General features: G+C 42.0%; 1 protein-coding gene across 3 annotated transcripts; it reads left to right on the top strand.

The window, feature by feature from the left end:
* Positions 1 to 60,933: 60,933 nt before the first annotated feature.
* On the top strand, positions 60,934 to 132,471 carry LOC147606847 (kinesin-like protein KIN-7C, mitochondrial). Of its 3 annotated transcripts, none has more exons than XR_015264909.1 (27): positions 60,934 to 61,598; positions 62,058 to 62,155; positions 79,849 to 79,938; positions 80,083 to 80,135; positions 80,347 to 80,412; positions 80,605 to 80,658; positions 80,788 to 80,847; positions 81,046 to 81,124; positions 81,342 to 81,409; positions 81,573 to 81,635; positions 81,753 to 81,857; positions 81,972 to 82,076; positions 82,174 to 82,281; positions 82,399 to 82,542; positions 84,458 to 84,640; positions 84,768 to 84,935; positions 98,903 to 99,124; positions 126,291 to 126,431; positions 126,523 to 126,648; positions 126,987 to 127,037; positions 127,160 to 127,207; positions 128,801 to 128,986; positions 130,325 to 131,053; positions 131,155 to 131,244; positions 131,325 to 131,487; positions 131,586 to 131,971; positions 132,177 to 132,471. XR_015264909.1 is itself a non-coding variant. In XM_086791576.1 (26 exons), the coding sequence occupies exons 1-26, from the start codon at positions 61,264 to 61,266 to the stop codon at positions 131,669 to 131,671; spliced, it is 3,621 nt and encodes a 1,206-aa protein (XP_086647702.1). In that variant the 5' UTR covers positions 60,934 to 61,263; the 3' UTR covers positions 131,672 to 132,471. The 3 variants fall into 3 exon arrangements, 1 of the variants encoding a protein (XP_086647702.1); XR_015264908.1 differs by having other exon boundaries at positions 131,586 to 132,076; XM_086791576.1 differs by having other exon boundaries at positions 131,586 to 132,471.
* Positions 132,472 to 144,179: the final 11,708 nt, after the last annotated feature.

Below are 144,179 nucleotides of genomic sequence, written 5' to 3'. Positions count from 1 at the left end.
CTCCTTATTTAGTTGATTCTCTTACCATTTATAGCTCTGTTGTGACTAGAAACTGTTAGCAAATTGGACTTTCAATCCACGTTTTCTTAATTTTGTCAATTGAACTTAGCGATTGGATCTGTACCCACCAATGATTATACTTCATAGTCCAATGATCAGACTTTCTCGATAACAATTTTTGCATAGTTTTTCTTTCTACCCCCTTTTAGGCCATATTTTTTCCTAGACCACTTATTGCATCGATTGAAGCTCTTCTTGATGGCACATTGGCTTTAATTTAGCATAAATTTTAAAAAAACAAGAATCAAGCTCTTCTTGATGGCACATTGTGTTTAATCAAGCATCAAATCACAAAAAACCAAGAATTTGTGTAAAAATTAAGAGTTCGCAAATTAAACTAATTAAGCAAAAACTGGCAAAATTGAAAGAATTGATGATGAAATTAGTACCGAGGGAGGTCGTGGAGCTTCAACCTAAGCACATGAATGGTTTTCCTTCCTTTTTCCATCACCCATCAATCAAAACATAAGAAAAGAAGATAGGTATAGTTAGCAAAACCAACATAAATCTCCTACTCTAATCGCACTTTCACCACTCTAGTCAGCCCAAATCTCAACACTCGGTTAATCTATCACAAGTTTTACAAATCATGGGAAAACTAAATCAAACAACGGATCAATAGAATCCACTCTAGGACTAGTTTTACTCCTCGATGCCTCTTGTTAAGGGAGAAGTTGTAGGTTCAAACAAGTATTGTCAGCCAGAAATATGAACCTGTCTAAAGCATAAAAGTGCATTAGTCGGGGAAATTTTAAGAGGGGGTGTCAAACCCTTGATCTCTATCAATCCTATTGCTTGGACTCCTTACAATCCAATCGCCGTCAAGAGAAGGAGGCTAGAAAGTTGTCTCTCCACCTACTCTCTCTCTCTCTCTCTCTCTCTCTCTCTCTCTCTCTCTCTCTCTCTCTCTCTCTCTCTCTCTCTCTCTCTCTCTCTCTCTCGATCTCAATCTTTCCCTCTTCATAACTAGCACAATGATCACAAGACTTAAATCATGCAAGCTTCAACATGCACTCAGACACACACTCGCACACTCACCAACTTATATAATGAAAGCAACAAGAGACATGAAATCATGAGACAATGCAAGTAGAGGAGATCTCCAAGCTTGAGCTCAAAAGTCAATTATATTACTCAGAATACCTTTATAAACCTCCATAAATCACTTATATACAATGGGGTTTACCCAACCCCCCACACTTATAGGGTGCCCATTCCTAGCTCTATTCTATTTACAAGCCTTATATGGCCGGCTTTCATTACAAGGTTGGGCCCTTGGCCATATGTAGAGTGAGAGTCCTAAGCTAGGGTGGGGGCCACGTCATGTGTAATATGGAAAAAGTGGCAACAAACCCTAACATCACAACGTAGAGGTCCATAAAGTGGTACCTCACTTATGACGTCAAAGTGTTCTTCTCTTTTTTGACTTTCTGAAATAAAGTACACTATGCATGTTTTTAGTACAATAAACAATCCCAAAATTATAACAAGTTTTGATAAGTACTTCACTACTTTTCTCAAACCTTATTTTTTTGTGAAAGAAATATCCATAAAACAGTTGAAAGTAGGGAGAGGCTTTCTTTATATATGCATATTAAATTTTTTAAGAAAAAAATTCAAAGCATAATAGAGTTTTATGTCAAGTTCTTTAGAGAAAACCAATATAAATGTTTCTCTTTGTGTTATTTCCATACCAAAAGTGTGGTATCTTTTTCTTATACATCAAAATCTTAAGTTAAAAATGTATGACTTCTAGTCATCAAACATACTTTCACTGGCACAAAACTAGGTTTGTAAATTTTTCAAAGTAGCCAGAATTCCTACATTTGGTGTCCGAATATAGCCATTCAACCACTCAAATCAAAGGGAAAAGGCCATTTGAAAACATCAAAGAGTTAAATTTTATAAATCTCATCACTAAAAATAGATTATTTTTTTTAGTTAAACATTTAGAAATTGTTTATAAAAGCATAAACATTATATTATGTAAAATTTATCTAACAAATCAGTATTATAATCATAGTTTCTCTCTTAATTATTTCTAACATTATATATTCATATGGTCTTTTAAAAAAGAATACTTATGTTTTATTCTTTCTTTCTAAATGATCTTATAAAGTATTTCATATTTAAAAATCATATAAAATTACTAAATATATATATATTAATCTACTTGAATATGATATGTGTATTTAAACAATATTAATATACTTAGAACATTCTATCACTTCTTTTGTTCATTACTCTATTATCAATATTGTTTAGTTAGGTCATATATTTACTTAAATATTATGAAGGGATCTAGGTTACACTTATTATCTTATCATCATAAAGGTGAAGATTAACATGTGTCTAATATAAAAATTAGGTAACTTATGATGCTAGATTTATCATGAATATAAGTTAAATATTGGTAATATTTTAAGAAATCAAGTTTGTAAAAAAAAATCTCTCTCTCTCTCTCTCTCTCTCTCTCTCTCTCTCTCTCTCTCTCTCTCTCTCTCTCTCTCTCTCTCTATCTATCTATCTATCTATCTATCTATCTATCTATCTATCTATCTCTCCCTCTCTCTCTTTCAATCTTTCCCTCTTCATAACTAGCACAATGATCACAAGACTTGAATCATGCAAGCTTCAACATGCACTCAGACACACACTCACCAACTTATATAATGAAAGCAACAAGAGACATGAAATCATGAGACAATGCAACTAGAGGAGATCTCCAAGCTTGAGCTCAAAAGTCAATTATATTACTCGGAATACCTTTATAAGCCTCCATAAGAAGTCACTTATATACAATGGCATTTACCCAACCCCCCACACTTATAGGGTGCCCATTCCTAGTTTTGTTCTATTTACAAGCCTTATATGGCCGGCTTTCATTATAAGGTTGGGCCCTTGGCCATATGTAGAGTGAGATTCCTAAGCTAGGGTGGGGGCCACATCATGTGTAATATGGAAAAAGTGGCAACAAGCCCTAACATCACAATGTAGAGGTCCATAAAGTGGTAGCTCACTTATGACGTCAAAGTATTCTAAGTCTCATTTTTTGACTTTCTTAAATAAAGTACACTATGCATGTTTTTAGTACAATAAACAATCCCAAAATTATAACAAGTTCTGATAAGTACGTCACTACTTTTCTCAAACCTTATTTTTTGTGAAAGAAATATCCATAAAACAGTTGAAAGTAGGGAGAGGCTTTCTTTATATATGCATATTAAATTTTTTAAGAAAAAAATTCAAAGCATAATAGAGTTTTATGTCAAGTTCTTTAGAGAAAACCAATATAAATGTTTCTCTTTGTGTTATTTCCATACCAAAAGTGTGGTATCTTTTTCTTATACATCAAAATCTTAAGTTAAAAATGTATGACTTCTAGTCATCAAACATACTTTCACTGGCACAAAACTAGGTTTGTAAATTTTTCAAAGTAGCCAGAATTCCTACATTTGGTGTCCGAATATAGCCATTCAACCACTCAAATCAAAGTGAAAAGGCCATTTGAAAACATCAAAGAGTTAAATTTGATAAATCTCATCACTAAAAATAGATTTGTTAAATTAAAATTTAGAAATTGTTTATAGAAGCATAAACATTATATTATGTAAAATTTATCTAACAAATCAATATTATAATCATAGTTTCTCTCTTAATTATTTCTAACATTATATATTCATATGGTCTTTTAATAAAGAATATTTATGTTTTATTCTTTATTTCTAAATGATCTTATAAAGTATTTCATATTTAAAAATCATATAAAATTACTAAATATATATATATTAATCTACTTGAATATGATATGTGTATTTAAACAATATTAATATACTTAGAACATTCTATCACTTCTTTTGTTCATTACTCTATTATCAATATTGTTTAGTTAGGTCATATATTTACTTAAATATTATGAAGGGATCTAGGTCACACTTATTATCTTATCATCATAAAGGTGAAAATTAACATGTGTCTAATATAAAAATTAGGTAACTTATGATGCTAGATTTATCATGAATATAAGTTAAATATTGGTAATATTTTAAGAAATCAAGTTTGTAAAAAAATTTATTAATCATCAAAATTATTAAAGGTAAAATATGTGTTTTTTACTCGATGCTTGCTTTAGAGACTATACACTAGAACTATATTTCTTTGAGAAAATAATTTTTACACAGGTTTAAAAAATAGCTGCTCAAAAAGTCCTACTTAGAGATTTTCGCTCAGACTATGTACTTATCTCAAGTGCATGTGCCTGGAAAAAAAATGTGATACTACCCATGGTGAAGTATGTTTATGCAATGGGAGGAAGGCAGGCGAAAGGTGTACTCCTCTCCAATTTCTCTAACTCACTACTTTCTTTAACTCTCTTTAGTGCTTTCCTCGACATTTACTTGACCACCCTTTTGGGAATCAAGATCATTAGATTGTTGGTTTTTAATACGTGGCAATGGACTTTACCCATAGCTATAATGGAGCTAGGCAATCGTTGTGGCGTGAGGGATTTGGCGTTATGAGCACTAGGGCAAGGGGCCATTTAGATCATTGTTGGTTTTTAATACGTGGCAATGGACTTTACCCATAGCTATAATGGAGCTAGGCAATCTTTGTGGCGTGAGGGATTTGGCGGTATGAGCACTAGGGCAAGGGGCCATTTAGATCAATGGTGGGTGGTGGGGCTGAAGAAGAGGCCATAGAAGGTCCATGCTAGTTTGAGGAGGGTTAAGGTGACAAATTGTACCATGGGCTAGCCGCCATGGTCCCCTCGTCCAGAAATGTACCTAGATGACTATCGATGAGATGAGGCTTAATTTAAGTGCTTGAGATAGGAGTGCCTATTCCTCCAAAAATGTACCTAGATGACTATCGATGAGATGAGGCTTAATTTAAGTGCTTGAGATAGGAGTGCCTATTCCTCCAGATGTGTCTAGTAAATGCAGAGCATGTGTGTATATTACAAGTGTCATGCATGGGCATGGGGCTAAAGGTGTGCTCATGTAAAAGCTCCTTCGATGTGGTGAAAACTCTAACACGTCACTTAAGAGTGATGTGCTTGAAGCAAGTTCAAGGATTTACAAAATCACCTTGGACTTTGATGTGTAAGGGTGAGTGGAAAACACTTTGGCAACCTTTGAGAGAAAGGGTTGAGAACTTTTAAAGAAAAAGGCTTGAAAAGTTTAGAATTGACCTTAGAGAAAGGGTTTTAAAAGAACATTGGATAAAAAGGTTTTGAAAACCTTAGAAAAGATGATTTTTCTAAGGAAAAAAAACGTAGTGCGTTGCTCGGTTTGCTACTCGTCGTGTGCGCTGCCTACTGCTGTCGTTTTACGGTTCTACACTGATGCTTAATCAATAGAGGATTGGTGTGCACAAGGCAACATGATGTAGTTCATTGCTGCCGTGGTGGATGGCCGTCGACGGATTGTGCTGTCGTCGCCGTCGACGGATTGTGCTGTCGTCGAACGACGGCGATGGTCTTGTGGTAGCCGTAGTCACCGCCATTAATGCGCCAAGAGCCCCCCCCACCCCCCCCCCAAAAAAAAAAAAAAAAAAAAAAAAACTCTATGCTTCTTCAGCAAGGTTTCTTCAAATCACCAAGGCTTCAAAGAACTCCAACACTTCTTCAAATCTCCACCCAAGACTCCAAAGAGAGAGAGATGTCCATGGAAAAACGCAAGCGAAAATTTTTTGACGCAAAAATATTGCAGCAGCTTGTTGGTGATGACGTCTTACTTTTGATAAACCTTTTGAAACCTTTCTTTCTCCTCCACTCCTTCTTGAACCTCCTCTCCTTCCTCTACCACAACCTTCTTCTTGCTTGCTTGGGAATGGCTTATGAGAGAGAGAGAGAGAGATAGAGAGTGAAGGGGATCTTAACCTTAGCAAGGCCCTGATACCGTGTTAAGAATCATGGGTATCTAGAGCATGCAATAGCGAAAGCAATGGAAACAAGAGGAGAGCAAGTATGAAAGAATGAACAAGTATAAACAACTTACTAAATCATCATGCAGACGCCATAGCTTGAGAGAGGACACAAGATGTATAAAAAGCTTCTTGTATTACTTTCTATTTCAAGTTGGCTTACCCTTCTCCACAAAAAAATAGGCTCTCCTGCCCTTTATATAGGGTCCACCGAGGGCTAGGGTTGAGCTAACCTAGATCCCTTTTCCACCCACATGCCCACTTTATTTGAGTGTGTTCACACCTCCATTACCTCTTCCTCTCCTGCCCTTTTCCACCGAGGGCTAGGGTTGAGCTAACCTAGATCCCTTTTCCACCCACATGCCCACTTTATTTGAGTGTGTTCACACCTCCATTACCTCTTCCTCTCATCCTTAACCTTGTACATCATATATTTTAACACTTAGGGTGTGGGTAAAACTCTATTGCTTGGCTCTCCCGCTTAGGATCTCTGCTCCATGTGAGTAGGCTTCTAGCTAAATGGTGGTTGTGCCAAGTCTTTGCTTGGACATCTTACTTTCCTTGGCCCGCCAAGGTACTCTTAGGTAGGTACCCACTCCTTCTCAATAACCTCCTTGAATAAGGGTTCTTGAGGTTGAGGTATAAGGGTGGTCTTCATCTTCATTGGTGAGGTTTAGTGTAAGATACCTCTTAATATGTGATAAATTAACACGAGGTATTACTTTTTTATGTTACATATTCTAGAGAGACTATATAAATAGAGAGAGAGAGAGAGAGAGAGAGAGAGAGAGAGAGAGAGAGAGGTGTCTAATTAATGAGGAAAGCTCAAGACTATGAGAAAATAAAATTTAATAAATGATAAGGACTAATTTTAAGAGAGAGAGAGAGAGAGAGAGAGAGAGAGAGAGAGAGAGAGAGAGAGAGAGATCGAGAGAGAGAGAGAGAGAGAGAGAGAGAGAGAGAGAGAGAGAGAGAGAGAGAGAGAGAGAAGTGTCTAATTAATGAAGGAAAGCTCAAGACTATGAGAAACTAAATTTCAATAAATGATAAGGACTAATTTTAAGTAAATTGGACTAAGGTGGTTACACAATTTTATTGGGATCCTCCCAATAAAATGCTTATGATTCATTTTAAGTAAATTAAATTAAGGCACTGAATGTATAATTTTATTGGGATCCTCCCAATATGCAATATGCAATATGCACATCCACTCCTTAGCACATTAATTGGATTAAAGAGGGAAAATACGTTTAGAAAATATTGTGAAATATTTAATGAGTAATTTAAAAAGTAAAAATGATAAAAATAATATTATCCATACACATTAAAAATTAAACCTATTCTTGGGTGTAATCTATTGGTCTTGGCAATTGTAAATGGAAATGTGTACAATAATTTAGATAAATTAAATATATTGGCCTTAGCATTTGTAAATGGGAATGTGTACGATAATTTAGCTAGGTTGAATTTTCAGGCCAGGAAAATTAAATAAATGAAGGGATAAGCGTGGAGATCCATACACATTAAAAATTACACCTATTCTTGGGTGTAATATATTGGTCTTGGCAATTGTAAATGGAAATGTGTACAATAATTTAGCTAAATTAAATATATTGGCCTTGGCATTTGTAAATGGGAATGTGTACCATAATTTAGCTAGGTTAAATTTTCAGGCCAAGAAAATTAAATAAATGAAGGGATAAGCATGGAGATTATTAGTTGAAGTGAACCATATTTGTGACGGGCTAGTTCACTAAGTGTAAGAGTTAGTTACATGAGGTAGAGGTAGTTGCATGAAAATTGGATTCTTACATACATAGCTAGCTCCAGTTACACGAGATATGGTGGGCTACCAACCATAAGTTAACTAAAGGAGTGTGTGGAGTGCCGAGCCGTAATTTTCAACTATAAAAACTCCCCCTTCTTGGCAATTGTAAATGGAAATGTGTACAATAATTTAGCTAAATTAAATACATTGGCCTTGGCATTTGTAAATGGGAATGTGTACCATAATTTAGCTAGGTTAAATTTTCAAGCCAAGAAAATTAAATAAATGAAGGGATAAGCGTGGAGACTATTAGTTGAAGTGAACCATATTTGTGACGGGCTAGTTCACTAAGTGTAAGAGTTCGTTACATGAGGTAGAGATAGTTGCATGAAAATTGGATTCTTACATACATAGCTAGCTCCAGTTACACGAGATATGGTGGGCTACCAACCATGAGTTAACTAAAGGAGTGTGTAGAGTGCCGAGCCATAATTTTCAACTATAAAAACTCCCCCTATTCTTCTAGAATTACAAAAATTTCCTAAGAGGAGGAGAGAGTACTTTTGCGTAATTTTTAATGTCTACTTACATTTTGTGTAGTATAATCATTACAGTTTACGTTAGAGTACTTGATTTACACATCCACGAGACCTTGGGGAGTATTATAACACCTTGGGAAGTTACATAGAAACTCGTTTGCTTCTAGGATGTTGTGTAGCACATCTCTTCACCCTTGGGCTCTACTCCAAACCCCAAAGCTAGGATAAGAGATACAACCAACACAAATATTCAAATTTTTATGTTTCTTGCTATTTCTTGTATATGAATGAGTTTTATCATTTTAAATAGTTGAAGAAATCTCATTCTAATTAATATGCAACACGCTATGTAGGACTATTAACACCTTAAGATAGGATCGTATTAAGGCTACGTGATCAAAAAGACATAAATAGTCTAAATTGACCTTTCTCTTAAGGGGATGTAAATTAGATTAAGGCTTGATTATTTTATTAAATTGACCTTTCTCTTAAGGGGATGTAAATTAGATTAAGGCTTGATTATTTTATTAAATTGACCTTTCTCTTAAGGGAATATAAATGAGATTAAGGCTTGATTATTTTATTAAATTCTCAAAAGGGATATGGTCTCTACGCATAAATTCCAAAACAAAGAATTAACTGACCTTTATCTAACACATTAGCCTTAGATTTATTGAAAAATTGATATTTTAGAATACCATATAAAGTTATGTGTTTATTTTGCACCTGGATTAATCCAAGCTAAGATGAATTATTCTAACCTTAGGATTGGGATTAATAATCTAAGCTTGAATCTATAATTATAGAAAGAGAAAATCCTAATGCACATGCACATGCACATGTAGATTAATAATACTTTAGGGTTGAAAAAGGGGTGATATTATATAGGAAATTAGACTTCAAAGTGGCTTGAAATAGTTTGTTTTTAATTGATAAATTATATTAATAATTATACATGCTTTTAACGAGAGAAGGCTATTAATTATCTCATTAATCAAGGACACAAATGCACAAAATATTATTCAAGGAGATGTGTAAATCTTTTTTAGAAAGAAATGAGAAATAAAAGACCCATGTGAAACTAGATTATTATTAGTAAATCTTGTTTTAATTGCATAGTTTCTTTCTCTAAAAATTAATAAAGAACCCTAGGAAGAAAAATGGGAAATAGGTAATATTAGTGTTGGTTAAATTTGATGTAGAATATTATCAACTTAAGTAGAAGGAAATAAAAGAGAGGAAGTATCAAAGAAAACTAAGGCAGCTAGTTGGAGAAGTGCTAGTGGACCCTTAGAAATGCATAGATATGGTGAACAATTAGAAATCAAGTTTAGGGTGTAAAACACTAATAAGTAGAGAAGAAATCTCAAACAAAAATAAGTTAGGACCTTAAGAAAGCTAGTTGGAGAAGTGCTAGTAACCCTTAGAAATGCATAGGTATGGTGTGAACAATTAGAAAAATCAAGTGTAAGGTGTAAACCACTAATAAGATTAGGATAAAGTAAGGCTAAGAATACAATCTATGAAGTTTTAAACCTAAATTGAGTAAAAAGCTAGTACAAAGCTGCAACCTAGAGTAATCAAGGTTTAACTTAATCTTAAAAGGCTAAGAATACCATTTGTGGAAGATTTAAACTTAAATGGAGTAAAGCTAGTACAAAGCTGCAACCTAGAGTAATCATGGTTTAGGTTAAGAATAATGTGTGGGATAAAACATATGAAGGTTAGGGATAAATTTTAAAAGAAACTAATAAAAATATTAAGAAATCAAGGTTAAGTGTTCGTAAATGTTTTATATCTTAGATTGACCATAGAAAATTTTATGACAAGGAGTCTATATCAAGGGCCTTAGGGGTCGAAAATCATTAAGGTTATGAACTTAGATCAAAAATGGCCAAGAAAGATTCTTAAATTGACTTTAAACAGAAATTATGATGACCCTAGAAGACCATGGGGGAAAAACAATTGTGATCTCTTGAGAAAATTGGGTGTGATCCCAAGAATGTTGAAAAGAAAGTGTCTCAACAAGACCCCACCAGGATACATGCAACTAGAGGAATTCGACTTATTCAAAGTTTTGACTAGAGAGTTATGATATCTCATCAAACTTGTGATGATTTACACTATCTCAATTATGTGTATGATGCATGTCACTTGAAATCATGTCTTAAAACAATTGTTTAGAAACTATATGTTCATGTGATATATATGTGTTGTTTGTTTGTTGAATCCTGTGAAGGGGCACCACACAGGCTCATGAATTATTATCATGTGGATGTCATGCGTGGGGTGAGTCATACGAAGGTAATCATCCAAGACCTTGACCCCCTCTCGGTCGAACATGAGTGTGCTCCTAGCATGATTAATGTGATGGAAAAGGAAGCGGCTCTAGGTGATTTGGGCAAGGTGGTGCCTGGTGGCTAAGTATAGGACTAGACATACATGGCTCCTACCAAACTAGAGTATGCTAGCTTCTTGGATAGGTGACTGTCCAAGTAGAAGTGTCTCTTAGGATAGTCGTGATTTCAAATTATGGTGGATTTGAGACATGTGAGCTCCTCTATGCATTGTGGTCTATGCACAGAGGTCTAGGAGTGATCTAGCTCAATAGTGCATGCCAAGCTAAGAATCAAAGTCGTGGTGCAAGGAGATATATTATGATGATGTTGTGGCTTTGTGTTGTGTTACTTGGTGATATGTGATGTGTTACTTGTTGGCTGATATGTGATTATGATAATTGTCTGGACACATGAAACTTATAGACATTACGTGAAGTTAGTATGATATTTTGTTTTCATAAAAAGAACTCTTTTTAGAAGAAGAATCGATTTTAGAGTGCATGTGTGAACTTTGTTAAGCAGTGTGTATGAGTCAAATGGTAATTTCAATCATGGATGTATGAGTTCACACTAGCTCCATAGGCCTAGTGGGTTGGCGCGGCGACGAACGAAAGGCTAGAACCATGGGATTGGACGAGGCTAGGCTGAGTCTATGGAATTGGTCAAAGTAGAAAAGAATTAAACACTAGAAAGTGGGTGGTAGGGTGAACCGAAGATTATAGATACTTTCCAAAAACAAACCAAATTCTATCTTAGAACAAGTTAACTTGGGGAGAATAAATTAGATTGTAAGTTATGAAAAGTATAAAGGAGTTGTCTTCATAACCAAGGAGTAAGGACGTCTTATTGTTGAGAGCCTTGGGGAGTCACTCATAATGTAATTTTCTTGTGAGAAATATGAAGGAAAATACCTCGTGAAATCACACACATTTCCTATGAGTAAGGATTGTTTCAATTAGACCTTGGAGAGATATTGGGATGGCCAAGCATTGGGACATATTATAATATGAGGTCCTGAATGAGTCACTCTACCCTTAGTGTAGTTTCCATTGCCAGCTTATTGTGTAGATAGAGGGTATCATAAATAGTAGCAGAGTTGAGTCAGGTTGAGATTTGAGATTACGATCTTAGTATATGGTTTCATTGCACAACTTATTGCTTGTTGTTTGCAAGGTTCTGATGCTAGAGACTGACACACAATTTTCTTTGATGTTGAACCCGAGACTCGTGTATGTTCTTATGGTACTGTATTTTCTTGGTTACAGGTACTTATTATGTCTGCAATAGGCTTCTTACCATTCTCAAGGTAAGCATTTTTTACCTATAACCCAGGGCTAGGAGGTACTTGAGCTTTCTTCACCTAGATATTTTTCAGTGTTCTAACCTTTTCTTGTGCTTCCTTAGGTAGCCAAATAGCAGAGTTGGCTTGATAAAATCCTTGGTCTTTGCATTCCTTTACAACTATTAGAATCTGGATAGTTTGTGATGATGAGGTCAAGCTAAGCTTTTGCAAGGTTATCACAAAAAGGGGTGTCATATGCATAAAGGTTGTGATAGTGGCATGGCCTTCTGGGCGAAAATGGTTTATGTTGCAAGGTTGATAATAGAGATTGAGATGCACTACTCAAGTTTAAGTTAGATTAATACATGGGTTCCTTGCCCTTATGACAAAATTCCAAAGTATTAATGGTTGTATAGGGTGGGTTCCTTGCCCTTTATGACAAAATTCCAAAGTATGAATGGTTGTATAGGTTGGGAACTAAAGCATGAACGGCTCTATCATTAATGAGGTTTTAGAGATACCTTACCCGTTGTGGTGTTCTTTTGATTATTGGTGATCCCTTACAAGAGATTGCACACCTCCTTGAGTAGTATTTGCAATTCACTCTCATCCTTATTGTATTAAGCTTTACAAAAAGCTTAATATTAAGGCTTTAAAGCCCAAAGCTAAAAAAGCTTTACAATATAAGCTTAATAAAAGCTTATATTCATAAAGCTTCTAAAAGCACTCAAAAAGCCAAGAAAGGAGTTTTACCAAAGGGAAAATTCAGTCTCTGTAGAAAATTTTAGAAAGGCTCTCTTTTCTTTTTTGAAAATTGGAAGCCTTTTGCAATAAAATTTTTGGGCATCCAAGAGCATCAAAGAAAATATCGATAATTCTTGGAGGATGGTGCCTAAACCAACCATCTGATGATGAATTCAACGATTCAAGAGCTAATTTTTTTCATCTCCATTTATTTATTTGCATTATTAAATCACATTTTCTTTATCTATTTAATTGCAATGGTAACTTTACCTGTACTACCCACTATACAAGATCAAATCTTAGCACTGCAAGGGCAAATTGCTAGTGGGCACGAGCTCTGACATAAACTTGAGAATCAAGTTAAGTGTTCCAAGCACAAGCGTGACTCGAGGAGGAAAGTGATCATATTAGACGCACTGTCAAAGCTACCTTATGTGCTTAGAGTTCCTGGAAAGATTCATGAATTAGTCGAAAGGCATTCACTTTCCAGAACTATGATGGCAAGAAGGGTGCACAAGTTCTTATCACATGGCTTAGCCAATTAGATGACTATTTTTCAAGCAAAAAGTTCTCGAAAAAGGACAAAATAAATGTGCTTGTACTTACTTGGTCGAAAGTGTTACTTTATGGTGGAATGTCATCAAGCAGGGTAAACATCAACCTTCAACATGAAAAGAGTTCTAGAAACTCTTAAAGAAGCATTTTCTACCATCTCAGTACAAGGCTAAAGCACGTCAATGAGCTGGGACACTCTACACTAGATTAAGAAAGAGGATTTCCAAGCTTACATCGACAAATTTTGGACATTCTTTTACAGGTTCAAGTAATTGAAAAAGTCAAGGAGAAAAAGTCAAGGAAAAAGAGCAACGAAGGAAATTCATTGTTGGACTTAAGTCTACCATTAGGGCTCATGTTAATATGTTTCATCCGCATAATCTTAGTTCTATTATGGATCTTGCTCTAAATTCTAAACGTAAAACATCTACTTCTAGAGATTTTAGGATGCAGGATAAGTCTTTTACAAAGTCTACTAAACATTCTTTCCCTTCTAGTACTTTTGATAAATCCAGGATGCATAAGGGTAAAGATGTGATTAAAGGAGATTCTTGAAAGGACAAAAACAACAAACCCTCGAATGGTCAACCAAAGAATTGAGCCTTCAAATGTTATAAATGTCACAAGGAAGAACACCTCACACAAGACTGTCCTGAGAAGAGGAAGAATTCCGCATCGATAACTCGACTCAATGTTATTGTGAAGAAGATGACGATGATTCTTTCAAAAGCAAGATGGTAACTCTGATCCTGATTATTCGGATGAAGGTAAGTTTTCAATTCATTCTTTATTAAAGATTCAAGGAAAAATAAAAGGAAAATCGATTTCTACATTGCATGACGATGGTAGCTTGCATGATTTCATTTCTAAAAAAGCATTGAAAGCACTTAACCTAGATGCATCATATATACTCTAGTTACAGCGTAAAAGTTGCATTTCAAGGTACTAAGTACAATTGCACAAAAGAGGTTAAGGATTTAGAATTAGAAATGGGTTCACTGAAAGAAAAGAGAACATTCCTAGTCACTCCTTTGCAAGGTGTGGATGTCATCTTAGGTATGCCATGGAGACATGAGCATAATCCCCAGATTGACTATGAAACTCATACCATGTGGTTCAATAAAAGATGACAAAGAAATTTGTCTCCAATGTCAGACCAAGGGTGATGTAGGACCATTTTTTACACATACCCAAGCAAAAAGAGTTGTGCGAAAAAAGCAGAAGACATTTTTTTATTTTTGTCAACCAGCTTATTGCTCAGGATGACTCCAAATAAAATGTGTCTCATGACCCTTTCATCTCTAAGTTCTCTAACTACTTCATGTATGACTTACCTCCTAGCTTACCCAAGCCTCGTCCACCAGAAGACCATAGGATTGAAATAATTCTTGGTAGCTCACCAACATGTAAAGCTTCTTATCGAGTCAACATGCTTGAGCAGAAAGAGATCCAAAGACAAGTTGAAGAACTATCAGAGAAAGTGATTAGACTCAGTAGTTCACTTCTTCTTGTTAAAAAGAAGAATGGAACATATCAACTATGTATCTATTATCGTGCACTATAAACAAGATTACTATCAAGAATTGATATCCAATAGCTCAAGTGGATGACTTGCTAGATAAGCTTAAAGGAGCCCAAGTCTTTAGCAAGATTAACCTAAATTTCATTTATCATCAGATTCGAATGGACGAAGGAGATATCTTCAAGATTGCCTTTAGAACCCAAATTGGTCATTATGAATTTTTAGTTATGCTATTCAGTTTGACTAATGCTCTAGCTACTTTCAACAGAATGATGAATAGAATATTCTTGAAATATCAAAGTTTTGTTGTAGTGTGTTTTGATGATATCTTAGTTTTTAGTAAGAATCATCAAGAGCACGAACATCATTTAGAAAAAGCGTTCTCACTTCTTCAAGAGAATCAGCTTTATGTCAATTCAAATTATATTCTTAACGATTGTTTCTCTATAATCATGTCTTAGTTAAGCTTATGTTTAACATTGCTTATCTGTATTAATCTTACCAAAAAATTATGATGGATAACACATGGTGACCACGATCATCGCGGATATCCGGTGATTTCATGTGCACGCGTTCTCAAGGACCACCATCACCGATTGTTCCCTGTACCGGTGAACCGCATCGTCGAAGAGGCTGCAGTCCAGTTCGTGTGCGGAGCGCGATGGTGTTGCATCCGATGGGGAACCGCAAATGAGTGAGGATGAATTGGTGCCCTCAACCAACCTCGAAGAGCTCGATCGTTGCCTGTGTGTGGTAAGAAGATCTGAGTCACCAAGAAGGCATAGTCCGATACTTGGTTCACCATGAGGAGTTACGAGACAATTATTTCTGCTTCCAGTAGTGATGGTGGCTACAGCACCTATCCGATATAACAAATTCAATGCAAAGTCCTCATCAAAAGACCTTGATACTCATGTGTTAGACAGTTCAACAAGCGCTACGCATTAAATGTGCCTAGGGCACTGGAAGCCGCACGTAAGGAGGCAGTGTTTGAGACAACGCTGGTGTAGGGTAAAGCAGCGCGCGTTGGCTGGCAAAGTATCCAATGGATCACTTCTCGACTTATGATAACGACTTATGATAAGGTACAGCGGGCATTTTTACGACGATTTAGGAAAGAGAAGACAGTGCCACAAATCCTAGAGGACCTACAAGAGTTAAAGCAAGGCCGAAAGGATGTGGAGAATTATGCAGCTTGTTTATTATTACGATCTTGTTTGCATAGGGTTCCAAAGCGGCTCAGTGACCAACCACGGAGGTGCTGAATTTATACTTTGTGAGACAGGTCTCACAAAGGATCTGCGAACAAAAATGGCAACAGTGGATATCGTAACTGTACCCTTGGAAAATTTCATTGAGCAAGCTATACAGGCAGGCCGCTCATTAGACACTTATGGGAAAGACAAGGGCAGTAAAACCAAGAGGAAGACCGAAAAAGGAAAGGGTAAGGAAAGTGATAGTGAAGATTCTGATAATAGTTCAGAGTCTGATTCTGATGACAATGAGGACTCAAAGGATGAGGAAGTGCAAAAGTCCAAGAAAGGGTCAAAGAAGGAGAAAGATCATAAAAATGAGCACCATGTGGAGCACTTACAAAGCTCCTCAAGTCAAAGTCATACTGGAAAGAACACAGATAAGGGTCTTTGGTGTGTTACATGCAAGAATCCGGGGCCCCTATGCACGAATGTGCTTTGAATCAGCATTGGTGTGAGATTTGTAAATCTTCTACCCATAATACGGAAGATTGCCATTATAATGGTAGAGCACGGAGGGCAGGCAGAGGTGGATGGCATGGTACAGAATCATCTAATCCGATGATATCTTTTGCCCAAACGCAACAGGAATTCCAGGGTAGCTCGTTTAGGGGTGAAAGAGGTGGTGGAAGAGGCTGAGGTCGCGGTGCCACTGTGCGCCCTAAAACTTGTCTGTTTTGCCTGGAGGAGGGCCATTGGCAGTCAAAATGTCTGGAGGCAGCAGCGTAGGATGCCCAGAAGGCAGCAAAGCAATCAAAGTCAGGAAAGGCACCGACCGAGTGTCAGTATGGTGCAGTTCGTTGCATTAGATGAAGCCCCGAAGGTCCATATTGCAACCAGATCTAGTGCTAAGGTGAAGGCACAAGATGTTGTAGACAAGGATCCTATCGACTGGCCACAGCAAGAGGTGGTGAGACATGAATTGTCAACTTGGGTTACCAACCAGCTGCCAGTATATTCTGAAGTGGGGCGAAGTACGGTTCCTGTCCGGGAGATTGGAGAAAGTAATACCATTAGTAGACAGAGTACCACAACGGGAGTGGACATGCCGAAAAACATAATCCAACAAAGGGGATTGAGCAATGAGACTATCAGGGTACCAATCCTATCGACTGGCCACAGCAAGAGGTGGTGAGACGTGAATTGTCAACTTGGGTTACCAACCAGCTGCCAGTATATTCTGAAGTGGGGCGAAGTACGGTTCCTGTCTGGGAGATTGGAGAAAGTAATACCAGTAGTAGACAGAGTACCACAACGGGAGTGGACATGCTGAAAAACATAATCCAACAAAGGGGATTGAGCAATGAGACTATCAGGGTACCAAGTCTGACTTCGACTCCGAAAATCCCATCTTTATGGTAGTATCCCATCACTATACTGCTCGGACAGCTGTTGGTAGTATCCCATCACTATACTGCTCGGACAGTTGTTGGTGGAGGTTGTACCCGCATTTAGAGATTAGATTACTAACCAAAGGGACACAGTTCAGCAAATGGAAGGCTCGGTGGATGCGGTACCACTGTCAGACACTTGTATTCCGGTAACTATAGTGAAGTTTAGAGGACATCGGATTGATCAAGTGTTGTTGGATGGTGGGTCTGGAGTCAATATCATAACCACCGCTATTTGTCAGAAGTATGACTTAATGCAATGGGAGGCAGCACCTTTTCTCGTTCGGATGGCAGATCAAAGGTGGGTGCATCCTCTGGGAATTCTGCGGAATATGGTGGTGGAGTTGGCTGGAATATAGTTCTGGTTGTCTTTAGTGGTCCTGGATATGAAATGAGCTCAGGTTGATTACGGACTTGGCTCTGAGGGGCAGGCAAGAGTTAAGCATAATTGGGAAACAAATCCGCAGGGGAATAAGAAAGGTAAGGTAACTCTTGAGGAAGAGCGGTGCATGCTGCCCGCTGGCTGCCACACCGATCATTATTGCGGAGACTGTCAATATGGTGGAAGGCTTGGATGATGATGTGAGGAAGCAGACTTTCTGGCAATTAATGAGGATTTGGTGTCACTTTGTGTTATAGATATTGAAGAAATTCAACAGGGGTATCAATCTGCGAAGAAAGCCAAAAGCCAAGCAGAAGGCGAGGATAATCACAAACTTGTTGATGAATTGGCCGAGTTGGACATAAAAAAAGAGATGCTGCTTGCAGGAAAGGAATTTCAAGAAACAGATGCAAACGGTGACTAGGGCCAAGGAAGAGAAATTGCAGACAGTAAACTTGGGTGAGCCGTCGTCCGAAAGACAAACCTGTGAAGATTAGTGCTGCTCTTTCGGTGGAGTTTCAAGAAGATCTTATTAACCTGTTACGGGAATTCAAGGATGTGTTTGCATGGGATTACTCTGATATGAAGGGTTTGGACCCAAAGTTTTACCAGCATAAGATCAATTTGAAGCTTGATGTGCGATACCTGTTAGGCAGCAGAGATACAAAATGAATCCGCATGTGGCTAAGCATGTTAAGGAAGAATTGGATAGATTGCTGCGAGTGGGATTTATTGCTCCAGTGGGGATAAAGCAGAATGGATATCCCCAATTGCATGTGGCTAAAAAGGTTAAGGAAGAATTGGATAGATTGTTGGCGAGTGGGATTTATTGCTCCAGTGGATAAAGTAGAATGGATATCCCCAATTGTTATAGTACCCAAGAAGAACAAGAAATTACGGATTTGCATGGATTATCGCAAGCTAAATGCGGCCACTATTCCGGATCCTTTTCCCTTGTCGTACACATTGATAGTATCTTGGATGATGTAGCAGGCCATGACATTTACTCTTTTCTGGATGGGTTCAATGGGTATAACCAGATGGTTGTCCTCCTGGGTGGATAACGGAGAATTGCCAGTAGGGGTGGAAGATGATTTTCTTGATGCACACTTGTTTGCAACAAACCCGATTAGAGGCGGAAGATATAGGTGTGCAAATTCCCTAAACATGGTATGATGAGATGCTACATTTTCTGGTTTCTGGGGAGATGCCAGCTCATCTATCGGTGGATCGACATAAAAGATTGGCACTGCGGAGCCAGAATTTTGAAGTAGTATTGGGACAATTATACCACAGGAATCTGATTGGCGTCTTGCAGCATTGTGTATTGCCAATGGAGTAGGAAGCGGTGCTCATGCGGGGGGTAGCTGGTGGACACTTTGCGGGCCCAATTACTGCTAAGAAAGTATTGCAAGCTGGACTATGGTGGCCGTCCATACATGTGGATGCACAAAAGTTTGTCAAGAATTGTGATGCCTGTCAAAGACTAGGGCAACCCCAACAGCTTAGGACAGGATGCCGCTACAACCGATATTACCGTTGGAGCCTTTTCAAAAATGGGGACTGGATTTTATTAGGCCAATTAAGCCTGCGGTACAAAGAACTAGAAACAGGTATATTCTAACAGCCACAAATTATTGCACCAAATGGGTTGAAGCTTGGGCATTGTGAGATAATACCGCAGCATCAATAGCGAAGTGTTTGTATAAGGATGTGCTGATGCGGTACGACTGTCCGGTTGAGCTTGTCAATGACAAGGGCACACATTTTGTCAATAAGGTGGTGCAGAGGATGATGGCATTTTTCATGGTAATTCACAAGAAATCTTTTCCATATCACCCACAAGCGAATGGGCTGTAGAATGTACTAATAAGACATTGGGAAAAATGTTGACCAAACTGCTAGCTACTCACAAGAAGGATTGGGACACTAAGTTGTTGGCTGCATTATGGGCATATCGGACTGCATTCAAGGTAGCCACAGGATTGACACCATTCAAGTTGGCATTTGGGATGGAAGCAGACATACCTTTGGAGTATGTGGTTCCGAGTCTTCGGATTGCAGTCGAAGATTGATTACTTCCAAAAGAATCTTTGCAGTTTTGATTGGCAGATTTACAAAATCTGGAAGAAGACCGGTTGCAGAGTTTCTATTTGTTGATAGAATTGCAGAACCGCAAGAAAGCTCAGGTGGACCAGTTGTCTAGGAACGTGTTTTCGAAAGAGGGCAAGCAGTATTGGTCTTTAATACTCGTATGGGCAAGTTGCTGGGACTGTTAAAGTTTCGCTGGCAGGCAGGACCGTTTTGGATTTACTGCAACATCGGAGGGCAATGCTTTTCAGCTGACGGATATGCAAGGTCGGCTATTACCGTATACAGTTAATGGGTTCCGGTTGCAGCCCTATCATGCGAATGATTTGCGGTGCCCGTTAATGGGTTCCGGTTGCAACCCTATCATGCGAATGATTTGCGGTGCCCGTTTCCCATCAAAGAAGAAGTGGCGGCAAATTGGGTGGCTATTGAGGTGCCAGGTCATCGTCGGCAAATACCCGATTCGAGAACAATTATTAAGCATTCAATTTGGGTTTAATACATGCCAATTATGGCTAGGATGGAGTAGTTATTATGCCAAAGTAGGTGTAGCTGCTATGATGTGGTGCTGCATGCAAAACAAGTAGGAAAAGAAGTGGCCATTCACTTGCTTTGATGAGTTTTAGCAGTTCTATCTCTTGCTTCCCAGAATTTGCTTTGCAGCACACAACACTCTCTTTACAGTTGAAGGCTTTGTACGCCATGCTTATGGTGATGGCGCCCATTCAGTTCATCCCAGTGAAGTCATTTTGAGAGCTCTGATGGATGAACATATGACAGCGTGGCTACGACAGATGCGCCTTTGGGAGTTTTCCATGTTGGATTGGGTGGAAATCCCTATGCATCCTCTAGCGATTTCGCTCACACAGGAGCTGGCTATGGGCGATGAAGTGCATATCAGAGGGGAGATTCGGTTGCTGACGGAAGAAGGCATGCACCAGGCTCTGTCCTTACCTCTGGATGGCACCACCGCAATTTTCCACACTCCTACTGTAGAGGAGATGGAGAGGGTTTTTGGAGTCAAGCAAGGCTCAAAGTATAAGCTTATGGGGTGCTCATCAGAATATCTACGCCAGGGCTATCACTGGTTTTTGGAGTTAAGCAAGGCTCGAAGTATAAGCTTATGGGGTGCTCATCAGAATATCTATGCCAGGGCTATCATTGGTTTTTGGAAGCGATCTGGATGCAAGCTAAGACCTATACCATTTCTATCAAGGCTAAAGGTTATTTGGACACAACAGAGTCTAGACCTTTGGCTGGGTCAAGGTGCTGAAGCTTAGGATCCGGCAGGAAGAAGCAGCGAGAGTGGCAGCTCACATAGCTAGGAACGCCCCCACGGTAACGCTAAGCTGGGCCAGTTTCTTTCGATATTATTTCCTGACCTAGAACATTTTATGCCACGGAGCAAATTGGCTAACCGAACACCTGAAGTGGTGGTGGAAGCAACAACGAACTCAGAGCAACAGGTGGAGGCAGGAGCGCGGGTGTGACCAATTGAGTTGGAGGAGACCCCGCAGACATCATCGATATCGGAACCAGCTGGCGACCAGCCAAGGCATTGAGCCAGAGGATGCAGCAGTCACTTTGACCCAGAGGGAGAGGTGTTCATCGGTAACTCCTATCCCCAGTCTATCTTTTACTGAATTGGGGAAGCACATAAATTCGGAGGCAGGGGCATCTCCCTACAAAAGATGGAGGGAGTCGATGCATCTGTACTACTGATACTACCTGCAGTGCCGGCACCAAGTATTCAGTCAGGGGTGGAGGCTCGCAGTCGGTGTGGTAGACGTTCCGGTGTGCACACAGGGCCAACAAACGAACAACCCACAAGGGGGTTTCCGTGGGAATCCCCGAACTTATGGTTCAGGGAGAACATTTTCGGGCATGCGCCCAGTTCCTGTCTAGAGCAACAGAACAATGGCCTTCGGTGACGGCCAATCGAAGAATTGAAGAGCTCGAGGCTAAGCTGTCCCGAGTACGAGTGGACAATGAGCAGCTGCGGAATGTTCAGAAGGGCACAAGCCTTGCAGACTGCCTGGATCAACTTGCAGTCGGCCCAGACCGCACAGGAAGACTTTGCAACTGGGATTACTCAGGAAATCGCAGATCACTCAGGAAATCGCGGGCTACCGGGTGCAGATGCACTTGCGGCGATACTCAACTGGAATCCGGGTGTAGAGGCAATAACAATAAATATGGACCAATTGGATGGACTGGTGGCAGTGTTAACAGAAGAGGTCCGGGAGGAATAGCAAAGATAAATTCAGATATGGACCTTAGTGGTGCAACCGCTATGTCAGGATTCGGTAACCCCGCATCTAGAAGATGATGAAGATGATCAAGAGGGAGCGGGTGGCCGGCAAGGAAGTGTGGCTGCACTTGTAGAAGCAACCCCAATTGCCACCGCAACTTTAACTGGGGCGGTGGCTGGAACCATAAACGATTGGGTCGACCAGAGTAGTAGCTTCGGAGTCGGAGTAGCAGCAGAGGAGACACCGGCCATACTGCCTGTTACTGGTTTCATGATAGATGCCAGAGTAGGCCAATCGTTGGACATAATGTTGGACAAAGGAAAGCAACCGATAGAAGTCGTCCTCCCTGAAATGATAAAGCCAGCGAAGATGCGGATTGTGGAAAGTTTGTTCTGGCAGCGGAGGATCCAGCTCTAATCCGCAACTTGAACTCATGAGGGAGCATGCAGTTGCACTCGAGGGAAGAGTGCAGGACCTGCAGTAGTCAGAAGTGTTGCTGCTGTCTGCGGGAGAATCAAAGATGTCCGCCCCAGCAGAGTGGTCGGTGGATGGAGAATGTGCGGTGTGGGCCAAGCACTACAGTCTGGACGAGATTGGGTAAGGAAGGAAAGGAGGAACGAAGAAGGTTGTGCTTCTGGTTAGAAATGTGTGCACATCAGTTGGCACTATATTTACCAAAGCAATCGCCTTGGTGGGAAGCAACCAATGACTTTCTCTCCAGAAAATATTTATAGCATGTGCAGTTCGCCAGGTTGCTGGATACTCGGAGTGAACCTGCTCGAGTGGATCCCTCAGCACTGCACCCACTACAGTGGTTGCAGGAATGGTAGGAGCGACGGGATCCGCTTGTTTGGACGCCAAGACCTCATAGCAGACAGTAGGAGGAGTGTCAAGGCATTGTTGTTGCAACATCTATGCAAGCCTCTGTGAATTTATTCTCAGACAAGGAAGATTAATTTTTGGAGTATGTAATGTGGGTTCCCGAGTCCACCATGCTTGCCAAGTGTATTGGGTGGTCGTTGATATAGACAATTAATGAATAGTCGCCAACTAGTCGAATTGGAATGTCAAAGCGGTACACCTGCTATAAATTGTAAGAAGCACATGAATAAACTAGTGGCGTTATCCTGTCTATGATTTCTGTGTGTGCAAATCTTTGCCATGTTCTGTATGTGTTGTGCGTATGCAGTAGATTATATTCTTGACAATTGTTTCTATATAATCACGTCTTAGTTGAGCTTATGTTTAACATCGCTTAACCGTTATTAATCTTACCAATTAATTATGACGGATAACAATGGCCTCACAAACTAGTATAACTATAACATCCCGATTGAGTGGGAGATCTTGAATTGTTTGAACCAATGAGAGCTCTCCTTAATGGGAAACTCAATGTCATTACCACCATTTGCTGACATGCATAAGGCATGTCCCCAATATACAATGGAGACACCTCAAGTTGTACTTAAATCGATAGTCCCAGTGGAAGAAGAAAATACCAAATCCATGGTTAAAATTTCACTTAATAAGCTGGGATAATATTTTGAAGGTGATGAGTCTAACGCACTACTACCAATTACAACCAAGGGCATCATAGTAATGGGAGTCCTAGATAGTGGTGCAGGAGTGAGCATAATCTTAAGAAATGCTAGGAGAAGAAAATGGCCAAACCACATCTTAAAGTCTCAGACATCATTGTCAAGATGGCCGATTGGACTATCCTGCCAAACTTATTGGGATGTTATGAGATTTAAAGATCAAGGTTCTCAAACATCAGGTTAAACATACCTTCATTATTATGGACTTTTCTAAACATTAAGAATCATATGAAATGATCTTAGGATGCCCATTCATGAGAGAAGAAAAGATGGTACATGACTGGTCTAAGAACCATGTCTACCTCCAATTCAATGATTCCATCATCAGGGTTGATCTTGTGTGACTAGCCATGTGCATCCTATGGGTAGTGGAGGAATTTTTGAAAACCTTTCAGACACCACCACTCATTCAGCTCTATTGTAATATTTCTATACTTGCAGAGAAGAGACTGAGATAGGGAATGTTCCAACCCATAAGGATGCTAAAGAACAGGCTATTTAGCTTGAAGATGATCTAAACTGGATACATATGATGGCTACAATTAATAGCTGGGGAGATAGAGGATCTACATTAGTTACACCTAATGGTGAGAGGAGCTCCCTAAGGTCGTTCCCCTACAAATGATTCATGCTCTACTTCTAATACTAAGGGGATAGGTTATAGTGAACTTGAGTCCACATGGGATGACTCAAGCTCAAGCACAAATAGTGATGAGTGGTCTGAAATAGAGACTAAAAGCAACACCAACTCCTTAGTCACCCCACAAGAAAAACAGAGCTCACAACATCCAAAGAAACTTCAAGGAGTAGCTCCAAATCTAATACAGATTCCCAATCTGAGGAAAGGGATGAAATTTGTCAAGACACCAAGGAGAATCTCTAAAGATGGCGGAAACGTAAATATTATGTAGTGAATCATTATAAAAGGCTACAAGAAAGAATCACTACTGCACCCAATGGCTTAAGTACATGGGTGCAATTGACTTACATCAAAAGTTTATAGACAATTGGGGAGAAGATTTACAAAAGGTCGAGTATTGTAGACCACCCCCAACAATTGATATAGCTAAGGTGGAAGTCTCTAATGAATCAAAACCAAGCCGCTCCGCTAGAAGCAAACAAAATTGTGAACTTGCATAGAAGGAATGAGAGGCTAAAGCAGCTGATAAAGGAAAGAAAAGTTAGTGTTTGCTTCCTTCATCAGCTACCTAAAGCAGCTGATGAAGGCAAGGAAAATGAGCCTAATTTGCGCCTAGCACCTAAGCATTACAAGTCATACACCATAGGGGAACACAAGTTAGTGTTTGTTGATAATTCCAAATGTAACCCACAAGTGAAAGTGGAGGAGCTTATGACGGACCTGGAGAGGTCAAGGAAGTGTACTTGGCTGAACCAAGGGAAGATCCTAAGCTTGTCTACATAGCCAAAGACTTAAATAAGGCTAAGGAGGCTGAACTTGTAGCTCTCCGCCAATGAGTATAGGGATTGTTTTGCATGGGCATACCATGATATGAAGGGAATTCCCACATAAGTGGTTCAATACACCATTCCCATGGTACCCGAAGTTAAACCAGTCCAACAAGGATCCTATCTAATGAATCCCAAATATGCAAGCATCATCAAGGGGAAGAGATTGATAAACTCATTAAGTGTGGATTCATCTATCAGATTAAACACTTAGAATAGGTCTCACCCATTGTGGTTATGCCAAAGAAGAATAGAAAACTTAGAGTGTGTGTTGATCTCAAGAAAATGAATGCTACCAGGTGCAGGGATTACTACCCCTTGCCATATTTTAAACATATGCTTGAACAAGTTGTAGGCAAGGAGGCCTATAGCTTTTTGGATGGATACTTAGGCTATAATCAAATTTTGATCGTGCTTGAGGACCAAGCCAAAATAGCCTTTGTCACTAAGCATGGTGTATATGCTTTTACAGAGTTATGCCATTTGGTCTAACCAATGCACCAGCCACATTTCCAAAGACTTATGAATACTGCTTTTAAGGACTTCTTAAGAAATTTTCTCGAAGCTTTCTTGGATGATTTGTGCATTCATTCATCTTGGAAAGAGCACCTAGCGTACCTAAGAAGGGTGTTTGAAAGGTGTAGATTTTATTGCATATCCTTAAACCCTAACAAATGCCAGTTTTGGGTGAAACACAGAGTTAATCTTGGGCATATAGTGTCCAAAAATGGGATTTCCATCAATGAGAGAAAAATTAAGGTCATCTTGGAATTAACCCCACTAACAAACTACAAGGGAGTCCAAAGATTCATGGGTAATGCTGGCCTACTACCATCGGTTTATTCTTTTCTATGTAGAAATAGCTCATCCTTTGTACAAGCTATTGGTTATATTTATATGGATCAAGGAGTGTCAACAAGCTTATGATGCAATGAAGCAAGCCTTGGCCAGTGCTCCAATCTTATGAACCCCTAACTGGGATCTCATCTTTCATGTACACATTGATGCCTCTAACTTCACAATTGGATGTGTCCTAGCACAGGCAAGGGTACACAAATTAGACTATCCTATTAGTTTTGCAAGTCGACAACTAGATGAGGCTAAAATCAACTACACCACACCAACTGAGCATGAAGGGTTAGTAATGGTTTATGCTGTAAAGAAATTTTAGCATTACCTTCTTGCTAATAAATTTATTTTCTATGTTGACCATCAAGCCTTGTTGTATCTAGTAAACAAACCATGCTCCTCCATAGGAAGGATCACAAGGTGGTTGTTGATTCTTCTTGAGTAGTTGTGAGGCCTGCTAAGAAACATGTCATTGGCGAATCATCTATCTCGCGCACACTAAAGGCAAAGAACCAATCGGGGTTGATGATGACGAGTTACCGGACGCTACATTATTCAAGGTTGAGGCTATTCTAAAATGGAGTAAGAAACATGTCATTGGTGGTGGATCATCTATCTTGCGCACACCTAAAGGAAAAGAACCAATCGGGGTTGATGACGAGTTACCAGACGCTACATTATTCAAGGTTGAGGCTATTCTAAAATGGAGTGAGAAAATCGTTAACTTTTTAGCTAATGATTTTCTAAAAGGAAAGCAACTAAGGAAAGATTTAGCAAGAAAGTTGCTAAAAGAGAGTGCACCTTACCAACTTATTGCCAGAAATCTTTATAGAAGAGGTAAGGATGACATACTAAGACATTACCCCATGGAGGATGAATCTTATACATCATCGAACAAGCACACCACCGAGTAGCTGGTGGACCCTTTACAGGCGATGTTACAGCAAGAAAAATACTCCAATCAGGGTATTAGTGTCCACGCTCTTCAAAGTTTGTGCACTATTTGTTAAGGAATGTAATGAGTGCCAACGATGTTCAAAGCCACAGAAGAAGGACATGATGCCACTGCATCCTGTCACAGTCAACCAACCTTTCAAAAAATGGGGCTTAGATTTCATTGGTCCTATTAGTCCTGTTGCACATGGCACACAAGCATGCTTCATCATTATTGCCACAGATTATGTAACCGAATGGGCTAAAGCAAAAACTTCATAAAAAGCGAAAAGGTATATTACATTACAAACCCTATGCTATGACTACAGCTCTGACACCTAGCTACTTCCGAATGGCTGTCCTCTCAAGGATAACCAAATTGACCTAGCGGATGGCAACATGCCTCTCCTCTGCGTCTGTTGAGATTCTCAGCCTCTCTAAACACTCAAATCTCAACATAACCCAACCCTTTAGACTCTTGGCTTGACACCATCATTTGATTCATAGCAGCAGACAGCTGCCACAAAAATGCCATCCGACCACAAAGCCTTCTAATCGCTCAAGACTGACATCTGATTGTCAGCTCTGACTCACAGACATTTCACCCAAACTCTAAAAAGATAGGACAAGATCTCTGTTGAAATATACAAGTGAATAGGGTTTGTGCGGGAACAAGCTCTTGGATAGAGGCTATAAAAGAGGAGATGTAATTGTGAAAGAACCTGTGAAAAGGTGAGAAGAATCTATTGGGAGAGAATAAAGGGTAGCATGAGAGAATTTAAGAGTGTGGAGTTATTCTGGGAGATATTCAGGGAAAAGAGAAGAGGTGGAGAGAATCAGGCAAAAGGTGGAGATATTCTGGGAGTGAATTATGGAAAAATCAATGGGATTTTATGCTTGATGTATACTCTATAAATTGAGGCATAGCGCTAATGAGAATTTGCTGGTTTTTGAGTATCCATGCCTACATTAATCTATTTGCTAATTATTCACTAATTACATCTTAATCATTTGCTAATCACTTTGTTAATGATGTTGATTCTAGTGTTTGATCCACCATAGCTCCTCATTATGCTCAAATTTCAACATGGTATCAGAGCCATGCCTAGAATCCATCATATTTATGAGCCCATTATCTAATTAATTAGGATTAGTAGATAATTAGCAAAAAATCAAATTTTTAGTTAGTTTTTCACTTCCCCCTTCACCCCCAGCCAGTGGAGGACTCCATTCAGCTTGCACACTCACAATTAGGACACAAGCTCCAAGCATATGGTAGCTAACATCCTTGGCTTCAAGCCCATCAAGAAAACGCAACAAACCGCCGGCGCATTCAAGAGAATTCCACGTTTTTTCCAGCGCATTTTTTTCTGAGTAAACTGCAGATTTCTCCTTCATCAAATCAAGTTGCTTCAATTCCTCTTAGCCTCGAGGGTTTTCAAGCATGCTCTACAAGCTGGTGAAGATAGAATTCAATTTCATTAAGTCTACATTGAGATCCAAGCTCTTCATCAAATCTACAGGTGACTTTGGTAAAACAGAGATTAAGCTTTCAATATTTGGTCAAATCTTGTGTTTCTTGGCTTAATCCTCTACTAGACTCATTGCATTGATGCCTTTGAAAGCATTTGAGCTCATTTGAAGTGGAAGGCACCAGATCTGGACTCCCCGCATACTCTGTTTTCTGTACACAAAATAGAGCATTAATTTGCTAATCAGTGATTAATCAATGCTAATCACTGTATTTTGGTGCAATTGAGGGTTCAAATTAACCATTAGGTATCTGATACAGGTCCTTATAGCTTCAGATTGCAAATCGGAGTTGGTTTGATACTCCAACCATCCCGTACAAATTGGTTACCCTTAATTTAATGTAATTTCTGGTGATTTTATGCTGATAAAATTATTGTAATCAGCTATTAAACACCAGATTGAGTCGTAAAAGGGTAGACACTGCCCTTGAATCTTGAAATTGGATCAAGAGGTAAGACCCCCTTCACATCACCATGAGTTCAGCACAGGAAATAGCCAAATTTAATGGGGAACAGTTTTATACATGGCAGACAAAGACCATGTATTTGCTGATGAGAAAAAAACTGTGGGGATTAGTTGAAGGGAGAGATGAATGCCCAGAGAGAGGGGAAAATGAGTGGAAGAGCAGGAATGAAAAAGCATTGGGACTTATTGCACTCAGTTTAAATGATGAAATCATTCATCACATCACAGGGATACAATGGGCAAAAGATGCATGGGATGAACTCAATAAATTATTTGGTACACAAGCAAAAAATTCCAAGATAAATCTGTTAATGCAATTCTATAAATTGGACATGAAGGAAAGTGAACCGTTAATCACACACTTGAACAAATATAAAAGCATTAAGCAACAACTAGCAGCTACTAGCAAAAAGGTAGAAGATGATGAAGCATTAGCTGTACTTCTGAAGAGTGTGGACAAAGGAGATTATGAAAACATTGTAGCAACACTAAAGAATGTACCTGAATTGAAGATACACGAGATAGAAGCAGCTCTACTAGAGCAAGAGAGCAGAGGCAAAGAGAAGAAAGGGCTCGACTCAACAGTAGGAGAAGAAAAAGCATTCTTCACCCGAGGAGGATTCTCTCGAGGACGAGGACGAGGACGAGGAAGAGGAAGAGTAGGAGGGAGGACCTTCACTTGCCACAAATGTGGAAAGCCAGGACACATGGCGAGAGACTGCTACTACAGCAAACCCAGTGAAGAAGGAACGACATCGGCAAACTTCATGGAGGCTCCAAAGGAAGTGGAGTCGGATCATCTTTTCTAAGAGAGAGAGAGAGAGAGAGAGAGAGAGAGAGAGAGAGAGAGAGAGAGAGAGAGAGACCCCACAACCCAATGTAACCTGCCCCAATAAAGTAAAACCACCTCTGAGCCAACGATGATGTAGGCCACGTGATAGATGTATGTGTGAGCACTTTAGTCAAGGTCGCGGGCACTTATAGTAGCCTTGGACACATTGAGAGAGAGAGTGTCAAGGACTATGGAGTTTAGGGACTTGAGGCACTGGTCGCGGGCTATCAAGTAAGAGGGAAACTTGGTATAGGGTCCAGGTGTGCTAGGATTATTCACTTGAGGGGAGGTGTTGAAATATACAAGTGAATAGGGTGTGTGCGGGAACAAGCTCTTGGATAGAGGCTGTAAAAGAGGAGATGTAATTGTGAAAGAACCTGTGAAAAGGTGAGAAGAATCTACTGGGAGAGAATAAAGGGTAGCATGAGAGAATTTAGGAGTGTGGAGTTATTCTGGGAGATATTCAGGGAAAAGAGAAGAGGTGGAGAGAATCAGGCAAAAGGTGGAGATATTCTAGGAGTGAATCATGGAGAAATCAATGGGATTTGATGCTTGATGTAAACTCTATAAATTGAGGCATAGCCCTAATGAGAATTTGCTGGTTTTTGAGTATCCATGCTTACATTAATCTATTTGCTAATTATTCACTAATTACATCTTAATCATTTGCTAATCACTTTGTTAATGATGTTGATTCTAGTGTTTGATCCACCATAGCTCATCATTATGCTCAAATTTCAACAATCTCTACACCTTTAGCTAATGATACTGATGATCAGCTCACTCAGAACTAACTTTGTGCCTTTTTAACTAATTCTAACTCAAAATCGGTTTCCTAGTTGTCAGACTCACACACTAAAGAGCTTTATCTCCATAACCTCAATGTAAACTACTAAATCATCATAACCAAAACCACAAAACAAAGGATGAAACCGAAACACTTTCTCTGCTTCAGATAGACAAGAAAGCTTCATTGTCTAACAACCCTAAGACATGGGTTCAAACAAAAGAAGTAAACATCGTAAAGCTCATGGATCCTCACAGATAAATCCTGACAACAAACAACTAAATCCTGACAACAAACAACTTCAAATGCCCATCTTCAGCAGCTATAGCCATAGAAGAAACTGAGTTGGGTCAAGTGTCTAACAAAGAGGTTGCATTGAGAACCCAGGGTCACACACCATGGCCAATTATCCATTATCCAACCCTCTCTCTGCTCTAATCCACAAACAACTACCCTCACGTTGCGTTGGCCTTCACTGCAAACTAAAAATAACTTTAGGAACTCTAGCCTATATGATTCACGACAATGAAAACAAACCTGCAAGAGTCTCCCTCCATTATTGCAGACTCAATCTCCGCTCTCTGGTGGTTTCTCTTAGCCACCCTCCTTGAACCCCTCTCAGCCACCCTCCCTAGTGGTTTCTCTCAGCCACCCTCCTTGAACCCCTCTAGAAATAACACAAAAATTATTCTTCTTCAACCTGTGTCGCCGGCCTTTGTTTGTTCCAGAGAAACCTACACCGCCCATCTCCCTTGTGCCACCATACACCTTCTATTTTGATTTAGCATACTTGTGTTGAGATATCGAGCTCAACTAGTGCTACGACGGACATTGATGACCCTCCTGGTGGGTGATAGCTTCCGCATCTACACCACTGGCATGGTTGGTGAGATTATGGGTGATATGCGGCCAGTGGGATGACAGGCTGTGTGACAGCCATTTTGGATTACTAGAGACTGGCGTAGTTATAGTGCCAGCTCATTTAGTCGGGTTTACATTATGGACCGACCCTTGTATGTTGTAGTAGTTGAGAACTAACCCATATAGTGTGTACTCTTATCTTTATGTTATGTTGGTTGAGTAGAGAAGAAGAAGATAGAAGAAAATTCAGCTATCCATCTTTCTCTTGTGTCTTGCTCTCTCTCTTGTGTGTGTGTGTGTGTGTTTGCTTGCTAGGGTTTGAATCTCTCCCTCTCCCCCACATTCTCTTTATGGTATCAGAGCCTGGTTCATGTAAGAGCTAAGGAGCCAAGCAAGAGACAAGAATAAGCAAGGAAGGAAACGGTACGACATGGGTAAGAGCACCATCATCTCTTTCCCCTTCTTGGTTTAGGTACAACACCCCCTCGTAGCTCTGGGAGAGCTGTCTTCATGGAAGCAAAGCTACAGGGTAGGTATATTGTCCTATTAAATAAAAATTTTGGGCTTGATTCACGTTTCGGGCACGTTCCCCGTTTCATCACTGTTTTTGCAGGGTATTTTCGACAGTTTTTTAGAAGTTCTAGTAGAGAACTATTTTCTCTGCTCAAAATCAAGTTATTGCAATATTAATGCAGCTGTAAGATTCCTCCCCAGCCTCTCAAGATGTCCAGCATCTTCCCCTGTAATCAATCCCCTCTTCAGAAATATAAAAGATCTTGTCTCTACCTATTTTGACATAGAGAGAGAAAATATTCTAGAGAGAGAATATTTAGATTTTAAATATTTTTAGATAGAAAAATTTCTCATATTATTAAAATGAATTCCCCTGAAACAAAAATTCAAAAAGAACTTTCCAATGTGCAATTGAAATTTATTGGAAATGGGTATAAAGGACCTTAGCCTAAGGGTCTAAATTTTCAAAAAAAATTTGATTATGGTCCAATTAAGGTTCCTATGGGCCAATAGCATCAATCCATGTGTAGGGAGGAGATAAATCCAATTTGTAAAAGAAGATACCCAAAAATGAGTAAATGCTCACATAAGATGAAGAGTTGAAAATGTACAAGGTTTATTAGTAAAAAACTATGAGCAATATTAAAAATATGAGATATTTTGGGTATCCAAAAATGAGTAAATGCTCACATAAGATGAAGAGTTGAAAATGTACAAGGTTTATTAGTAAAAAAACTATGAGCAATATTAAAAATATGAGATATTTTGGGTATCCAAAAAGGAGTAAATGCTCACATAAGATGAAGAGTTGAAAATGTACAAGGTTTATTAGTAAAAAACTATGAGCAATATTAAAAATATGAGATAATTTGGGTATCCAAAAATGAGTAAATGCTCACACAAGATGAAGAGTTGAAAATATACAAGGTTTATTAGTAAAAAACTATGAGCAATATTAAAAATATGAGATATTTTGGGTATAATGATTCCATTTTGACACATATGTAAGGAAGGGGAGTTCTTTAAAGGAGGTGCATATTTCACATGCTTGAATGAGTTTTAAACTCAAAAAAAATGTGATATTTTTATCTCTCCTCTCTCTTGAACCAAACCAAATCAAAAAGTAACCAAACTAGGTCCAAATCTAGTCCAAATTCAACCAAACTGAATTTGGAAAATTCTAGAATTCAGTTAGCTTTGGTTAGAGCTTCCCTCTCCTATAAATAGAACGTGAGTCCTTTGAAAAAAAGGGAAGAATTTTACTATACTAGAGTTATGCTGAAATAATGCTAATTTCTACTATTCTCTAAAATTCTCTCCAAATTGAAGAAATTGGAGCTTCCCTCTTCCTTCAATCCCCATTGGTGGCTCCATCAACATACTTAACCAATTGATTGGTTGGGGGTCTCTACCGTGAACAAAGAATCAAGCAATTTGTAAGGTAAATGGTGAATTTTGATCTTTTCTATAATTTCTCAATGCTTCTCTCTTCTCAACCCCTCTCAAGCTTGAGAAGCTTAATTGGAATGGTTTTTGAATGCTATTGAAGTTAATTGATGAATGGTAGTGAAGAGTTACATATTTGATGAATGCTATTGAAGTGATAGTTAAGAATTACATAAATTTCCATTTATGCTTAATTCTAATGGTTTTTATGTAATTTCTCTCTCTCACTCAAGAAATGGTCATACTCATGACCCATTCTCAATCCAGATGAAGCTTTTCATAAAGCTTTTCCTTAATCCAAGATTAATCTATGCTTGAGGCCAAATTAATGGCTATTTTCTATGCTTTTAGTTTATGTATTTCATGAATATTGATGATTCAATCCATTATGGATTAATGATCCAATTAGGGATCATTCTATTTATTTTCTTAATGATAAGCTTTATCCCTTAGAAAATTTGAGATTTATCAGTCATAGCAGCGGAGCTATGGCAAAATTTTTATAAAAATTATGCATAAAATAATTTCATTCAAAGCATGAAAAGAGGGCTTCCTACCATATTCCAGGAATTATCATCCTAGATGAATTGAAAGATATTCATTGTAATCCTAGAGAAATTGATTTTTATATTATGCATAATTGATTTTCATGCATAGAGGTATGCATAAAAGATTATTATTTTAACATAAAAGTGTTACTTTTATCATAATTAGATTTCATGCATAAAGATATGCATAAAAGATTATTATTTTAATATAAAAGTGTTACTTTTATCATAATTAAATTTCATGCATAGAGGTATGCATAAAAGTTGATTATTTTATTGTAAAAGTGTTACTTTTATCATATTGGATTTCATGCATAGAGGTATGTATAAAAGATATTCTTTTTGTACTAAAAGTGTGATTTTTCATCATAAATGGATTTTATGTATAACTTAGATTCATAAGAGAAATTCTTTTATTCTAAAAGTGTAATTCCTACCAAATTGAATTTATGCATAAGAAGATGCATAAAAGATTGATTTTTAATTCAAAAGTGTCATTCTCATCTAAATTGAATTTATGCATAGGAAAATGCATAAAAGATTGAAATTTAATTCAAAAGTGTCATTTTCATTTAAAATGAATTTATGCATAGGAAGATACATAAAAGATTGATTTTTACTTCGAAAGTATTAATCTCCTTAAATAGAATTTATGCATAAATAAATGTGTAAAGAAATCTTATATCAAAAATAAGAATTCTCTTGTATTCTATAAATAGATATGAGATGTGATAGGATGTGATAAGAGGTGTATAAGATGTGATAAGAGGTGATAAGATGCTTATGAAATAACTTAGGAGGTGATAAGATGAATTAAGATGTGATAAGATGTGTATGGGATGAGGTAAGGCGAGAATGGATGTGATGTAAAAGATTAGATGTGAAGGCATATGGGGTTATATGAATGGGAATGTGGAAATGGATGTATGTATGTGGATGTGTGAATGTGGAGATGGGAGTGTGGATGTATGAATGTGAAAATGGATGTATTCATGAAGATGTATATGCATAGATGTGAATGTGGATGTATAAATGTGAATGGGAATGTGGATGTAGATGTATGTGAATGTGGATGTAGATGTGGATGTATAGATGTGAATGTGGAATGTGGATGTGGATGTATGTATGTATGTGGATGTATAGATGTGAATGGGAATGTGGATGTGGATGTGGATGTATGAATGAGGACGTGATAATGGATGTATGCATGTGAATGTGGATGTATGGATGTGGATATGGATGTGTATGTATGAATGTGGATATGGGATGTGGATGTATAAATGAGGATGTGAAAATGGAGGTAAGCATGTAGATGTGGATGTATGGATGTGAATGTGGATGTGGATGTGGATGTGGATGTATGGATGTGGATATGGATGTGAATATATGATATGTGATGTGAAGGAATCTGAAGTGAAGAGATGGAAAATGATGTGATTGGACGAGTACACATATAAATGGAATGTGGAATAAGTAATGTGGATTAATGAGAGATAATGTGAAAAATTGAGAGTTAATATAGAAACTGTATTTGTAAACTGTTTGTAAATGCTGTTTGTAAATGGTTGTTTTATGTCAAGAATGCTGGGAAAGCATTTTGACCATCTTGTGATTAAGGTCGTGGAGACCTAACTGATAAAGTTGCAACTGCTGACCGGAGAGTCAATGGAGGACGTCTCGCGTAGCAAAGTCGGCCGAGGTCTTGACCAGCCTCGGTTCGATTAAAATGGTGAGCTTCCGGTGTACGGTGGATGAGGGACCAAGGAAGCGGCCTATGAGTGAAGCGCTAGGTCACCTGTGAAGGATCCTAGAGGGTGCTGACCATACGGTGCTCGGGCTCTGGGTCGCCTAGGATACCCACGCGCGTCGAGGAAGATATTGGAACAAGGAGTAACAGTTTTTTTGTGAAACCGGGCATGGATCTGATTGATTGACCTTGCTGGTCTTCAATGGATGAGTCCATGGCTCTTTATATGGATCTGTTGGTTGATCTTGCTGATCTTCAACGAGAGTCCATCTTGATTTTTATAAGTGATTATATTTCCGAGTATTATGGGCTAGGAACTATTGAAAAGGCCCCTGAGTGGACAGGTGGTGAGCGTTCTAGTTGCCAATGATGCTATAGATACTCTGATGAAGGAATGATGGGAAATTAAGAATCAACCGGATAATTTGGAAGATTGTGATCAGTGGTACTATGGTTTCATTAAAGGATTGTTTTAAAGTTAGCTGATGCTAAGAAAAAGGCAATTTCATATTGTTTTAAAGTTAGCTGATTGTTTTAAAGTTAGCTGATGCTAAGAAAAAGGCAATTTCATATTGGGTGTGTAAGTGGTGTGGCTAATGCTAAGAAAATTGCCTTTTTCTTAGCTGATGCTAAGAAAAAGGCAATTTCATATTGGGTGTGTAAGTGGTGTGGCTAGTTTTATGTTTGCATGAACTTTCGGCTAGGGGGCCTTGGAACTCTTTTCCTTGGTACCCGGGACAAAACCTAACCAAATCCCTAATTGGATCCCATCACTACAGTGGTTGGGCGGTTGGCTAACCCATGGGATCGGATGGGGTTAGGCTGGACTGATGGATCCATAAACCGAGACTCAATTCTTGTTACTACGATAGATAAAGTAAATCCCGGATAGTAATTGTTCTATGGATAGGAATCAGCAGCTGTGCCTCTTGATGGGGAAAAAAGCGTTGATCCCAATGATCCAAGTGCAAGTTTCTTCCTTGGTCTGACCAAGTATCTTTATAGATGCAGTCGGATCAGCTTGATCGGAAATGGTCTTGACTACGTTAGAGTAAAAGTTATCTTGGAGGAATCGCCCGTGCTTTCCGGGTAAAGGAAGTTTTTCCGGGTTCGATTTTGGATAAACCGACGGATTAACCTCTTGTCCGGATATCCGTGGTGGACGAGGCCCTGAGTGTGGGACCCTACCCTCGCAAAATGTGCTACTTCTGCTGCCAGCATCCGAACCCGTTGCGCGGTGGGAACAGGGATCTCACAGTTGGTATTAGAGCCAATTGGCTAATAAAGATTAACTGAGAAGCCAAATATGTCAAAAATTTATCAAGAAGTACAAAAAGATTGTAATTGTGTGATATAATTCATACAATTTGATATTCAAACTGAAATTCGTAATTTGGTAATTGGGTCTTCAGATGGAAGTACCGCAATTATATAGAATCCCTGACTTGCTTGAGGCCTAGACATGATGGTATTTACCTTATAGTTCCAAGTATTATGACGACCCATATATACCGAGGATATAACTGCAGCTCTTTACCGGCAGTATATACGAGTAAATCTAAGACTTGAAATTATAAGCATTAATGCTATCCAGATGAGGATTTCGAATGTGGCTGATATGATTTTTAATTCTGTTTGAGAACTGATGAATTGATTTGGATTCTGATTGAAAAATGATGATCCCTGAAATTTGGTTGAAATGTAATAAGCTGAGCGAAACCTCAATGAGGATGAATGGGACGAGTCCCTGTGATGATATTCATAATTGGAATGATGATAATGATTTCAGCAAATCACTATGAGATTAGTGGATTGTGCTGTCAAATTGCTACTGTTAACACTTGACTCGGTATATCAAGTTAAGGGATGACAAATTGAGAGCTTGCTTGACTGAAATTCCCATGGAGGAATGTTCAAAAAGAAAATTTTTTGATCTAACGGACCATTATCGTGTTAAAGATATGAATGATATGATCTGAAATGAATTGTTATTTAATGATGAGTTCTATATAAGGAATCTTTATTCCCGTATTCTGTTAGGTTGACCAGAATATAAGGAACCCCAGAATAAATTGGATCTTAAGAAAAAGAGTCCTCTACTTTACGAGATGAGGACATCTCGTACTTTTTAAGTGGGGTAGAATGTAAGATTCCTTCCCCCAACCTTCAAGGTATGCAGGAGTAAGAATCTCCCTTTCTGATCTTATAATTATTCCCTCTCTAAAATAAAAGAAAGGTTCTGTTTAAAAAAGGAAGACCCTTTCCCTAGAATACTTCTCAGGAGTCCCACCTGTTTTAAGGATTCAGAACAATGAGTTTAGAAGTGAAAATCGATGTTTTGGATATCAAGGTTTTGGTCTTCATTCGAGTACGACCCAAAAGAAGTTCTTTATCTCTTAGGAAGTATAAGAAATTATCCCCCAGATATTGTGGACCAAATAAAGTAGGTGACTTAGCCTACGAACTTCTTTTATCTCCTCATCTCAAAGTTCTTAATGCCTTCTATAGAAATTTGTGCCAAACTCAAATCATGGAGAGACGGTAAAACTTCAGTGGCAAGAAACCCCGGTGGCTTCTAGGTTACGCTAGTTCCTTCTTTATATAAGTCATGTCGCTCGCAGTAATCTTACTTCCATCGATCTCCTTTCTTTCTTAATCTCCTTTATGGCTTGGCAGCAGGAATTGGTTTTATCCATGATGATTTCTCACCTTCAAGACACAAGTGAGTCTGTGAAGAAGGATTTTATAGAACTGTATGAGCGCTCACTTTTCCCTCACTTGGGAACTTCTGTAGCTCAGACCAAATGGTGGGCCTATCAAGACATAACTAGGGTAACACCGTGGGGTCAGCACTTTCGCAACAATGTCCACTTGGCTATGGCTATTGAAGCTTTGGGTTTGGGTCCCCGATACTATTGCCTGATGAGATCAAGGCATATTGGGTTTTCTGAGCAGGTCTTCTTACTGGCGTGTTTTCTTCCTCATCAGAAGATATGCCTTTACCCCGTTTTTGGCTTGCCTCTTAGAGGTCCTTTTGTTAGATCACCTCATACCAGTGAGATAGGTGGGGCAATAACCAGCCGAATTATTCCCATAGATGAGTTACCTTATACGTGCGCAGCTTGTGAGTGCTGCTTTTGTGACCATATGATGGACGGGCTTATGGAAGTATAAAGAGTTCTTCTATCTTTACTGTTTATGTTCCAAGAATGAATAAAGTTGAAATCTTTGTTCTTGTCTTGAGTCTTGCTCTCTTTGAGACTTTTCTTGGTGGTTAATCTTAATTAAAAATTTTCTCTCAGTCTCATATTCGTGCATCTTGCGAAATTACCCCCAGTTTGCGAGATGAGGGCATCTCGCGCTTTTCAAGTGGGAGAGAATGTAAGATTCCTCCCCAGCCTCTCAAGATGTCCAGCATCTTCCCCTGTAATCAATCCCCTCTTCAGAAATATAAAAGATCTTGTCTCTACCTATTTTGACATAGAGAGAGAATATTCAGATTTTGAATATTTTTAGATAGAAAAATTTCTCATATTATTAAAATGAATTCCCCTGAAACAGAAATTCAAAAAGAACTTTCCAATGTGCAATTGGAATTTATTGGAAATCGGTATAAAGGACCTTGGCCTAAGGGTCTAGATTTTCAGAAATTTTTGGATTATGGTCCAATTAAGGTTCCTATGGGCCAATAGCATCAATCCATGTGTAGGGAGGAGATAAATCCAATTTGTAAAAGAAGATACCCAAAAATGAGTAAATACTCACATAAGATAAAGAGTTGAAAATGTACAAGGTTTATTAGTAAAAAACTATGAGCAATATTAAAAATATGAGATATTTTGGGTATCCAAAAATGAGTAAATGCTCACATAAGATGAAGAGTTGAAAATGTACAAGGTTTATTAGTAAAAAAACTATGAGCAATATTAAGAATATGAGATATTTTGGGTATCCAAAAAGGAGTAAATGCTCACATAAGATGAAGAGTTGAAAATGTACAAGGTTTATTAGTAAAAAACTATGAGCAATATTAAAAATATGAGATAATTTGGGTATCCAAAAATGAGTAAATGCTCACACAAGATGAAGAGTTGAAAATGTACAAGGTTTATTAGTAAAAAACTATGAGCAATATTAAAAATATGAGATATTTTGGGTATAATGATTCCATTTTGACACATATGTAAGGAAGGGGAGTTCTTTAAAGGAGGTGCATATTTCACATGCTTGAATGAGTTTTAAACTCAAAAATAATGTGATATTTTTATCTCTCCTCTCTCTTGAACCAAACCAAATCAAAATTGAACCAAACCAAATCAAAAAGTAACCAAACTAGGTCCAAATCTAGTCCAAATTCAACCAAACTGAATTTGGAAAATTCTAGAATTCAGTTAGCTTTGGTTAGAGCTTCCCTCTCCTATAAATAGAATGTGAGTCCTTTGAAAAAAAGGGAAGAATTTTACTATACTAGAGTTATGCTGAAATAATGCTAATTTCTACTATTCTCTAAAATTCTCTCCAAATTGAAGAAATTGGAGCTTCCCTCTTCCTTCAATCCCCATTGGTGGCTCCATCAACATACTTAACCAATTGATTGGTTGGGGGTCTCTACCGTGAACAAAGAATCAAGCAATTTGTAAGGTAAATGGTGAATTTTGATCTTTTCTATAATTTCTCAATGCTTCTCTCTTCTCAACCCCTCTCAAGCTTGAGAAGCTTAATTGGAATGGTTTTTGAATGCTATTGAAGTTAATTGATGAATGGTAGTGAAAGTTACATATTTGATGAATGCTATTGAAGTGATAGTTAAGAATTACATAAATTTCCATTTATGCTTAATTCTAATGGTTTTTATGTAATTTCTCTCTCTCACTCAAGAAATGGTCATACTCATGACCCATTCTCAATCCAGATGAAGCTTTTCATAAAGCTCTTCCTTAATCCAAGATTAATCTATGCTTGAGGCCAAATTAATGGCTTTTTTCTATGCTTTTAGTTTATGTATTTCATGAATATTGATGATTCAATCCATTATGGATTAATGATCCAATTAGGGATCATTCTATTTATTTCCTTAATGATAAGCTTTATCCCTTAGAAAATTTGAGATTTATCAGTCATAGCAGCGGAGCTATGGCAAAATTTTTATAAAAATTATGCATAAAATAATTTCATTCAAAGCATGAAAAGAGGGCTTCCTACCATATTCTAGGAATTATCATCCTAGATGAATTGAAAGATATTCATTGTAATCCTAGAGAAATTGATTTTTATATTATGCATAATTGATTTTCATGCATAGAGGTATGCATAAAAGATTATTATTTTAACATAAAAGTGTTACTTTTATCATAATTAGATTTCATGCATAAAGGTATGCATAAAAGATTATTATTTTAATATAAAAGTGTTACTTTTATCATAATTAAATTTCATGCATAGAGGTATGCATAAAAGTTGATTATTTTATTGTAAAAGTGTTACTTTTATCATATTGGATTTCATGCATAGAGGTATGTATAAAAGATATTCTTTTTGTACTAAAAGTGTGATTTTTCATCATAAATGGATTTTATGCATAAGAGAAATTCTTTTATTCTAAAAGTGTAATTCCTACCAAATTGAATTTATTCATAAGAAGATGCATAAAAGATTGATTTTTAATTCAAAAGTGTCATTCTCATCTAAATTGAATTTATGCATAGGAAAATGCATAAAAGATTGAAATTTAATTCAAAAGTGTCATTTTCATTTAAAATGAATTTATGCATAGGAAGATGCATAAAAGATTGATTTTTACTTTGAAAGTATTAATCTCCTTAAATAGAATTTATGCATAAATAAATGTGTAAAGAAATCTTATATCAAATATAAGAATTCTCTTGTATTCTATAAATAGATATGAGATGTGATAGGATGTGATAAGAGGTGTATAAGATGTGATAAGAGATGATAAGATGCTTATGAAATAAGTTAGGAGGTGATAAGATGAATTAAGATGTGATAAGATGTGTATGGGATGAGGTAAGGCGAGAATGGATGTGATGTAAAAGATTAGATGTGAAGGCATATGGGGTTATATGAATGGGAATGTGGAAATGGATGTATGTATGTGGATGTGTGGATGTGGAGATGGGAGTGTGGATGTAGGAATGTGAAAATGGATGTATTCATGAAGATGTATATGCATAGATGTGAATGTGGATGTAGATGTGGATGTATAGATGTGAATGGGAATGTGGATGTAGATGTATGTGAATGTGGATGTAGATGTGGATGTATAGATGTGAATGTGGAATGTGGATGTGGATGATTGTATGTATGTGGATGTAGATGTGGATATATAGATGTGAATGGGAATGTGGATGTGGATGTAGATGTGGATGTATAGATGTGAATGTGGAATGTGGATGTGGGTGTATGTATGTATGTGGATGTAGATGTGGATGTATAGATGTGAATGAAAATGTGGATGTGGATGTATGTATGTATGTGGATGTGGATGTATGAATGAGGACGTGATAATGGATGTATGCACGTGAATGTGGATGTATGGATGTGGATATGGATGTGTATGTATGAATGTGGATATGGGATGTGAATGTATAAACGAGGATATGGATGTGTATGTATGAATGTGGATATGGGATGTGGATGTATAAATGAGGATGTGAAAATGGAGGTAAGCATGTAGATGTGGATGTATGGATGTGAATGTGGATGTGGATGTGGATGTGAATGTGGATGTGGATGTGGATGTATGGATGTGGATATGGATGTGAATATATGATATGTGATGTGAAGAAATCTGAAATGAAGAGATGGAAAATGATGTGATTGGACGAGTACACATATAAATGGAATATGGAATAAGTAATGTGGATTAATGAGGGATAATGTGGAAAAATGAGAGTTAATATAGAAACTGTATTTGTAAACTGTTTGTAAATGCTGTTTGTAAATGGTTGTTTTATGTCAAGAATGCTGGGGAAGCATTTTGACCGTCTTGTGATTAAGGTCGTGGAGACCTAGCTGATAAAGTTGCAACTGCTGAGACGGAGAGTCAATGGAGGACGTTTTGCGTAGCAAAGTCGGCCGAGGTCTTGACCAGCCTGGGTTCGATTAAAATGGTGAGCTTCTGGTACGGTGGATGAGGGACCAAGGAAGCGGCCTATGAGTGAAGCGCTAGGTCACCTGTGAAGGATCCTAGAGGGTGCTGACCATACGGTGCTCGGGCTCTGGGTCGCCTAGGATACCCACGCATGCGTCGAGGAAGATATTGGAACAAGGAGTAAGAGTTGTTTTGTGAAACCGGGCATGGATCTGATTGATTGACCTTGCTGGGGTCTTCAATGGATGAGTCCATGGCTCTTTATATGGATTTGTTGGTTGATCTTGCTGATCTTCAACGAGAGTCCATCTTGATTTTTATAAGTGATTATATTGCCGAGTATTATGGGCTAGGAACTATTGAAAAGGCCCCTGAGTGGACAGGTGGTGAGCGTTCTAGTTGCCAATGATGCTATAGATACTCTGATGAAGGAATGATAGGAAATTAAGAATCAACCGGATAATTTGGAAGATTGTGATCAGTGGTACTATGGTTTCATTAAAGGATTGTTTTAAAGTTAGCTGATGCTAAGAAAAAGGCAATTTCATATTGGGTGTGTAAGTGGTGTGGCTAGTTTTATGTTTGCATGAACTTCCGGCTAGGGGGCCTTGGAACTCTTTTCCTTGGTACTCGGGACAAAACCTAACCAAATCCCTAATTGGATCCCATCACTACAGTGGTTGGGCGGTTGGCTAACCCATGGGATCGGATGGGGTTAGGCTGGACTGATGGATCCATAAACCGAGACTCAATTTCTATTACTACGATAGATAAAGTTAATCCCGAATAGTAATTGTTCTATGGATAGGAATCAGCGGCTGTGCCTCTTAATGGGGAAAAAAGCATTGATCCCAATGATCCAAGTGCAAGTTTGTTCCTTGATCTGACCAAGTATCTTTATAGATGCAGTCGGATCAGCTTGATCGGAAATGGTCTTGACTATGTTAGAGTAAAAGTTATCCTGGAGGAATCGCCCGTGCTTTCTGGGTAAAGGAAGTTTTTTCAGGTTCGGTTTTGGATAAACCGACGGATTAGTCTCTTGACCGGATATCCGTGGGCGAGGCCCCGAGTGTGGGACCCTGCCCTCGCAAAATGTGCTACTTCCACTGCCAGCATCCGAACCCGTTGTACGGTGGGAACAGGGATCTCACAGCAGCATTGCATTTTGAAAGTGCAGACAAGGTTTGCACAGGTATTGTTGATTTTGGGTGTCTGTACATGTACTTTGGTCACATTTGGTGACACACAAGCTGTGCTGAAGTACCACTTCTATGCAGCAACAGTTACAGGAGATACTGTTATATTACAAGTTGCATACAAAAGTTGTCTGTTTGCAGGTTATTTGATTGCTGCAGGAAAACATGTCTGACGAAATTAATCAGATTGTTAGTGAGAAGCTAGTGGGTGGATAAGAATAACTTCCATGCCTGGAAGTTTAGAATGATCAATTTTCTAATGGGTAAAGGATTTTGGGATTATGTAGAAGGAAGTGTCACAGACACTATGATAGGACACATACAAGATGCAAACACTCTAGCAGTTGCATGATAGAATCTAGTTCAATTAGTGTCCTATCAATTAGTGTCACAGACACTATGATAGGACACATATAGGATGCAAACACTCTAGCAGTTGCATGACAGAATCCAGTTCAGATGTTCCAGACTAACACAAAGGCAAGGAAGCACCAGTTAAAGCAAGAGTTGCATACTATGGAAAAGAAAAGCATGTCCTTCAATGAATATGCCTTAAACATCAAGGGCATTGTTGAATCCCTTAGGTCTATCAATGTATCAGTGGAGGATGATGATTTGGTGAGTGTCTATCTGAATGGGCTTGGCAAAGAGTACAAGCCATTCAAGACCTCCATTGCAGTTAGGGAGAATATTTTCAACTTTCGGGACTTGATATCTATGCTGATCATAGAAGAAAAGGCTTTAGGTGAGGATTCTTCTTCCCAAAGCAAGAACACATCGAAACAGGCCTACCTAAGGGATTCAACAATGCCCTTGATGTTTAAGGCATATTCATTGAAGGACATGCTTTTCTTTTCCATAGTATGGCTACAACATGCTGACTGCCTGGTCGATAAACCATAGTATACTCAAATTCCTGCAACAATAACACCCATCGTGCTAATCTGCCCCTGTCACAATTTCTATATTCTACATAGACTTTAATCTTTGTACATTTACATGCCCAATTCTCTTATGCCAAATGTCTATATCTGCAACAACTCCTGAACCATTTGCAAACATTGCACCACTCACTTCAAGCATATTTACATTCAATGTAAACATTATGTCCACTCTATTGCCTTTTGCAACCAACCTACACTTATCTTTAAAGTCTTCTACATAATTGCCATCAAAGTTAAAGCAAACCTGCAAACCCTGCTCAATCATCTGACTAATAGAAACCATATTCTTTGTAATGTTTGGAACATGAAGTACATTTGCAAGGTACTTCACTTTACCATCTTGCATAGACAATGGCACATCTCCAAGATGGGCAATCGGATGAGCAGTGTCATCCCCTGTTTCAACAAAACCTGGTCTTTCAAGACTCTTCATTTCCTTGAACCACTCACTATGACTTGCCATGTGGTTCGAAGCATCTGAATCAACATACCATACGTCATCATTACATGCTGCTACATCAGTTCCAGACACAACATTAACCACATGTTGCATAACAAATAACCTCTCATTATCCTCATTATTTCTGTTAGAGGATGCATAGTTGTTTTGTTGCACTTTTCCATATCGCATGTCACTCTGCTTCTTATAGCACTCTGCTTGCACATGCCCAGGCTTACCATAGTAAAAATAGCCTCGTGTATCATTATGCTACCTTTTCCAATTACCACACGACCTCTTTGGCTCCCCCTACCTCTAAACTGGCCTCTTCCACCTGTATGCTGTTGTTGCGAATCCTGGGACTACTGCCACTACTGACCATAATTCTGACCACGTCCACGTCCACGACCTCTACCTGTACCTCTACCACTACCTGACCATAATTCTGACCACGTCCACGACCACGACCTCTACCTCTTCCACTACGTGACCATAATTCTGACCACGTCCACGACCTCTACCTCTTCCACTACCTGAACTTGTGAAGAAGGTCTGCTGCTCTGAATTTTTTTTGTTTTGTGAAGATTGTTGATCTTCACCCAAGTTCTTCTCTTCAATGATCAACATTGACACCAAATATGTGAATTTGGGAATGTTCTCCCGAGTCTGAATAGACATCTTGAACACCTTGTATTGTGGCGGCCCAAGACCATGCAGACACACTTCCACCTTATCATCATCATCCACAGAAACACCAATTGATGCAAGGGATTCCACAATTCCCTTGATCTTCAAAGCATAATCATTCACATACATATTCTTCTTCTCCACAATATGAAACTCATTCTTTAACTGAATCTTTCATGCCTTGGTATTGGTTTCATATAGAGTGTCACCAAGGTGTCCCATGGCTCCTTAGGTGACTTGGCATCATGTATATGCCCAATCATAGTGTCTTGTATGCTGATAGAAAGACAATACACGACACATGACTTTCCTTGGTCCTTGAACTCTTTTATATGTGCAGCTATTAGATTAACCTCCAGTATCTCTAGTGCCTCCTTATGTTCACCTTCAATGTAGTCCCATTAACCTTTTCCCATCACGAAATTATCAATCTAAACCTCCAAGCATGGAAGTTGTTCTTGTCAAGCTTCTCTACAACAATCTGGTTTATTCCATCATTCGACATCTTTTCTACAACACAAATTTACCAACAATAGCACTCTTGCTTGACCTGTACTGCTTGACCTGTACAAACTGTTGTATTCTCTGCAGCGGTACTATACTGCACCCAAACTGTCAGAACCAGTAACCTTACTTTGCATACATACACCCAATGGCAACTTTGAGACCTCTTTGCAGCACACACAGTGTATGCACAACCAATTGCCCTTCATGCAGTTCCAAAACCAAAGTTCTACAGAGAATCAAAACTTACCCGCAGTGCTTTTGAACGCCTTTGCTCTACTGCGAACTAAAAAACGAAGGTCTTGACATGCCCAAAACGCGTTTTCGACCGAAAAAATTTTTATCCAACGAACAACATAGTTACCATGTAGCTGTCTGCGAGGAAAGCTCCTCAATCAGAGTTCGCTTGTCGGTGCCTCCCGAAAAGCTCTCGACAAAGGTGTAGTAACCAACACAAAGGGGGGAAGAGTAGATGAAGCTCTTAACCTTGTACCACTTCCTGTGTTTCGCTTGCTTGGTACTTAGCCCTTAGCATGAACGAGGCTCTGATACCATGAAAAGATGCAGGGGAGAAGAGAGCTTGAGCTCTTGCAAGCACACACACACTCACACAAACCCTAGAAGAGAACACACAAGGTGAGAGGCTGAAAATTCATCTTCTTCTTCACATAACACAAGAGGTCTATAAAGAAGATAAAGTGACTAACACACATAATAGAGTATATACAAGCGGTCCATAATGTGAACACGCTAAGAGGAGTGGGTAGGTGTGGACTAGTCAGTGTAGTCTAGATGTCGAATCGCGCGAAGATATGTCGATGCTAGCTACCAAACCCGCCAATGATATAAATGTCGAACAGTCATGCAGGCGCCTCATGAGTATCAGCTCCATGTTGAGCTACCAAACCCGCCAATGATATAAATGTCGGTGCTAGCTACCAAACCCGCCAATGATATAAATGTCGAACAGTCATGCAGGCGCCTCGTGAGTATCAGCTCCATGTTGAGCTTGACATCTTAACATGTGTGTGTGTGTGTGTGTGTGTGTGTGTGTAAATGTCGAATAGTCATGCAGGCGCCTCGTGAGTATCAACTCATGTTGAGCTTGACATCTTAACATGTGTGTGTGTGTGTGTGTGTGTGTGTGTGTGTGTGTGTGTGTGTGTGAGAGAGAGAGAGAGAGAGAGAGAGAGAGAGAGAGAGAGAGAGAGAGAGAGACGCATTGTTTGAGCCTAGTTAGCATGAATTAAAATTTTAAATTACTACTATAAAACTAGAAATAAAATTGATAATTATAAGACTAGCAATTATTAAAAGCCAATTCAGATTATGTTTATTTAAAAATCCAATCCAGTAGATATTATTGCTGAGTACGAAATTAGAGATAAATATGAATTTCTTAAAAATGTTAAGCTACTTGTTATATAATAAAAGGAAGCCTTAAAGTAGGTGATCAATCATACTCTAGATATTATATTATTTCAAACGTATTAAAAGCCAATTTAGAGTTGGTAATCAATTATAGGGAAAAATACACACTAGTAATTATTAAAAGCCAATTCACATTTGTCTTTATTAAAAAATCCAATCTAGTAGATATTATTGCTCAGTACGAGATCATACTATCAATAATACTTGATTTTTTAGATTTTATATGGATATTATAGATTATCAATATATAATATTAGATTTTATAGATTTTGTATGGATATTCTATATGATCAACAATACTTGAGAGAGAGTAGGTGAATATTAGTAGGAATAGGGATTAGGCATAATGAATAGGAATAGTTGAGCTCTTGCATCATTAATTAATTGGTAAAATCCACTCTTTTTTATTAGTTCTTCATTCATCAATTGCTCCACATCTACCTTAGGTTGTCAACTAAAAATCACTACATACTTAAATTCTGCATTTCAACCTCTGCATCCACATTACTCATTTTACTTATGGATTCTAAAGCTACAATTGAGTGAGAGTTGTATGCTGATAAGCTGCATCGAGTTGTCCCATTTTGGGATGGGAATGTTATTGTTAGTATGGCATTTTTGCATAAGCTTCTTCCTAGTACCCACAAGATCATTTCATTGCTGACATGAAAGGTAGTAATATGTGCATAGAGCCTTCCTCATATTGGGATATTAATGGAATGAAGCATTTTGTACTAGAGTCTTCATTGACAACAACGAGCTTGAAATGAGAGGTGAACACTCTGTGAGTAGTGGCGCTTGCTGCTGTGCTGGTTTTATACTACATGCAACTATCCCTCCAACTCTTATGAGGGAGTTGACAACAACACGAGGGGGAACAACAATTCCTATAAGCTCTTTGCATTCACCTTCACAGTTAGACATGCAACATGGACCCTAAAGTTTTGGAAGGGATCGTAGCTCTTTACATCAGACAAGATGGCGTCCTTTTATATCAAAGGACGCTAACAAGAAAGTATAGAATGCCCAAGAAATCGAGGCTATTATCTTGGAAGAAATTATAGTACAATTCTCTAAACACGTTATATTTCATGTTACAATGTTATGAGGTGCATATAAAAAGTGAGCCACAATGTACTTGCCCAGACTTCTAGAAATGAAAAATTGCCAAAAAATCATATCTTACATGCAAGCATCTTTATTGTGTTTTTCTATGTGTGTTGGAGCTTTAAAAGAATGACCACATGTTAATGCATCAACCTTCATTGAATGCTTCTACCTTGTCTACCTCACTTAGAAATCCTAGGAGGAAGGTGTACCACTGTCGTCTTTTATGGTGGTGACCATCCTTTTTTGTATACACCTCTATAATCCTTTTTTAAAAGTATGCAGTTGTATAATCTTTGATGGTATGTAGTGCATAGATTTAGTATTTAACCTACCCTTATGGATATGGACTCATGAATCAAAATTTATGTTACAGATAGACATTTTACATTTATAGAATCTTTTTATTATAGAATTGAATGGTGAATCCTTTTGTATGAAGTGTATTGTTTTATCATACTTGCACATTCTTTCAGTTCCTCTAGGATCACACTAGACCTTCCTTCTATTCTACATACATACCATTTGTAACCTTGGAATGAAGAAATGCCGTAAGTGTGAAGATATTTGATGGAGAATTGAGCATACTATTGTTGGCTAAGTAATAAATCTCCTAACATTTTTGAACAGTAAACAATAGGATTACAAAAAAACCTCCATGTGTGTGATTGCGAAAAAATCTCGCTTAAAAAATTATCCATCCTTTAAGCACAATTTCACTCAAGCTAGTAAACTTTAGCTGTCAGGCTTGAACAACTAATCACCTTAATAACCCCAATTGGTGAAATAAATTTGGCGCGATTTTCTCAAGAAATTCATGGCATGAATTTTTAGGAGAGATAGTTAACTTGGGTTTTCACGGGTTTTTTTTTGTTGTTGCTTTTTTGGGTTCAAAATCACTTCTAAAGAACTTTAACAATTAGTCTCCATCACTTGGTCACCTTTTCAACCCCAATATATGAATTTTTTTGGGCGCGATTTTCTTTTTTTAAAAATAACGACATGAATATCTTGAGATAGTCAGTCACGTCGTGATTTTTTTTGGTTTTTCACATAATCCTTTTGGGTTCAAAATCATTTCCATAAGACTTTAATAGTTAGTGTATATCATTTAGTCACCCATTCAACCTGCTTGGCAAAGGCAAACTTTTAGAAACTTGGAGTATAAGCTATATATCTGTTAGGAAGCATGTGAATGAATCGTTATTCAAGTAAATAAGATAATGATGCCAACTATTCTAAGGAATGGAAGTGACTGCAGCCACACGGTCAATCTCAGGTCTTGGTCAGGCTTCGATTCCCCCCAGGTTTGATCATCTGATTAATTTGTCGCAGAACCCGACATTTGAAGAAAAAACTGGTGAGTTTGATGTTGATCCAGATGGCGCTATAATTTGTGATAATGATGAGTTAGAAGCATGGCAGGACCATCTGTCTTCCCATGCTTTGATTGGTCTTTGTCATGGGGCCAGACCCCCTGTCGATACTTTGAAATTCTGGATTAAATCAAATTGGGAACAGAAAGGAATTAAGGTAGCTTCTGTTCACCAACTCCTATTATATGTTCATCTTTGTGGATATTTTAAGTGCGTCTTCTGTTATCAACAGCGGCCAGTGGATTATAAGAAACACGCCCCTTTCGTTCTTCCGATGGTATGACTCCTTTGATCCCAAAGGCCCCAAACCCACCAAAATCCCTGTTTGGGTTGAATTGACTGATATGCCCACTAAATATTCCATATGGGCCAAGAGGATTGGGGGTGCTGTAGGAAAAGTTCTAGGTCAAAAACCGTTTCAAGTTGTCAATCCCCAATGGGCGCATCAAATGCCTATTGAAGTAGACACCGCCAAGCCCCTTAAGGAGAAAGTCCCCTTGAAAAACAGTGAGGGCCAGATAATTTATGAGCAAACCCTGACCTATAAGAACCTCCTGTACGCCTGTTTTAACTGCAAATAAGCAAGGTCATTTGATCAGGGATTGCCCTGAGCTCCAGCAGCCAGCCGTTAGTGATAAAAACCCGGCCAAAGATGAGACCTTTGTCCTGCCCCAGAAAAAACATGTTTCCAAGTCTAAAAACAACAAAGCTAATTGGCACATCCCAGCCAACAGATATGCCCCCCTCCTAGCAGAGGTGCAAGATGGTCTTAACATTCAGTTTCAGGCCAAAGAGGCCCCGATTCCAGACCCTATAGGTGCTGATCATCCCTCCCCGGGAAGGGTCCCTAACAAGGACCGAGTGATTTTCAGCCAAGATCTGGATTCCCCTATGGAATCAGATGAGGATTTCATTGATAAAACCCAACGTATTGATGAAGCTTTCAAAGCTCAACTTGACGAAGATGATGCCGCTATGATGAAGAAGATGTCCCTCTCACCTATGAAACATCACGAGGAGGGTGACTTCTCTCCCCTTCTCTTGGGTTCAAAAATGAAGAGGAAAAAGGATAAAAGTCAAGAAGCCCTTAGAACCTCCGTGTCCGCGGGTAAACCTTCCAAAACCATTAAAAAATGATGTCTAGGAAATTGCTATCCTTCAACTGTAAAGGGCTTACGAACCCGGAAAGGGCTGTAGCCATCAATAATTGGTTAAAGGACTTAGCCTTTGATTTCGACCTTCTTTGTCAAGAGCTTAAAATAGGGGGTCCGCAGCTTCATATGAACCTTCAAAGAATCTCCAATAATGCTCGGTGGTTTTTTACCAACCATCACTCTGGGAGAGGTGGGGCAGCTATTGGCATTCACAAGAAGTGGGAACATACTATTTTAGATGCTTGGTCTGATGTTAATCACTGTTGGACTGCAGTTAGACTGGGCAATCCTTTCAACTGCACTCTTGTTTCTGTTTATGCCCCGTGCTTGGCTAGCTTGAGAGCGTCAACCTGGCAGTCTATCATTGAGATTGAGGGTCCCATGCTGCTCGTTGGTGATTTTAACATGGTTGAATCCCAGGGGGACAGAAATAGGTTCCTGGGCAGAACCATCAATGGCCAGGAAAAGGTTCAATGGGAGTTGCTCAAAGTTGATAAAGATCTTTCGGACCTTTCTATTAAAACTGGTTTCTCCTGGTCTAACAATCAAAAAGGTTCCTTTCACAGAGCTACTAGATTGGACAGACTGTATGCCTCAGGTAGCCTGACTGATATGTGCTTAAAGATCAATTGCACTACGGATTCCTCCCTGACCATCTCTGATCACCTCCCTCTGATTTGCAAGCTTTCTATTGGCCAGGCCAAAGGGAGGGCGGGGTGGCCTCATCTAGACCCCTCTCTCTTCCGTCTTCCGTGTATCCAGCAAATGATTAAAGGCTCCATCACTGAGGCCTTCAGTCTTTTCTCCTCACCCTCCAAGGGATGGGAATGTCTTGTCAGTAAGGTTCATTCTATCTGCAAGGAACATAAGCTTAAAGTTCTTTTGATTCGGCTGAATCGGAGAGTCCAAATCAGGAACCAGATCCAGGACTTATATCTTTCTGAAAAAGGGGTTTTAGATCATTCCTTGATCGATCTTAAGAATCAACTCAGACTTGAGGAGTTGTTGGCAGCTAAGGCCACTAGATTGTGGTACAGAGAGGTGTGGGTTGGAAAAATTGACACACCTCACCCTAAGATGTTTGCCCTCCTCAAAAGGAAAAAAGTTAGGGATTTTATTCCTATGGTCAAGAAGCCCAATGGTCTTTCCGCTGTCGATGATGTGGAAAACTTGCAGGTCATCAAGGAGCACTTTTCTAACTTGTTCTCCACAGCTCAGCCTCCTTCTCAGGAAGTTACTGCTGCTAGAGCCAAGATTGCTCTCATTAGGAAAAAGGTCGTTAACCCCGCTTTAGCTCTTAAGCTTGACGCTCCCTTCTCTGAGAAGGAGGTCAAGGAGGCTATCTCTCATCTCAAAAAGAGGAAATCTCCGGGTGAAGATGGGATTCCTAATGAATTCTTTCTTGCTTTTAAAGATGAGCTGACCCCTCACATCCTAAACATCTGGAGGGAAGCCATGAAGAAAGGAGGTTTGGCTGAAAGGACCAATATGGGGATCATTAAACTGATCCACAAAAAAGATGAGAAAGAAGATCTTGGAAACTGGAGACCCATAACATGTCTCTCCTCCCTCTACAAAGTCTATGCTCATATCCTCACTAGTAGAATCAATCCCTATATGGACGAATGGATCCTCAAAGAACAAAAGGGTTTCATCAGGGGTAGATATATTCTTGATGCTATTATTAGCCTTTGGGAGGGCATGGAGCATGCTGAAAACTCTGGGCAGAACTACATCTTCCTCAAAATAGATTTTGATAAAGCCTATGATAGAATTGATTGGTCTTTCCTCTTCCAATCCCTTCAGGATATTGGCCTCAACAGGAAGTTCATTAAGTATGTCCAAACTTTACTGGGTAATGCGTCTTCCAAGGTTGCTGTTAATGGGTCTCTCACTGAAGCCTTTCCTCTTAGGAAATCTATTAGGCAAGGCTGTCCCCTCTCCCCCCTTCTTTTTGCCTTTGTTGCTGATGCTCTTGGTTGGTTGGTTAACAAGGAAATAGCCAGCAACAATATTAAGGGTATTGAGATTCCCAACAGGCCTAACCCTTTATGCCTTCAACTTTTTGCTGATGACACAAATGTGCTGCTTCGGAATGAAGTGCAGACGGCTGCCCACTTCATGTCCTGCCTTGAAACCTTTTGCCTGGCCAGTGGTTCTCAAATAAACCACTCCAAGACCAGCTTCAGAGTGTTTGAAGGAGGGCCCCCTCCTTCGATCCTTGCCGCTGGCTGTAAGAGTATCCCCGAGGGTGTCGTGTTCAGACTGCTTGGTATCCCCATGGGCTTTAACATCTCTGCTAAACAAAGGTGGGACTATGTGCTTAATAAACTCAAGATGCAGGTCAAGAAATGGAGCCACATTAACACAGGGGTTGCCTCCAGAGCCTTTGTCCTCAATCACTTCATCATCCCCTCCGTCGTTTACTTCCTGGCCTATTGGAGGCCGTAAGAGACCCAACTTCAATCCCTAAACTCCATCTTGGGTAATTATCTGTGGGGAGGGTCCCTTGACAGGAAGAGGATCAGCAAAGTTGCTTTTAAGGTTTGTTGCTTAGATAAAGAGCAAGGGGGTCTTGGCATTATTGATATTGGGTTGCTGGCTGAAAAGCTCGCGGCTAAATGGGTGCAAAGGGCCATCTTTTCAAATGATGTTTGGGCTGACTTGATCAAAAGAGATGTTGGGAAATTTTGGCTCAAAGGTAAGAGATCTTGGAAGGGGTTCTCACTTAATGAAGTTCTCTTTTTGAAGGCCTATCTCTCCCCTATAGGTAGCAAACTTTGCTGCAGGATGTGGGAGTCTTGGATGAACTATAAAAAACTCTTTTGCTTCCAAACTTACACTGAGAGAGGGAGGTATGCCTATGCTGCTGACTCGGTTTGGTTTGGCCATCTTATAGCTCCGATTTCCAACGATCTGGTCCAGATCAGCCTATCTTGTTTCAAAGCTGGGATTAAGGTGTGGAGGGACTTATGTGATTCTTCCGGAATGTTAACCAGGGATCAAATCAGTAACAAATTCAGCCTGCCCCGGGGTGGTATTGAGCTTGTCATGCAGAGATGTAATTCTCTCAATGTTTCCATTCCCCCGCCGGGGCCTATTTGTGACTGCAAAAACTTTTCTAAAGCCATCTTGTGGGGGTGGTCCAGCAACCTCGGCAAGTTGCCTAATGCTTTTCATACAGGCAAACTTGTCCTCAAACTTAACAATAGATGGTCTTTGGGCTGGAATAAGCATCAATGGGCCTTCCCGCTTCAAGCTTATCTGGGCCTTCGCTCAAGAAAGGAAACATGCCCTTTTGGCCTGGCTGGTCATTCATAAAGCAACATGGACCCTTGACAAGGCTATGAAGATTGGACATGGAAATGGTCTCTGTCCCCGCTGCAAAACCAAGCTTGAAACTGTCCCCCATCTGTTCTTCTCCTGCCCAGACACGAGTCAATTCTTAAGTGTTCTTAACAAAGCTTTTATGAAAATCAGGAACACCCCTCTCAGTTGGAAAGAAGTCCTCCTCGGAGAATGTCACACTCTTGACCCCTTTACTTGGCATTCCGTCAGATTTCTTCTTTTATGGCATGTTTGGAATCAACGAAATGAAGCTCTTTTCGCTACTAAAACTAATCAACACTTTTTTCTTTTTCTTGACAGCACTCTCAAGCTTGTACAGCAGCTGCAACCTAGAGGGGCTCCTATGGAGGATGATCGTTGGCAGGACCTACCATGGAGAAAATGGAGAAAATTTCATGTTTTCGCGCATTGCAAAAGAAAGGAAAGCATGCTTCAAGGTCTGGCCCACGAATGCCAAAGAAGGCTTCAACACTCGGATTTCTAAATCCAGGCTTCGGAAAGCTTATGAGGGGTTTCTTAATCCCTCCAGGGCTCAGTTTGCTGTTCATAATGTTTTATCAACCCCCCTCAGTGAATAAAAGCCAGTCTATCTGCATCTGGGCCTTTCTAGCCGCCGCAGAGCCGAGTTTTCCAGGGTGTTCATAATGTCGAGTTTCTTTATCCGGCTCATCAAACTCTGTTTCAAGTTTTTGTTTTACTGGTTCAGTTCTGTTTCCAACGTTAAGAAGGTTTAAAGTTTGCTCCTTCACCTGCAAGGTTTAACACTCCGAGGCGTCTACGCATGGACCTTCCTCATGGGAACTTGTAACCTTATACTTTTTTAATATATTCAGCTGTTTTAACTTTTAAAAAAAACTTGAGGAGAATGCCATTATGAACAAAGGCATTCAAAGACAGCTATTCTAAGGAATGGAAATGAATCTTTTTAAGGGTTTTAAATAATCATTAGAACAAAGTTTATTTGCACATATTAAAACCCGAGGAACACATCGTTATGAACAAAGGCATTCAAAATCTATAGCAAACTAAATAGTGGACTCTAAATATAGACTACACAAAAATCAAATTCCATTATTGAATTGACTATACTTATTAAAAGCAAAATGCATAGACCAAACTATTAACAAACTAACTCTAAATATAGAAGTGAATCTTTTTAAGGGTTTTAAATAATCATTAGAACAAATTTTATTTGCACATATTAAAACCCGAGGAACACATCGTTAATGAACAAAGGCATTCAAAATCTATAGCAAACTAAATAGTGGACTCTAAATATAGACTACACATAAATCAAATTTCATTATTGAATTGAATATACTTATTAAAAGCAAAGAGCATAGACCAAACTAGCTCTAAATATAGACTACAGAAAGCCGAATGCCATTATTGAATGGACTATACTTATTGAATGGATTATACTTATTGAAAGCAAAGAGAATAAACCAAATGCCATCATTAAATGGACTATATTTGTTGATAATTATTGAAAGCTCACATGAAACTTGGAGGGAGCCCCTTATGCCACTATCTTGAATGCTTTTACAATATTGTGTCTTGCTTAGTAATCATTGGCAATCACCAAATTTGCAAATAGTTTACAATATTGCGTCTTGCTTGAGAGTTCACATCATAATCATTGGCAATCACCAAACTTGCAATAGTGGAGCCATGGTGTGAGTGTCTCAAGGATTATCGATGATTTAATGGTTGTCTCAAGGATTATTAATGATGCCAATAATAACAATGAAACAATTTTACAAAGTAGATCCTATTAGTGCTTTTTAGTCTCAAGTTTGAAATAGATATCAAGATTCTAGTATGTGAGTCTTATTATAAAACATTAAAAAAAAGAACCAAAGATGGCTAGAATTGTAGCATGTTCCATAATATTCACAAGTAGAACATGAAATGGCACTTGGTTTCATGGTTGATTGATTTTTCAATCAAGGTAAGAAGCGCTATTTAAATGTGTGGATAGGTTTTTGTCTTCAAATTGAGTTTGTTTTGTGTGCACTAGGTTCTATCTCCATTTTTATTTTATTAATAATTGTCGCAATGTACTTTGGGTGGTTTTCACTCCTTTTAATAAATTATGGCATGAAAACTTGGACATGTAATTTGAAGTAATGAATAATATAAAACTTCAAGTGAAGTTTTATATGGTGAATAATATAGTGGATTTATTTTTCGAAAGTTTTATATGAGAAAATTTGATAATAATCAAGCAACACCTTCCTAAAACTTGTTTTGAAAACACCATGATACCCATACACCCAAAACTTGTTTCGAAAACACTATGATACCCATACACCCATTCACAATTCAAACCTGAAACACTAGGAAACCATTATGGTAGGACATCTCACAGCAGTGAAGATATATGAATCTATAAGAGGAACATCTTCGTGATTGGGAAGAAGGAGGGGAAGGATCCTTACCCTAGGCTAGTAGAGTTTCCACAAGATCACTTGATAATTGATTACATCTTCACACTTTGAACCTCATTAAGGAAGCCAAGTGTCGAGAGATAAGTAATAATCTTGCTTTGTGAATTTGCATAAGGCTCTCCCACAAGCTATATTGATTGGTTAATCAAGAAAATAAGGGATGGAGGATGAGTTAATTATGTCCACAATCACACTATCTAAGCACGACATTAGTCATGTATAGGACTTTTAAGAACAATATGAAGCATGATTGCTATAAAGTTGGCCATGGTCTTCCACACAATTTAATAAGGGTTGTATTTGCCTAACTTCAATCCAAAAATAGTATTGGGATTAGACCCTTTTTGAAGATTGATGAAGTGTAGTCGCACAAGGCAAGGCCATGAAAAAGAACATACCATGCATTTATTTCATACAAGCTAGGTCTTTCGTAAATTGAAATGCCAAACAAGCTTGAAATAGGTTGTAATATTAGCACCTACTATTTCAAGGCTTGTTTGGAATATATTTTTGCTATTTGTCATATAAGCATGATTTTAATGTTTTTTTCGATATTCGAATCAATGGTTGTGTTTAAGAGAAGCTCAACCGGGTTGGAGAGCTCTTTGTAAACTCTTAGATAGGTGGGATATCACATTTGTGTGGATGCCTCGAGACTGGGAGTTGGTGTAACTTTGGCTCATTCTATTTTCACCTTTACTTTTGATTTCTTGATAAATTTTAGGCTAGCAACCATACATTGAGCATGATTTTGGGATGCAGACATCACATCATGTGATTTGAATTCAATATACGGAGATAAAAAATCATGATGCTACTCTCTCCACATAGATGCCTCATGCAATTAATGCAAACAGTATGAAAGTTTGGAACCAAGATACATGGTAGGCAACAACCATACTAACCCTTGAGAGAGAGCTTAAAAGGGTAAAGGGAGAAGATTTGATGATGTGTATGTGCTTGAAAGACTTGGGTGGTTAATAGGACTATTTTTGTCAAGCTTAAGTTTCCATGTAAAGTCTTGAGAGCCCATGGCTAGAGGGAGGCAAAATCAACATGATACCTCTTAGTCCTCCGTTATAGAATTTCTAGGCCCTGTCAAGTGCCCACAAATGGCCATCACCCAGGCTCACTCAAGCCAAAGAGGGTACATACGTCACACTTGGGAGTCACCAGAGAGAAGGCATAGTCTCTCTCTCCCCCATCCCCATAGATTTAACCCCTCCACCCTTTGGCCAAGACATCTTCAAACACCATAGAGATGTAGCATCATAAGAGGTGGATATTGCTGCATCATACACCAGTTAGGAGGATGATGACATTTGATGAGCTTTGACTCTCTTCATTGTACACATGCTTACATGGGATTGTTTTCTTTGGTAGGTGTTTCTTTTTTCATATTTGTGATATCCAATTATTCTTGAATTATATGTACTTATTCTGAATCTCATAGATCCTTTGGGTCTTTTATAGAGATTTAATTAATACATTAAAAAAAATCAAATCAATATGATGGTCAAGGAAGAACAACTTACTTGAAGGATGGTACATGGATAGAGATGAATAAGTATACTCAGATGACCAACTATGTGAAGCCATGTCAATGATTGAGTGATAGCTAGTATTTGCCAAAGTTTCACAACAGTGTAATCATGCAATAATCACTTATTGTAACAAATTCAATTACTAAAAAACAAGGCAAGCAGGCAATCTATCATCTCGTGAGGGTAAAGTCCAAACTAAAACCCAAAAAAAAAACCAAAACTCATACAATGTTTGTTAAAGGAGATTATATTGAATACTTGTAGTATGACATTTTCTTTCAATAGACCATAGATTGAGCCGAAGATCATTTATGTATCTGGTCTCACTCATAATTGTGGCCTTTTTGAAAGCTGCTAATAAATTATTATTATTATTATTATTCTTCCTCTCTCTCTCTCTCTCTCTCTCTCTCTCTCTCTCTCTCTCTCTCTCGTAGTGAACCTTAGCTATAGAGACATACACTAACCCTCTTTTCTCTCCCTTTTATTGAACCCTAGCTATAGAGACACATATTGTCTTTTCTTTCCCTTTTAGTGAACCCTAGCTATAGAGACACACAATTGTCTTTTCCTTCCCTTCTAGAGAACCTTAGCTATGGAGACACTCACTAACCGTCTTTTGTCTCTCTTTTGGTGAACCCTAGCAATAGATACACATGCACACCCTCGTTTCTCTTCATGAGACCTATATATCATGGACATGAGAATCAACTTTTTAGGTCAAAGAGGACCACATGATATAAATTTCACTACTCTCATACAAAATTTGTTTTAAGATGGCTTGGATACACGGTGCTTAAATATCTAGGATGCGTGGTGCTTAAATATTCATGTCTTAAAACAACCTCCAATACCTCTTCCCTCTCTTCTCTATGAGAGTGATTTTCAAAGCATGGAGAGGAGGAATACCTAACGTAGTTATTGTTTGTTTTTTCTAATGTGTGTGTTTGGTACATGCATACTCTATGGCTATCAACCACAAATAATGGATCAATTGGACAACTCCTCAAGAATGGATGTCCTCAAAGCTACTAGTTCATGGAAAACATTGGGAAGTTGAGCAATTAAAGGCTATCTACTCTATGGGCCGATGTCCCTTATTCTCTATATTGTTTGGAGGGGAAACCCCCTTTTTGCGATGGCTATGCATACTATATATTGGGCTAACCAAATGGGAAAATCAATCATTAACCTAGTTGGTTTTGTTTAAGTTTGAAGGAGGCCAAACTTCCTTTTTGTGATGGATATGCCCACTATATAGAGGGTTATTAAGCTGACCAAAAGGGAATATCAATTATTAATTATCGCCCAAACTGGTTTTGTTAAAGTTTGAAGTTATGGGACACAAGCTAATCCATGGAGAAAATCTCCCATGATAGGATATGGAAGTGTATCGTGGAAGAAAATCTCTTTAATAAATCATCTCTATGATGATAATGGAAACTCAAATTGGAGAAATTAATCCCCAAGTCCAAAGCAGATCATTTCACCCACTAGACCCTCACAATAGAGCAATGGTGATAGTTGAGTATCTTTAGAACACATTCAGTTGTAATTGCACATTCTGATTGGAGCAGAAGTGAGATGTCTCTAAATTGGTTGAGATTGTTCGTGAACTTTAGTTTCAAGTATGCTCAAAACTTGAGAATGGGCTCTAACCCGATCGATACCGCTCTTGCCTCGTTAAAGGGAGCCTTGGAAGGTGGGTTTGATACCATGTACATTGTAGGCATCTACATTTCCCTAACAATCTCTCACGAGAGTACCTGCGTCTGACCACCCTCTCCACCTTCCATGTATTAAACACCTCATGCCATGATCCAGCTTTTGGTTGTAAGGTTGACAAGAAATGAATATAAAATGGAAAATGTGGTGGAAATGGGGTAGGTAGTCTCTCACACGCTCGGAGGGTCCACAAAATGTAAATAGTATTTAATACGATAAAAGTAGTTTTTGAAGAGTGAAAAACTTTAATCCTGCACTCCCGCCTTCTCGCCATAGCCACACCGCCAGCACAAGGATTGTCTCTCGATTAGTTTCTCTCTGCGGAGGAAATCCTCATCGCAGTTAACCCTAAATTTGGTACTGCATTTTCCAGAGGCAAAGCAAATCTGCGCACGAAACCCTATTTCGGACCATAGGTTAGCTTCGACGATCGACATTTTCTTTTCCTTGCTCCCCTGTATATCAGGCCATCTCCATCGCCGTATTATTCTTCTCCCTTCTGCACATACATTGTGCGTTTTTGCCAGTTTTGCCCGTCTTCTGCAGCTCTGATGCTCGAAAATTCATGTCTTCCAAGCCCAGAACGATCTCGCCTTTTCGGTTTCGCAAGCAATCTTCTTTGAACGGTCATGGCAATGGCAAGCTCGCAGGCGAGTCTCCAGCTTCCGTGGCGTCCTTTGGATCCAGCTCCCTCTCCAGAACCCCATCTCTATCAGGGCGTTCCTCTACGCCGGGCAAAGGCAAGGCCCTGCCATCGCCAACACCTCCGAAGCTTCAATTGAGCTCCAACTCTTTGTTCGGCTCCAGAAGCCCCAACACTCCCGCTTCGGAGCGGACCGACAGCCTTAGCACCAGGTCCACGGAGAACGTCACAGTAACTGTTCGATTCAGACCTCTCAGGTGAGCTCATTTTTCTATCACATATTCTCTTTGTAAACTTGACTAACGTTAAACACTCCGAAAATCGCGTTTGGACGTACAGCATTTTCACCATGTGCCGTACATCGCTCGCCCTTTGAATCCACATCTGCTGTACATTGCCTTTTTTTTAAATCTGAGTTATAGGATGCCATACATCGGCATTTGAATTCATAAAATACGGCACATTCTTCTGTAACTCTGAGGCCACATTATTTTAAATACTCGCTAGGCTGGTTACAACCACATCCCCGGCCCACGTGAAGGTGGCAGGTAGGGAGGTGGATGGGCAAGATTGCCTGTCCATCCCTGAAGTGGGTGGCCTGGACGTGCCCTCCCTGACAGGAAGGGGTGGTTGTTTAACCAGCCTCACACTCTTCTATAATTTTGAGCGGGCTTGTATTCACACGTTGAAATCATTATGTTCTGTGTGTGATGCAGTACAAGAGAGATCCAGAAAGGAGATGAACTAGCCTGGTATGCAGATGGAGATACTACGGTGCGAAGTGAATTCAATGCAGCTACTGCTTATGCCTTCGGTCTGTGATCTTCTACTCGATCCTTTTTTTTGGGGAAATTAAATATTAACCTCTCAATTTGGCTGTCTATCGTACATTGTTATCTATCTTGGTATGGAAATGGGTGCTTTATGGGGACCACTTAGTTTTTTATTACAATACAGCACCATGTAATGAAGGCAGCCATGGCATGTCCCTGCTTATATGCTGCCTGCACCATCAAGTTGCTTCAAAAGAGTGTGCTGCTTTATTTCCCTCACCCCTAGGGAGTATAGCTTGCCTCTCCTTCCTGTCTTGGATGTTAATGCCATCGCCTTGTCTCACACCTAAGATGATGGAGTCCTAGTGTGATGGCTGCCCCTGTATGTATGGCATATGTGGCGTGGGTTCTGACACAGTATCCTTCCTCAGTGGGGAAGAGAGAGAAGCTCAGGGGATGGCTGACTTGAGCCGAACAGTGGTGGTATACGGAGCCTCACCGTCTTTCATTCATAAGAGGCAGCTAGCCAAAGGGAAGCAGAGGAGGAACTGCAGCAGCCACATGTGGTTCTATTGCTTGAAACCTTTCCATGTCCATAGAGTTGTTTCCAAGCCTGGGAGAGATGATTGGGCTGGTGCACATGGACAAGTGCTAGCAGTAATGATGCCACACCATTTACAAACCTGTGTACTGCAAACCAAAATGCAACAGGAGCTAAGGAGGATTGCACATGATGGAGGCGGAGCTGGTGGGACCTGTCAGTGGAAGTGAATTGTGCTAGTGATGCCTACACAATCAATCTTTCTGTTGAAGTTTAGAGATTTTTGCATGGTAAGCACATGCGATTGTGCCCAAGAACCACTGTTTTTGAATTTGGATCAAGTTGTCATTTTGAAAAAGTGTAAGAATTTCAACATGGTTCATGCATGCAGAGGAGCAAGTCTCTTGACTCCAGCCCAACCTTTTTTAAATCATGGCATCAGGCAGTAGAAGCCTGATAGCTGAAGTGGACATTCCTTTTGCATTTTGAAGGTTAGCTTGTGGTGGCATTGTTATGGATGCCTGCAAAGGATAGTCCAGGTATCTGCAAGGGGACTAACATTGATGGGAATGGTGTAGCTTAGCAGCTCATGGGGTCAAGCTTGTAGACTACAAAAACTTGGGGTTGAAAACATGGATAGACTACCTTCAACCTTGGGGGTTATAATGGAAGCGGTGCAACTGATTTTAGTTGTCCATTCTCTAGTGGAAGCTGTTGACCTTTTAAATGCAGACAGCAAACACTGAAAGGAAATAGTAAAATTAGGACAGTAATGCACTGGGTCCCAACAGCCAGACACATCCCCCATCCTCTCAATGGGCCGTATTTACTTTACTGTTATGAGATTGCCGAAATACAAGGTTGAAAACAGGAAACCACCACCTTTTTTTGCTCTCAATGTGTTACAAGCAGGCAGGGTAATGGAGCAATCTAAGTGTCCTTCTCTAATGCTGCAAGCACCTTGGCTGAGATGAAGGCTTGAAAAATTCTGTGATTTGTTGAGTTTCTGGCTGTCGGAACTGCTCAGATATGGGCTGGATTCCTAAATGAGGGGTAAGAATCCCTTAAATTAAGAACAACGCCCCCCCCCCCCCCCCCCTTTCCCGTCCCCCACTTTCTGCCCCCTTCCTGCCTGCCTCCCTAGAGTCCTCACTGCGAGGGCAAAAGGACAAAAGGACCAGATGTACGAGAGATCATAGCAAAACAACACAGCATGAAATATGTGAGTGAATGGTGAGTGAACATATGTACAAGAGCCCTTTGATGTGAGGCGACTCTGAGTAGAAAGATCAGTGCAGAAGTAGAGATGATGTCGGAGCTGAAGCACGGTTGATGATGAAGGCTCGCGTCGATGTGAGGCAAAGCACTCCAAGAGGTGGTCGGTGTCGAAGGCTCCCGTTGGTGGATGCAGAGACACTCTGGGGTGGTAGTGGCAGCAGAAGATGAGATGCAGGCTCTTGTGACAAGGGTGCTACTGTACCTGAGGTGGTGGATGAGTAGAGAGGGCTGCTGTCTTGAGTGGTGGTGGTGGTGCAAGCTCTGATGACAAGGGGTCTGCAAGACCAGACGGGTGCAAGCACTGGTGACAAGGGTGCTGCGTACCTGGGGGGTGCAAGCTTTGGTGACAAGGGTGTTGCGTACCTGAGGGGTGGTGAGGAGTAGAGAGGATTGTCGTCTTGAGTGGTGCAAGCTTTGGTGACATGGGTCTGTGTTCCTGAGGTGGTAAGGGCTACCGTCGGATGTCCAGAGTGGTGCAAGCTCTGGTGACACGGGTGCTGCGTACCTGAAGTGGTAAGGGGCAGAGAGGGTTGCCGTCCCGAGTGGTGCAAGCTCTGGTGACATGGGTGCTGTGTACTCAAAGTGGTGTCAATGGTGAAGATAAGTAGAGCGGGCTGCCGTCCTGATGGTGTGATGTAGCAGAGAGTGGGCTGCTGTCTCGATGGTGAGAGCTAAGGGAAAACGCTGAAGTGCTCTATGTAGCAGAGGGGGCTGCTGTCCCATGAGCTGTGATAAAACGCTGATGTAAACACTGATGATGTGCTGATGAATGCTGATGTAAAACACTGATGATGTGCTGATGAATGCTAATGTAAACGTTGAATGTAGCATAGGGCTGCTGTCCCACAGTGTGGCCTGTAGGAGAGAGTGGGTTGCTGTCTCGTGATGTGGCCAGATGAGAGAACGCTATGATCGATGATATGATACACAAATGATGATTGATAAGGAAAAGCTATATATACTATGGGGGATTGTTGGTCGGTCAGCCTAAAGGCTGTCGGCCAACAACAAAGTAACATGCAATGGAAGTATTCGTAATTTGAGGATCTTGTCACACAAATGCTCACACCGTCTTCTGTATCTTGAGTTTTGCGAGTTTAGTAATTGTGATATGCAGCGGAAGTCTTTGTATTGGTTGATCCTGTCACACAATATGCTCACACCGTCTTCTGTATCCTGAGTTTCGTGAGTTTAGCAATCCATTTCATTTACTTCAAACTTTAAAGAGATGAGAGAGAGATAGATGAGAACTGTACACCAGATTGGGTCCCGAATTACCCACTGAAGGGTCCCCTATCCCGATAACGAGATAGTATTTGCTTTATTACTTTAGAGAGAATGACTTTGGACTGTAGATAAGCCAAACGCAAGATCTCGGAGGATCGGAGTAGGGCTGATCCGTACACTGCTGTAGAAACACCTCAATGACTTGATCTTGAGCCTATGCACTCCTCCCAAGGGCATGAGGAAGGGCTGCACACCTGAGGCTCAAAGAAGAAGAAGGTGGACTGTTCTCATCTATCTCTCTCTCATCTCTTTAAAGTTTGAAGTAAATGAAATGGATTGCTAAACTCACGAAACTCAGGATACAGAAGACGGTGTGAGCATATTGTGTGACAGGATCAACCAATACAAAGACTTCCGCTGCATATCACATTGGTATCAGATTCAGATAGTCCACACACACCGTATCCTAGCGTGGGGGCATCCTCGGATGGTTAGATTGCGTTCCGGCACGACCACCGACTTCAGCATCATGTCTACACGAGAGAGTACTCATCAGCCGGAAGACGTCTCCCCCGAAGGAGACCTTGCTCTTCCGCCTACAGCAGACACCATAGCTCTTCTAAGAGCTCAGAACCAGCTACTCATGGAGCGTCTCCAACTCTTGGAGGCAGCAGCAGCACGTCCTTCTACACCTCCAGCAGCACCCGACTACATCTCCCTCTTCTTTCAGATGGAACAACAAAGGAGAGAGGACGAGGCCCGAAGGAGAATAGAAAAAGAAGAAAGACGGGACTATGAGGAAGCCCAACGCAGGATCAACGAAGATCGGCGTCAGGCTGAACTCGCCGCTCGGGAACACCAACGTGAACTTGATCGAGAACGTATGTTACTCGAACACCAACGGGAAAAGGAGGCCATACACTTAAGGTATTAGCAGCTCTCCTCAGTCTCCCTAGTCATAGGTGTCACCAGCTAGCATCCCGCAGCAGCTTCAACCACCATTATTCGCAGTCAACCGAATTTCAGCAAGTATGATGGTAAGTGTGATCATTCTTCAGTTAATCAATTTGTTCATCAATTTAATGCTCATTTTCCATTAGCTAGGATCACAGACCCACAAGACAAAGTCCACTTAGCGGCTCCCCATCTCACTGGTGAGGCAGTCACTTGGTGGCAGCATTGGTCTAGTATTCATACTGACCAGGCCACAGGTGTCACAGCCTTTGACTGGGACATCTTTGTCCATGACCTGAAGACCAGATTTCTCCCTCCTCAGTACATGATCGGTCTGAAAGACGAGTTCTATGGACTCGGACAGAACGGTTCCCCAGTGCTTCAGTTTTCCGGTAAGGTTATTACTTTAGCACAGCAGTTAGGGTTATCTGAGCAGGCCAAGATGGAGCAATTCATTCGTGGATTGGACTCCAACATTCGGTTCACAGTTCGTAACTTTGAACCAAGTACATATGACCGGACTCTGACTCTCGCTCAGAATGAAGAAATGAAGCTCAACGGGGGCAAGCCCAAGCAGACATCTCAGTCCAGTACCAAACCTCAGCAGCAGCAATCAGTTGCACAGACAGGGAAAGGTAACGCATCTTCTAAAGATGCTAAGAAGGACAGCAGTAATAGCTCTAGTTCAGGGGGTAAGAAGGATAAAGAACCTAAGAAAACCCTTGATGAAAAGGCTAAAGCAGGCATTACTGGAGGTTATCTTCCTCCAGAGGAGCAAAAGAAGTATCAGTCAGAAAATAGATGTTTTTTCTGTCATATTATAGGGCATGGTAAGAAGGATTGCCACAAATGGCAAGCGGCACAAGCTGCCAAAGCTCCTTCTGCCACAGTTGCCACAGCTTCCCCAGCTCCTCCAGCCCCGCCTACTACCTCAAATGCAGTTCAACTTTTACCTTCCATGCATCCTATACCATCCGTGGTATTTGATGCTAAGCAGGAGGGTGAGAGCGATGCTGCTCAGAAGAGCCTTATCCGAGCTTATGGCTCTGCCCAGGGCCGACAGTTTGTAGTCCTTTTCGATATGGGTAGTTCTGAAGACGCCATCTCTCCCCAGTTGGCTAATAAATTGAACTGCACTTTAGTCCCATATCATCTGGATGTGGACGGGTTTACACTTGGTCTTCGCACCCACATTTCCCAGAAGGCACAGCAGTTCGCCTTTGAAGTTCAGAAGGCCTCATTTCAACGAGATTTCATCGTCTCCCCTCTGTTAGGGTGTGACATGATCTTAGGAATTCAGTGGTTCCGTCAATATGAGCCTATTCCCGATTGGGGGCAGGACACTTTTACTATTTGTAAAGGTTTTCCTGAGCCTGTCATGATTCGTGGGGATAGAAGCATTCTTGGCATCCCATTGATTTCGCATCTCCAGGCCCGACGAGCTATCCGCAAGGGAGTAGAAGGAGCACTCCTTTATGTTCGTGCTGAAGCAGACCCTCCCTCATTAGTAGCATCCATTACATCTTCAGTCCCTCAGTTAGCAGACCTCCTATCCAGACACCAGGACATTATGCTTAGGGACGATCTCCCACCCAGTCTCCCTCCCTCTCGCCTTGAGGACCATCACATTGATTTGGTCCCTGGATCAGATCCTCCTAGCAGGTTTCCCTATCGTCTTTCCAAGACTTTAGAGGGCGAGTTGGAAAAGCAGTTATCTGAGCTTCTCCGAGCCGGATTCATTCGGCCTTCTTTCTCCCCATTTGCTGCACCTATCCTATTTGTCCAAAAGAAGGACAAGTCTGCACGCCTTTGTGTAGACTACAGGGCATTAAACAAACTCACTATCAAGAATAAGTTTCCTATGCCCAGGATAGAGTACATTTTGGAGCGTTTAGACGGTGCTAAATTTTTCACTAAGATCGACCTCAAGAGTGGTTACCATAAGGTTCGCATTTTTGAAGTTGACATTCCAAAAACAGCTTTCAGGACAGAGCGTGGTCACTACGAGTTCGTAGTCATGCCTTTTGGGCTTACAAATGCACTTGCAACGTTCAATAAGATGATGTCTAGGATTTTCGCAGTCCACATTGGGAAGTGTGTTTTCATATTCCTTGATGACATACTAGTCTTCTCAGCCACTGCGGAGCAGCATGAGAAAGATGTGGAGAAGGTCTTGCAACTCTTGCGAGATAATGAGCTCTACATAAATGCCAAAAAGTCTATCTTTGGTGTTAAAGAAGTTCAGTATTTGGGCTACATCATCGGTTCCGATGGGATTAGACTGGACCCCTCAAAGGTTCAAGAGATCTTAGATTGGGATATTCCTAAGACCGCCCAAGAAATCCGTTCATTCGTAGGTCTTTGTCAGGCCTATAGCACACATGTCCATCAGTTTTCCAACCTTGCAGCACCTCTTACCGACTTGCTCAAGGGGGTGAAGACTCGCAAGCAGAAAGTCTCAGTTACAGGTAAGGCACTTGATGCATTCCGTGCACTCCAGAAAGCTGCCTCAGAAGCACCTGTATTAAAGTTAGCATCATGGGACGAACCTTTCGAGGTCATCACCGATGCCAGCAATGTAGCCATAGGTGCAGTCCTCCAGCAGGACAATAGACCCGTGGCTTATTACAGCAGAAAGTTGGATGTCGCCGAAAAGAATTATTCGGTATACGACAAAGAGCTTTTGGGTGTGATCACAACGCTCAAACATTGGAAGCCTTTTCTTTATGGACAGGCTTTCACAGTGAAAACAGACCACCAAGCACTTAAGTGGCTTCAGACTATGCCAAGTGCCTAGTGGAGTGATCGACAGGCCAGGTGGAGTCAAATCTTCCAACAGTTTGGAGGTATGATTGAATACATCCCTGGTAAGCATAACCCAGTAGCAGATGCTCTCAGTCGAAAGTCCAGCATCCAGGCAGTCCAAGAAGCTACCATTCTCGAAATCACGGGGAAGGACTTGGATAGTATGAAAGACCAATATGTCGACTCCCCTGAGTTTGGTACTCAGTATAGTTTGGCCCTCACTTCTGAGCCTGGCCACTATTCAGTACAGAACGGTTGGTTGTTCTACAAGAACCGTCTTTGTGTTACTCGAGAAAAGCGTTCCGCTCTTCTCCGTGATGCCCATGACTCCTTAGTTGGAGGACATAGGGGTATCAACAGTACCCTCGAGAAATTAGAACGGTCCTTTTATTGGCCAAAGATGAGGCGTGATGTCTATGCACATGTACAAGCCTGTAAGATTTGTCAAAAAGTCAAGGTTTCCCATTCAAAGAAGGCAGGTTTACTTCAACCTTTGCCTATCCCCGACGGACCTTTTATCGACATATCTATGGACTTTGTAGGGCCTCTACCAGCATCCACTGGATCCCGTAACACTCAGTGTTTTACCATTGTGGATCGCTTTAGTAAGTTCTGCATGCTCATCCCATGCAAGCATACGGCCACAGCCGAGGACATAGCCCGTCTGTTTCTCAAGCATTGGTATCCAATTTGTGGGTTGCCTAGCACCATAACATCAGACAGAGATTCCAAGTTTACCTCGCATTTCTGGAGGGCATTATTTGAAAACTTTGGAACTAAGTTGCAGTTGTCTAGTGCATTCCATCCCCAGACAGATGGCGAGACAGAAATTTATAATCAATTGGCCTTTGATGTCCTCAAGTCATATTGTCATGACCAGCAGTCCAAATGGGAGCACTATCTTCCGTTGGTCCAAGCTATCTTGAACGACACTCATTCATCCAGTGTCGGACGGACTCCATATGAAGCAGCCTTTGGTCGCCGTTTTTCTTCTCTTTTGACGAGAATGGTGTCTCCATCTTTAGAGGCTAATAAAACCACGGAAGCATTTTCCGAGATCATTGAGTCAGTTAAGGACCGCTTGACCAAAGCTCAGGAAGCATAACGCAAGATCTCGGAGGATCGGAGTAGGGCTGATCTGTACACTGCTGTAGAAACACCTCAATGACTTGATCTTGAGCCTATGCACTCCTCCCAAGGGCATGAGGAAGGGCTGCACACCTGAGGCTCAAAGAAGAAGAAGGTGGACTGTTCTACACACTGTTAGAATGCTGAAAACACATATGAATGCTGAGTTACCTTCACCAGATGACTGCTGAATGTGTTGATGATGCAGAGAATGCTGGACACTGATGCAAACAACTATTTCAGGGCTGGAAACTGTTGTAAACTGTTGCTTCAAAGCTGGATTCTGCTGTGGACAGAAACGCTGAGGGCTGGAGAGGACTGTGGACTGAAACGCAGCAGCAACAGATGACTGTAGGGCTGGAAACTGTACGGCTGGAGCAAAACGCAGGTAGACTGCTGTAAGGCTGCACCAAAACGCAGATATGCAGGCTGTTTGCTACTGGTTTTCAGGCGTGGAACTGAGCTGAGGATGTATGCTGGTTCTAGGGTATGAACTGATGCTAAGGACAAGCACCTAGGCTGGGCTGAAGCTATGGATCTCAAGGGGCTGGAGAAGAAAGCTTATGGGCACTAGGGCATGGATTAGTCTTATGCTGAAAGCAAGAGAGAGAGGAGAGCTCTTAGCACAATGAAGACTGAATGAGCAAAAGAGGCTCTAGGCAAGCCTATTTATACTAACTGGAGGTTGGTCATTTAATAAAGTTAATATTTATAAATGCCCAATAATGCAAATAATGATAAATAAATACTAATAAATATGGAAAAAATACCAGATAAATCCCAGTAAATTCCCTAAGGCTTTGGGGATGTTCTAAATGATGCACAGGCATATGTATGCATATTATGCAAGATGCAGAGTGCTTTCTGATGCAAACCCTAAGGCTTCTACTGACTCTACATGCATGAATGATTCTCTCCAAGTGGGTTAAGGGACTTGACTGACTGACTGACCCACTAAGGCTGAGGAATGACCTACGTAGCTCCTGCCTGACTTATCCTGGACTGAGGATGTACAATGGGGTCACGGCGTACGACAAATATCATCCTATTGGGTTCTAAAACTGTACAAATGTTGCACTTCTGATGATGAGCCATCTTGTCACCATGCACTTAGTGCAGAGTGCATGTGACATTCCCTCCTGATTAGCTTGGCGGCAGGTTCATGGCTTCCAAGTAGTCCGCCAATAACTGGGGGTACTCCTGGAAGAACTCCTCGTCGAGCCATACGGCTTCGTGGGTGCCTCGATCTCGGAACTTCGTATAGAACTGACGAATCCGTCGACCGGAACCATGCTTCCATCGATGAAGAAGGATCTGCTCAGGCTCGATAACTTCTGCCTCGTCTACCACGTCTGGCTGCTGTTCATCTGAAACATCAAACACTTCTGGACCAACATATGGTTTTAGCCAAGAAACATGGAAAACATCATGCATTGTCCAACTGGCAGGCAACTTTAACTTCATTGAGACATCACTTATCTTCTTAACTATTGGAAAAGGGCCAAAACTACGGAAAGAAAGCTTGGGACAACGTTTGCCCACTTGTTTCAATCTCTGCTTCATGATACGCAAATAGACTCAATCCCCTTCCTTGAAGTTGACATCTCGTCTAGATTTATTTGCCTGTCTGCTATATGGCTTATCTACAGTCCAAAGTCATTCTCTCTAAAGTAATAAAGCAAATACTATCTCGTTATCGGGATAGGGGGCCCTTCAGTGGGTAATTCGGGACCCCATCTGGTGTACAGTGTTCATATCTCTCTCTCTCAACTCTTTAAAGTTTGAAGTAAATGAAATGGATTGCTAAACTCACGAAACTCAGGATACAGAAGACGGTGTGAGCATATTGTGTGACAGGAGCAACCAATACAAAGACTTCCGCTGCATATCACAGCAATCCACTTTAAGACTTCAAACTTTAAGAGAGAGAGAGAGAGAGAGAGAGAGAGAGAGAGAGAGAGAGAGAGAGAGGGAAACTGTACACAGTATGGGGTCCCGATTTACCCACTGAAGGGCCCCCTATCCCGTTATTGGAATAGTATTTGCTTTATTACTCTGAAGAGATTGACGGTGGACTGACGATATGCCAAACGCAAGATCTAGGAAAACCTTGAGTCGGGTTGAACTGTACATGGTTGTAGAAGCACCAATGATGTCCAATCTTGAGCCTATGCACTCTTCCCAATGGATGTAGGAAGGTTGTAAATCTGAGGCTGAGAGAAGGGGCTGATTGCGACTGTTCTAGACTATGTATGAATGCCGAGTTTTACCTTCACCAAGTGGCTATAGCAAAACGATGCATTTGAGAGTGCTGAAAACTGTATGAATGCTGAAAACGCAAGAGGATCTGTAGGTTGAATGCTGTAGATGCTGCGTTTTACTGAATGAAGACTGAATTGCTCAAGCGCTGATGCTTCTAGATGCTGATGAGGAAAACGTTGAAGTCTGATGTACTGAATTTTGCAATCGCTTTATGCTCCTTGTGTTGAAGGTCTAGGCGATGAGTGCTTCAAGGCTGATTATGATTTGAATGAATAATGGATGATATGTTGGGCTATTTATATGGACATATGATGTTGGTCGGTTGGCTACAGAGCTGGCCGATTGCATCTATCTTGGATAAAATACATAAATGATGCAAAAATGTCCAAAAAATGCTGAAAAATATGGGAAGAATACTGGATAATTATTGATGACTGTTAGATGATATCTGAAGGTTTCTGCAATAGTCTAGATGACCTATATGCATATGGAATGAATGCTATGCATAAATGCACTCATGTCCTGATGCAAACTCTAAGGCTTCTATTGACTCTACATGCATGAATGCATCTCTTCAAGTGGGTTAAGAGACTTGGATTGATTGACTGATTGTCTAAGGTTGAGAATGACATACGTAGCTTGTGTTTGACTTATCATGGACTAAGGATTACAATGGGGTCACGGCGTACGACAATTATCATCCTAAAAAGGTACTAATAATGTATAATGTTGCATTGATGATGATGAGCCATCTTGTCACCATGCACTACAGTGCACAGTGTAAAGTGCATGTGACATTTTCTCTTGCTTAGCTTGGCGGCAGGTTCATGGACTCCAAGTAGTCCGCCAACAAATGGGGGTATTGTTGAAAGAACTCTCGTCTAGCCAAATGGTTTCGTGGGTACCTTGATCTCGGAACTTTGTATAGAATTGACGTATCCGTTGACCGGAACCATGCTTCCAATGATGAAAAAGGATCTGCTCAAGCTCGATGACTTCGGCTTTGCCTACCACGTCTAGCTGCTATTCATCTGAAACATCAACAACTTCTAGTCCAACATATGGTTTTAGCCAAGAAACATGGAAAACACCATGCATCGTCCAACTGTTAGGCAACTTTAACTTCATGGAGACATCACTTAACTTTTTAACTATTGGGAAAGGTCCAAAACTACGGAATGAAAGCTTGGGACAACGTTCGTCTACTTGTTTCAATCTTTGTTTCATGATGCGCAGATGGATCCAATCCCCTTCCTTGAAGTGGACATCTCGTCTAGACTTATTTACCTATCTACTATAAGCTTCTTGTGCTTTGGTCAAGCGGTCCTTGATTGACTCAATGATTTCGAAAAATACTTCTGTCGTTTTATTAGCCTCAAGAGATGAAGACACCAATCTCATCAAAAGAGAAGAGAAATGGCGACCAAAGGTTGCTTCATACGGAGTCCGTCCGATACTAGATGAATGAGTATTGTTCAAGATGGCTTGGACCAATGAAAGATAATGTTTCCATTTGGATTGTTGGTCATGACAATATGACTTGAGAACATCAAAGGCCAACTCGTTATAAGTTTCTGTTTGGCCGTTTGTTTGTGGATGGAATGCACTAGACAATTGTAACTTAGTTTCAAAGTTTTCGAATAATGCTCTCCAAAAATGCGAGGTAAACTTGGAATCTCTGTCTGATGTAATGGTGCTAGGCAAACCACACATTGGGTACCAATGTTTGAGAAAAAGACGGGATACGTCCTTAGGTGTGGTCGTATGCTTGCATAGGATGAGCATGGATAACTTAGTGAAGCGATCCACAGTGGTAAAACACTGAGTGTTATGGGATTCGGTGAATGTTGGTAGAAGTCCTACAAAGTCCATAGATATGTCGATGAAAGGTTTGTCGGGGATAGGTAAAGGTTGAAGTAACCTAGTCTTCTTTGTATGTGGAACCTTAACTTTTTGACAAATCTTACAGGCTTGAACATGTGAATATACATCACGCCTCATTTTTGGCCAATAAAAGAATCGTTCTAATTTCTCAAGGGTAGTGTTGATACCTCCATGTGCTCCAACTAAGAAGTCATGGGCATCGTAGAGAAGAGTTGATTGCTTTTCTCGAATGACATAGAGACGGTTCTTGAAGAACAACGAACCATTATGTACTGAATAATGGCCAGGCTCAGAAGTGAGGGCCAAATTATATTGAGTATTAAATTCAAGGGAGTCGATATACTGGTCTTTCATGCTATCTAAGTCCTTGTGATTTCGAAAATGATAGACTCCTGCACTGCTTGGATGTTGGCCTTCGGACTTCCTTGTGATTTCGAAAATGATAGACTCCTGCACTGCTTGGATGTTGGCCTTTCGACTAAGAGCATCTGCAAAATTGGGTTGTGCTTACCAAGGATGTACTCAATCATTCCTCCAAACTGTTGGAAGAGTTGACTCCACCTGGCTTGCCGATCACTCCACTGAGCACTTGGCATGGTTTAAAGTCACTTAAGTGCTTAGTGGTCGGTTTTTATTGTGAAGACTTGTTCATAAAGGAAAGACTTCCAATATTTGAGCGCTGTGATCACACCCAAAAGCTCTTTGTCATAAACCGAATAATTCTTTTCGGCGATATCCAACTTTCGACTACAGTAGGCCACGGGTCTATTGTCCTTTTGGAGAACTGCACCTATGGCGACATTGCTTGCATTGGTAATGACCTCAAAAGCTTCATTCCAAGATTCTAATTTCAAAACAGGCGCTTTTGAGGTAACTTTTTGGAATGTATGGAATTTATCAAGCGCCTTGCTTGTGATTGAGACTTTTTGTTTATGAGTCTTCACCCCAAGGTGGTTCCAAATATAGTGAACGATACGTTTAGAACGTTTAGAAAATGTGTTGAAAAGATTCCAAACGTAGTGAACACTGCCCTTGATATATATATATATATATATATATATACACACACACACACACACACACACACACACACACACACACACACACACACACACACACACACACACACACACACACACACACACACACACACACACACACACACACACACACACACACACACACACACACACACACACACACACACAGTCACTCACACACACACACACACACACACACACACACACACACACACACACAAAATTTATAGTTTACTTACAAAATTTTGAAATATGAAGTTTGAAAATTCATCAATGAACATTAAAGCACTTACTAATACTATACAACCTTTAGTTTCAATTTTGTGAGAGAGAGAGAGAGAGAGAGAGAGAGAGAGAGAGAGAGAGAGAGAGAGAGAGAGAGAGAGAGAGAAATGAAATGATATATTAACGTCTCTAAGAGGCCATAATGGCCTATGAGACCAAAATTGAGGGTACATCTGAAGTTGGTGTCTCATCAAAGAGAACAACTAAATGAGACTAAAAAGTACAATAAATTGATTGTCCTATAGTTATAAGAACAGTACTGTAAGACTCCGAGATGATACTGAGTAGAAAATATTGGAAAATACTAAAAAATGTATATTAGGTAGATCCATGTATGCTGATCAGTTGAAGTGTTGCTCTCTCCTTAGATCAAGTATCTCCGCCATGGGGCTGTCTAGAATGGAGAGGTCGTAGAAGCGAGGTAGGCGCCTCCGATGCTGAGCAATAATGGCTCTGAGCTGGCGATGGTGAGGATGTCGTGGTCGGGATCTTGGTGGGCGTGGCCGACGAGCACGACATAAGATAACTGCTCTCTCAGTGGTGACTCCCTGGTGGGAGCGTGGTCGGTGCCCTGATGGCCCAATGGAGGAGGTATCAGGAGGTGTGCGGGTTGGGTTGCTGGTGCTGGTGTTGAAGAAATCTGTTAGGGTCCTTTGTCTAGGTACATCATGGCTCGGCCTCCTGTCTGCCAAGAGGGTCTCTTTGTGTCTCCTGAGCTCAAGTAGAAACAATCCCAGGCATCTCTGATCGTCACACTCCATGACCTTGGGTAACGGCCCAAAACCCTCTCGGATTAGGTAGTGATATCTCCCTCGGATCTCATAATAGATTGTACATCGGCAAATGCAATGTTCCTTTGTCTCTACCTCCTGGTAGCGTAGTTGACAAATGTGATCATCCAAGATTTGATGCACGTATCGCCTTGTCTCAATCCGCAATTGGTGTGATGAGGTCCTGATCTGTCCAATGGCACAACGTATCCCATGTGATAGGTGTACATCCATGTATGTCGGGCAGGTGATAAAATCATCTGGTGAGAGGTGTAGAAAATGGCTCTTGTAATGAGCCATTTTCGTGCCTAAGGGCTCAAGGAGGCTAGTCCATGTCCTCTCTGTGTCCACTCTGATGATATCTATCCTGATCATGCGGTTTTGCTCTGAGCGGGTGAGATCCAAAAATGGACAATCCAGACTGTACTGAAAGGGTGGTAGTGCCTCTATCCTACAAACCATGTAGGTCAAACCATGATCTCATCTGAGCGTACCAGCAATGAGTATCTCCATCCTCTGCCAACTGTATGGATGAGGTCAATGCCAATCGGGAGTACTCGTGCTGAGGGAGCTCCCATAGTTGATGTAAAAAGGTAACTGCCTGGAATAGGGCCTCGGTTACTATTGGTGGGGCACCCAACTCAGCCCGAACAATCTCATGTGGTACTGCTGATTAGCTCCGAATCATGCAGGCAATCATCATAATCAGTGGTCTCTCCATTTGCCTCCATCCCTCATCTGTCCCTCTCTGAGATTTGTGATGTATACTGGGTCCCCAAATTGGAGCTCCGTACAGGAGGGTCGGTGTGACAAGCGTATCAAATAGCCACAATTTGGTGCGTGGCTTCTAAAACTGTATATGTGCACATGCAGAGATGATGTTGGAGCTGAAGCACGGTCGATGACGAAGGCTCGCGTCGATGTGAGGCAAAACACTCCGAGAGGTGGTCGGTGTCGAAGGCTCCTATTGGTGGATGTAGACACTCCAAGGTGGTAGTGGCAATGGAAGATAAGGTGATGCAGACTCTGGTGATAAGGGTGCTGTTGTACTTGAGGTGGTAGATGAAGAGCAGAGAGGGTTGCTGTCCCCAGTGGTGGTGGTGGTGCTGACAATGGTGTTGCAAGACCTGAAGGGTGTAGGCTCTAATGACAAGGGTGCTGGGTACTTGAGGGGTGCAAGCTCTGGTGACAAGGGTGTTGCATACCGGAGGGGTGGTGAGAAGCAGAGAGGGTTGCCGTCCCCAGTGGTGCAAGCTTTGGTGACACGGGTGTTGCGTACCTAAGGTGGTAAGGAGCAAAGAGGGTTGCTGTCCTGAGTGGTGCAAGCTCTGGTGACATAGGTGCTGCGTACCTGAAGTGGTAAGGGGCAGAGTGGGCTGTCGTCCTGAGTGGTGCAAGCAGCCTTGGGGGCACTTGAGAGACAGTGCGCAGACATACAGTTTCAGGAGCCACGCACCAAATTGTGGCTATTTGATACGCTTGTCACACCGACCCTCCTGTACGGAGCTCCAATGTGGGGACCCAGTACACATCACAGATCTCAGAGAGGGACATATGAGGGATGGAGGCAAATGGAGAGACCACTGATTATGATGATTGCTCGCATGATTCGGAGCAAATCATCAGTACCACATGAGATTGTTCGGGCTGAGCTGGGTGCCCCACTAGTAGTAACCGAGGCCCTATTCCAGGTAGTTATCTTTTTACCGCGGCTATGGGAGCTCCCTCAGCAGAGGTACTCCCGATTGGCATTGACCTCATCCATACAGTTGGTAGAGGATGGAGATACTCATTGTTGGTATGCTTTCGGATAGAGGCACTACCACCCTTTCAGTACAGTCTGGATTGTCCATTTTTGGATGTCATTCGCTCAGAGCAAAACCGCGTGATCAGGATAGTTATCATCAGAGTGGACACAGAGAGGACATGGACTAGCCCCCTTGAGCCCTTGGGCACGAAAATGGCTCATTACAAGAGCCATTTTCTACACTTGTCACCGGATGATTTTCACACCTGCCCGACGTACATGTATGTACACCTATCACATGGGATACGTTGTGCCATTGGACAAATTTGGACCTCATCACACCAGTTGCGGATTGAGCCAGGGCGATATGTGCATCGGATCTTGGATGACCGCATTTGTCAACTATGCTACCAAGAGGTAGAGACAGAGGAACACTATATTTGCCGATGTACAGTCTATTATGAGATCCGAGGGAGATATCACTGCCTCTTCCGAGATGGTTTTGGGCCGTTACGCAGGGTCATGGAGTTTGAGGATCAGAGGCAACCCAGTCCGCACACCTCCTGATACCTCCTCCATTGGGCCATCAGGGCACCGACCACGCTCCCAGGGAGTCACCACTGAGAGACCAGTTATCTTATGTCGTGCTCGTCGGCCACGCCCACCAGGATCCCGACCACGACATCCTCACCATCGCCAGATCAGAGCCATTATTACTTGTCATCGGAGGCGCCTACCTCGCTTCTACGATCTCTCCATTCTAGACAGCCCCATGGCGGAGATACTTGATCTAAGGAGAGGGCAACACTTCAACTGATCAGCATACATGGATCTACCTGATATACATTTTTCAGTATTTTCCAGTATTTTCTACTTAGTATCATCTCGGAGTCTTACAGTTCTGTTCTTATAACTGTAGGACAATCAGTTTATTGTTTTTTTTAGTCTCATTTAGTTGTTCTCTTTGATGAGACACCAACTTCAGATGTACTCTCAGTTTTGGTCTCATAGGCCACTATGGTCTCTTAGAGACGTTAATATGTCATTTCATTTCATTTCTCTCTCATCTCTTAAAGTTTGAAGTGATAAAAGTGGATTACTAAAGCCTCGCGAAACTCAGGATAGAGAAGGCGGTGTGAGACTTTGTTTGATAGGATCTGCCATTACGCATAATTCCGCTACATGTTACAGGTCCCAATCTTGAACACATGTTCAAGCTGAAATCTGCTCAAATTTTCTATTCACTCTTTGTTTTGTCTTCCCCATAGGCTACCTTTGCCTCTGGGCATGGAAATCTCCCATCACAAGCAATCACTTATTTTACTTAAGTGCATCCCCACCATCCATAAAATCAATGGACTTGGTCCTCTATGAAATAGGGCTCAGAATAACACGTTGACTACCCCATACAGTGCCCACATAGACATGGCACATGCATCTGAGGGCAAGCAACAAGAGCCCATTCAAAATCTCAGTCAAAGGTGCTGTTCTTTGGCAACATGCTTGAGATTGTGGACATAATATTCTATCTTGTTTTTAAGAAAGCACATACTGCCTCTTTTTTTATTTGTTTACAGTGCCCAACTAGACATGGTGTATTCTGCTAAGGGCTCATGCATGGGACTAGAGTCCATTCAAAATCTCACGCAAAGGTGTTGCATCTTTGGCAATATTTTTGGGATTGTGGACATATGATCTTATCTTGTTTTTAACACATGTTATTTCCTTTAATCATTTTATTTATTTTGATTCAGTAGAAGCTGCAATATTTTCATGTCTACTGTGACCTTGATCAGAATCTCCTGATGTGCAGACCGGGTGTTTGGTCCCGCAACGACCACCAGGCATGTGTACGATGCTGCTGCCCAACATGTGGTCCGTGGTGCAATGGAGGGTGTCAATGGTGAGATTTGTTGGTTTTGACAAGGTGTTGGTTTGTTGGCTAGATGCTTCTTTTTTTCGAGCTGTTTTTGGTGTATGTTATGGTTTGAGCCATTGTTGTGGAAGATGTGAAAACTTTTCTGTCCAACCTTGTGCTCTTGAGCAGGTACTGTCTTTGCATATGGTGTTACTAGCAGTGGGAAAACACATACTATGCATGTACGTCTTGTGGTTTTAACATGTCCTCAAGAAAGTAGGCAGTGTTACACTTCCATCTTTTTGCTGGTGTGGTAAGCCTTGAGTATGTAAGTCTTATGGTGTGCATGTGCCTTTAGTAAGTGTGTGAAGCATATGCTTTCTTCTTAAATTTTGTGCGGTAGGTTTGAAACTTGGGGGAAGTTTGCTATGCTAACTTGCTTTACCATGGCAGGGTGATCAGAAGTCTCCTGGGATCATCCCTCTGGCCATAAAAAATGTTTTTAATATCATTCAAGAGGTACATGTTCTACTTTTTCCAACCTTTACATCCCTTTGTGTTATCACTAGCATTTGAATGAGGACATGAACGTGTCTTGGCCTTGCTCATCATGTTAGTTATCCTTATGGAAATGCATTATTTTGAGCTTTTTCTTTTTGTGATGCCTTTGCTTGCAACTAAACTGGTTTTAGTACATGTTGTACTTTGCAGACTCCACGGCGGGAGTTCCTTCTTCGGGTCTCTTATCTTGAAATTTACAATGAGGTCCCTACCTATTTGGATGGATTTTTATTTTAGTATTTATGTTCTTGAAAGTTTGAAGCCTGAGGATATTGCTTGTTTATAACAAACGGAGACCAAGCAATCATGTGGATGTGTTTCTTGACATTTCAGGTTATCAATGACTTGTTAGATCCTGCAGGGCAAAATCTGAGGGTTCGGGAAGATGCACAGGTTAGTACCTTATTGTTTGTTGCACCACTACAGTTACATATTCCTTTTTCTGAGCTGTTAGCATTTTGATTGCTTGTGAAGAGATGTTACATAGTGTAGGGAGTACATGAGAGATGAGGATATGATGTTTTGCAAACTCATGAATGTGGGGGTGTTCGGATTAGAGGTCCTTGCTTTACTGTTTAATGTTATGTGTAGGGCACGTATGTTGAAGCAATCAAAGAGGAAGTAGTCCTTTCTCCAGCTCATTGTCTCTCTCTGATCGCTACAGGAGAAGGTGATTCATAGTTACTGAAATAAAATTTGAGAAAGCTAAGGTGAAAAGGCAGGAGGTAATCAAAAATTTCAGGGAAAAGAATTGATTGCTTGAGTATCTAGCCTGCTTGCTCAACTTCAAATGCTGCTCTCAGGCTTTTCTAGGCTCTAAGGAATCTCATGATGAACTGCATGCTAGATTTTTGGTTTAATCTGTGTGGGTATCAATTCTGCTGCAGAACATCGCCATGTAGGGTCAAACAACTTCAATCTATTGAGCAGCCGCAGTCATACAATTTTCACCTTGGTAGGCAAGTCAGTATACTTTTTGGGCTTTGGCTATGTGTGTCATAACTTGTGGTTTTTCTTTGAGAAGACCGGTAGATTGATTTTGCTGAAAATACACTCTTATGTTACTTTTTTAAACTCTGGATTAAGAGCCAAAACTCTTTTATGTGGCTTCTTTGCAGACAATTGAAAGTAGCCCGAGGGGGGATGATTTTAATGATGAAGAAGTGACCCTTTCCCAGCTGGTATATGGTGTCTTTCAACCATGTGTTTATAGCAAAATGCATTGAGGATAGGTAGATCTGGTGAAGCTTGTTGTCAGAACCACCTCTTACAGGCACCCTTGTCTTGACCATTCACAGAATCTCATTGACCTAGCAGGCTCTGAGAGCTCCAAGACTGAAACTACTGGGCTGCGACGCAAAGAAGGATCTTACATTAACAAGAGCTTATTGACGTTGGGAACTGTAAGACTTGCTCTTTGGGTTTTGGAAAATGTGCTGGTCTCTTTGCCATATAATCATGCTCTTTTTGGCATTAACAAGAGTAGTTACTGATTTTAGACTTCTTACTGCTTGCAGGTCATTTCTAAGTTAACAGATGTAAAAGCAACACACATACCATACAGAGATTCAAAATTGACTAGATTATTACAGTCTTCCTTAAGTGGGCATGGTCGTGTATCGGTAAATTTTTGGCTTTAAGCTTCTCTTGATTCTGCCAAAATTGTATCATTATGCAGCCTGCATCTTCATTGAAGCATTTGGTTTCTGCCTGTTTCAGCTTATATGCACTGTTACTCCGGCTTCTAGCACTAATGAAGAAACACACAACACCCTAAAGTTTGCTCATAGAGCAAAGCATGTCGAGATTCGTGCCTTCCAAAACAAGGTAGATATGGTTTCCTTTCTGCGAGACATTTGCATAGTGTGCTTGTGTTGGTGGAAGAGGATAGGACATAATACATGTACAAGGAAAATCCATTGGCTATTGATTTGATGTTTTCAGATAATGGATGAGAAGTCATTGATAAAGAAATACCAAAAGGAAATCCAAAGTTTGAAACATGAACTGGAACAACTCAAGAGAGGTATGATTGACAATTCATACCCTATGGGTAACCAAGAAGATCTTGCAACACTCAAGCAGCAGGTTCGAGGTCTTGCCTTGTGTCATCCTTTATTTCTCTCTTCTCCTGTCTTGCCTTGTGTCATCATGTATTCCTCTCTTCTCCTGTCTTTCTGCATTGTGTCAAGGCTCAACTATCTTTTTGTACTTCGATCTTGCATGCACTTACTTAGTGCTTTGTTGAGTATGTTGCGTTGCGTGTGGGTAATTAAAGTGATGCAGAAGATTAAACAGATGGATAGAAGATGTATCCTTTGTTTCACTCTAATGCTACTCCACATGAAGGAAAAAGCTGTGTCATTTGTTTCACTTCAATTTTCCTACGGCTTTGTTCTGTCCTGTTATGTTCATTCATCCACCTAGCTAAATATGCAATGCTATTGTAGCTCAATCTGTTATAGAACTGTTATAGAACATGTTGGATGAGACCATAATCTGCTCCTTTTTGATTTCAAATAGATGATTAAGGGCCTATGGAGGCATGACATGCAACCAGTATAGCCCAGGCATACTGACAAAATTGCGTTCTGCCTAGCTAATTTCTTGGAAGCAGTCATGCTACTAGTAGCAGCGATTCATTTTTTTGAATGCAGTTCCTAATATTTGTTTTGAAAAGGAATCTAAGTCTGTTGGTGCCTTGGACACCTCTTAGGGACACTTGGCATCATGCCTTGACATGTGGCATGTGTGGTGGTAGTGGGCCTCTCCTATAAAAAGGACCAAATTTCATGATACGATTATGCTTTCCATGACTCAGTTGTGTAATTCCCTCTAATCATCTTGTTAATCCTCTGTTAATGTTTTGATTATCTTGTTGGTCAACATTAGTCTCTTTGCTCTCAATTGTGATCTTGCTCACTCTCAGCTGGGACCAGCTCTTGCCCACCCTCATTGCACTGGGACCAAGAAGCGGTATCAGAGCTGCCACCTCCAGTTGCTGCCAGTTCTGCCACCCACACACAACTGCTTGCTGCCGATTCAGAACCATCTTCTGCTCGAGTGCTCCATCTCCGCTAGCTCACGCCACCTAGCCAGGCGGCGCTAGTGTGCAGCTAACCACAGCCATTGGCTTTTTGGGGCGGCTCGGCCTGACCAACGGGTTGTCCTAGTGAGATGAAGACCACCTCTGCCAGCGGGTCAGCCAGTTTCGGCCACTTGAGCTTTGAGACCGCTCCGCCTTGACTCAGCAATCGCTGCTGTTGCCCAGCCATTCAGCTTGAGACCGTCACCCAGCCATCCTTCCAACACTGGGCACTTCAGCCACCCGAGCTTTTGAGACCGCCGCTGCTCCATCTTGGCTCAACAATTGCCAGTGTTGCCCAGCCATTAGGCCTCGAGACTGCCTCCCAGCCATCCTCCCAACGTGGGGCATGCGTTTCTTTGGGATCTGGGATTAGAGGCGTCCGAACGTCTTGTTCATGGAGGTACATAAATTTCGGGGATTTCTTTTGCATACATCATTCAAAGCTTTTGTGCTAGGAATTTTGGGGATCCTTGTTTACAAGGGGTGAATCAGTGTAGTGGAAGCATCCATAGGCACTCTTGTAAGTGCTTGTGCACATGCCTCGGAGCTTTTTTTTAATCACTCAAGTATACATCCTGTTCTTGGTATTTTTGGCGAGGGACCAAGAAAGGGCTGAGCTGTAAAATGTGGTAAGCTCTGAATGGGCCAATGATATTAGTTTGAGGTTCCTAGGAATCCCTCATGTGAAACAACTTTGTTATGGCTCAGGCGAATGTCTCCTTACCATTTGTTAGCTCACTGATGATCTTCATAGTTTGTTACAGTTAAAAGCATAAGCAAACAGATGTGTTTAAGGTTGTCTTCACTCTGACTTTTTTGCTTTTAGATGCTTGTTTTATGATGGTTCATTTGCATGATTTTTGGCATGCATTAACTTCATAATTCCAAATCTGATTGAACGTACTGTCTTGCTAGCTGGAAGCTGGTCAAGTAAAACTCCAATCAAGGCTAGAGGAAGAAGAACAAGCAAAGGCAGCTCTAATGGGCAGAATCCAAAGGCTGACCAAGCTTATACTTGTTTCTACCAAGAACACGGCTTCTCAAAGCCCTTTGGAGAGACAAAGTCATCGACGAAGACATTCTTTTGGCGAGGAGGAGGTTGTGGAAACTACTTCTCTTAAGGGTTTGAATCTGTTAACATGCGTCCTGAGCTTTTATCATGTGATTGTGAAGCTGTTTGTTTGCCTTCTGTTAGCTCATTGGTCACCTTTATTGGATTGTGCAGCTTGCATATTTACCAGATAGAAAGCGTGAATTTAGTTTTGAAGAGGAAGATGGCCCTGATTCAGAGTTGTCTTTAGATGGGAGAAGTGACAACTTAATTGGTGATGAGATTTTTAAAGGGGAGAAGAAGACCAAGAGGCGGAGCATGTTGGCTTGGTTCAAACTTAAGGCAAGTGTTGAGTCTTTGCTGATTTTTCAAAATGTGTGCATCGGAGTCCCAGGGAGTTTTGCTTGCTCAAGGGATATGCATTTCTTTAGTTTGGGCATTTGTAAATGATAATTTTGGTTTCACTTTAAATTTTGGAAGAATTTAGTTGATCAGTTCACAGTATTGAGTCCCAACATCCAGGAGGTGCTTCCTTGTTCCTTTTTCCCTTGTGCAGTGTTTGATCTACTAAAAAGAGTGCAAAGGAACAAGGTAAAAGCTGAAATAAGTGTGCATACTTCACTATGCTTTTTTTTTTTTGGTTCTTTTGGGCTGGAGATGGAGCAAAGATCTGTGAAAAATGGTGGCAACTACTCTTTGGCTGCTTCTCTGCTGTGTTCAGACTGCTTTTGAGGCTGAATAATGTGCACAAGGCTGCCGTATGGGCTGAGGATGATGAAAGCTGAATGTGAGGTGTGGGATGCCCTTGTTTTGGGCAAGTAAGCCCGCTTCTGGTTCTTTTGGGCTGGAGATGGAGCAAAGATCTGTGAAAAATGCTGCCAACTCTGTCTGCTTCTCTGCTGTGTTCAGACTGCTTTCGAGGCTGAATAATGTGCACAAGGCTGCCGTAGGGGCTGAGGATGATGAAAGCTGAATGTGAGGTGTGGGATGCCCTTGTTTTGAAGCCCCCCTAGGTTAGTGGCCTGGTTTTTTTTACTTCAACTTTTTATGTGCACAATGAGCTGCCAAACCAGGTTTTCCTCCCCTAAAGGGGTGGGGTGGAAGAGAGGAAAGGAGAAAGGATGGGAGCTGAAAGGCAAAGAGAGGAGAGATGATAGAGGAAAAAAATATGGTCTCAAATTATTCAACCTAATTGAAACCTAAAATTGGGGGTGCAAAGGGGGAAGGGCAGGTTTGGTTGGAGAACTGTCTGAAACGAGGGAAATGCCCTTCTGTGGCATAATTTGCTGAAACATGCTTCTGATCCACGATCCCCATGAAACAAGTGTTTTGGCTTGGAGATCTTCCATTTTGGATTGTTTCCATAATTATGAGCTTGTTCCCATAATTATGACTTCATACTCGGGTGATTAATCTTTACAACAACTGCACCATAGAGGAAATGCTTTGAAGCGTTTAGAATGTGGATCACCACCAAACACTGTTGTGATGATATCATGCTAGTTTCGTGTTCACCAGGTGGGCTTCATTGTAAGAAAAGCTTTCAACAATGTGATGTGGCCAACTTCATACTCACACCCAAGATCTTCCCATGCACAAATTGTGATCAAGATCGCACAACAAAGAGATGAAAAATAAACCAGATTTTTACTGCTGAATATCTGCAATGATACAACAGCAGATGGCTTGCGAGCTCCAAGCATGCGCTTCATGGTCGAAGCTTAAAGGGCTCCTGAATTTCTTTGATAGAGGCTGTAATACTGAAGAACAGGTTTTTTGGCTGCACTGCAATGTCAAAAGGAGGATTAGGATTGTGGTCTTTCTTTCACACCACAGGTTTGGAAATTGCATTATGCATTCTTTGGGTTGAAACAGGCCCTTAAAATGTTAGCTGATTGGATTAGGATTGTGGTCTTTCTTTCACACCACAGGTTTGGAAATTGCATTATGCATTCTTTGGGTTGAAACAGGCCCTTAAAATGTTAGCTGATTGGATCACGGGCACAACACACTAAAGTTGGGGCATTAATTTCTGACCTTCATAAGCAATTGGGTGTGCTTTAGACCTTTGTGTGAGCAGAAGAGTGTACATGTAAACCACTATTATGTACCTAGTATTAATCCTCGATATTAGTTCCAGATCTGGGTAGGGTTGGGGAGCCTTGAGATTAGGGGAAGGTTGTAGGCAGGTTACAGGTGGCTAGGGTTCATTATTATTGATAATTCATGGTTATTAAATCCATGGTTATTGGCTATTTATAAAAGTAGTTAGTATATAAGTGACTTGTGGGCTATTGAGATCATATTGTTATATTTTATAGTTGGTATGTGCATGGACCAGAGTAGTCTTACTCTTAGCATGGACATGGTGGTTTATATGTGTTGTGCCGAGGGTCCCTTACGATAGGCTCTAGTGGTATGGAATGTTGGGATTTGGAATCATATGCGTAGGAGTCTATCATGTGTTCCGTCATGTGTGTGTATAATTGCTTGAAGCAATGGGCAGCCATGGCTAAGGGGGGAGAGAGAGAGAGAGAGAAAGAAAGAAAGAAAGTTATATTAACGTCTATGGAATACCCTAAGGGTCTATGAGACCAAAAGTAATACAATGGTACCATGGATATATTGAGCCATGGAAAACTGAAAGAAAAAGTAAATGAAAATATTTGACAGTACATGTGATCAATAGATGATCTTGTGTAGAGAGTGATAAATTGTCAGGATCTTTATGGACACTCCGAGAAGAAATTCTAATTCTCAACACAAAAATTAGAGCATAACATATACTTGCACAAATTAAAAGTATAGACTTTAATAAACAAAATTAAATAAACAAGAAAGCTAGAGAATAAGAAAGAGATCACCGTTGACACAAGATTGTGTTGAATCTTCCTTGGATGAGTGGCCCTTGTATCACTCACTCATAGTTGCCATGAAATGCGTTTCAAAACATATGAAACGTGTTTGAAACGTTTGCAACGTTTCAAATGTTTGAAACGAGTTTCAAAGCTCTCATTTTTTTAAATAAATATAAAATGTGTCCTACATTAAAATTGTACTTACAAAGTACAATATCTTTTTGTTTGCTGTGTCGTCTTCATCTGTATCCTCACGCTTGGGTTTTTCTCGAGAGTCGTGTCTTGGTTCAGCTGTGGGACTTGTGGTCCGCTATTCAAGTTGGTTTCTTTCAATTTTTATGATTTTATGCAATTTCTTTGTAAATTTCAGATTTTGAAATTTGGGCTTTTTGCATCAGCTTGCCTCAAATCTCTCCTCTCTTTTGGCAAAATGCCGAGGACAAGGGATATTGTGTGGACCCATTGTTACCCCTGTTGGCAGATACGGGGGTTTAGGCACATAAAAATGAAAATGCAAGCACTGTGACAAAGTATCAGGTGGTTCTATAGTCAGGATAACGGCCCATTTCTCTGGATTGAAGGGGAAAGGGATTAGTCCGTGTCCTAGAGTCCCTGTAGATTTGAAAGCCTCTCTTCAGCCATGGAAGAGAGAACAGGGAGCTATGCAAGGAATTGGGGGTGGTGGTGATGATACCCAGGATGATTCAGAGGATGAAAGCAAAAGGGCCAGGATGGAAGAGGTTCCTGATATGCAGAGTTAGGTTGATTTGCCCAGTTCCAACACCATTGGTGCTGGGTCTAGCTCTGCTCCTTGAGCCCATAGGTCTTCCTTGCCCACCAAGCCTACTTTGAAGAGGACAAGTCTCAAAGCAGGGTTTCAGAAGCAAGCTGTTGTTAAGGCTACCCGTGAGATAACAAAGTTGTTTATTCAATGCGCTTTGTCATTTCACATTTTGTGTACCCCATGTCGGAAGAAGGCCATGAGAGCTTTCAGCCGCATTGGGTATGAGTGGGAGGACTTATCTTAGAGTCTTTATGCTCCACACTTAAAAAATGAGAAAACTAGTGTGTAATTAGAGATGGAGCCTCTCAAGGAAACTTCTACAATTCTATGTGATGGTTGGACAGATATGCACAAGAGGAATGTCTACAACATCTTAGTGTCCTCTTGTAAGGGCACAATGTTCTTGCGTGCCATTGATGCTTCAGCTCCAGGGATAGTTGTGACAGACACTTTCATTTGGGAACATTTGTGCCATGCTTTATTAGAGATTGGCCCTCAAAATGTAGTACAAGTGATCACAAACAATGGATCAAATTGTGTCTATGGGGCAGAATGTTGGACGATGAGTTTCCACAGATTGTGTGGACACCATGTGTAGCCCATAGATTGGACCTCTTGATAGAGGATGTTATCAAGGTGGGGTGGATTTTGGACATCTCGGAGCTTGGTAAAGTTTGTCACCAAGAGACCAAAGGTCCTTGCCATGTATTGTGTCCATAGTGATTTGGAGCTGTTGAAGCCCTCAAAGACCAGGTTTGCTTACATGTTTATTGTGGTTGAGAGGCTAGTGAGAGTCCAATTGGGACTACTCCACACAGTTGTGTATCGGGAGCAACCCAAGGCATTGGCTTTTGTGCGCACAGTCATGCGAGAGAGTTGGTGGGATGAAGCCAAGGCACTTGTGAAGGCAACTCAGCCCATTTATAGTGTTCTCCGCATAACAGGTATGGAGGGCAACACCCTTGGACTCTTATACGAGTTCATGGACCGCATTGGAGAGACACTTGACCACAACACTGTGCTACTTGCGGCGAAACTGTTTAACAAAAGGTAATACTTTTTGTGTATCTTGCTTTCCATGAAAAGCATCAAACATGATGCTCTTCTCTTCTGGTTCGAAGTCCTCCTTGCCGGTTGATGAAGGCTCCTTTGCCTTCCTTTCCTTTACTTGTCCCAAAGAAGCTGCATCTGAGAGAGTGGGCCTAGGGATAGCCTTCTTGTTTCCTCCATGAGAAATAGACGGAGTAGCTCTAGATCCTTGTGCAATGGTGACTCCTTTGGCCTGAAGATGGGCTTTAGCAGCTTCAACTCCTTCGTCTTCATTAGGCCCTTGGTATCCCTCTACTCTTGCCATGGTTTTGTCACCCCAAGAAAGTTTCTTCAAGAGAAACTCTGATATCACTTTAAAGCCCAACGGGGTGTGTAGTGACAGACTCAACCACGTGTCCAAGAGTTATAGAGATGGAGAGAGAGAAAGAGGGGCAAAGGGATCTTGCATAGTACACCACACTGAGCGGGAAACAGGCCTGTTATAGAGATGGAGAGAGAGAAAGAGGGGCAAAGGGATCTTGCACAGTACACCACACCGAGCGGGAAACATTCCTTGCTCCCTTTTAGGAATTTATTCAGGAACAATCCAGGGGCATGCTAGCCAAGATCGGATATCCAAGTTGATGTCGATGTCAAGGCACAAGATCTTTCCATCTCCCCCTAAATGGTGTCATTAGTCCCATGGACTATGGTTTCACACACCAATACTCAAACTTGACTTCTATATGAAGGCATTGACTCCAACCAGTGGTCTAGGCACTCGACAACATGCCTCATAAGTGCCTAACATTTACAGCTTGCAAGTGGGTTACATATGACTTGTGCGGAACTTGTGCGCGAATCGACACTGACAGGACCTTAGACTTAAATGGTGTCTGATGGATTGTCCCTAGAGAAGGGCTCACAACATGCACAATGCCCATCAAAATGGTGTCTTAAGTGTATTGATAAAGCAGAATCGCCACGTGGCATCCTAGACAGTAGGTGTGCACGTGACATTTGGGTGCCTAAAGGGTTGTCAGTGCCACACGGATATGGTTCTCAACAAGCAAGTTCAAAGGCAGATTAAGAGGCAGAATTGGATCAGATTGTTGATGCACAAGATGTGACCTTGATCAAAAGGATTAGGTGAGGATTGAAATGTTACTGATTATGATGTTCTCCAGGCACATGAGGTCATCTTAAGAGTTTGGAGACTCTCACCCCTTGAGGTTGATGAAATGTCATGTACATAAGTTAATCCCGATGCTCATGGACATGTTTATCCTCGCTAGTGGGTATATGGGCAGATTTAGGGGCAGATTCGGACTTGATTTTGACCTAGAAGTGCTCGGAACATGCACCCATGGTTAGGACATCTTTGGGGCATTGTTTGGACACAAAATATGACTTTTTGGACATTGTTTTTGTGGGCTAAAAAGGGGAAACCGACTTGCATACGACTTTTCTGCTTTGAGCCTATAAAAGGAGGCATTAGGTGTCACGTGCATCCCGCACTTGGATGCCACGTCGACATATCTGTACAGAAGGTGCAGGACCTGGGATGGTAAACTGGTCCCATGTGAGCCCAGTCCAGGATGAGTCAGCCAGGGATCCATCTCAGTCGTCCGAGGTCAAGTGTGCATTGTCCTGCATAGGAGTCCAAGGTTAGGTGTGCCCTGTCTTGCACATGAAACAGTGCCAGTCCGCGCTGTGAGTCTCCCTCTGGAATGATGTTAGTGATTCTGTGTATCTCGTATGGTACCGGATGCTAGATCATTGTGTAGATAGTTAGGATTTGATTTTAGGAAAAGAGGCCAGTCCATAGGGCTATCCCAAGTCTTAGTGTGGGCATGGGGATAGTGTGAAACCACCCCCACGACGGCCAGGAAGGCCTTGGCTGAACCCACCAGCCATGGAAGGGATGTAGGACAGCCCTAGGGGCATGCCAAGGGCAGCCAACAACACATCTAGTGTTATAAGGGCTGTAGGGCAAGTTAGGGGCAGCCCCTACAGGCTGCCTAGTCCCCAAGGTAGTCTAGATTCAGTGCCCAGTCCATCTAGATTCAAGCGTATGATGCCCAGCCAACTAGGGAAAGAAGCGCAGTTTTTTATGTGAATTTTTCAGCATTAAATGCTGAATATTCAGTCGTGGGACAATTTATTGCTGGCTGCCTGGATATGATGCTGGCCGACTGCTGTTGTGGAGGAGTATAAATAGGTGAGCCATAATTCAGTTGTGTTATCTCATATTTCACCAAGAGCCAAGGCAAACAAGGGCCAGACAAGCAAGGAGTTGCTAAAGCAAAGGGGTGAAGGACTGCAGGTCAAGGGCATAGATTTCTCAGCCAAGAAAGGTCAAGATTTCTGTATTTTCTTTTTAGATTTACATCATTCTAATAAAGCAAATACAGCATTCGTGGTGGGGGCCCTACAGAGGGTATTTGGGACCCAATACTGTGTCCTCTCCTCTCTCTCCCTCTCTCTCTCTCTCTTTCTCTCTCTCTATTTTTTGCACATCTTCATTTAGTTTGTGCGTTAATTCCGTCGCGAAAAGTGTGCTGATTTATGAGCATTGAAGTTATCGATCTTCTCCGAAGCTTCCGCATGTTATAGTGGTATCAGAGCCTACTTCAAGTGCAAAGATTCAGCAAAGAAACCAGAATTTTGTCTCACTCATGTGGTTGGTTTTCAGATGCCGGTGGACTACCCCTTTCGGAGTGACTCCTGTCCCTCAAAGGACGGTTGGTTTTTCAGCCTCCAAAAGCCTCCCACACACATAGGGGATGGTCAGATTGCGCTCTGGAAAGGAAGTGCGTTTTCTTGCTATGTCGAGCTTCGACGACGAGAGAGACCAAGAACCATGGGACCAGAGTGCACCAGGCAGTCCAGCTAGGACATCAGGCTTGAGTGTTACAGATATGTTCCAACAGATGATGCGAGCAATTGCAGACCAGACAACCAAGTTGGAAGAGCAGAAGGCGTAGATTTTGGCTCTGGAAGAGCGTACTCGTTCTCCAGCGTCGTGTTTTCCATCTCCTCCTCCCTCTCCTTCCGTATCGATCCTCACCATGCCATGTAACACGCGGAAGCTCTGGGAGTCTTCTTCCAGGCCTAAACACCACTTAGAACATGGTGATGCAAAAACGCAGAGAGAGAGAGAGAGAGAGAGAGAGAGAGAGAGAGAGAGAGAGAGAGAGAGTTAGAAATTCAGTATATTTCATATAGTACAAAAAGATAGTCTAGATCTACAGCCCTAGGTTGCCTTCCTGAAAAGGTGGAACACACCAAAACAGTCCTACTACTCGACCCACTCCATAAGGGAGTGAATGAGTCCAACAATGAGCACATGCGTCTATTTATAGGCCCTTGGACAAAGGAAGTGCTAGCCGACTGCTGGTCGGCCAGCCGATTGGGCAATAAATGCAACTTCGTCTCATGACTTGTGTCCCGCTTGTAGTCGACAGCTTTCCTTGCAGCCGACAAGGACTTTTGGTACAACCGACAGTATCCATCTTGCTCTTCTACGCATGACTGGTCTCTTGGGTTCTTATCCTAGTCCAACGCTGGCCACTACTGCACCTCATGCTCTTAAATTCTGGTTCTAGTCATCTTTTTTGGCTGCCTCTTGTGGATTAGCTTTTGGATATATCCATGGGCAAACTTGCACATGACACCCCCCTCTGCTAAACTTGATGATGGGATTCCAACTTGTTCTTGGATGACTGTCATCATCCCATTCTATTCCCGAAGTCCCTTTGTCATCCATCCATCTTTGGTGCCCTTTTTCTCTGAAAACCCAACCCGGTCTCCAAAACCACTCTGACTCTGAATAATATCTATGCATCTGTTCCATCCAGTCCTCAATCGGTTCCTGCCTTGACTTTGAACACTGTCTTGGTCTTCATTCTTGAGAAATGAGTCTGGCACTCTCACATCACCCCTTGGAGGATAATCCTTACTTGAGACCGTTGCCCGGAAACCTATCTGGCTCACAGGATTGCAATCCCCTCTGGCTTTGTGGAACACCACCAACAAACCTCCTGGGAGGTCTTCTCGATCTTGTGTTCCTTGCCTTGGGCTTCGTATCCGTGCACTTTCTTGTATCTTGGACTCCTGTGCAGGACAATGTACACCTGACCTCGGACGACTGAGATGGATCCCTGGCTGACTCGTGTCGGATTGGGCTCACATGCGACTGGTTTACCATCCCAGGTCTTGCACCTTCTGTATAGATATGTCGACATGGCATCCAAGTGCGGGATGCACGTGACATCCCCTTCTGCTTAACTTGACGGAAGCTGCATAGCCTCCAAATAATCCGTTAATAACGCCGGATAGTCTTCAAAAAACTCTTTGTCAAGCCATACCGCTTCGTGGGTCCCTCGGTCTTGAAACTTCGTGAGAAACTATCGTTGTCTTCCGTCGGAGCTATGCTTGAAACGGTGGAAAAGGATCTGTTCCGGAACCATAACTTATGCTTCATCAACAATATCTGGTTCTGTCTCGTCTTTAACTTCTGAGGGATAGGACCTGCATATGGCTTTAACCAATTGACGTGAAACACATCGTACATAGTCCAAGTGGGAGGTAACTTTAACTGCATAGACACCTCGTTAATCTTCTTCTGGATGGGAAAAGGGCCGAAGCTCTTGAAAGATAACTTTGGGCATCGCTTGCCCACCTACTTCAACCTTTGCTTCATAATCCGAAGATAAATCCAATCCCCTTCCGAAAACTTCATATCCCTTCGTTCTTTATTGGCCTATTGAGTGTAGGCCTCTTGTGCTTTAGCCAATCTGTCTTTAATTGACTCTAAAATCTCTTGGTAAGACTCTGTCACTCTGTTCGCTTCAGGTACTGAAGACGAGGTCCTGGTCAACAATGTCTGGAAAGGCTTCCAAATGCTGTCTCATATGGAGTCTTGCCAATAGCTGAAGAAAAAGAATCATTGAAAACAGCTTGAACTAAAGGCAAATAAGAATCCCACTTACCTTGTTAATCGTGGACATAACACTTCAGCACATCAAAGGCCAACTGGTTGTATATCTTTGTTTGGCCGTCCGTCTGTGGGTGGAATGCACTGGAAAAATTCAATTTAGTACCAAAGTTATCAAACAATGCCCTCCAAAAATGACTGGTAAACTTGGCATCTCGGATTGACACTATGGTCTTAGGAATCTTGCCAATCGGGTACCAATGTCGAATGAACAATTGGGCAACATCCTCGACGATCACATTGGCCCTGCAAGGAATAAGCATAACAAATTTGCTAAATCTATCAACAATAGTTAAGCACTGCGTATTACGCTTACTCGGACTGGGAGGCAGATTCGTGACAAAGTCCATTGAAATATTTTGGAAAGGACCCTTAGGAATTGGCAAGGGTTGTAACAACCCTATTTTCTTTCCACGAGGAGCTTTCATCTTTTGACAAATATCACAGCGTTGTACATATGTAAATACATCTTGCCTCATCTTTGGCCAATAATATTGCTGTTCCTATTCCTCCAGAGTTGAATTCATGTCTCTATGACCACCTGTAATGGCGTCATGGACATCATGGAGAAGAGCTGCCCTGAACGACTTCATGACACACAGGTGGTCTTTGTAGAAAAGCCAACCATTGCGTATCAGAAAGTGGCATGGTCCTGTGGCGTCCAATGCGTGTTCCCATTGTGTACTGAATTTCTCGGAATCCGCGTATGTGTGCTTCATGTCATTTAGTCTTGTACCAATAAGATTGAGTCTAGTGGTCTGAATCGAAGTCACTTGTTCCTTCCTGCTCAAAGCATCGGCCACTAGATTGGCCTTTCTTGGAAGATACTCAATCATACCATCGAATTGCTAGAATATCTGACTCCAGTGGTGTTGTCGGTCACTCCACTGTGCACTTGGCATTGTTTGAATCTAGCGTAATGCTTGATGGTCAGTGCAAACCTCAAAGTCACAGCCATAAAGAAAATGTTTCCAATGTTTCAAGGCATGTATAACTGCTAGGAGTTCATGATCATAGAAGAGTAATTTTTCTCTATGGGCAGTAACTTACGAGACATGTAAGCTACTGGATGACCATTCTGTTGTAACACGCCTCCAATTGCGATGTTACTCGCATCGGTGATCACCTGAAATGGCTCGTCCCACGAGGCAAGTGCTAAACAAGGCGCTTTTGATAAAGCCACCTTGAGGTTCTTGAATGCCTCCAACGCTCGTGGAGTCATTTGAATCCGTTGCCTTCTTGTCTTCACTTGCTTTAGCAGATCGGTGAGATCTGCCGAGAGGTCAAAAAACTTGTCTATGTGGGTGGAGTATACCTGGCATATATCCACAAAGGATCTGATGTCATAGGTTGTCTGAGGTATTTTCCAATTGACAATCTCGGCCACTTTAGTCGGATCAAGTCGAATGCCTTCGGTACTAATTATGTACCCCAAGTAATGCACTTGGAACAGATAAAATTTTGACTTCTTTTCATTGACGTAGAGCTCATTGCTTTCGAGCAACTTAAGGACTTTCTCCACATCAATGTCATGTTACCGTAGCTGAAAATACCAGTATGTCGTCCAGAAATATGAACACACTTTCCAATCGAATCCCGGAAAACATGCATCATCATGCGGTTAAATATAGCTTGGGCGTTCGTCAAGCCAAATGGCATGACCACAAATTCATTGGCGGGATTCCTAGGACCATAGTGTCAGACCGAGATGCCAAGTTTTCCTGTCATTTTTGGAGGGCATTGTTTGATAACTTTGATACTAAATCGAATTTTTCCAGCGCGTTCCACCCACAGACGGACGGCCAGACATAGATATACAACCAGTTGGCCTTTGATGTGTTGAAGTGTTATGTTCACGATCAGCAAGGTAAGTGGGAATCTTATTTGCCTTTAGTTCAAACTGTTTTAAATGATTCTTTTTCTTCAGCTATTGGCAGGACTCCATACGAGGCAACATTTGGAAGACCTTTCTAGTCATTATCGACCAGGACCTCGTCTTCAGTACTTGAAGCGAACAGAGTGACAGAGTCTTACCAGGAGATTTTAGAGTCGGTTAAAGACAGGTTGGCTAAAGCGCAAGAGGCCTACACTCGACATGCCAATAAAGACCGAAGGGATATGAAGTTTTCAAGAGGGGATTGGGTTTATCTTCGGATTATGAAGCAAAGGTTGAAGCAGGTGGGCAAGCGATGCCCAAAGTTGTCTTTCAGGAGCTTCGGACCTTTTTCCATCCAGAAGAAGATTAATGAGGTGTCTATGCAGTTAAAGTTACCTCCGAGTTGGACTATGCACGATGTGTTTCACGTCAGTTGGTTAAAGCCATATGCAGGTCCTATCCCTTCAGAAGTTAAAGACGAGGTGGAACCAGATATTGTTGATGAAGCATAAGTTATGGTTCTAGAACAGATCCTCTTGCACCGTTTCAAGCATGGCTCCGGCCGCAGACAAAGACAGTTCCTCACGAAGTTTCAGGACCAAGGGACCCACGAAGCGGTATGGCTTGACAAAGAGTTTTTTGAAGACTATTCGGCGTTATTGATGGATTATTTGGAGGCTATGTAGCTTCCGTCAAGTTAAGCAGAAGGGGATGTCACGTGCATTCCGCACTTGGATGCCACGTCGATATATTTGTACAGAAGGTGCAGGACCTGGGATGGTAAATTGGTCGCATTTGAGCCCAGTCCGGGACGAGTCAGCCAGGGATCCATCTCAGTCGTCCGAGGTCAGGTGTGCATTGTCCTGCACAGGAGTCCAAGGTCAGGTGTGCACTATCTTGCACATGAAACAGTGCCAGTCTGCGTTGTGAGTCTCCCTCTGGAATGATGTCAGTGATTCTGTGTATCTGGTATGGTACTGGATGCCAGATCATTGTGTAGATAGTTAGGGTTTGCTTTTAGGAAAAGGGGCCAGCCCATAGGGCTACCCCAAGTCTTAGTGTGGGCATGGGGATAGTCCGATAGTGTGAAACCACCCCCATGAGGGCCAGGAAGGCCCTGGCTGAATCCACCAACCATGGAAGGGCTGTAGGACAGCCCTAGGGGCATGCCAGGGGCAGCCAACAACACATCTAGTGTTATAAGGGCTGTAGGGCAAGGTAAGGGCAGCCTATACAGGCTGCCCAGTCCCCAAGGCAGTCTAGATTCAGTGCCCAGCCCATCTAGATTCAAGTGCATGATGCCCAACCACCAGGGAAAGAAGCGCAGTTTTTTTATGTGAATTTTTCAGCATTAAATGCTGAATATTCAGTCGTGGGACAATTTATTGCTGGCCGCTTGGATATGATGTTGGCCGATTGCTGTTGTGGAGGAGTATAAATAGGTGAGCCATAATTCAGTTGTGCTATCTCATATTTCACCAAGAGCCAAGGCAAACAAGGGCCAGACAAGCCAAGGAGTTGCTAAAGCAAAGGGGTGAAGGATTGCAGCTCAAGTGAGATTTCTCAGCCAAGAAAGGTCAAGATTTCTGTATTTTCTTTTCAGATTTACATCATTCTAATAAAGCAAATACACCATTCGTGGTGGGGGCCCTACAAAGGGTATTTGGGACCCAATACTGTGTCCTCTCGTCTCTCTCTCTCTCTCTCTCTCTATTTTCTGCACATCTTCATTCAGTTTGTGCGTTGATTCCGTCGCAAAAAGTGTGCTTCCGCATGTTACATTAGGCTTCAATAATCATCATTAACAAAGGATGATTATTGAAGATAGCAAGGTAGCAAGGGCAAGGCTGGTGGATCAGCAGAGCTTCTCTTGTGCGTTAGCAAGTAGATGATTGCTTTGGTGTGTATCATAGGATGACATGCATGATCAGGATTTAGGTTAAGATCCATGATATTCATTGTATATACTCATGTTTTGCAATATACAGTAGATTATGTCTCTATCTTGTCTTCTGTTTGTTTACATTATGAGTATGATTAGTGTTTATCTTGTGTGCTTAATGTTAATCACGTGTTTAAGCTTCTGCATGTGACATACAATTTCTCGGACCACTACTTATCTTCAAAGGATTTGGTTCCTAGCATTTGATTGTCTATCAAAGATTGCTTGCTAGGCAGGGTGGTATTGCAAGACCCCTAGATAACCGCTCTCTTGTGGCACAAATTTGTTAGTGTTGAAAAACTTGCAACTGTTGATTGCTTGATGTGGCTGGTTTACTTGGATTTGCTGCTGACTTGCATCACTTGTCAATGGATCCATTGACTGTCCAGTTTCACAGCATGCCATTGGGTCATTAGCCTTCTATTTGCAGTTGAAAACTGGGTTGGCACTAGTAGTAAGCTCGGTGTGCACCTAATTTTGGACATTGATGGAACTGGGTTTCCGTAACTTGTATTGTCTATATTGACAATGGAGACAATTTGGGAATAATGTGTTGTTTAGGATATCCATAATGGTGACAATGATGTGCCCATCGTAAGCCTTTTTTGAATGGGCTGTCTTCTTGTGCTTGTTAAGGGAAACGACCTGAGCACTCCTATAAATGGTGATCATGCTTCTTATTTTTCCACATACACATGCACATGCTTTGGTAGTGGCTAGTTGTCTGATGTTTTTCTGAAGCTGCAGAATTGTAGCGTTTTACCATTATTATAGCTCATTATTTATAGTGCTTTGGTGGTGTTTGGGATGTTTTTGTGTAGAAAAATGAACATGGCATATCTGCAGAAAGTTTGGATTCAGATAACTTTTCAAATGCATCGCCTGGCACAAGTGGGTTACAAGTAGATCCTGGTTATGACTTCAAAGGTCGTCGTAAGTCTGTTAGTCGAAGGATGGATGAGGTCTTGCCTGTTGAATCTTTGGAATCTACACAGGCTGGTGAACTTTTTAGTGCTATTGTCCAAGGCAGGAGGCCGCCCCCTGTAAGTTTAACTGTGCATTTATAGTGTAGATTTTTTTTTTTGGGTTACTCTTTTAATGTTTTGATCCATGTGAGGTCTTCAGGTTCTTTTGTCGAGGTATTGAGTACGGTAACCCTTGCACATGCATATACCATTTTACTCGTGTTTTCAAAATTCACGATTAGGCTTGCTTAACTGGGAAAAGTGGAACTCTCTCTCTCTCTCTCTCTCTCTCTCTCACACACACACACACACACACTCACACTCACACTCACATGTGATTAGGAGGAAACACACAGGTCACAAGCCAAATAGTTTCTCTGGTCAAATTTCACCAGCCAATTGAATAAACTGGGATGCTTCCTCTCCACACTTCACATGCGAGCTGGCATATTTCATTGATAGCCTAGGTGGCATGGGCTCTACCCTTGCCAGGATGGTAGTCTCTATTATCTTGCAGGGAGATGATGTAACCTTAAGGTAAAACATAGGAGGGCGGTTTCAAAGATTCATTCATTCATTCTGTGAGGAAAGAGACTTGGTATAAATAACACACAGACTACACACAAGGAGCTGTATAGAATTATCAGAGATACATTCTCAGACATTCTTTTATAGAAGATGGATACAGCCATAGACCCTATCCCTCAGGATCAGCTATACCAAGGTCCGTTCCTTACGCCCACTACAAATGGGATCCAAACACCTGAGATTCATATGTTGCATGCACTTTGGATTTCTATCCAAGAACTAATCCATTGCGTAAGCCTCTCGGCATGGGGATAACTCGATGCCTGCTTGCTACTCAAGCCACTCAACAAGAGTAGAGGCACCACCGTCCAAGCCACTAAGCAAGGGGAGACGCCTACTTGCTACTCCAGCCACTTACATGAGTAGAGGCACCATCGCCCAAAGCTTCACACCGAGCCCGTGGCTCTTGTAGGTAGGGCCCAGTTTCACGTAGAGTACTATGTGGATTCCGCAAACCAAGCTCAGTCTCACTCAGGGAAAGGTTGCACCCAGGGACAACGATCCCTGATCTTCAATCACCTTTGGCACCAGCAGCAGCATACGGGTACTCTTAATAGCCTCCATGCACAAGAACTCTCTCTCCAATGATGGTACATGTGTCATGTAGCAGGAGCAGCAAGAGTAGCCTGTACAAGGCTGAAAACAGGGCGGACACCCTTTGGATCGGACCAGACAGGTGCTAGAGACATTTTGGTACAGGTGGTCAGCTTCTACAGGCGCCGTACAGCTGTAGCCATACAACAGGTGAGTAGATGATCTAGCTGTACAACATGTGTAGGTGGAAAATGCACGGCTGATGGGCTGAGGTGCCTAGACCAGGAGAAGCTTGGAGAGGTGGTGGTTGGTGTAGGTGGTCATGCAAAGAAACTCTTGCCAAGTGTTGGGCCAAGGTGCCTATTCTTGCTGACAATGTGCTTGGGCACCCCACATAGGCCATAGAAGAGGGAGCTTGGCTCAAATGAGGTAAGAGGGTGCCCACCAGTTCATGGTGTTAACACTTACTTATTAATGAGTTTGCACACATAAAGCTGAAAATTTGTCTAGGTTCCAAAACATAGCCTTTGGGCTGACTTTTGGCATCACTTGAGAGCCCTGCAAAATGCCAATCACCAGTCAATAGACAAGGGCACAGGGCACTCATAAGGTCTTGTAGCCAAGAGTTCTAGGTGTCCCTGACGCTACAAGACTGACCCACAACAATAGAGGAGAACATAGCATACATCTAGCAAATCATCAATTCACATGCAACCATGCTGATGCAAATGCACATATACTCTGGAAATTTCTTGTTCTCAGCACTTTCATCTGGACGTCGAGGCTCTTTGGGGACCGTTCAGGAGAAAGGGGTCAAGACCAAATGGTGATAGAGCAACCAAAAATTGGCATGAATAAGGTAACAGAAGCTTGAGAGCAAGGCAAGTGGGCAATTCGTAGAGATAGATGGGTGATCATTGTAGACTGTTGGGATGCAAGGTCCATGAGACCATAGCAACATTGCACATAGCCACTTGGAATTGCAATGGCACTGTGTGGTAAGATTTCGGCGGTGACTTTGCAAAGAATTACACTAGGAGGGACATCATTTTCTACATAGAGACACGGGTGAGTCCAGAGATAGGGTTTACTAAAGATGTTCGGTAGTGTCTGTGAGTCAGCCTACAAGAGTGACCATAACCACTTGGGGGATTTTAGGTTTTGCCGGAGTGGTAATCTTGTTCAAGCCCCACTTATGCAAGATTCTTTCGGTGGTCAGGGGGGATGAGGAGGCCCTATTCATATGGGTTTGCCTTAGCTTGCTAGCCGATACCCATTGTAGTTTGCTACTTTCCATTGCATTATTGTAGGATGGATGCCAAGCTATGCCCCTCTTTTTGCAGACATAGTGGAGTTCTAGCAACATCTTCTTCTCTTGGATGACTTAAATACCTGGACAGGTAGCCAATGAGGTGGTAGCTCAAGTGGTGAGATGTTTGTCTTGGGACCGGAAAGTCCTGGGTTCAAACCCCCACTAGGTGCCCCCTCGGCGGCATCACCTACGGGTAGAAATAAGCGCCTAAATGTGCCTACGGGGGGTGGAAAAAACGGTAACTATGGGAGGATCTTGGGCCTAAGGCCAGTCGGAAAAAGAAAACTTGGAAGGGTAGGTGAAAGGTCGGGATGTGTAACTTTGACAAGGGACTAGTCATGGTGATTGAGTTAGATCCATTAGATTTGGGGATGCATAGGACATAGGACACAAACCACATCACTTTATATGGCAAATCCCTTTTGGAGATGGGTGCTATGCAATGCTTGATCATCTACACTGGCATGTCCAGATGGCCATTATCTGATGGGCTCATCATACTTACCTTCCCTTCACCGTTGCAGGTCTCTTTTCCACACCCCCACCAGCTCCTCCCATTTCGATTTACAGCGGTGCCCACTTTCACCATGACTTACATGGATCACCTGTATAGAAACATTGCCAATCTTGAGTTCTCATCCTTTTTATCCAGTCACCTCTCAGCTTTCTTCCAACGTGTGTCAACTTCTCATGCCCGAGATGTTCCACCGCTATACCTCCAAGCAGATCTTGGTCCCAAAATAGCGCGTATGACAATGAACGTAAAGCCACTGTCACAAAATTCCTTACAGCTTCTATTTTTCTACTGTTCATGTGTGGCATGTGGAGCTTGACATGACATACATGTATGGCTGGTGTAGCTTGACATGCATGACTTTGATTTTATCTTTGGATGACTTGTCTTGTTTGCCTGAACAATGCTTGAGATTTTTGCTTGCGTTGTCCATGGGGCCGGGAACGCCTAGGCACCCTGTGGACGTGTATGTGCACACCTATTTGGGACTAACAAGTGGTCTACATGTGTTTTGCAGGTGGTAAGTATCCCCAAAAACTCAATTTATAGCTTTATGAGTTCACATGCTAATAATTATTGGTGCAGGTTCACACTCACTTATAAGTGATGAGACAACTTATAAGTGAGTACACATTGAGCAGGACTTATTTAATACACGTGGCGGCCAAAAGCTGGGCACTGGACAATATTTCGGCCTCTTTCAAGTAGGCGCCCCCTTTTGGATCTAAAAAGCACACGAGTGAGCTATTTCCGGCGGCGAGCCCCTATTATTGAGAAAAACTCCAGATTGGAGGGGGGCGCATGCTTTTCTGGTGTGCATGGAGCTGGTCAACTGATTTTCTCTCTGTTTTATAACCTGTTGTAGCCCTACCAGGTGTCAATAGAAGGCTGGTCGACTATGTTTGTAGGTTCTCCTACTGCTGGCCGGTTGTTTACAGGTCTGAAAAGCTGCTTGCCAGGGCATATAAACAGGAGAAAGAGCTGGGAACAGATCCTCTACTGATTGAAGACCTTCTGGCTTGTGTGCAGCTGTTGGTCAATTTCTTCTCTGTGGCTACTGAGGGCTGGTTGACTGCTGCAAACAGCCTCTGAGGGTTGGTCGACTTGCTCTATGAGCCAGACAGGAAGAAGACGATGATGTTGAGTTGTCCAGAGCTGATGTGGGAGTGCTATGGGCTGTCCATAGTTGTCCTGCATGTGCTTGATGCCGGGAATGCTCACTTGTGCTGAGAATTGTTAGCAAATTCAGCTTATGTTATGTTTTCTTGTTTTCATACTTGTATTGGAAAAGATAGGTGCTAACCAGCGGGGAATCCATGGCACCCGTGAAGTTGTATTTGGAAGCAGACTCCTTATTGGTAATCTAACCATTTTCAGCCAAGCCAAAGGCTTAATTATACCATCTTTTCATGAGTGCAGATGCAAGGACCCTTACAGAGCTCTTGACGAGAAGTAGCTACCTACTCCCATTATTGACCCCATAGAGCGGGAAGCCTATGTCCAACTTTATGAAATCCCTTATTAGATTCCATCAGATATGTGATAAAACCATCTGGTGAGGTGCAAAAAATGGCTCTTGTAATGAGCCATTTTCGTGCCTAAGGGCTCAAGGGGACTAGTCCATGTCCTCTTTGTGTCCACTCTAATGCTATCCATCCTAATCACGTGGTTTTGCACTGAATGGGTGAGATCCAAAAAAGGACAATCCGAGCTGTACTGAAAGGGTGGGAGTGCCTCTATCTGCAAACCATGTAGGTCAAACCATGATCTCATCTGAGCATACCAACAATGAGTATCTCCATCCTCTGCCAACTGTACGGATGAGGTCAATGCCAATCGGGAGCACCTTTGCTGAGAGAGCTCCCATAGCCGTTGCAAAAAGGTAACTGCCTGAAATAGGGCCTCGGTCACTATTGGTGCGGCACCTAACTCAGCCCGAACAATCTCATGTGGTACCGATGATTTGCTCTGAATCATGTGGGCAATCATCATAATCAGTGGTCTCTCCATATGCCTCCATCCCTCATCCGTTCCTCTCTGAGATCTGTGCTGTATGCTGGTCTCCCAAATTGGAGCTCCGTACAGGAGGGTCAGTGTGACAAGTGTATCAAATAGCCACAATTCGGTTCGCGGCTCTTGAAACTGTATGTGTGCACAATGTCTCTCAAGTGCCCCCAAGGTTGCATGCCCTTGAGGTAATCTAGCTGTTGCTGCCTCCTTCAGGGAGAAATGTGGTCCTGTGAAAGTAACTCCCAAATAGACATACTCAATTGGCTTCCCTCGGAAAGTGAATTGATGCTCTGATCTCGTCACCCATGCCTGTGTGGTGTTAAACACGATAACCTTGGTTTTCCCAAGGTTCACTGTCAGATCTCTATCCGCACAGAATGCCTGTGATGCATCCAAATGTCTATGTAAACTCTCCGAAGAGTCTGAGATTAGAACAATATCATCTGCATATAACAAGATGGGTATCAACACCCCTGCCAGGCATGCCCTTGGGCCTCCCAATCTGTCTACATAATCGGAGACCACATCCATGTACAGACTAAAGAGGGTGGGCGATAGCGGGCATGCCTGCTTCACCCCTATCATGCTGGTCACCATATCCGATAGTCCGCCTGGAGCTCGGACTCCGCCTGTCACATACTCATACAAAGCATATATCTCCCACTCCATATCCTCAGGTACCTCAATGTCATGCAATCTGTGCATAAGCTTGGCACGTGGTATGGTATCGAAGGCTTTGTGTAAGTCCACAAAGCAGCAATATATCCTTCTCTTCCGTGCCCTGCCCTCTTCAATAAGTGCCCGAAGTGTCAATATGTGATCCAAGGTAGTAAATGCTCTCCTGAAGTCGGCTTGTCCCTGTGCTCGGTGACCATGCCTCTGTGCCCAATGGCTCAACTCCGACTCCAATATAGAGCCATATAGTTTGGCCAAGTAATGACCAATCATGATCGTCCTGTAGTTGCCTGGTACCATGGGGTCTCCACTCTTAAAGAGTGGTACAATGGTATGCTCTGTCCAGCTTGTCGGGAAACCCTCACAAATGGCACGATTAAACACATGTACAATCAGCGGAGCCAAAGTATCGTGCGCATATGAGAAGTGCTCTCCAACTAGCCCATCATGATCTTGTGCCTTTCCATTCTGTAACTTGTCTATTGCATCTAGCACCATCCGCATAGTAAAAAAGGTGTTGCTAGCCGGCTAGCTCCCAGTGGAGGGGGAGTGGGGGGCTGTCCTGGTGCATCATATAGCTCTCTAGCATAAGCATGCCATGCCTCAGGTGCAGTAATCGGAGTACTAGGCCGTCTCTCTTGAAACATCTTCCACCTCATCACCTCTACTTTATTGACTGGTGTATCCTTCTGCTTCTTTACTACTTCAATCCATGGGCTTACTTCCTCAATTTGTTTCTTTGTGGCACTGGCGATTTCAGCCCATGAATGCGTTTCCTTCTCACCCGCAGCCACTTTTGCCTTACATGATTCCAAAGTGTTTTGCATTTCTATGATGGCTTTTTCGCGATCAGCCATACATGTCTTCAAGGAGCCTTCGTACGATGCAACCGTTGTGCCGATCTCCTGGAGCATGTCATCCTTTCATTTCTGCATCTCTTTTTGCATTTCCGTGTACAACAAAGGTTGGGCTAATTCCATCTCAACCCGTACTTGGGCTTGCATTTCTCCCTTCAGTTGGGCATATATCTCTTCCTTCAGCGTTTCGTATATCACTTTCTTTTGGGCATGCATCTTCTCAGTCCATTCCTTTTCAAGCTCCTGTCGCATGGTGCTCATCTCTTTCCTTATGTGCAACTATATCTCCTCATAAAGGGCCTCATCTCGTCGGGCCATCTTCGCAAGCCTTCGTTAGCCAAGGGACATGATCCCTTCCCTCATTCTTCTACTGTAGGCATTTGGTGCCTTCGTGGAGGTGTGAAAGATGGTTTCACCATCTTGTTCTCCCTCTCGGGATTGAGACATGTTTTCAGTCTGCAACGCCGAGCACAGGGAGGCGGAGAGAGAGAGAGAGAGAGAGAGAGAGAGAGAGAGAGAGAGAGAGAGAGAAATGAAATGAAATGAAATGTTATATTAACGTCTTCAAAAGGCCAAAGTGACCTATGAGACCAAAGTTACAACCATGTGACATTTGATACACTATCTGGAAAAGAAAAGAAAGGACTGAAGGTTAAGTATCTCGCCCTACAATACATCAGTATTAACGTCTACTAGAGGCCGAACTCGACCTATGAGACAAATCAATGTCCAACTGTCAATGTCTTGTAGACGTCTAGAAAAAAAAAGGACAAAATGAACATGAAATAAACTATGAAAGTACTGAGCTAGTTGGGGGGTGTGATGGATGGAGCACTACTGCTAGAGGCTCAGTATGCAACCTATATGCGTAGGGTATACAAGAATGCAATGCAGATCTGTCTAGCTCCAACCAGTACCATAATGGGGGTGTAATATGTGATACATAGGCGATGGCGAGGCAAAAATACCTCGGAGCATGATCTTCGGGTGTGAGCTAGCCGCTCCTGGATATGGTGCTGATGTTGAGCCCGTATCTCCCTCTGATGTAGTCTGGGAGTGTGGTAGCTTGGTGCTCTCGGTCTCCGTCTAGCCCGGAGGTCCGTAGCGCGCTGAAGTGTATAACCCCCTCCTGTGTCAGAATAGGCACTGGGATAGATCTCTGGAAGAAATCAGTGAGCTGGAGCTGTCGCCCACCTCTCCCTGTGGTACGGGTGGGGATAGTCGTAGCACAGTGTCCATAGGTCTCGCACCGTCATGTAGAGCGTCGCTCCACGATGACCACCCTCCCTTCTCTATAAAATGCTATCTTTCCCTTTTCTCTTGTCGCCCTAATCTGTGGCATGACTTCCTTCATATGTGCAAGCTGCGAAAGAGTAAGATCGTCGCCAAGAAAAATGTCTGTATTCTTTAAAGTGGGTCGCCTCTTCAAGAACTCCTTCTTCGCCTCAATAGAGGGGAAGCGAAGTATGAGAGCTCTTTCCTTTGATGTTTCGCTGTTGCCTCCGCTTTTTTTGCCCACTCTCCAGGCTTTTGCGTGTGCCGGATTGTCAATCCCCATCAACACCATAAGCTCTTTCACCTCCTCTTCAACTTTATCCCCGTCTTTAAGGCCGGTAATCCTCACATGCAAAGCACGTGTACGTCTTCGTTGTTCCTCTTTCAAAGTCATGTTAATGATTGTAGGTGTAGGAGTTGTTATCTCCTTACCTTAACCCTTCTTGGCGACCTCTATCCACTTCTCCGCTTCATCCATCTTCCTTTGAGTCTTGGTGATGACTTCCACCCATGAGGAAGTCTTTGCTTCGTGTTGCTTCTCTTCTTCCTTAATTGCCCATACTTGTTCCTTGATAACCTTGAGCTCTTCTATCATGGGTGGCTGAATTTCACCTTCTTCAAGTCCACCATTTGCCTTAGCCTTTGCAAGCTCCCTCTGAAGAGCTGAAATTACGCCTTTGAGCGTGTTGACTTCCTCGTGAAGGTCTTTGACTTCTGCTATGAGGTCCTCCTTCTCCTCTTTCCACCGCTTACCCTCATTGAATACCATTTGGAGAAAGTTGGCTTTCTCCTTCCACCATCCCTCCATCTCCGCCTTCCATTCCTTCATCTCCTTTTCCACATTTGTTATCCTCTTGTTTGTGACCATAAAGGTCGCCTTCGTCGGGTTGCGCAAGGGGGAAGCCATGGAAGAAGCGAGAGAGAGAGAGTTATGTTGTTGCCTTGGGGGCCTGAGCAAGGGTGGGTGGGGAACGAACAGAAGCCGCGGTGGGCGGCGAAGAGAGAGAGAGAGAGAGGGCGGAGAGTGAAGCGACGGGCACGGGGCAGAGGAGAGAGGCGAACAGTGAGAGAGGGGGCGACGGCGAAGAGAGAAAGAAAGAAAGAAAGAAAGATATATTAACGTCTACGAGAGGCCAAAGTCGGCCTATGAGACAGGAAGAGAGAGAGGGCGGAGAGTGAAGCGACGGGCGAAGAGAGAGAGAGAGAGAGAGAGCAGGGCGGCGCAGAAGCGAAGGGGGGATTTGAAGCGGGTTGGGCGGGCGAAGGGGGGATTTGAAGCGGGCGGGAGGGAGGGAGGGAGGGAGGGAGGGGGAGAGAGAGAGAGAGAGAGAGAGAAGCGACGAGCACACGGCAGAGGAGAGAGGTGAACAGTGAGAGAGGGAGCGGCGGCGAACAAAGAGAGCAGGGCGGCGCAGAAGCGAAGGGGGGATTTGAAGCGGGTTGGGCGGGCAGAGGCAGAGAGAGAGAGAGAGAGAGAGAGAGAGAGAGAGAGAGAGAGAGAGAGAGGCTGTATGGGGTATCCTCTGTCATCCCAACAAAATGAAAAAGTATTGAATAAAAAAGCTGAATCTGGGTGTGCAGGGGATGGAGCTCTACTACTAGGAGAGAGAGAGAGAGAGAGAGAGAGAGAGAGAGAGAGAGAGAGAGAGAGAGAGAGAGAGATGTCCTAAGAAAGAACAAGTTGTTGCTACCAAGGATATCGTTGATGGGCAGTTGCTCGTGGAAGATGAGCATGATGCTCCTTTACATGATGCCCAGCACATGGATGTACACGTGGATGTTCAAAATGAGGTTGAGTAGCCATGGGTGAAAGTACGTGGTAAAAAGACACGATTTGTTGCCCCGCGGGGGGATTTCTCAGATGCTGTTGGGCGGGGGCCTTTGCGTACTCATCAGGGGCCAGCACAACCTTGTTGATTCCTTTTCTGGGAAGGCTTATGAAAATTGTACAATGGAATGTAAAGGTTCCTCGCGCCAAAAGCAGCTCAGGCTTTGGCGTACAACCTTTTGTCATGGTTGGGATGTTTTGTGTGCAGTTGAACATAAGCAGCATAAGTTGGGTGGCAAAGCCTATGTATATAAGGGGTTTCATGTTTTCTGCAGGCAGACATCCTGCTTCGCAATCAGGTGTTATGTTTGCTATTCGTTCGCAGTTTCAGCCTTCTCTTGTGATTCAAGATGTTCATGGAAGATTTCTAGTGATACAGATTGTTTGGGATGATACGCCTTTATGGTTGTTAGGGGTGTATGCTCCAAATAATGCTCGTGCACGCCGTTTGCTGTGGAATGACTTGTGGTGTGCTCTTTCAATCTCTCATCTTGGCTTTGTGATGGGAGACTTTAATATGTGTGTCTCCAGGGAGCAAGCCACGTCGCCTCATTCTGTAATGGATAGCGCGGAGAGAATGGCGTGGGAAGCTTTTGCAGCAAGGTCGCTAAAACAAGACATGTGGTCTTGGTTGCATCCAGATGAAAGGGGTTACACTTATGCCTCACAACAGTTTCGGGGTACTTATGCTAGATTGGATAGGATGTATATTTTACATCAAGATCTCTTTTTGCCAGAGGTTCTTACTATGATGGTTGATCAGCAACAAGTTTTCTCGGATCATTGGCCGCTTGTGTTTGAAATGGTCTATCATCCTGTGGATGCATATAAAGGCTTGTTGGGATGCTTGCCTTTGCGCTTAAATCACACTTTTTTGGAGCATGAAGTTTTTGATGTTTATATGCGTCAGTTGATACGACATTTCTCCACAAGAGTGTCCATGGCTGATTATCATGCTTGGCCAGTGTTCCTTACCAACACTCGGAAATTAGCGCGGCATTATGGTCTTGCTAATGCCTCTACACAAAAACAGCATGTGGCTCTTCTTGAGTCGCTTTTAAAGGGCTTGCAGGCGTTCATGTTTACTGACTCTATGGATGCTGAAGTTGTGGATGCCATAGAATGGCTGAAAAAGGAGCTATCTAGGGTGCAGGAAGCACAATATGTTCGCTTTAAACTACTTGCACGTCTTGATGCTTTGCGGGATGCTAACTGTCAATCTCATCGCTTCTATGATAAGTTGCATCAAAAACATATGCGTGAGAATATTGTTAGGCTGATGGATGCCCAAGGCAACCTTGTTACTCAACCTTCTGAGGTTATTCAGCATTGCATCAGGTTTTATGAAGATTTGCTTGCCCCTCGAGAGGATGTCTCGCCGGCTGTCCTGGCTGCAAGGGAGTCATTGTTTGCTGAAGTACGATATCAAGTTGACCCTGATGTGGCGGTTCAGCTTGATGCTCCTGTTACTCAAGGGGAAGTGGAAGCTATTCTCTCCAAACTTCCCATGGGAAAGAGCCCTGGTTGGGATGGTTTGACAAATGAGTTTTTCCGAAAATATGCTGATCAGCTTGCAGAGCCTTTGACGCTTATTTGTCAAAGGGTTTGGGATGAGGGATATATGCCTGCCGATTGGAAGTTGGGCATGGGCATACTTCGTTTGTTGCCCAAAGTCCCTTCGCCTACTTCTTTGGCTCAATGGCGCCCGATCTCACTTATGGGTATTATGTATAAAATCTTTACAAAGATTTTTGCCAATCGCTTGCAGAAGGTGCTTCCTACTCTTATTCATCCATATCAATATGGATTTGTGCATGGCATGAATATTTTGCATAATATTCTTAATGTTCAAATTGGAGTGGATTATGCCAAGGCAAAGAAGCAAGAGAATGTGATGGTGCAGCCGGATCTTGAAAAAGCTTTTGATCATGTCAGCTGGTCTTTCCTTTCTCAGTTAATGACAGCCATGGGCTTTGGTCCCAAAATGGCTAATTTGGTGCATTTACTTGGCTCTGGCTCTATCACGCGGGTTATGCTCAATGGAGGACTTTCGGATGGTATTTCTGTCACCCGTTATCTCCGGCAGGGTTGTCCTCTTAGCCCTCTTTTCTTTGCCATTGCCACTCATCCTATGTTATCTCGCCTAGATGCTATGGCACCGCATGGTGAAGTGGTTGGTTTGCATCTCCCTCATGGCAAGCAATTGGTTGCTCAAGCCCTTGCAGATGACACTTTTATGTTTCTCAGGGCCGAAAAAGCCAATATAGATCGAGCAATGGAAGCTTGGAATAATTTTGCATTGGCTTCTGGGCGGAAAATATGCACGGAATTTGATCTTGAGGCATTAGGGTGGCAAGGCCATGTGGTGCATACAGGAGACATTGTTCGTCATCTTGGGTATCTGGTGGGTGTGGATGTTGTTGGGTTTTATGCTGTGTATGCACCCAGAGGAGTGCTAGTGATCATCAGTAGATTACTGGGACACTTTTTACTTCAGTTAGTGGAGGTTTTTTCCCCCAGTTTAGCTTAGTTTCACTTATAAGCAGTTTATAAGTGTTTTGGTCCACCCGACACATTTTATGGCCGGACATGTGAACACATCTCTTTAGGTCACTTATTATGTGGCTATTGTACTTTGCATTTGATTATCTGAATACACAAGCAGTCAAGTTCTCTCTCTGTTGCTCTCCACGCCTGTGTTTGCAGCATCTCCAAACCCTAACCCTAATAGTCATTAGGCCTTCATTTGGTATCAGAGCAAAGTAGGCTTGCCTTTGCCCAGCCCGTACACAGTCGCCTTCAGGTTCTGTCCGTACTGCACTGACCGTATAGCCTCGCCAGCAACAGCTTCGCCTGCAGCTTCCGTACCAGTTCGCCGCCGTCAGCAGGTGTACTGCAGCTTTCCGTACCAGGTACCTGTTCGCCGACAGTACCTGCTGTTCCGTACATTTGTGCCTGCTCCGTACCTGTCAGTGCCCGTCATCTGGCATCGTATTGTACCTGCCTGCCTGCCTGCCTACAGTCGACTGCACCAACATACGAAGTGTACCAGTTGTACCTGGTCGCCTTGCTCCGTACTGTGCTCAGTACGGTAAACGTACCTGCACAGTACTTGCTACGCATATCTGCCAACAGTCGCCTCCTGTTCCGTACTGTACTTGCACGCCCTGCTTCAGTACTACTTTCGTACAGTACCAGTCGATTGTACCTGCACAGTACAGTCAATTGTACTTGTTCATTTGGTGGACTGTACCTGCATATGTTCATTTGGTACCACAACCTACTCAGTACAACTGTGGTAAGCATTACAAATTTTGATTTTTGGGCATTTCTATTTTCTCTGTGAAAATCTACAGGCATTATAGGCAGACTTTCTTGCAAAGAAGTCTACAGGCTTTTTGCACAGTTTTGGGTGTAGTAATTTGGGCTTTTTTGGGGCATTTTGGCATTGTGTACGCCATTTTTGTTGCTCTACTCAGTCATTGGTGCATTGAGCTGCACATTCAGAGGATTGAGAGTGCAGGCATATTTGGGTGAACTGTATTTAGTGAAGTACAGTTGTTTTCAGGGTTCTTGCTATTGGGTTTTTTGATACACAGGTACAACATTGTGCATAGCCATAATGGCAAATCAACAGCAGAGTGATGTATTCACGTATTTGTCTAAGGAAGACAAATTGGACGGCACGAACTACTCCTTGTGGAGTTTTATGCTGAAAAATGTGCTTGTGGCAAAAGGTCTTTGGGATTTTGTTAGTGGTGATGAACCACGTCCAGGTCCATTGGCTCCAGAGACTCCTCCCCAAGGGGGTGCTCGTGGACGAGGACAACAGGTACAGGCTCCAGGGCAGCCATTGCCTGTTCAAAGAACAAATGGTCAGAAGACATGGGATGCCAGGGATGCACAAGCTTTGTCACTCATTGCATTGTCAGTACAGAGGTCTATTATACCTCATATTCGTTTAGCTGGCTCTTCACAGAATGCATGGGTGACTTTGGAGCAGATGTATGCTGCTCGTAATGAGGCTCGGATCTCATTTTTGAAAAGAGAGCTGGAAAATCAGAAAATGCATGAAGGAGATGATATGTCTAGCCACTTAAACAAGTTGCAGGATTTGAGAGAGCAACTCATCAATGTGGATGAGATTATTCCTGAGACACAGCTTGTGTCCACCATCTTGCACTCTTTGCCAAGATCTTACTTGGCTTTTCATACCTCTTTGAACCTCAGCATGAGGAATGCTGCTGAACCTCTTAAGTATCAGGAACTTGTTGCTCTCTTGCTACAAGAAGAGCAAATGAGGAAGAATATGAATATGAACACAAGTGCTGAACAAGCATTTACTACAGGTCAAAAGGGGAAAGGAAAAACTCAGAAGGGCAAATGTCATTACTGTAAGAAGCCAGGTCACTACATAACAGAATGTAGAAAGAGGATTGCCAAAGAGAAGGCAAAGGAAGCTGGGATGTCTGTAAATGATGCCTCCAAAGCTCCTCCAGAGATTGCTTCTTTTGTTGAGGACAGAGATTACTGTTTCTATACATGCAGCTATGATGCCTCTTGGTCTTCACAGGCACTCAGTATGACAGAGCATATATGTACTTGGTATTTTGATAGTGGTGCCTCAAAGCATATCACATCTCGCAGGGATTTGTTTTGTCATGTAGGCCTTGCCCCTGTTGGCAAAACTGTTCAGTGTGCCAACAATGCTTCATATCCAGTTCGTGGCATTGGGGAGATTCAGCTCACAGCCATTGATGGCTCCATTCTCCGCCTTACAGATGCCTTATATGTACCAGGGATAAAGAAGAATTTGTTGTCCATTTCTTCTTTAGCACATTGTGGTATGCAAGTCCACTTTGATGATGATAAATGCATGGTCAGAGACAAAGCTAATGCTTTGACCTTGATGCTTATTGGTACATTATGTCATGGACTTTATCAGTTGGATGCATTTCAGCCGGTGGATCAGTCTGCTTATAATGTATTCACTCTTACTCCAGCTATGGTTGATGCGGAGTTATGGCATGCTCGCATGGGGCATGTAAATTTTGGTAGCCTTATGCTTATGCAGCGACATAACATGTTTACAGATCTACCTCTCATGGAGAAGCCTCCATATCACATTTGTGAAGGATGTATTTTGGGAAAAATGCATAGGTTTTCCTTCCCACGTGATCAGGCTCTACGAGCAACTGCAAAGTTGCAGCTTATACACAGTGATCTTTGTGGTCCCATGCAGACGAAGTCATTAGGTGGTTGCTTCTATTTTGCAACATTTATTGATGACTTCTCTCGTATATGCTGGGTCTATCCTTTGACACAGAAATCACAGGTATATGATGCATTTTTGGCCTTTGTAGCACTTGCTGAGACAGAGTCAGGATGCAAGGTTAAGACTCTCCGTTCTGACCGAGGGGGGGAATATATGTCACACATGTTGAATTCCTTTCTTGAGAGTAGAGGTATAAAACATCAGTTTACTACTCCTTATACTCCACAGCAAAATGGAGTTGCAGAAAGGAAGAATCGGTCACTCATGGAGATGGCCAGATGAATGCTAAAGGCAAAGAGGCTACCACATATCTTTTGGGTGGAAGCTGTCATGTGTGCTTGTCATATTTTGAATCGATTTCCCACAAAGGCATTGGTTTCCATTACTCCTTTTGAGGCTTGGCATGGCCGCAAGCCTTCTGTATCACATTTTCGTATCTTTGGGTGTCTTGCATATGCACACATACCCAAAGAGTTGAGGAGGAAGTTGGATGATAAAGCCACAAAATGCATTTTTGTTGGGTATAGCCGTGAGAGCAAGGGCTACCGGTTATATGACCCACTATCCAGGAAGATATTCACTAGTCGGGATGTGATTTTTGATGAAAAATCAGAAATATCCATGGCTGGTTATGATGCAAATCAGGCTGAAAATGATGTGTTTGAAGGTCTACTACCTATGGAGTTTCATTCCACAGTTGGTGATCCAACTCATGAGGGTACAGGACAGCCAGCAAATGATGAAGGTGGTGCAGAAATTCAGCAGCAAATTGAGCCAGAAGCTGAACCAAATATGGGGCAGCAGGCACCACAGGTCAGACACATACCTAGATGGTATTTGAGGACATTACAGGACAGCCATTTAGAGGGTCCTCTTGCTGGTCGTACTCGTAGGGAGACACGGACCAATGAGCATGCACACATCATGGATTTGAATCTGGTTATGGCAGCCAGTTTACAGGATGATGATGAACCTGATTCATTTGTGGATGCACGAGATAATGTGCATTGGAACAAAGCCATGCAGGATGAGCTTGATTCTATTAAAAGGAATCAAACATGGGATTTGGTTGATCTGCCCAAAGGCAAGAAAGCAATTGGTACTAAATGGATCTATAAGTTGAAAAGACATGCAGATGGATCCATTGACAGGTACAAAGCCCGTCTAGTTGCTAGGGGCTATGCACAGAAGAAGGGCATTGATTATGAGGAGACATTTGCCCCTACATCCCGTATGTCGACACTTAGGTGTGTCATTGCATTGGCTGCACATCGTGGTTGGGTTGTTCACCAGTTGGACATAAAGACTGCTTTCCTACATGGGGACCTCGAGGAGGAAGTTTATGTATATCAGCCCATGGGTTTTGCAGAACATGGTGATGAAAGGAAAGTATGCAAGCTAAAAAAGGCCTTGTATGGTTTGAAACAAGCTCCACGAGCTTGGTATGCAAAGATAGATGCTTTCCTACTCACTCAGGGATTTGTGAACAATCCATCAGAAGCCACTCTGTATGTAAAGAAAGAAGAGATAGATCTACTGGTCATTAGTCTTTATGTAGATGATCTCTTGCTCATGGGATCAAATGATGACAAAATTGCAGCTTTTAAAGAGATACTGCAACAGACATTTGACATGTCTGACTTGGGGCTTGTACACTACTATTTGGGCATACAGTTTGTGCAGGATAACAGAGGCATTGGGTTGTTGCAATCTCGGTATGTTACTAAACTTCTGGAGAAGTTTAAATTTCAGGATTGCAAGCCTATTAGTATTCCTATGGAGCCTGGGATGAAATTGTCACTACAAGATGACAGTATTTTCTTTGATGCCACTACATATGCTCAGGCTGTTGGGTGCCTTATTTACTTGTGTACTACACGGCCAGATATTCAGTATGCAGTCTCTCAGTTGAGCAGATTCATGCACAGCCCGTGGTTGTCACATTGGCAAGCTGTGAAGCGTGTATTCCGTTATTTGCAGGGTACCTTGTCTCTTGGATTGCTTTATCCTGAGGGGGGTGACATGCAGTTATACGCTTACAGTGATTCAGATTGGGCTAGTGATTTTGATACCAGACATTCCACTAGTGGAAATTGTTTCTTTCTTGGCTAAGCAAGAAACAGACCACAGTGGCCACTTCGTCTTGTGAGGCAGAGTACAGAGCAGTCTACACTACTACTGTTGAGTGTGTTTGGTTGCGTCGTCTCATGACTGATATGGATATTTCAATGGAGGAGCCTACACCTATCTATATTGATAGTCAGAGTGCCATTGCTGTGGCCAGGAATCCTGTGTTTCATGCTCGCACGAAACACATTGAGATTCACTATCATTTTGTTCGGGAGAGACTCCAGGCAGGAGATATCAGTCTGATCTACTGTCCTACAGATCAGAATGTGGCAAACATCTTCACCAAGGCATTACCACGTCCGAAATTCGAAGCATTCCGCACTGCTTTGAATTTGTTTTCTTTTGGTGGATGATGTACAGTGATCACATATCACTCCAGGGGGGTTTGTTGGGTTTTATGCTGTGTATGCACCCAGAGGAGTGCTAGTGATCATCAATAGATTACTGGGGCACTTTTTACTTTAGTTAGTGGAGTTTTTTTCCCCAGTTTAGCTTAGTTTCACTTATAAGCAGTTTATAAGTGTTTTGGTCCACCTGGCACATTTTATGGCCGGACATGTGAACACATCTCTTTAGGTCACTTATTATGTGGCTATTGTACTTTACATTTGATTATTTGAATACATAAGCAGTCGAGTTCTCTCTTTGTTGCTCTCCACGCCTGGGTTTGCAGCATCTCCAAACCCTAACCCTAACAGTCATTAGGCCTTCAGATGTGGACCCCCAAGCGCTTCTTGCTTGGATTTCTGCTCGGATCTCGAATAAATTTGTGTATTGGAAAGCTCAAGGGTGGCCTATGCACGTGAGGGTTAAGGTAGCTCAGGTTATTATGCTTAGCATGATTTCCTATTTTTTGCCTTTGCTACCTTGGACGCACAAATCTCTTCTCCGTTTGGTTGCTCCCATTCGGTTTATGCTGTGGAAGAGGCAAGGAAATATTATGGGTCAAACATGGATAGCTTGGAATCACATTACGACGCCCAAAAGAATGGGTGGGGTTGCTTTACTGGATGTCCGCTTGCATATGGTGGCGCGTAGGTGGGCGCTTTTTTAGGATATGTGTTTGCAGGAGCAGCCTTGGGTATTCATGGCTCGTGACTTGATTGAGTTGGAGGGATTGTCACATGGAAGGACACGTGTGCAGGCTTCATGGTGGGACATTGTGAATGCGGCTCATCTTGTCCGTATTCGCTCATCTCACATTTTATCGCATATTCTCCTTTCTTGGCATGAAGTTCTACTATTGGCTCGGTGGGATCTTGGTCATGAAAGACTACTTTTGAACTCTTTGCAGTTCGAAACATTTGTGGAGTCACGTGTCATTGTTTGGCCAGACAGTGATGCTTCACGCATACGACTCAACCGCATGGTCAAGTTAGGCTTGGTTAGAATCCGAGATGCTGCGATACCTGGTCGTGACAGGTCATATTCGTTTCGACGTATTCGGGAGCACTTTAAGGTTCCTCGGACATTTCAACCACTATGGGTTGACATCATGCATGCAGTTGAGCCTTTTACTCCATTGCCTCGGCCATTTGCAGATCAACCTTGGCTTGATTGGGCACTATGTAAATTTGGTGACTTGATATCACTTTCAGCTAACCAGGTCTATCATAAGCTCGTATCAGAGAAAGATTGGGTTTCAGCCAAGGCCAATAAGGTGTGGGGATTGCACAAGTCTAAATCATGGTGGCAAAAAACTCTTATGCGTGGTTGGCAGTCTAAACTCCCTTACCAAGGTAAGGTTTTCATTTGGAGGATGTTGGTGGGAGGGTTACCTACACGGGATCGGCTCAGCCGTCGTAAAATTACATTGGCCTCTTGCTTCTTCTGCACGACATGCACTGAAACAGTTATGCATCTGTTCATGAGTTGTCCAGTGGCCCGTCAGATTTGGTCCTTTGTCTCTCGTGTTTGGGAGGCAGTAGAGAGGTCTACTGTTTCGGCTCATCAGTGGATATTTGGGATTTGTCCTCAAGTCATTACTTCGGACAGTCACCTTGTGATATTCCATTTCCTTAGATGGACAAGACTTTGGCATATTTGGACTACACGGAATGGGTTCATCTTTGATTCCTTGTCTGGAATACATGGGCACATTCTACGTATCCGCGGTTTGCTGCTTTGGCAGTTTTCTTCTCTTCTCTCAGCTCAACTACTGGATGTAGATGTTATTTTGTTATGGTCTACGGCGGCTCGGCTGGCTCATCTTTGATGCTTTTATCTGGGATGCTTATTTGGCTTGGAGGCTTTCTTATTAGTGTATAGGTTTGCATGGTCATGATCCTTTAGAGGATCTTTTGTGGGGGTTTTTTTGGGGCCATAGGTTCTGTGTGAGCCATGTGGCTGATGTACATTTTTACATATAATATAAAACACCATTTCACGAGAGAGAGAGAGAGAGAGAGAGAGAGAGAGAGAGAGAGAGAGAGAGAGAGAGAGAGAGAGAGAGAGAGAGAGAGATTATTTACGCCTTCCAAAAGACCGAACTCGGCCTATGAGACAAATCAGTGTACCTGTATGGGGTATCCTCTGTCATCCCAACAAAATGAAAAAGTACTGAACTAAAAAGCTGAATCTGGGTGTGCAATAAGTACAATGAGTGGAGGGGATGGAGCTCTACTACTATGAGAATGCAAAGCTATATGCATGGAGTATACAATCATGATATGCAACCTAGCTAGCTCCATCCTGAACCATACTGGGGGTATAAAATGGTATACATCAATGAAGGGGATGTCCTCAGCTCCCTGAAGAACATGCCTGGGTAGCTCCCTAAAGAACATGCCTGGGTTTGCTCTGAAGCGAGCCAGTCGCTCCGCACCCTCTTTGTGAAACTGAGCTCTGATCTCTGTCATCTCTCTCTGGTATAGGCGTGGTGTCTGAAAGCTAGGTGTCCTTTGTCTCCTGCGGGCTCTGAGTGTCTCTGCTCTCTGGAGAGTAATTCCCTGTCGTGTAGGGACTGGGAGTGGGATGGATCTCTGAAAAAATGTAGTAATCTGTGTTTGTCGTCCCCCCTCTGGAGCTGTCTGAGCCTGTAATGATGTCTCTCTGTGACGTTGTATGTCTAGAATGAATCTCCCCAATATGCGCTGGTCTGTTGCATCAAAGATCTGGCGTAGGGAGTGTGGCTCTTTGAATAAAATGGGATATCTCTCTCTGATGGCTGTATATGCTTTGCATCTGCATACATAATGCTCCTCACTCTCCACCTCCTCTCTGCACAATCTGCATACCCTCTCCTCTCGGGGGATCCGTGCTGCTGTGCCAGTCTCGATCTCCAATCGATGTGATGAAACTCTAAGCTGACCAATAGCTACTCGCGAGCCGTGTGGTAAAAAGCCCTCCATGTATCTAGGCCTCTCTATAAATCCATCATCAGTGATACTCATGAAGTGATCTGTGTAGTATAGCATCTTCGGTGGAAGAGGCTGTGTAGGCGATATCCATGTCTCTCGTGTATAGAGCTGCCATAGGTGTTGTCTCAATACTCTGTTCCTCTCACTATGAGAGAGACGGATATGTGGTGCATCCCTGTCATACTGGAATGGTGGTAGATGATCCATGTCTAGGCCATGGTGTGAGAACCAATGTGTGACATGTGCATACCATGATCCTCTGTCTCCTGCCTCAGCCAGCTGTCGAGATGCCTCAAAAGCTCTGTATGACAATCTGTCCTGTGGCATCTCTCTGAATCTTTCTAGCAGGCATATGGTCTGGAATATGGACTCTACCATCATAGGAGGCGCAGCAAACTTTGCACGGATAATGTCATGAGGTACCGACGGTTTGCTGCGTATCATGCGTGCCATCATGAGGGCCTGTGGTCTCTCTATCTGTGTCCACCAATGGGTAGCAAGGCCTGGCGCCCATACCGCTGCTCCATACATGAGTGCCAGTGTGACTAATGTGTCAAATAGCCACCCCTTCGTGCGGGGCTCCTGAAAATACACCTGGTGGCACTGTCTCTCTAGCATAGCCAATGCTACATATCCCCGTGTCAATCTAGCTCTGGTTGCTGAACCCATGGTGAAGCGTGTGGTTGCTGTAGAGAAGGTAGCCCCTAGGTACACGTATGATGTCACCACCTCCACCTGGCGTCCTGTGAGTGTGAATGTCAGCTGACTCCTGCCCTGTCTCGATGTATGAAAGACCATAACCTTGGTTTTCCCAAGGTTCACAGTAAGACCCCTCTGTGTGTAGAAATCATTGAGTGCATGTAGATGCTGCTGTAGACCTCCTGGAGACTCAGACACTAATACAATATCATCAGCATAAAGCATAATATGTACTGAGGTATCTGCTAAATCAACTCCATCTCTGCCTCCCCGTGTAATGAAGTCAGCCACCTCATCAATGTATAACCCAAATAGCGTGGGGGAAAGTGGGCATCCTTGCTTCACACCAATGGTGCTTCACACCAATGGTGCTAGCAATAGTCTCGGACATACCTCCTGGGCATCTGACTTGCCCAAAAACTTGCTCATATAATGCATAAATGCCCCATGTCATATCTGCTGGTATGCCAAGAGACTGCAGGCGCTGAAAGAGCCTCTCTTGTGGTACTGTGTCAAATGCCTTGCGGAAATCCACAAAGCAGCAATAGAGCTTTCTCTTCCTCACTCTGGCCTGATCAATCATACATCTCAAAGTGAATACATGGGCAATGGTAGAGAAAGCTCTCCTGAAGCCTGCCTGCCCTGATGAGCGTAAACCTGCTCGCTCAGCATATAAGCTAAGCTCTTGCTCCAACACTGCACCATAGAGTTTGGCCAACACGTGGCCGACCATAACCGTCCTGTAGTTGCTCGGATTGAGCATATCCCCTATTTTGTGAATCGGCACAATGGTACTCCGCAGGCAAACCCTCTGCTAGTGCCTTGTTAAACAGGTGTGCAAGAAAAGGAGCCAAAGAATCTACTGCATATATGAGATGCTCACCTTGCAGGCCCATATGGTCGGCGGCCTGTCCATGCTGTAGGCGGCGGATAGGTTCCTTTACAATCGAGTGGGTAAAGAAGCTAGCTGTGGTAGGTCGAGGCTCCTGTGGCTGAGGTATAGGTGGTTGCTGTGGGGCATCGTATAGGCCCTCTGCATATGTGTGCCATGTCTGTGGGTCTGCAATAGGTGTCGGTGTTCGGGGCTCTCTGAAGTGTTGCCATGAGATAGGGCTATCTCTACTCATGAAGAAATGAAAGATCTCTAGCTCCTGTATCTCTGCGAAGGCCCGCCTTTTGCGGAGAGAGAGAGAGAGAGAGGGAGCGAGGGAGAGAGGGAGTTGTATTAACGTCTTCAAAAGGTCAAAATGACCTATGAGACCGAAAGGTTACATCATATCCATGAGGTACATCATCCTGGGTACAAAATAGTAATAAAGAAAGATAATAAAAATCTAGAACTAGGTACATGAGGAGAGCTCTCATATCACCCTAATACATCCCTCATGGGCCGTTGTAACATGGTGCTCAAGGTGGTAAAACTGAGCTGGCGCGAGAAAGTCCTGTGATGATGGGAGATGATGGCCTGGATCCTCCTATGGTGGCGTGGGCGAGGGTCATGGGGTTTGGGGCGTCCAGCTCTGCATAACTCAGTGGCTCTGTTGAGTGTCACATCTCTCGGCCGAGCTCTTGCACTTTGTGGTCTGGGTATGATGGGTGGATCGTTCCTCGGAGTGCTGGTATGGAAGAAGTCGGTGAGAGCTCTCTGTGTTGGTCCTCGAGCAAGTACAACTGATTTGGATGTCACTAAGGACTCCCTATGTCTACGGAGCTCTAGAAGAAAAAGTCCCAGGCATCTTTGATCCGGGAAGTCCATGATCCTGGAAAGTGGTCCGAACCTAGCTCGTAAGAGGGAGTAGAACCTCCCCCGAATCTCATAGTATACAAGGCATCGACATATGTAATGATCCTTTGTCTCGGGCTCTATGAGAGAGAGAGAGAGAGAGAGAGAGAGAGAGAGAGAGAGAGGGGGGGGGGGTCTACTAAAGACCCAATGGGCCTATGAGACCAAAGTGATACAATAATGTCCATGGCATATCTCATCATGGAATGGAAAATAAAACAGGAAAAAAACATAAACATAGCTATCTCACTGGGGTGATACAAAGCTGTCTAAGGAAACTCATCATGGAATACGAAGATTATGAAAACATGGGAGCAACATTAGCTCTGAGTAGATGGTATACCACTCTCCAAGATATCAAGCATGGGGCTGATGAGTATGGTCGAGAGGTCTGCCTCAGCTATGTGACGTGGAAAGGTAGCTTGATGGCGGTGGAGCATGTCCTGGATCTGGAGCTGATGAGAGAGAGAGAGAGATAAAATGATATATTAACGTCTCTAAGAGGCCATAATGGCCTATGAGACCAAAACTGAGAGCACATTTGAAGTTGGTGTCTCATCAAAGAGAAAACCAAATGAAACTAAAAAGTTGATCAGTTGAAGTGCTGCCGTCTCCTCAGATCAAATATCTCCGCCATGGGGCTGTCTAGAGTGGAGAGGTCGTAGAAGTGAGGTAGGCGCCTCCGATGTCGAGCAATAATGGCTCTGATTTGGCGATGGTGAGGATGCCGTGGTCAGGATCTTGGTGGGTGTGGCCGACGAGCATGACATAAGATGACTGCTCTATCAATGGTGACTCCTTGGGAGCGTGGTTGGTGTCCTGATGGCCCAATGGAGAAGGTATCAAGAGGTGTGGGCTGGCCTGCTGGTGCTGGTGCTGGTGCTGTTGCTGGTGCTGGAGAAATCTGTCAGGATCCTCTGTGTAGGTACATCATCCCTCCGTCTACTGTCTGCCAAGAGGGTCTCTCTGTGTCTCCTGAGCTCAAGTAGGAATAATCCCAGGCATCTTTGATCCTCAAACTCCATGACCTTGCGTAACGGCCCAAAACCCTCTTGGAAGAGGCAGTGATATCTCCCTCGGATCTCATAATAGACTATACATCGACAAATGTAGCGCTCCTCTATCTCTGCCTCATGGTAGCATAGCTGACAAATGTGGTCATCTGAGATCTGATGCACACATCACCATGTCTCAATCTGTAGTTGGTGTGATGAGGCTCGGATATGTCCAATGGCACAACGTATCCCATGTGATAGGTGTACATCCATATACGCCGGGCGGCGGGTGATAAAACCATCTAGTGAGAGGTGCAGAAAATGGCTCTTGTAATGAGCCATTTTCGTGCCCAAGGGCTGAAGGGGAGTAGTCCATGTCCTCTGAGAGAGAGAGAGAGAGAGAGAGAGAGAGAGAGAGAGCGCGTCTACTAAAGACCCAATGGGCCTATGAGACTCAAGACCCAATGGGCCTATGAGACTAAAGTGATACAATAATGTCCATGGCATATCTCATCATGGAATGGAAAATAAAATAGAATGAAAACATAAATATATTAACGTCTACAAGAGGCCAAAATGGCCTATGAGACTAAAGTACCAATACATCCAAGACTCAAGGAAACTAAATAGAAAATGAAAAGCATAAACTGAAAATCAACTAGGCTTGATGGTTGAGAAAGAAAAGATATATCAATGTCTACGGAAGGCCAGATTGGCCTATGAGACAACTCTGTATACAACAAGTCCATGTCCTGAGTATCATGGAAAGAAAAACTGAAATGAAAAGCTAATCCTAGTCACATGCAGCTCACTATGCAGTCATTGTCCAGCATGCTATAAATGTACAATCATGATAGGTGGTATACTACTAATTCCACCTAGTGGAGATGGTGGGGTGTAGTACATCATACATGGGGCATGGGGGGAGGAGGACTCACATTTGTTGTGCCTTGGTGTAGCCTCTGGACTCTCTGCTCCATAGCTTTGCGGTATCGTGCTTGGTTTTGGGCAGACTAGGCTTGATGGAGTAGTGGTGGTTTGCGTTCGGGTAGTCACGGTCTCCGGGCAGCTCTGATCTTCGAGGCTCTCTGTAGTGTGAGCCTTCGTTAGGAGGTAGATGATACATGGGGAGGGGGATGTGGCTCTTTAGGAGGTAGATGATACATGGGGAGGGGGATGTGGCTCGTTGATAGGTGGCTTTGCACCTGTAGAAGCCTCTCTCTCTATGTTGGTGTAGCTCAAGGAGGAAAAGGCCTAAGCATCTCTGATGAGGATACTCCATCACCCGGCTAAGTGGGCCAAAACCCTCTCTGAACAAGCAGTGGTATCTACCTCTGATCTCATAATATACAGGGCATCTGCATGTGTAATGCTCCTGTGTCTCTACCTCTCTGTGGCATAATTTGCACTCTATCCTCTCTAGGGGTGCATGTTGCTCTCCCTGCCTCAATCTCTAGTGAGAGGAAACTCTGATCTGACCAATAGTCACCCTCGTAGCGTGAGACATGTGTTGGAATTTGAATGTGAGGGAAGGTGGGGAGGGGGGGGGGGGGGCACTTTAAAGGAGTTGAGCAATGAGGCTCAAGAGTTCAAGCCTATAGGCCACTACAAGCCAAAAAAGAAAAAAGAAAAAAAAACCGATAAAGAATGGTCATAAACGGCCACTTTTGCAAACGGTCAGAAACTACGGTCAATTTGTGCCCTACGAGATTGTATGATATCGCGTAATCTTACCGCACGAACCGTACCGTACGAACAGGTTCGTACTAGTACGAGAAACAACTATGCTTTTTAGGATGCCCTTCTCTGAGACTGAGATTAATTGCATCATTCAGGCGCTGGAACACGCAGGGGGGGCAGCTGCGCGACCAAAGGGAGAGGGGGGTGGGCTGAGGTGTGCAACAGGAGGGGGGGAGCTCAGAAGCTCTTCGCTGACTTGGAGACCTTCTTGCTGTTTTTCTGGAAACACTGCTGGCCGCTGTGATCAAGACCTCTACCTTGCGTTTGGCTATGCACAAGCCTCACCAACTTGTGACATTCAGGCCCGCTCATGGGACTAAGAGTAGCAACATGATCTAACTACAAATTTTCTTGATCCTCCTTACATGATAGATGGAAGGGGCATATACGATGGCATCAAAGGGATCATGAGGAGCGGGATCGATGCACCAAACCATGTCAAATGCTAGCATTGAAGACAACTCCCTAGTGCACCCGAAGGCTTACCATGGAATGGATCACAACTTCAGAGGCCTAGAAGATCCTACCCATAAGGACTTTGGGTGTCATCATTATGTCAGCTGGAGATGAGAGATCGTCCATTGGCACAAGACATGTACATATCTAGTATATGATTGGGAAACTTGACTCGGCCGGGTTTGTAAGACTACTAGTGCAGTGAATGTTTGAACAGAGGTTGATCCACAGCATAACACACATCCAGAAGTACGAAAGGTTGATCAATCTCTGTTGATCTCAACCCAAGTTTCTGTAAACTTTATTATCTGGATGCAAACGCTATAAGTGCATATTCTCTCCCCTGTTCTTTCTTATGTGGACTGCTTGTTGGAGAAGTACGGGTGCAGAATACTTTGATTCTTTTGGTTGTTGGGGTGGGGGGCGGTGGGTAGGTGGGTTGGGGGCATCCTTTTACAGGATCCCCAGGAGCTGGTCAGACCGTAGCAGGGGGTTGGTATGTTGCATGGCCTAGGTCAAAATCTCCTCCAACTGATGCTTTAGCTGAATTAACGTGAGGCAATTCATCCTACAGGGAGCTCACGAAGGAGGCTTAGCACCTGGAAAGAGCCCAATACAATGATCCTCAGGCCTGGACCGCGGCGACTCATCTGGTAAGTTGGAGCTGAAAAGGTGATCATATGGAGCCTTGAAGGTGTCCACTCTAGCACACACGGTGGATAAGGAGGTTTTGGGTGAATATGTCATTGCCAGTGGCAATGTTGTCTTCTCTCGCCAAATGTGTAAGAAATCTTAGAACTCCAGAATACATGAAGTATCTATTGCATTTGTCCTTTAGCTGCAGTTTTCATCTAGCTAAGTTTCCAGTCACTTTGGAAAAACACAGGCAAGTGCTTCATGCAAAGATGTGAAAACTCAAGGGAACACGTCAATGCTTAATGCATAGATGTGAATACCTGCTCCCATAACTGTTGCATGCTGATAACATCACAGATGGTGTGACAACATGCACTCTACAATATGCTGTATAATGTTGCATAGTCTAGGAAGAAATGAACACATAAATTAATGTATGAATAATTATGGAATTGGTGTTGGGAGGGGATATTGGAAATTGTCATCAATTCGATATTGTCAACCGTTGTGGTTTACAAATTTCTTGCAGTTTGAGCTAGCAGATTTTCTGGAAGCTTAATGGTGGCTATCCATTACAGACAGGGACAACTATGGCCGATCAAATGGATCTTCTGAGAGAGCAAGTGAAGATGCTCGCTGGTGAGGTTGCGCTATGCACTAGCTCACTAAAAAGATTATCAGAACAAGCTGCATCAAATTCAGAGGATATCCAGCTTCAAGTAAGTCAACTTTCTGGTGTTCTGTGGGAACAGCAAGTGTTCACTGCTTTGGTGATTGTGGTTTCATTGAGTCTCCCTTTTTGTGCTCTAGGCACAGATGAAAAACTTGAAGGATGAGATTCAGGAGAAGAAAAGACAAATGCGCATTCTTGAACGGCGCATAGTTGGAAGTGGGGAATCTGCACCCAATAATACTGCCATTTTGGAGCTCTCCCAGGTATGAAGGGGTCTTCCTATGTAGGTAAGGAGCATTTACAGCTATGGCACTGCATTTTCTCTAAGTTCTTCGAATGCGCAATATGGATCTGCAAGTATAGTATATACGATGTTCAAAATTCTGAGTGAGTGAGTGTGTGTGCTCAGCACCCATGTATATTGCTTTTTGGCAATAGAGGATTGGTTTTTACCAAAAAAAGTGTGCTGAGCAAGTCGAAATGAATGGTTTTGTGTGTTCTTACTAATGGTAAAACTGAATGGGAATAGTAACTAAGTTGCCGTCCAGCTCCGTACACAACACTTATGCTAATTGAAAGGTCCTAAATGTGGGATATCCAGACGATTTCTAAAGTGACAAATCAGCTCAATGAGAAGACATTTGAACTTGAGGTACGGTGGACTCAAACACTAGGGTTGTTTGTTTATTGATTTCTGAAACTGCAAAAGGAAAACTTAATGACCAAATTCTTTCATTTCTGCCACCACTGAATATATTCAGTTCTTTTTTGAAGATCAAAAGTGCAGACAACAGGATTCTTCAAGAGCAGTTGCAAGTGAAGGTTTGTCCGATAAACCAATCTTCACATACTGCTCTGCCTTTAAAAGTGCACTTTACATATATCTGTCCATTCAAAACATGCCAAAAAGATTATTGCATCACAGTCCAAATGTGAAGAGAGGAGCTAGTATTACATGCACATGATTATACAGGCATGAAGCTCTGCAAGGCTTTCTGAAGTATTCATGGTACATTGACGATGATGCTAGGTCTGTGGAATCAAGTCTTGAGTGTCAAGATTGTTACATCTCTAGCTCAGAACAGGTTAACATGTCTAGCTTGGGACTAGTTAACCTAGGGGGTTTGGGTTAAGGCATCTAAAGGAGGTGAGGATAGAGGTATTGGACTAAATATGGCATCTGGTTATTGGGTAACAATATAAGTTAGTTGAAGACTCACTTATGGGGATCAATCATTCCATCTTGGACTTGTGGCCTTGCAGAGACTACTCCGTGTGAAGTCACTCTCGGGATGTGTCCTGGTGGTATGGGTCTCTAACGTTTACTTATGTGTGAGTTATGCGTAATGCCTCTAGATGTCCACCAACTTGGGTTTCCAGGTTGACGGTGAGGCTGAGGGTCTCTTTGGTTGGGAGATGAGGTAGATGCCGGTTTCCTTAGTTAAAAAGCTAACCCCAGGTGGTTCAGCTGGGGGTGTCCTAACATTGGTATCAAAGCTAGTCTCTTTTCTTGAGCATACATATCAACAATGCTCTTTCTTATCTTCACATTCTTCCCTAGTGGCATAAATCGATTTGATGAAGAAGAAGCTCGTCTAGGATAATCCCGTTGATAAGGATTCCTCTCTTGACACCCATGCAAGTAATGCTCAAAATTTCATGAGGGTTATGATTTCTTACCATATTTCTTGAATTTGCATGTCCTTTGGGAGACCTTTTACGAGCTTGCAGAAGGTGAAGTTACTATTGGTTCATCTTTGTTGTGAGTTGCAATACAACCCCATGAAGTGTATTGGAGGTATGTATACTTTGTTGATGATCATAAAAGGATAACCTTTTTAGGAGCATTAGATGTTGGTGAAATAATTGGTGGTGATGAAAGTGAGACTTTTTTTTTGATCTTCATCCTCAAGGCTCTTGGCATGTTGCTACCTTCAAAGCTCTTGCCAAGTCTTGAGCACCTTCATACTCCACCGTTTTCTTTATCCTTGGTCTCAAACCAATGATAATGTGTTGCAAATCAACCCATCTATCCTAACCTTGATTGATGTGGCTTCTTTGACTGCGGCTTTATGCAAATGGTGTTGGATGTGCTCCCTCCACTTAGTAGTTCTCTCATTATGGACCTTCACTTGATCAAATCCTTGCGAAAGTCGTAAAATCTCAATCAAAAGATACGATACTTCTCTTCCTGAAGAAACTTATCCAAGATAACTAATTATTATCATTATTATCATTATTATTATTATTATTATTATTCTCTCTCTCTCTCTCTCTCTCTCTCTCTCTCTCTCTCTCTCTCTCTCTCTCTCTCTCTCTCTCTCGATTTGAGAGCTCTATCTTTCAAAAAGAAAGTCAATAACTTCGTTTACTCTTCTGGCTTGGCATCATTATTACTTTTTTTTTTTTTTGCAGGCAACAGAAAATAAGGACTTACAAAAAACTATTGTGGCTCTTCGTGAGCAACTTGCCGTAGTAAGAAAGGACTCTGCACAGCAAGAGGGTGCAGCTGCACATGTCGAGGATTGTTACAGGACAACTGCTTCTCAGGACATTGGGTATGCAGAGGTATCTGAACTGCAGTCTCAAGTTCTTCAACAGGTGGGTGTTGTAATTTCTCACGTCGGAGGTGTATTCCTGGACATCCGATGGTTCTGTTGAATCTTTGACTTTTTTAGATATACTGTTAAAAAATAATCTTTTGTACCTGAGTTTTGTTACTCCAGAAAAAAGCTTGAGCCTTTAATCAATGGGCTAATGTTTGCAAGAAAGGAGACCCATTAAAGGTAATGAAGGTGGTTGCTAGTGTACTTGGCCGTAAGGGCTAGAAAACTGACTCCATCGCAAGGCCCTGTAGAGGTTTGGTTTGTGAATTGTGGGTTCCTCATGTATTGTAAAAAAGCTATTGCGAGGAGCTTGACTATAGTTGGGGGTTTGATTAAGCCAAGAAGAAGAGAGGCAGTCAAGGTTGGTGGACTTGTGACAGAAGGAGACGGGGTGAATCTGGGAGGTTATTCCAGACGGTGCTTTGGCATAACTTCATTTGAAAGGCTTATGCCATGTAAATATGGAAAATTTGAAGCAAGATTTGAATAATTAGCGTCTATATATAGACTAAATAATCCTACTGGATGACCGCTGAGAAGTAGGGTTCAGGATCATAATTTCTCCACTTGCATCTTTGGTGCAGATTCTGTCTTCATACCAGTTGCCATGTCTCATAGTTGCCAAGATGTGAGGATTGCCTTCACATTGGGCTTTTAAAGTGGGTAGTTGTGAAATGGGGAAGATAAATGTTCATGACCAAGCCATTCCTCCTAAATTTGGTTCTGGACAGAAACCACTTGCAAAAAGCCAAAGATATGACTGCGTAAGAAAACAATAGCTGCCTTGTCTACAGCACAACACTTAATAAAACAGCACGATCCATGACCAAGACTAGTGTGCAAACGAGGATTGGGGTGTTTGGGTTGCTCAAACTAGCTTCCTTCCACTTTGTGGGCCTCATAAACAGACCGAGCTTACACAGATAATCGAGGGTAGAGCATTAACACGATGTTGGTTGAGTAGTAGCTTCTTTCACGAGTCCATTGGTTCAAGGTTCTTCTCTTGCAAGGAGGGTTATCCTCTACATTTCTGAATCTTTGATCCCAAAGGGCCCCCCACCCACCCCACCCCACCCACCTCACATCTGCTGGCATCTCCTCCTTTAAAGGAAAATGCAGCCAAACTCTTTTGTTCCAGCTCAGGGCATGAAGAGGAGGTAATACTGCATGATGGTAAGCTGGGCTTAGTTAATCTGTAGTGTCAGCAAAAAATCATCCTTTTTGCCTGCTTTGGCATTTGTGATGTGAGCAGTAATTATTTATTACATGGTGCGTATGAGTCATGATGGCTTGAGCTATTTTTTTTTGGTTATGCTGATTTTTTTTTTTTCAGGCGATGGAGATTGAAAAGCTTGAACTGGAGAGGGATCAGTTGCTAGAGGAAAAGGATGCTGTTCAAGTTCAAAGCTGTAAACTGGCAGAGGAAGCATCTTATGCCAAGGAACTAGCTTCTGCTGCTGCAGTGGAGCTTAAGAACCTAGCTGAAGAGGTGACAAAGCTTTCTTATCAAAATACAAAGCTGGCTGCTGAGCTTGCAACTGCTCAAGAGCTGGCTTATGCTCGAGTGGGATCAAAGTCTGTGTCAAATGGGGCTCACATCCCATTGAGTGCACCTGGAAGATCTGAAAGGCATCGAACAAGTACAAGAAAGTCAGAAGAAGTGATATCTGAGGATCTGAGGAGAGAGCTACTGGCAAGCAAGGAGAGAGAGGCTTCCCTTGAAGCCTTGCTAGCAGAGAGAGAGCTAAAAGAGACAGAGATATCGAAAAAGATGGAAGAAGCTAAGAGACGGGAAGCGGATTTGGAAAATGATCTTGCTGGAATGTGGGTGCTTGTTGCAAAGCTTAAGAAAGGGAAAATCAATGATGACATGAGTGCATTGGACTCCGAAGACTTGTCAGGACTTTCTGAGCATTTGATGAATATTGAGTGTGCTAGACGTGGGGATAGACTGGTAGCTGAGAAGATGCCAGATATCATGGACTTGAAAGCATTGGAAGACTGTCTGGAGGAAGAGAGGCATCATAGTGCAGAACTTGAAACACTTGTCTCACAGTTGAAGGTAAGAAATAACCATCACCGTTGAACATGCATTCATGATATAAACTGCTAGACTATTATCAAACACTGGTGATCACTGTTTTGGTGTTTTCCCCTGTACAGAGTGAGGATCTAGATGGTTTAGATATTGCTGCTTTGGAAGATCTAAGCGCTCTTCATGTTGAAGCATTGACCCGATTGTGCCATGCCAAGGTATGTTCCACATATTTTACATCTTTGAAGACCATAGGGCTGTTTAATGGTGTTGTTCTGATGTGGGTAATTCTTTGCAGGCTAGAGTGCAGGAAAAGTTTGAGAAGCAGAAGGAGAATGGATCCTTGCTACCAGTGGCTGAGCCCAGTGAAGAGGACAGGGAAGACAGGAATGGCCATGTCTGTAAAGTCTGTTTTGAAGCACCCACAGCAGCAGTTCTCCTTCCTTGCCGCCATTTTTCTTGTAAGACCTTTTACTTTATTGCAACTTGCAGTTTCTGAGGGTTGATACTAGACACCATTTCTTTGACTTATGGCATGTTGTTTGTGGGGTCAATGCAGTGTGTAAATCATGTGCAGTAGCATGTACAGAGTGCCCACTTTGTAGAGCTACAATTCAGGATAGGATCATCACATACACGTCCTGACATTGACCCCCCTCATTGATCGGAGTTCACCCTCTGCCTGGAAAGTCACAGGCTGAGAATAGTTCAGTTTTTTCCCATATATGTGGCATTTTTCCAGTCCTTGCAAATTGCAAAATACACATGAGATTGTGACAAGGAGTTGTGGACAATATCCTCTGCAGCAACTATTTTTAACGGCATTATCAATCAATATATGGAAAAGAGTAGTAATAGATGTTTACTGGATGCCATAAGCAGCTCAAATTCAAGCTTCAAATCTCACATTGCCATTGCCTCAGCAATGGACAAAAAACACAGATGGTATTACTTCCAACTCAGAATCCTTGGAAAATGTAGTATTATGTGACAGGTCTAACTACTGTAAAAGCTTCCATCTTGCTCATTATCTGTCTCATCATGAGAGAGGTCAGTGTTTTCTCACAAAAATCATCCTTCTCTCAGGTACTGATGTGTGCGTGAGCATGTGCTTGTTAATGCTGAGCTTGCTTCATGGTTGTTATTGCAGATAGATTTCTTGAACCTGTCTGCAAGTTGTGAAGTTGCAGAAGGATGTCAATAACCTTGCATTCTTATCTTATTACTACGTCCGAACTGTTCTCTTGTAAGATGATGTGGGGAGCTTCACTCAGAGACAACCTCTGCTGAAGTCAAAAGCTCATCTGTTCCTCTTTTTGCTCAACAGAATCATGTCTTGTCTCTTTTATAGTTTGTTGCCCAAAAAAGATGGCTCAAGCTATTTGGAAAGGGGCATCCATGTAGAATCTTAGCCCAAGCGAAAGCATCTCAATGTGAGTTAATGCAGCTCGTATTGTCCTTTCTGGCTTCTATTACCATTGTAGTTTCAAGTGATATTCTATGTGAAGTTCGTGCTTGCCCAAAGAGCATGTTGTATGACCATGCACATATGGATAAGGATTTTATATTTTAAAGCAGTCACGACGTTACTAGTCAAGCCTGTGTCCTTTTGGGCGATGAGACCCCCCTGATTTTTTCGCCGCTCATGCATGCATATTTTTATTTATTATGCCACAAGCAAATTGAGAGAGAGAGAGAGAGAGAGAGAGAGAGAGAGAGAGAGAGATCTTAATGTCTACAAAGGACCAAAAAGTTGAGACCAAGAGTGTTATGATATATGCATGAAGTAATTGTGTCGTGGAATAAGATATACCATCTAGCTAAAGAGAAACAAAGAACACCAGGGAATGACAATGTTACAGAATAGCCTTGCAATGGTTGAAGCATTTGGTGGCAGGAAACTGAATAGCTAAGAAGAGGGGAGGACTTATTAGCCTCTTAGATACAAGCCCTCAATTTGGCAAAGGGGAGATCAATGTACTCGTGTCTTTCGAGTATCTCTCAGATCTGCATTTGCTGTGTGGTGGATCGCCTCATCCGAGTGGGTCTTGGGCTTTTGGCCTGCTGCAATAGGAGTTGCTCTATAACATGACACTTGGAAGGCTAGGAGGGCAGGATGGCTGTAAGTGTCACCAACGTGCTGCTTAGTGCATTGGGTGAGGTCATTCAAGTCTGGGCCCTGGCGATCGTTGTTGGAGGCCTCCGCATCTTATGTGGCATGAGAAGCCGGTGATGGGTAGCTGTGAGGTATCTGAGGTCTGCACTTGTGCTTCTTGCCATAGTCAATCTTTGTGTCGGTGCAGCACCATCGGATAAATTCTAAAGCAGTAATAGTTTGGGAAGCAAATGACTGACTTTATGGCGAAAGAGGTAGTTGAACTTCCCTGGTATTCCTTAGTACATTGGGCATTTGAAAAGATAGTGCTCTGTCTCAGCCTCTGGAGAGCAATCTACAAATCTTGTCCTCCCTCACGATGCCCTCTGCCCTCTGAAGTGCTACTTTCGAACAACGCAATAAAATTAATGTGGTCGATCGCTATTTGCATGGCATGTGACATGTCTATGAAAATAGCTACGGTTTTGAATGAAACTATCATCTCTGATACTCAGAATGATCTTGATAAAATTGTATCTTTGTGGTAAGCTGCGATAGGTCCAGCTATCTGATGTGAGTCATAGAGGAGGTCAGAGTGGATGAGTGGGTTAATGTCTTGCTTGGTAAGACGTAAGAGTGGTGCATCCAGAATAGTAAGAGAGGAACCACTGTGTGATCTTGGCATACCACCCCATGTCCTTGTCTGGCTAGTTGTGTAGACAACTTACAATGCTATCTTTGGGAGCCGATGTCTGTTAAAGGTGTGGATGCGCTAATGAAACATCGGCCACCAAGGGTGCTGCTCCAAATTCAGCAAGAACGATGGGGTGGGTCACTGAGGGCTTTCTTATGTGAGAAAACATCATCACCTGAAGTCCCCATCCTTGTCGAGATATCCTCTGCGAGGTTTGGTCCCCAAAAGGGGGCCTCATGCATCATAGTAGATGTCATGAGCCGATGTATTTGTTACATGAAAGTCACTATTTAAAAAAGTGCAGCACTTGCGAAGGCTGCTGCTCCCAACTCTGCAAGAATGTTTGTGTGGGGCACTGAGGGCTTACTCATGTGAGAAAGCATCACTTGACGTCTCCATCCTCCACCAGGCATCCTATGCAAGGCTCATACATCATAATAGTGTCATGATTGCATTAACAAGCCACCTCTTTGAGCCACCCTCTCCTAGAAATGGGCCAAATAAGGTCCACGGGAGCAAATACAACCAATGGGCCATAAAGACCTCAAACATGGTCTTGAAAGAAAAATGAAAAAGAAGAATATTGCCCCTTGTGGGCTGCTTTAACCTTGGCAAGTTCTACTCCCTTAACGTTCAAGTTGCAATGGTGCGGGCGCTTCAAATGTCCATAACTTGGTGACCTTCAGGGTTTTGATTGCTTGAAGATTTTGAGCCTGTCTTGGTTTTGGTGGTTCTTATTTTGTCAATGCTTGTTATAGTTGATACCGTCCACTACATAGTTGGTGTGCCTCGATTGCTTTCTCCTATGTTTTCTCAACTTACCTCATCCCAGTACACTAAGTGACCTTGAGGTTCTGATTTTTCTCTTGCAAGTTGGCTTCGTCAAGGTTTCCTTTGCCGGTGGGTCTCAGTTCTCGACTGAACTGATAATTTAGTACTAAACGTATGTTGTCCTAAGAAAAATACACCAAAATAGTAGACAATTATAAAATGTAAAATAATTATTAAAGATTGTGCTGGCCATAGTGCGCTATCTTCACCTCTGCGTGCGAGAGAGAGAAGAGGGACTTGGCCAAGGCGTTTCCGTAGGCCTTCTGCTACGCACGAGAGGGATATAGAAGATTCATGCACAGGCTACAGAAAAAGACACGATGTAGTAGTCATAGCTTGAAAAAAATCCGTGAGACCTCGTACATTCCTTTTTGCCCATAGGAAAATAATGTTAAAAAAAGAGGTTCTTGTGCAAAGGTTAGGGTAACCCTTCCAATAAGCATGCACGTGTTCCATTTCCCGCTCACATGTCCCCCCATTTTAAGGGCACAAGCCATCCAGTGATACAATATTGGTGATAGAGTGAGTCTTTCATTGCCACAAAGCAAAAGCACCCTTCAATGCTTTCTACTACTTAAGCTTCTAAAATTTACATCTACACACGCACGCACGCATGCATGCACGCATGCACACACACGCTCTCTCTCTCTCTCTCTCACACACACACACACACACACACACACGCGCGCACGTACAACGCACCTATCTTGAGATCCTCTAACTAGGATCTAATTTTTTATATGCATATTGATGCTTCCTCATTCGCGATTGGATGTATGTTAGCACAATTGTGAGAGCAGCACATGTACTTCATTGTTGTTGAGATAGCAAGCTCAACTGGTGTGCGAAGATGGATGACATGTCGGAAAACGCCTCCATAACTATGATGCCACTAACATGGTGAGAGTATGGTTGATATGTTGCTAGTGGTTTACAGGCCGCATGACAACGAATTTTTCTTACTAATTATGACAACCACTTTTGCTTACTAGAGTTATGGTTGATATGTCGCAAGTGGTTTACAGGCTATATGATAGTGGCTTTTGCTTATTGAAGTTATGGTTGATATGCTACTAGTGATTTACAGGTTGTATAATAGTCACCTTGGTCTATAGCGTTATGGCTTAGTTATAGCGTCCGCTCATATAATTGGGTTCACATTATGAACCATGTATGTTTGAATATTAGAGCACCTTTTCTATCCAGTATAAACTCTTATCTTTATGCTATGGATGTTGAGAAGAAAAACAAAGAAGAATGTTTCGCCATTATCTCTAGTGTGTGCTTGTCTACTTGTATGTGTGCATGTGAAGAAGTTTGCTTGCAAGGAGCCGAAGCTTACCCTCTTCCTCGCATTCTTCTCACATCTAACCTTGCTAGCCTTTAACTCAATAATGCTGAACGTAATTATACCACCACCAAGAGACATGGTTTAGCCATAGTGCATGCTAAGAAAGTACAAAGTTTATTTTCTTTGCATTTTATGATCATCAAGCATTGCTTTATTTAGTGATCCCAAGAAGGGTCAAGATGGAATCATGATGAAATACGTTCATGACTTTGTCTTAGTTCTTGAGTATGTCCATTTTGGCTTGGGTGGATGACGCTAAGTCGAGAGTATGGTGGCCTACACTCTTTGGAGATGCATCTAAATTTGTCAAATGTTGCAATAAATACGAAAGGTTCTCTATGGTTCAAGAGAAGGATCGTGGTACATCCCTAGCCCTTGTAATTTTGAAACAACCATTTGAAAAATAGAGCTGGATTTCATGGGTTCCATTAGCCAAGTTGCAAGCTGCTAAGAGAACCTAGGTATGCTTCATCATGGTCACCATTGATTACTTCATGAAGTGGGATGAGGCCAAAGCTACAACGAAAGTTGACATGCGAGATATACCACAATTTCTTTTCATAAGAATGAGATTACTCATTTTGGTTGTCTCCACTAGAAGTAGTGAGTGATCATGTATGCATTTTATAAACAAGTGGAGTTCTTGCTCAAAGAATTTCTTGTGGTGCACAAAAGTCTACACCTTACTATCCACAAACGAACGGCCAAGTTGAGAGCATTAAAAAGAGTTTGTGCATTATTCTAACAAAAATGGTAAAGGTATCCAAAAGCGATTAGGAGCATAAGTTGCACTCTGCGCTATGGGCCTCTTGTCATACTTTGTCTACAAGGTGACTATCAATATCTCCATTCAGGCTAGGTGCAGTTATGCCAATGGAACACTTGGTTCCAAAAATTCTAATTATAGTGAGGTATAGTCTCAAGGGAAATCCTCTCACCAGCGAGAGGTTAGTTGCCTTAGTAACTAAGCAAGCAAAGATTGCGATTTGATGGTTGAGAAACTATGGAGGATAAATGTATGAAGGTAGGAAACATGGTACTTATGTAGAATGTCAAGAACACCAAAAGGAAACTCAAGTATAGAGGCTAAGGTCCCTACCATGTCTCCGAAATTGCTCGACCAAGATGCAGTGAAAATAGACTCTTGATGGGGCAGAGATGGAGGGTTATCTCAATGGTAGCAAGCTAAAATGCCACTATAGACCTCTCACCTAGGACAAGCGCTATCAAATTCATATAAAATAGGAGGAGAAATGAGCGGTAGATAATGAAAAATGGAGGGCATGCCTTGAGGCAATTTCTTGACAAAAAATAACTAAAGAGGTTGTAGCCTCCAAGCGTGCATATCTCTATTCATGTAACCGACCTTCAAGATATGGTTGAACGGAAACAACGATGAAATCTACTTGCTTTGAGCTAGAAATTTTCCAAAAAGACCACCTAGGTGAGGTGCATGACGAGCCTTGCTTGAGATCGACACTAGGCCTAATGCTTTGTCTTGGGAGATGTGGAATTCATTAGACCACTGTATCCTCGAATCCATGACTACTATTAGTTGTTTTGAAGCATATTTTTTTAAGGGAACTAGACTTGTGTATTGTTGAGTTTTATTTACAAATTTTATGTGACTCTTATAGGTATAATGAAAGTGTCCATGATCCTTGAAAAAGAAGGATGCATTGTGACCACTAATGCATAGCTAGCTGGTGAAAAAGTACACCAAAATACTTGCGCGTTCCCATGGAATAGTCGTACACTTGGTAGACAAGGACATCCTAGACCTTTAATATCCCAAGCATTGTTGTCTAATTACATGCCAATACCTTAGGTAAAACACCTAATACTCAACACTACTCCCGCTTGAGATAACACTAATACTCAACACTACTCTCATCTTGATGGCTCCCCTCATTACAGAAACATAAGATACAAATAGGTGATAAGATAGCTAGTAGGCATGGAAATAAAGGTATTGTGTCAAAGATCTTACCCAAACAAGATATGCCTTATTTACAAGATGGTACACCAGTTGATATGATATTAAGTCCCTTAGGAGTACCTTCATGAATGAATGTAGGATAGATTTTTGAGTGTTTACTCGAGCTAGCTGGGGAGTTTTTGAAAACCCATTATCAGATAGTATCTTTTGATGAAAGATATGAGCGGGATGCTTCTAGAAAACTAGTATTTTCAGAGCTTTGTGGTCCGAGTATAGGGACTCATAATCCATGGTTATTTGAGCTCGAGCATCCCGGAAAGAGTCGATTGATCGACGGATGCGGGTGATTCTTTTGAGCAACCAATTACGATTAGAAAGGCCTATATAATGAAATTGATTCATCAGGTTGATGATAAAATTCATGCACGATCCACTGGGCCGGCCCTATGCGCTTGTTGCGCAACAACCCCTCAAGGGTAGATCTAGACAACGACCAACGAGTAGATATCTCCTCAAACCATTATGGAGATCCAAAACCTTGCCAATAGGGGACGAAGACTATCCCCCTCAAATGTCAACTTTAACGGACCTTCAAAGCAGTCTCACGAACAAAGAGTTGATACATGATAACCACTTCGTATGTTAACACGGTTTGTAAGGTGCCTTGCCATCTTACCCACTCGAACACGTAGTTATCTTTTATAAGATGGTAAGACCGATTTCGAACATAGAATGATCTTACCTTGAGCTTAATGTCAAATAGGAAAAGTACATACTTGCTAAAGACTAGCTATAGTGATTGTACAATTTTTAAGTTTGTGTACATACTTGCTTAAGACTAGTAATAGTGATAGTATCATTTTTAAGTTTGTCTACATACTCGGCTTAGTTGAAAACTAGTCACTTGTAAATAAGTCAAATTTGACATAAGAAATACATATTCATTTCCTTGTAATAGAGTACTTGTGAGCTCTACTCTTGCTTGCATGTGTTTTATTGGATGCTTTGCATGGCTAGGATAGTTTGTATGCTTGAATAGGTTGCTTGTAGGTTTCTCCCTTCCGTTAGCTTATTCTTCATCCATCTTTTGTGAGAGCGGAATGCCATAAAGAGCCCCCATCTAGGCATAGAGAGCGCTACCTTCATCCCCTTGGCAAAGGTGCATCTTGGTGGAAGGCCACAGTTGCGAGAGCTAGCGTACTCACATCGATGAGTTGTATTAAGGCTAAAAGGTAAGACCCAACGATAGATGATTCAGCAAGGCTAAGGAAGCTCTTGAGTTGGACATATTTGGTGCCACCTTGGGATTAGCTCCATTCTTCCATCCATTCCAAGCTATTGGGACGACCCAATATTGCATGGTGTGGATTAGAAGGTGACATTCTAAAAAACATATGGTTTTGGAGCCTTGGATATGTTTAGTTTATTTTTTTGTTTTTTTTTTGAATCTTATTTGTATTAGGACATTCTAGTTTCATAGATTAGAAGGGAAACCTTGTTTTCTTGATGATTTGCATGATTTTAGAGCTTACAAGGCTAAAATTCATTGTATAAAATCAAGAAATGCTTAGCAATTGTGATCAAGAAATCCACTTTGAAAACAGAAGCATTGAGCTCCATTAGCTGTGGATTAGAGTGGGATAGTGATTTTTGTTAATGCATTTCATAATTTTTCTTGCATTATTGGAATTGTAACCTAGAAGCATACAAAATCAACAAAAAATAATTAAAAAACACTTATCACTTGCATAACCACTATCATTAACTAGGATTAAAAAATCTAAATCATGTTAGTACACAATTGATGCTCGCCTCTTCGCGCATGTATCTCACACCGATGTTTGGTGCACATTTGTGAAGGTCCCCATTATGAGAAGCCATTGGTGCACGTGTCTTTGGTGGGAACCTCGACTTAGTTGTTGAATGGTCATTGATTGTTAGGAGATGGTCAGAGGTTTGAGCGTTAGTTGGGTTCCAAGAGGGATAGTGGTTCCCCTTGGCGATTAGTGGTGGGAGTCCCCGGTCTAACGGTATGGATTCATTATTGCTAGACGGTGTTTGGTTGGCCGTGTTGTTGAGGGCAGTGTGACCATGTTTATGCTAGGTAACTACCCGTGTTGTATGCGTGCCTACCACACTACCTATAGCACTATGTATGAACATAGTTATCACAAGCTAAAAAAAATACATTGCTTGTGAGTATCCACACTCTATACACTTAGTATATTCTCCATCCATAGTTTATCTAAATTGCCATCTAAGCTTTACTTAAGAGCGCACATGTGGTGGATAATACACCATCACATTGCATCTATCTCATAATATTAACTTCTCTCCATTCTCTATCTATTGCATTGTCTATTGTACTTTGTTATGTTATCTATCTTTCTGCTATTTTATATTCTTATAAATAATCCTCCATCAAGTCCAAAAAACCTCAAAAACTAAAAAAACTAGGTTAAACTAGTACTTAATTTGGAAGATGTGTGCGTTGAAATTTTGATAATTAAAAATTAGTCGAGAGAGATCAATCACAAGGTGGAGTAAATGGCCAACTTGTAGGCTCATGACTTGAAGATATGGGTTCAAATCTTACTCTCGCACGTAATGTTGTTATCAATAAAAAAACAAACAATGATTATTGTATAATAATCCACAATCCCATGAAAAAAGACGCGACTCAACACACGTGAGCCAAGGATATCAGTAGCATGCGAGAGCCTAGAGACGTGTGCCATGAATATGGACATGTGAACCGTGAGTTTGGACATGTGATTCGGGAGTCAATATATGTGAGTCTAGAGGTAGGTATACCTAATATTATATTAACCAATTAAAATTACCTTGAGAAGACTTGTAAGGACATATCCACTTATGTCCTTTAACGATTTCCTTATCATATAATATGTAGTATCTATAATTTTTAAGAAATGTTCATATCCTTAGTAATTATTGGGCACTACGTATAATTATTATTCAATATTTGCACATCAATCTTGTTCATAAGTTTATTTCGTCCTTTTTTATTTAAAAAATTTGTGAGTCTAATTATTCCAAAAAAATGTGAGCTTATAGACGTGAGTCTACAAGCATGAGATTGTAGGCATGAGCTTATAGACGTAAGTCTAGGAAGCCTATAGACGTGAATCTATAGGTGTGAGCCCATCAGGTTCATGACATGAGTCTAGCTCACCACGAGACCTACGTGAGTCTAAATATGTGAGTCTAGAGGCATGAAGCTAGAGACATGAGTCTATAGAGGTGAGCCTGTATACATGAGCCTAGAGACATGAGTCTACACATGAGCCTAAGAGAAAAAGCTAAAAAAAACAAGCATGTCTAAAATCAGTTTCAAACGTACTTCAGGAAGCACTAGAGACTATTTCATTAGAGTGAAATATTTGATGCAAACTTGATCCGGACTAATTGTTAGAAATGATAATACAATCGAATATAGTGTATTAAACCACACCTCCTTAAACCCACTAAGCCTTTTGTCCTAGTAAATAAATAGTACTTAACAAAGTGCTCCCATATTAACAAGGCAAGACTCCTTTGGATCCACGTTCGGTGAGACGACGAGCTTTGGGGTGAGATGAGGTGAGATGAGCCAACTCAACATAGAAGTGAGAAGAGGAACACTAGAACCTTGGAAATACGTACTGTCATGGAGTTTGAGATTCACTAAAATGGCTACCATAAACTTCATGCAAATGGCATTAAACCACACTATCATTGGGCAAAGCCAAGTATCCCACTAAGTGCTCCTACTGTGAATCGAGACATGTCTTGTTTTTGCTGTACCATTAGAGACCAAGTGTTCCATAAAAAACACAAACAACACATGGAAAGGATAAAGCGCCAATGTTTGGAACTACATTAAACCTAAGGGATCCATAAAGGTATTCACATAATGCCCCCAGAATGGGCCTTTGACCTGAAAGCCATGTCGACATAGGACAAGTGCCATTGGAAACCGCATATCCCAACCACATGGGGCAAGGAATCTTAAACTTTGAAACATAGGGTTTTCTACAATGATTCTCTTATGTTCCACCACCACATGAATATGTAGAAGAAATTCTTAGAATGTCATTTGAAATAGAAGGGGGTTGCCACAAGCATAGCACCTACAGAATCAAAGTTGGGCAACACAAAGCCAATCCACATCTCAAGGATGATGACTGAATTTGATAAAATTAGAGATCCCATTCAGTACCTAGAGAGGCTCAGTCAAGTTTGCAAAGCCATGGATAGGATTGACACAATCCCACCAAGATGTGTTCATTCGGAATTTGCCTTGAATGCAAAGTAGGCCAATGGTTTAGTAGGTCTCTAATCCCACTTGAAAAGGCCACCTACAAAGTAGGCCAATGGTTTAGTAGGTCTCTAATCCCACTTGAGATAGTTCATAGTGATGTATGGGGTCCTGCTCAAAACCCATCCATTAAAGGTAGCTTGTATTATGTGACATTCATTGATGATTTCAGCAAAATGACTTGGATTTACTTTCTCAGAGAGAAAAGTGAAGTGTTGGGAAAGTTTATGGACTTCAAAGCTTTTGCAGAGAAGCAATATGGCTCTTGGATAAAATGTTTGAGGACAGATGGAGGTGGTGAATACACCTCACATGCTTTTGAGAATTTCTTGAGAAAGCATGGCATAAGAAGGCAGCTAACTTGCAGGTACACACCTCAGCAAAATGGTGTTGCTAAGAGGAAAAATAGAGTCATTGGTGATGTGGCTAGGGCAATGCTCAATGAAAAGAGCATGCCACACTATTAATGGGCAGAAGCGTGTGCCACAGTGGTGTATGTACTTAATAAGATACCCACAGCTGCTATACATGGAAGTACGCCAAAGATGCGTCTTACAGGTTTTAGGCCCAGACATTGGACACCTCCACCTACAAGCCTTAAGACACACATCCGTGGTGGGATTTTTACTGAATGGGCTCCCATTGTATGGATTTATAGCCTTAAGCAAGGAGAGGGGGAGACAATGCAAGACTACATGCTAGACTGATGTATCTCCACATGAGATGCAACCCCCACTGAAGGCTAGATGACTTATCACTCATCGATCATTTTATCAGTCTCAAGAGCAAGAGGTTTCATGGCCATCTCTACACTATCTTTGATGAGTGTTACCATGATGCAATAGACCTAGAAGATAATTTACAAGACAAGGATATAAAAATCGTCCACCCAAACCAAGAGATAGGGCACACAATGCCTTATAGATTTAGCAAGAGGTTTCATGGCCATCTCTACACTACATCTTTGATGAGTGTTACCATGATGCAATAGACCTAGAAGAAAATTTACAAGACAAGGATATAAAAGTCGTCCACCCAAACCAAGAGATAGGGCACACAATCAGGGATTTCATTAACGTCTTCACAATTTTCTGATCACGTTAACAAAACCTGTTATTAACATATTAAAACTTGTGATCACATTGTATATTCACATGACCTGAGCAATGACCTACCAAAACCTACTAGTCCCGTATCCCCGCCGGCTTCTTTTGTTTTCCCGACGGGCCTGTCGGGAGTTCTGTCATGTTTATAAACATTACCCGACACCCATCATGCAACTTTTGGGGAGGTAGTCCTTGTTTTGGGGGCATGATATCTCTCCTCAAAGTACTTGTAGAGCTCTTGAGTTGCTAGAAGTATCCTCTTGGGAAGAACGTCCTTATCTTAGGGGGGCTGTCGTCTTTCCTTGTAGGCACTCCTAAGGCTATTGAGCCACTCGTCCTTAGTTCTTTGAATTGGGGGCAGGGTGTGGTTCGTAGCTAATACTTGCGGAGATTTAGGGACAAAGTTGGAGTCATTCAGCTTTGCATTTGAGCTACTTAGGTAATCTACCTCATTCTGCTTTATGAATGGTTTGATGGAGCCAAGAATCTTGCTTAGGGGCGTGTATTGGTTCTTGATACTTGATATAGTTTAGAGTAGACAAGGGTCTATTGTCCTATACTAGAGTATTGGGCAAGCATAGATCTTTGATTTTCTTTGTGAATGTTAGAGAAGGTCTATTTTCCTATACTAGAATATTGGGCAAGCATAGATCTTTGATTGTGTAAAGTATCCTTAATTGGGTACAAAAGGAATCCTTCATTGGGGGTGCAATGTGCATGATAGTTTTCGAAGTAGTTTTGTAGTCAGACCTTGCAAGATAGTTTCGAAGTAGTTTTGTGTTATGTGATGATCTTTTGTGTTTGTCAAGATAGTTTCGA

This window comes from Cibotium barometz, chromosome 56, assembly GCF_041138505.1.
Source record: "Cibotium barometz isolate CiBa-2024 chromosome 56, ASM4113850v1, whole genome shotgun sequence".
Taxonomy (NCBI): domain Eukaryota; kingdom Viridiplantae; phylum Streptophyta; class Polypodiopsida; order Cyatheales; family Cibotiaceae; genus Cibotium; species Cibotium barometz.
Note: the sequence above shows the minus strand (reverse complement) of the source record. Positions and strands in the feature narration are given on the sequence as shown.

Bases quoted from the DNA above. Each gene is read 5' to 3' on its own strand.
- LOC147606847 (XM_086791576.1), top strand. From the start codon at position 61,264: ATGTCTTCCAAGCCCAGAACGATCTCGCCTTTTCGGTTTCGCAAGCAA. The intron at 81,636-81,752 runs GTATATGGTGTC...GACCATTCACAG, and splicing joins AAGTGACCCTTTCCCAGCTG to AATCTCATTGACCTAGCAGG. The intron at 126,432-126,522 runs GTAAGTCAACTT...TTTGTGCTCTAG, and splicing joins CAGAGGATATCCAGCTTCAA to GCACAGATGAAAAACTTGAA.